This window comes from Elephas maximus, chromosome 3 (assembly GCF_024166365.1).
Source record: "Elephas maximus indicus isolate mEleMax1 chromosome 3, mEleMax1 primary haplotype, whole genome shotgun sequence".
In the NCBI taxonomy this organism is placed as follows: domain Eukaryota; kingdom Metazoa; phylum Chordata; class Mammalia; order Proboscidea; family Elephantidae; genus Elephas; species Elephas maximus.
In genome coordinates this window covers 102,944,326-103,088,504 of record NC_064821.1, presented here as the reverse complement: position 1 = coordinate 103,088,504, position 144,179 = coordinate 102,944,326, and the positions used below count along the sequence as shown (strand labels likewise).

Sequence of the window (144,179 nt, the reverse complement as noted above, 5' to 3'; positions counted from 1 at the left end):
CTGAAGTTTCCATTCCGTGGCCCCCTGCTATTTAGAGAGCTAGCTTTTATCATTTGCTGGCATGGGAGTGAAAAAACCTTCTGAAATAACTCTCCCTCCCATCCGCTTTCCAAGCAGGCAGTCTTGTTTATATATCATTTTTCTCCCAGATGAATCACTTGTAGCACGGGTACAGCTTCCACTTGTCCATGAGAAATGTTCAAAACAATCCTTTCTGCTCTACATAAAATCTCAGGAGTAACAATAGACACTCAAAATAAGACTGCTATTTGTCAGCCACTCAAAGGCAGGGAACAAAATGGAAGTACCTATGTGCCATCAGAGTCATTTCTTAAGAAAAATAAAACAAAACCTGTCCTGAGATCGCTTAGTTTTTGAACCCTCCCACCCCCTACCTTCTTCAAAATTGGCTTTTATATTATGCTTCCTGCAGAAACCTCTCAGGCTCCTTTTGCTTCTGGTTTCAAGGTGTTGTTTTCACACAAAGCTTCCTAAGATCCGGGCAGATTCATCGTCGGGGAAAGCAGAGGGCTGGTTTGGGGGCCAGGATTTATTTGACATTTGCATCTTAGGGATTTAACCCTAAATGAAAGGTTAGGGGGAGACGTAGAATCATATAAATTTATGTAGTGCTGCACAAAGAATTTCCAAAGAAAGACCTTTTCTGCAAATCCTTGCCAAGCTCTCAGAAACAGAGGAAGGCCAGGGGAAGAAGCAGGGGCTCGAGTGGGAAACGGAAGTGGACAACGTGGTCTGGACCATGGTTTGTGACTATTAGCCATTGTCCCAAGGACTTACATTAATCCCCATAGCCACTCTTCAAGGTGAGTATTTTTATCTCCGTTTTATAGGTAGGGAAATGGAGGTTCAGAGGGATTAAGTAACTTGCCCAAGATCACACAGCAAGGAAATGGCAAAGCTGGGATCCAAACCCAGGTCGACCTGACCCAATGCCTGTGCTCTTTTAGGTGTGCCTCGCTGCCAGCAAAGGCTTAGTCTTCTTCTTGTTGGAGGAAAACCAGCATGGTGTGAGCATGGTGCAGGAAGTCAGAAGTTAAGCCTGTGGTCCTTGCATGGAGGAGCAGGGAGGATCTGGAACAAAGCATTCCATTTCTCTGGGCTCCAGTGTTTTCATGTACATAATAAAGCAGTGGAGCTAGATGATTTTTTTTCCATATTTTTTTTTTTATCGTGATAAATATATATGTAACAAAACATTTGACATTTCAACATTCTTCCCGTGTACAGCTCAGTGACATTAATTACATTTGTCCTTTTGTTCAACCCTTATCTGTTCCCAAATTGTGGACGATTCTTAAAGCGCTTTTGCTTTCTGGCGGTCTGTTTTCATATCTACTTTTATCAAAGGCATCCAACAAAAGAATCAAAATAACAGGAAGGGTGAGCCACAGCCAGGATCCTTCCCCATAGGTCAGGAGTCCAGGAAAGGCCAGAGAGCCGCTGAGGGAAAAACAAACGGAGCTTGGTGTTCATTGCCTCCTCTCCTTTTCTCGTCCCCTTTCACCTATCTCCTCACCACCATCTAGGTTCTCTGGTCCTGGCCCCTCTACTTATAGCACTCCATCTGGGCCTGCCTGAATGCCTGCAATGCTGGGTTAAAGGGTCTAACTGTTTTTTATCTAGCCAAATGGACGGCTCCTTTGTGGAATTTATTAAAAGGTACTCATCCAACCTGGATAGACATAGCCGTTTATTGGAATGTGTAGTTTGGCAAGCAGTACATGGGCTAACTTTTAGCTCCTGCCTTCTGCCTTCAGCCAAATACCTTTGTGTAGTGCACAACTCACACAACTGTATGTGGCAGCCCTGGGACCAGGCCAACTGGTGATTTATTTCAGCGATGGTACTCCATCTATCCAGTTATGCATGCCAGAGAGGAACCTAGGGGGTATCCTTGAACTTTTTCTCTCCTTTACCTCCCACATTCAGCTCACTGACTCCTATTTATCTCTCAGATTGTCCATCACTTTCCATCAGCACCATGACCCTCGTTAAAAGAACACCTTTCTCCTAGAGTACAGTAATAGCTTCTTCCTAACTGGCCTGCCGTATCCATCCTGTCCTGCCTTCTATATATTCCCGCCACTGCAAACAGAAGAATCTTCAGAATGTCAATATAATCAGCCCCCTCTCCTATTTAAAATCTTCAGTGTCTTCTTATGCCTCTAAAGATCAAGACAGATTCCTTTATTTGGTCTCCCGTACCATTAGGACCATCCCGACTTCTACAACTTCATCTTACATCATGTCCCTTTCTGTTTTCTTTTCTCCAGCCCCTCTGGTAGTCCATGCACCTGCTATTCCTCTATCTGGAATGCTGTTCCTTCCCTTTTCACATAATTAACTTCTATTCCCACCTCAGCCAACTTCTATCAGCTTCGAAGTGTGCCAAGGATCAAGCCTTACGCCCTCAGCAAGGCCTTCCCTGACTCCCCTAATGTGGCCAACTCTCCTTTCCACAAGTTCCTTAGCAATAAGAGGAAGCATTGGTGGTTCCGTGGTAGAATTCTCATGTTCCACGCAGGAAACCAGGAATTCCCAGCCAATGCACCTCATACACAGCCAGCACCCATTTGTCAGTGAAGGCTAGCCTGTTGCTATGATGTCCAACAGGTTTCAGTGGAGCTTCCAGACTAAGGCAGACTAGGAAGAAAGGCCTGGAGATCTCCTTCCAAAAATCAGCCAGTGAAAACACTATGGATAACAATGGCTGGAGCCACAACTGATCATGGAGTTGGTGCAGGGCCAGGCAGCATTTCATTCTGTTGTGCATGGGGTTGCCATGGGTCAGGGCTGACTCGACGGCAACTAACAAGAGTAACATGCAGCAAGGGCCTTCCTTACCTTTCAGCACTTACCAGAGTTAAAATTCTATGTATTTGGGAGATATTGTGATATTGTCTCTCCCACCAAGCTGTAAGTCAAATGAGACAGTGCCTGGGCTCATCACTGTATTTCTGACTTCTAGCATAGTGTTACTGTTGTTGTTGTTAGGTGCCATTGAGTCAGTTCCAACTCCTAGCGACCCTATGTGCAACAGAATGAAAGGCTACCCAGTCCTGTGCCATCCTCACGATCTTTGTTATGCATGAGCCCATCGTTGTAGCCACTGTGTCAATCCATCTCCTTGAGGGTCTTCCTCTTTTTCGCTGACCCTCTGCTTTATCAAGCATGATGTCCTTCTCCAGGGACTGGTCCCTCCTAATAACGTGTCCAAAGTACATGAGACGTGAAGTCTTGCCATCCTCACTTTCAAGTAGCATTCTGGCTGTACTTCTTCCAAGACAGACTTGTTCATTCTTCTGGCAGAATATTTAATATTCTTCACCAACACCATAATTCAAAGGCATCAATTCTTCTTCAGCCTTCCTTATTCATGGTCCAGCTTTTGCATACGTACGGAAAAAAAAAAAAGACAAACCTCTGCCATCTAGTCCATTCTGACTCATAGCGACCCTATAGCACAGAGTGAAACTGTCCCATATGGTTTTCAAGGAGAGCCTGGTGGATTTGAACTGCTGACCTTTAGGCTAGTAGATGTAGCTCTTAACCAGTACACCACCAGGATTTCAACTGAAAATACTATACATTGGGTCAGGGGCACCTTAGTGCTTAAAGTGACATGTTTGTTTTTTTTTGCCCAAAACATTATTTAATTTTTTGACTGCTGCTTCCATGAACATTGTGTATTCCAAGTAAAATGAAATCCTTGACAACTTCAATCTTTTCTCCATTTATCGTGATGTTGCTTATTGGTCCAGTTGTGCGAATTTTTGTTTTATGTTGAGGTGTCAGTACTTGCTATTAAACGTTGAGTGAATGCAGGCTCCTCTGGCTTGGAGAAACCAACATCTAGCAGTAGCCATTTTTGATAACACCAAAGTGAGCTTCAAGTTTGACTTTCCCAAAGTAAGGGCGTAAAAAGAAGGAGAAGAACATAACATAGAAAATTAGCAGTTGACAAAGAGCTTGCTCATAATTAGCCAACCCTAAACACTTCTTCTATGAAACATTGCAGTTAACTAGTTCCTAGCAAATATTTGTTGGATCGATAAATGAAATCCAGTATTTGAAGCTGAGATTAGTTGCTACATCTGCTGGGAAGCCATTTCTAACGTGTACCCATTTCCAGAAATAATCTCCCTATAGATTTCCCTCTTCCTGTAGGTCCAAACCATGTCATCCTTCCTTTGTTTGCTATAAGTCGGAATCGATTCAATGGCAATGGGTTGGGTTGGGTTGGGTTTCTCTGATGATTTTTTTCTTTTCCTTGCATTACAATTATTTAGGTATATGCCTCATCTCTTAGAGCACACCTGTCAAGGACTGAATTTTGTCCCCCCACGCCCCACCCCAAATGTGTGTAGCAACTTGGTTAGGCCATGATTCCCAGTATTCTGTGGTTGTCCTCCATTTTGTGATTGTAATTTTATGTTAAGAGCATTAGGGTAGGATTGTAACACCACCCTTACTCAGGTGACCTCCCTGATACAAGGTAAAGGGAGTTTTCCTGGGTGTAGGCTGCACCACCTTTTATCTCTCAAGAAATAAAAGGAAAGGGAAGCAAGCAGAGAGTTGGGGACCTCATACCACCAAGAAAGCAGCACCAGGAGCAGAGCACGTCCTTTGGACACAGGGTCCCTGCACCTGAGAAGTTCCTCGAACAGGGGAAGATTGAGGTCAAGGGCCCTTTCTCTGGAGCTGACAGAGAAAGTTTTCCCCTGGAGTTGACACCCTGAATTTGGACTTGTAACCTACTACCCAGTAAACCCAGTGCCTAGAGTGTGAGAAAATAAAATTCTCTTTGTTAAAGCCATTCACTTGTGGTATTTCTGTTATAGCAGCACTAGATGACTAAGACAATATCGTAACTGTCTAATTTATCTGTTACCTTCCCTTTATCCTCCCCAACATCTGGGAGCATATCTATCTCATAGCAGTTGCTCAGTTAAGGTTTGGTGAATGAATAATGCTTAATTAGCTCTCACTCAGGAAACCCTGGTGGCATAGTGGTTAAGTGCTACAGCTGCTAACCAAAGGGTAGGCAGTTCAAATCCATCAGGCGCTCCTTGGAAACTCTATGGGGCAGCTCCACTCTGTCCTATAGGGTCGCTATGAGTCAGAATCGACTTGATGGCACTGGGTTTGGTTTGATTTGGTCAGGGGAACAGACTCTGTTAGTCTGAGTGCATTTGGAATTTCTTGATCCCATATTCCATCTGAAAGGCTAGAGGAAAGGATTATTTAGGACACTTTTCAATTACTTTAATTATCTGTCAGTCATTAGGGCGAAACCCTGGTGGTGCAGTGGTTAAGTGCTTGGCTGCTAACCAAAAACGTCAGTGGTTGGAACCCATCAGCTGCTCTGTGGGAGAAAGATGCCTCAGTCTGCTTCCATAAAGATCTGCAGCCTTGGAAACCCTATGCGGCAGTTCTACTCTGTCCTGTAGGGTATATATATAGGGTCGCTATGAGTCTTTTATGAGTTGGAATTGACTCCGGGGCAGTGGGTTTGGTTTGTTTTTTTTTTTTTTTTTTTTTTGGTATGAGTTGAAATCCCCTTGAGGGCAACAGGTTTGGTTTTTGGGTTTTTTGTTGTTGTTGTTTTCAGTAATTAGGACTACATTGTGAGAAGTCATGTTTTTGTTTCCCTTCCCCCAATCAAGCCTTTTCAGGTCCAGATGATCTTAATAGCTTTCTAATTCAAATCAAAGCACTTCCAGCACCAGATGTGTGCTCCAAATGCCCAGAGGCACAAAATCCAGCTTTGGACATCCCAGTACACAACATATATAACTAAACCTATTGTCCTCAGGTTGATTCCGGCTTATGGCAACCCCATGTATTACCCATGTTGGCTGTAATCTTTACAGAAGCAGATCACCAGGGCTTTCTTCCACAGCATGGCTGGGTGGGTTCAAACAGCCAAGCTTTAGGCTAGTAGTCTAGCACAAACCATTGCGACACCCAGGGACCTTCCACCCACCATAACTGCATAGGTGTATACCTCTATTATATGGAAACTCAGTAACTGTCAATGCTTCCCTTGAGACTCTTGTTTCTTCCAAATCAAAAACATTCATTGGTACTTATAAAATCCATCCCTCTTTTTACGTCCCCTGATTGAGAGGCAGTTCAGATGATTTGGCAGGCAGGTGGGAGTGTCCACACTTCTAACCATGAATCACCATTAGGATTCAGGTATTTGTTCTGAAATATGCCTTACAGTTACGGAGTTTTAGAACAAGGAGAAGCCTCAGAGTTTACTTAGTCTAGATGCCCATTTTGTAAATGATGAAACTTAAGTCCAGGGAGAGGATGGGACTGATGAAGAGGCTCATGGAGCTGAGAGAGCCAGACACAGGTCTTTGGAATCTAACTACTTACTTATTGTACCTCTCCAGTGCCAGATTCCTTACATATATTATCGCTGGTTCTCTAACACTCTAAGAAACGTGCATCGTCCACATTTCATGTAAGGAAACTGGGCTCAGAAAGCTGAAATGATCTGTCCCAAGGCCTCTCCACTAATAATAAGGACTTCGCCTAGCAAAGCTGAGATTGAAGCCCCTGTCTGTCTGACTGTGAAAATGGAGTTTTTCCTAACACGTCATGGTCACTGAAGATTTGTGAAGAGCATATTGCTACTGAGTGATGAGTTTGAGACAAAAAGAATGCAAATGCTAGGCAAAATTCCGGGCCCTCAGAGATGTCATCTGCTCCAGCACTCCCACCCTTGTGGCCACCATCAGCACCCTGAATATCCAGACCAGTACCTTCTCAAACTTTACTGTGCATTTGAATCACTTGGGGATCGATTACTCTGACTGAGTAAGCCTGGGTGGGCCTGGATTCTGCAGATTGTAAGATTCTCAGGCAATGCAAATGCTCAAGTCCTGGGACCATGCTGTGAGCACCAAGACTTCTGAAGTTGGAGCAGTCTCATCTCCCAATTGTCAAAGCGGTGAAGTTTGTAAGGGTGACAGAAGGCAGATGTGGCTGAGTAGTTGGAGGGGGCACAATGTTTGTTTAGCTATTATTTGTTGAACATCTTACTATCTCCTGGGCATACAAATGCTAAGGACTTCGCAGACAGGTTCATGTTTAATCCCCGCCATAACCCTATGAGTAACTATTGGTATCCACATTTTAGAGAATAGGAAACAAACCCAGAGTGTTCAGGCAACTTCTCCAAATTCAGACAGTTATGTCTGATTCCAAAGCTCGTGCTCTTAACCGCAATACTGGACTTCCTCCGTAATGAGAGATACAGTCTCCTTTACACCAGAGCAAGTCTGAATGGCACTTTCGAAGTGGGGAGGAGTCTTTAAGGAGGCATTGACAAGATGCTGTAGACATCACAAACCCAATACCAAGGGTCTGAAGTACATCTCCCAGACCAGTGGTTGGCCACCTTGTTAGAGGAGTGTGCAAAGGATTCCTTCACACCCAGACAGAAATAAGCACGAATAGCTTGAATGATATAGCTTGAATGATATACTAGAAATAACTTGTATGCCCAACAATAGAGAAATGCTTAAGTAAAACATAGTATACTAGACAATGGCAATGACTGTATCAATTTCATGGAGTCCCTGGGTGGCGCTAATGGTTAAGTGCTCAGCTACTAACCAAAAGGTTGACAGTTCAAACCACCCAGAGGCACCTCAGAAGAAAGGCCTGGGGACCTGCTTCCGAAAGGTCACAGTGAGAATCGACTTGACAGCAACTGGTTTGGTTTTTTTATATACAGGTTTCTGATGGCATATTTTCTAGTATACCATTGTCTTAGTTATCTAGTACTGCTTTAACAGAAATACCACAAGTGGGTGGCTTTAACAAAGAGAAATTTATTCTCTCACAGGTTACAAGTCCAAATTCAGGGTGTCAGCTTCAGGGAAAGGCTTTCTTTCTCTGTCAGCTCTGGAAGAAGGTTTGTTGTCATCAATCTTCCCAGGGTCGAGGACCTTCTCAGGTGCAGGGACCCCAGGTCCGAAGGGCACACTCTACTCCTGGTGCTGCTTTCTTGGTGGTATGAGGTCCCCAACTCTCTGCTTGCTTCCCTTTCCTTTTATTTCTTGAGAGATAAAAGGTGGTGCAGCCTACACCCAGGAAAACTCCCTTTACCTTGTATCAGGGAGGTCACCTGAGTAAGGGTGGTGTTACAATCCTACCCTAATGCTCTTAACATAAAATTACAATCACAAAATGGAGGACAACCACAGAATACTGGGAATCATGGCCTAACCAAGTTGATACACACATTTTGGGAGGGGGACATAATTCAATCCATGATAAGTAGGATGTGATTTTTGTTAGAAAAAAAGTTATATGTGCAAGTAGAAAAAGATTGAAATTAAGTATTATTAAAAAATATTAATAATCTTTGGATGGTATCATTATTGTTCATTATTTCTTTTATTTTCTTTTTATACTTATTGTGGTACTTAATTGTATGTATCAACGTGGCTAGGCTATGGGGCCCAGTTGTTTAGTCAAACACTAGTCTAGACTCTGTTATGAAGTAGTTACATGTGATTAAGTCAGTCAGCCTTCAGTAAAGCAGTTTACCTTTCATAATGTGAGTAGGCCTTCAGTTGAAGGCCTTAAGAGAAAAAATGGAGTTTCCCTAGGGCGTGTTCTGCCTCCAGATTATAAACAGACATTTTTCCAGAATTTCCTCACTCTTCTTACAGGTTTTACAGATTTTGGGACATAGACCTGTAAGAATCTCTAGTCTGTTGCCTAACCTACAGATTTTGAACTTGTCAGCCCCCTATAACCACGCAAGCTAATTCCTTAAAATAATTCTCTCTCTCTCTATGTGTGTGTGTGTGTATATATCTCACTGGCCCTATTTCTCTAGAGAACCCTTAGTAAGACACTTATGTCTTATTTCTCATTTTTCTATAAAACCAAAAAAAACCCAAACCCGTTGCCGTTGAGTCGATTCTGACTCATGGAGACCCTATAGGACAGAGTAGAACTGCCCCATAGGGTTTCCAAGGAGTGCCTGGTGGATTCGAACTGCTGACCTTTTGGTTAGCAGCCTTAGCTCTTAACCATTATGCCATCAGGTTTTCCATTTTTTTCTATAAGTATGTGTTATTTGTATAATTACTTTAAAGAAATGAAAACATAATCATGCAAGAGAAGTCATGAAAAGCTAAATAGGAACAATGAGGATGGACATGCAGTACCAGATATCAAAATAAATAACTTAAAATTATAAAATATTAGATTGATAAGGAAAGGGGCTAGAAGGTAAAGTAATAGACCACTAAGATCTGAGCACATAAATAATTTACTTTTTTCCTCAGAGCACGAAAGTCTTTCTAAAAATAATGCAGTTATTTTATGGTCAAAAAATATCATATATGCAGTCAATATACCATTTCTGTATATTGGATATATCAATATACCCTATCTATCAGTTTCAAGTACTGTGGGGGCTTGTGTGTTGCTGTGATGCTGGAAGCTATGCCACCAGTATTCAGACACCAGCAGGGCCACCCACGAAGTACAGGTTTCAGCTGAGCTTCCAGACTAAGACGGACCAGGAAGAAGGACCCGGCAGTCTACTTCTGAAAAGCATTAGTGGGTGAAAACCTTTTGAATAGCAGCAGAACATTGTCTGATATAGTGCTGGAAGATGAGCCCCCCAGGTTGGAAGGCACTCAAAAGATGACCGGGGAAGAATGTTAATTACCACAAAGAGCTGGAGATGGAAAAGCAGAAAGGAAGAACACGCTTGGCATTTCTCAAGCTGAAAGAACTGAAGAAAAAATTCAAGCCCCGAGTTGCAATAGTGAAGGATTCCATGGGGAAAATATTAAACGACGCGGGAAGCATCAAAAGAAGATGGAAGGAATACACAGAGTCATTATACCAAAAAGAATTAGTCGATGTTCAACCATTTCAAGAGGTGGCATATGATCAGGAACCGATGATACTGAAGGAAGAAGTCCAGGCTGCTCTGAAGGCATTGGTGAAAAACAAGGCTCCAGGAATTGATGGAATATCAATTGAGATGTTTCAACAAACAGATGTAGCGCTGGAGGTGCTCACTCGTCTACGCCAAGGAATATGGAAGACAGCTTCCTGGCCAACTGACTGGAAGACATCCATATTTATGCCTAGTCCCAAGAAAGGTGATCCAACCAAATGTGGAAATTATAGAACAATATCATTAATATCACACACAAGCAAAATTTTGCTGAAGATCATTCAAAAATGGCTGCAGCAGTATATCAACAGGGAACTGCCAGAAATTGAGGCCAGTTTCGGATGAGGATATGGAACCAGGGATATCATCGCTGATGTCAGATGGATCCTGGATGAAAGCAGAGAATACCAGAAGGATGTTTACCTGTGTTTTATTGACTATGCAAAGGCATTCGACTGTGTGGATCATAACAAACTATAGACAACACTGCGAAGAATGGGAATTCCGGAACACTCAATTTTGCTCATGAAGAACCTTTACATAGATCAAGAGGCAGTTATTCAGACAGAACAAGGGGATACTGATTGGTTTAAAGTCGGGAAAGGTGTGTGTCAGGGTTGTATTCTTTCACCATACCTATTTAATCTGTATGCTGAACAAATAACATGAGAAGCTGGACTATATGAAGAACGGGGCATCAGGATTGGAGGAAGACTCATTAACAACCTGCGTTTTGCAGATGACACAACCTTGCTTGCTGAAAGTGAAGAGGACTTGAAGCACTTACTAAAGAAGATCAAAGACCACAGCCTTCAGTATGGATCACACCTCAATATAAAGAAAACAAAAATCCTCACAACTGGACCAATGAGCAACACCATGATAAACAGAGAAAAGATTGAAGTTGTCAAGGATTTCATTTTACTTGGATCCACAATCAACACCCATGGAAGCAGCAGTCAAGAAATCAAAAGAGGCATTGCATTGGGCAAATCTGCTGCAAAGGACCTCTTCAAAGTGTTGAAGAGCAAAGATGTCACCCTGAAGACTAAGGTGCACCTGATCCAAGACATGGTATTTTCGATCACATCATATGCGTGTGAAAGCTGGACAATGAATAAGGAAGACCAAAGAAGAATTGACGCCTTTGAATTATGGTTTTGGTAAAGAATATTGAATATACCACGGACTGCCAAAAGAACGAACAAATCTATCTTGGAAGAAGTGCGGCCAGAATGCTCCTCAGAGGCAAGGATGGTGAGACTGCATCTTACATACTTTGGACTTGTTGTCAGGAGGGATCAGTCCCGGAGAAGGACATCATGCTTGGCAGAGTACAGGGTCAGCGGAAAAGAGGAAGACCCTCAAGGAGGTGGATTGACACAGTGGCTGCAACAATGAGGTCAAGCATAACAATGATTGTAAGGATGGCGCAAGACCGGGCAGTGTTTCGTTCTGTTGTGCATAGGGTCGCTATGAGCCGGAACCAACTCAACGGCACCTAACAACAACAACAACATACCATTTCCAAATATATGGCAGATACGCAGGGCTAATTACCTTAATATATAAAGTGTTCTCATAATGCTATAGAAAAGGTGGCAATAAAACATGAACAACTACTGAAGAATTTTAAAAAAGGAAGAAAAGAGTATGAGGATGAATCGTGACACTGCTCACCCCATCATCTACTCTGGTCATCTCAATTTTTATCCAGGTAGAAATTCAAATAAAAATAAAACAGAGACAATTCCATTAGTCACATCTGACCACTAAAGATTTCATCAGTTGCTTGGTGGGAGAAGGATAGGAAATTAATACCAGAATCCCACTGGGCACGATTCATGATTTGTTGAGTATAATTAGGCCTAAACTAAGTGCATAGTGAGCCATAAGCAGGAAGGGAATTGGCATGTCATCAAGAACAAAAAGGGTGCTGCTAAGGGGGCTTACATCTCAGCTCTTCCTTTAGTTGTATATCCTTGGACAACCTCTGCAGACCTTCATTTCCTTATCTATAAAATGGTTACAATAAATCCTACTTACTGTGTCTTTCTTGGGAAAAAAATATATATAGTGTATATAAAGCACTTGGCACCCATAGTTCATGCTCAACGAATGGTGACTATCAATTCAACTGCCCTCAATAACAGCAATTATTATTACAACCCCTGTGAGGGCAGGAACAGAGTTGCCACTTTTGCCTCCCCCACGGTACTGAGCATGGAGTAGGCCCTCAGTGGTTGCTGACTTGGGAGGGGGCACCACGACGTTGAGGTGGCATGAGGGGAGCATGGCTTTGCAAATTCAGGGCACACACCAGCATTGACTCCCACTTAAGGTATCTCTCAGGTCTTCTGTTTCCTCATTTAGAGAGACTGTTGGTGATATAAGCTATAAGGATGGAATTAAATGAGATTGTGTTTGGAAAAACACTCTGTAACGTTGTCTTCCCCAGCACTGCCTTTCTTAGCTTGCAGATCCGAGTCCCTCAGGCAGTCCCATCGAAGTTCATCTCATCTGCCTCCTTGGCCCATACAGCCAAGCTTCACAGGACATGTTCTCAGACCTGGAATCTGGTAACTTAGCCAGAACCAAGCAGTACAGCGCACAGCTGAGGGCATGGCACCAAGGATAAACTAACTGAGCAACTATGAGAAATTCTAGGATACCACCCAACTGCCCCCACATATACCACATAGCCCTATTTCCTATGCCTTCACACCACCCAGATCCAGCACTTGATATGCCAGGACCTGTTAATAAAACTCACCAAACCCACTGTCATCGAGTGGATTCCAACTCATAGCAACCACATAGGACAGAGTAGAACTGCCCCACAGGGTTTCCAAGGCTGTAAATCTTTAGGGAAGTAGACTGCAACATCTTTCTCCCTCAGAGCACTGGTGGGTTCCAACTGTTAACCATTTAATTAGCAGCCAAATGCTTTAACCACTGTGCCACCAGATTTCCTGGACCTATTAATAGCTACCATTTATGAAGCGCTTTCTATGTGTTGAGCCTTATGCTAAATATCATACCTGCATCAATTCACTTAATTGTCATATCAAACCTATGTGGTAGGTGATTTTATCTCCCTTTTACAGATGGGGAAACTAAGGCTTACAGAAGCTATGTAAAAAGTTAATAACTTATGGTTCTTAAATGATTGACCAGGGCCTTGATCCCAAGCCTGTCTGACTGTGAGCTTGGTTACTATGTTGTCCGTCTAGGAATTAATTTGTAGATGAGACCCTAGGAGTGAAGTGACCTATCTACCTTCACACAGCTAGTAGGTACCAAAACTGGGATTCAAATCCACCATCTCTCTCCATTCCAAGTCATGCTCCCCCAAGATACCAAGCTGCCTTCCCCAATCCAACAAGACTCACCTCAACCTGTGTTCTTTCCCTGAGCCCAGAGCCTGCCATGTTTCCCAGGCCCTTGGTTCTTGGCCTGAAACCATGATTAACTTCCCAGCTCCTTTCCATGGGGGCTGTGTTCTGGATTCTGTGCTTGCTGATAGAATACATCTGGTGTAGACGGACAACTCATCCTAAAAGGTGAAAGATACCTAATTGGTTCCAGAAGATGCATGCAAGATTTCCTATTCCAGACACACCTTCCTTAGAGAATGAGAAAGACATGAACCCATCTCCTTGTTTGTATTGTTGGGTCTCCTAAGATGTTCTGCTCCTAACCTGACTTGAGTTTGGCTGAGAGTCTGGTCCTCCATCCTGCCTTCTCCCAGTTCCTTCCTGTTGCTCATTCAGGCTTGCTAAACACCCACCATGCCTAGTACTCAAGTCTGGCCCACAACAAATGTGAACCATTAGTTTTTATTACGTGTGGTTTTTTCCAATCATAAACACAACACATGCTCACTGTCCTCTCCACAGCAGTGCTGCAGAAGCATCCGGGGAGCAGAAGTTGGGAATGAAGTATGGTAACAGACATGAGTACAAAATAAAAATCCGCAAGTGTCCGGGGATGCTACATCCGGATCAATTTGTGGATAAAGGCTTCCATTCAAGCTGCGGGATCCATCAGAGGAAAAGCAGACTAAGAAACAGAATATTTAAACACTTCAAATCATTTCCTTGGAAAGGCTTTCTGCATCTTGATGTCGGAGCAAGTCATCTTCCTGTATGCAGTGTCCAAAGCTCATTTCCGGTGAGTAATAAGAGGGGCATTCAGGTCTGGACGAAGCCATTGTGCACGTGGGGAAGCTCACGGCACTGCAGCTTCCTCTTGAGAAAGCAGAAGTGCTGCCTCCAGGCACCATAGCTCCCAGCTCTTCTCCAGGCCACAAAATAACCAAGTTTCTAAGGGGCATATGCTCCCAGCATCTGCCAGCTCTCTATCCAGTACATGCATAATCGTCTGTGACTCACAGCACGCTTGCACCAGAAGCCTTTTCCCGGCATCTCTGTGTAGGCTCTGGTGGCCAGAACTCATGCCAGCCCTGGAAAGTTGGTGCTGGGATGCAGGCAGGCAGCAATTGTGCATTGGAGAGTCACAGGGACACAGCCTTAGCTGGGGTTGCTACAGCAGAAAGGGCAAAAATACAAACCAGTGCCAACTGACTTGTGTAATGAAAGGACCTGGTATTCCTAGTACACTGGAAAATACATGCCAGTGAACTGTTAACACACTCGGCTGCTAACAGAAAGACTGGAGGTTTGAGTTCATCCAGAGGCACCTTGGAAGAAAGGCCTGGTAATCTTCTTCTGAAAATCAGCCAGTGAAAATCGTATGGAGCGTAACATTCCGATCTACATCCTATCAGGGGGATGGCACAAGACCAGGCAGCAATTCATTTCATTGTGCATGGGCTCTCCATGAGTTGGGGGCTACCTTCATGGCAGCAATTAGGTCTGGTAGATAATGCAAACGCACGCTGGCATACAGACAGCTGTTTATTATGTAAGCCAACAATGGTATTTAAAGAGAAGTTTATAAAGAAAAAGAACACAACAAACTGAGGAAACAATGAGAGGCTTGATGTGTTAGAAACTCCCATTCTAGACCCTGGATGGTGCAAACGGTTTGTGCCCAACTACTCACCGAAAGGTTGGTGGTTTGAATCCACCCAACAGTACGGTGGAAGAAAAGCCTGGTGATCTACTGCCATAAGAAGACAACCACTGAAAACCCTATTTTTATTTTTTATTGAACTTTAGATGAAGGTTTACAGAACAAACTAGTTTCTCTTCAAACAGTTAGTTTCTCTTCAAACACATTGTTGCATGACATTGGTTAACAACCCCACGACATGTCAACACTCTCCCTTCTCAACCCTGGGTTCCCTATTCCCAGCTATCCTGTTCCCTCCTACCTTCCAGTTCCTGCTCCAGGTCTGGTGCACCCCTTTCGTCTTGTTTTGTTCCATGGGCCTGTTCAATCTTTCGCTGATGGGTGAACCTCAGGAGTGACATCACTACTGAGCTGAAAGGGTGTCCGGGGTACATACTCTAAGGGTTTCTCCAGTCTCTGTCAGGCCAGCAAGCCTGGTCTTTCTTTTTGAGTTAGAATTTTGTTCTACATTTGAAAACCCTATTTCAAAGCACATGAGTCACCTCTAATTTAGGTGAACATAAAGCCTTCAAATGACCCCCCAGAAACAACCTTCAAGGCAGGTGTTATCACTTCTACTTTACGTATGAGGAAACTGAGTTTCTGAGAGTTTAAGTTGCCACAGATCACATCAGTAGCCAGTGGCCTGATGGGATTTGAACCCACATCTGTCAGACACCACAGCCCACACTTTTGGCTACTTAAAATTTATGGTGCCCTGATAAACTTTAATTGAAAGCCACCTGTTTCCAACACCCTGGCTTGGAGCCGGAGATCCTTGTGGGATGTTAAATGAAAAAAGAGAAGGGGAAAGGAAATCCTAGCTTTGTGGCTTTTGAACTGTGCGACCTTGAGCAAGTTACTAATAACCTCCCTTAGCCTCAGCTTTTTCCTACGTGTAAAACAGAGATATTAATACTTCCCTTTCAGGCTGGCTGTGTGGTTATAATGTAGTAGTTAAAGATGCAGGCCACCTAGGTTTGAATTCTGACGCTACCACTTACCAGCCAGTTTCTTAACATCTCAGATCAGTTTACTTATCTTTAAAATGAGAGATAAATCTTCCTATTTTAGAAGGTCGATGTGAAGTATAGATGAGACAAGTCATGTAATGCACTTAGCTCAGGGCACAGCACGATAAATATTGTAGTGCAAATGGTTAACACACTTGGCTGCGAACAGAAAGGTTGGAGCTTCAAGTCCACCCAGAGGTCCCTGGGAAGAAAGGCCCAGTTATCTACTTCCAAAAAAAATCAGCCATTGAAACCCTATCGAGCACAGCTCTACCCGGAGACACGTGAGATCCCCATGAGTCAGACTCGACTCAGAGGCAACTTATTTTTTAAATTATTTTAACAATTCCTAACAGGCAGGGACTGACTCTTATTCAGAAGAATAACTTTCACTTATTGGGCATCTACTGTTTGTCAGGCTTTAGACTGGACACTTGTCATACATTCTCTCTAATTCTCACAACAACCTTATAAGGAAGACATTATTATAAGAACTCATAAGATCACTGCAATATAATTTGTGGTAAAATAGGGGCAAGCCCAGCATGCTGAGGGAGTGCAGGGGAAAAGCACTTAGGCCATCCAGAGGGCCTGCGAGTTCTTCCACGGGGCCTTGACATATGAGTTGAGACTTGAAGTATAAGTAAAAGTTATCCAAGGGAGTAAAGACAGGAAGGGCACTCTGGGCAGAGGGAACAGCATGAGCAAAAGCCTAAAAGTGTGGCAGACTTGGCTACACCATGATTCCCAGGGTTATGTGATTATCTACCATTTTGTCATCTGAAGTGATTTTCCTATGTGTTGTAAATCCTACCTCTATGATGTTAAAGAGGTGGGATTAGGGGCAGTTATGTTAATGAGGCAGGGCTCAATCTACAAGATTAGATAGTTTCTTAAGCCAATGTCTTTTAAGATATAAAAAAGAGAAGACATGGGAACCTCATACCACCAAGAAAATATAGCCAGGAGCGCCCTTCCTTTGGACTTGAGGTCCCTGCGCTGAGAAGCTCCTAGTCCCGGGGAAGACTGATGACAAAGACCTTCCTCCACAGCTGACAGAGAGAAAGCCTTCCCTTGGAGCTGACACCCTGAATCTGGACATTTGGCCTACTAGACTGTGAGAGAATAAACTTGTTTGTTGAAACCATCCACTTGTGGCATTTTTGTTATAGCAGCATGAGATGACTAAGACACCTGGTATTAGGTATCTCTGCAACATGACATTTTGGGCAAGGATGAGGGGAGATAAAAGTGGATGGTTATCAGAGACTATCTAAGTTTCCTAGGGCCGCCATAACAAAGTGCTATAAAGTGAGTGGCTTGTAAGAGCAGAAATTTATTGTCTTATAGTTCTGGAGGCTGCAAGTTCAAATCAATGTGTCAGCCAGGTCATGCTTCCTCCAAAGTCTTAGGGGAAGATGGTTTCTTGTTTCTCTCAGCTCCTGGTAGCCCTGGTCCTCCTTGGCTCATAGATGCACTTTCAGAGAGCTGTCCTTCCTTTGTCTGTCTCTCTGGGTCTCTTCTCCTCTTTTATAAAGACACCATTCACATTGGATCAGGACCCATCCTACTCCAGTATGACTTCATGTTAACTGATAGCATCTTCAAAAACTCTTTTTCCAAACAAGATCACGTTCACGTGTACCAGGAGTTAGGATTTCAACTTATCTTTTTTGGGATACCTGATTCAATCCATAACAGCTTAAGAGACCCTGAATGCCAAGCTCAGGGGCCTGGTCTTTGTCCGGCAGGCAGTGGGGAGCCTCTGAAGGGCTTTAAGCAGGGACTTGATGGGCAGACTTACACATTATAAAGGTCTGCTTGGGTTCATTGTCAAGGACGGACTGGATGAGAAGATGAGAAGCTAAGATGAGGGAGAAACATAAGATGTTGCTGAAGAAGCCTGATGAGGCCTAAACTAAGGCCTGGCCGTAGAGAGTCCCTTTAAAATCAACAAAGATAAGCAGATGAAACAAAATCTTGAGATTCAATAGCTGATCTTTCCTGAGACTTCTCTCTGAGATCATTTTGAGAAGTTTGTAAACCTGCTATTTCCCTTTTGGATCCAGGAGTACATTTTCTCATTCATGCATTCATTCATTTATTCCTTCATTCGAGTAACATGTATTGGCTAGTCAATCAGTGCCAGGCATTGCAGACTGAGATACAAACACAACACAGTCCCTGCCATCAAAGTATTCATAGTCCGCTGGGGAAGAAAATCCTCCAAAAGTAGTCACACTACAATGGGATTGATGGGAGCCACAAGGAGAAAAAGTTACAGTATTAGGAACACAAAAATCAGAATAAGTAACTCTCCCAGAGAAAGGAGTTATATAGAGGAGGACACAACTGAGTCAGACTTTGAAGAATGTAGCAGGAGTTTACTGGAGTGAGTGAGCTTCTTGTCTTCTCCCTTCTCTGCACAGCCTTTGCCCCTGTTTCACTGGCTCTGGAATAGACAGGGATTTCACTCTCTGAGCGCTTTAAGGAAGACCTCCTGTGCTACTGCTCTTGGATGTATTTGTGATGTGTGGAATTGGGTGTGTGGAGACACATCTAGATGTGACTCTGCCAGCAAGCAGATCTGTGACCTCTGAGTGGCCACTGGCCATCTCTAGATTCCAGTTCTGCATCTATAAAATAGTGTATTTATTGATCAGAAAGACCCCTTCCAGCTCTAATGTGGTTTTATCCTATGATTGGGAGTTTGGCAGTGTCTTAGGCTGGGTTCTCTAGAGAAGTAAAGCATATAAATATACATGGAGGGAGATTTATATGAAGGAAATGGCTCACACAGTTGTAGGGGCTGGAACGTCCCAAGTCCATGAGTCAGACTAGAGGCTTCTCCTGGCTCACAGGCTGCAGAGGCCAAGGAATCCCAGTATCAGCAGGCAAGACTGCAGGTAAACTGTTAGCTCAAGTCCCGGAAAATGGAGGTCAGACAAATAGGAGCCAGCTACAGGATCCAGAATGAGCAAAAGCCCACAGGCCTTGCCAGAAAGCCCACCTATGTTGAATGCTGGCAACACCCTCAAGGAAACTCCCTTTCAACTGATTGGCTACTCACGGCAGATCCCATCATGGAGGTGTTCACATTATATGAGATCTCATCATGGAGGTGACTACATCATTATATGACTGCTAAACTACATCATACCTGCCAAGCCACTGACAATCATGGCCCAGCCAAGTTGACATACAACCTTAATGATCACAGGCAGTATATCGTTAAAACCCAAATTTTGTTTTTTAAAGCCTCTTAGCTCAGATTTTCTTTATAGATATGGAGTTAGATTTGAAATCTCACCATTATGTAAGAGATTGCCCACTTAGCAGCTAGCACTCTGCACTGTTGTTGTATTTCTCTCCATTCCTGCTAGCATTTCATGAAGTCCAACAGGGTTTATATACGACATTGCTCTCACCAAGACTATTCTGATCTCCTTACTGCTAAGTCTGTGAATAAGAGACCCAACTCTGGTTCCCAAAGAACTGCAGCAAAATAGGCAAGAAATTCCCTGAGGGCCAGGTCTGTGTCTGCTTATGCCATTGTAGCCCCAGCTCCTAGCCCAATGTACGGCAAATACTAACAACAACGACAACGTCTAGCATTTAGTGGGCACTTTTTTACTATGTGCCTGACTTTATGCTAAGTGTTTTATATGCATTACTCATATATTTATCTGCAACAGTATTTTGAGGGAGGTATCATTATTATTCCTGCTTTACTGATGAGGAAACAGAATCACAGAAAGGTTAAAATACCTACTCAAAGTTATCCAGTTATCAAGTGGCAGAGTTGAGATTTGAACGAGGCAGCTTGACTCCAGAGTTCGCACCCTTAACGTCAAGTGACATTGACACTACCATGTCAAATAAATGTGAGAATGAGTCTTAGCGTAGGGGTTAAAAACACGGGTTTGGGAGTCGTGCAGTCCTGGGTATGAAATTAGCCCTGTCATGTGCAAGCTGTGGTCTAAGTCCAAACCTTTCTCTATCACAACAGCTATTGAAGGAACTCTTCTTTTCAGCAGCTTTTTTTCGGCCTCCCTTTCTAACCCTGCCTCCTCCACTCCTCTGCACTTCTACAAACATGCGTGAAATGCCTACTATTGCCAGGCGTATGCGAGGTACCGAGGAGAGATGCAGAGGAGGGTGGGACACAGTCTTGCCCTCCAGGAGCTCCAACATCTCAGGAGATATAGACTCTGAAATAGCTATTCAACAGGCACAATGGGGCCCACTCTGCAGCTGCACCCTGCCCAGCACAATGGGAACACAGAAGAGTGATTCATGGAGACTTTCTGGAGTTATATCTTAGGTCCTTTCTGCATGGAATTGTTGGGAGAGTTATAAAATTTACAGCTAGAGAAGGATTTCAAGATCATTCTAATTCAACCCTTCATTTTATAGGTGGGAAACTGAAGCCCAGAGAGCTGAAGGTGACAGGTAAGAAGGGACAGAAACTGGTTCTGGACCCCAAATTTCTGGACTTCCATCAGGCATGAGATACCCACATCTTCTTCCTGGTTTTTCCTACCAGCTCCAATCATACTTTACTGTCCCACTCACCTGAGTGTAATCAGGCAGGACAGGGACTCTGAATAAATATAAAATTTCTGAGCAGGACTTTTGGAGTTAAAGAAGCCCATCATGCTTTGTACTCATTTCCAAAATCTCCCCAGTGAGGACCTAGAGACTCAGCTAGCATGAAAATATGCTGTAGATGAATCTGTTTTATAGAATGTAGTCTATGGGAAAAGTTTTGACCTAGGATTTAGGAAGCCCAGATTCTAGGTCAGCTTTGCCAATAGATCTCCTTGAGACCTTAGGCAGGTCACTCCCTTCTTGGATGCCAGCCAGTTCTCTGTCCAATAAGAAGGCCGAACCCAATAGAAAACAATGTGAGGACAAGGACTTTGTCCACTGCTGTGTCTCCAGAGTCCAGGGCCATGCATGGCACACAGTAGGTGCTTAACACATACTTGTTGAACATGTGAAAGGTCTTCAAAGTCACTAGCATTCAGTGAATCAGAGTTTATAAAATCACTTCCAAAATCTAAAGTTGGTCTCTGTTCATGTTTTTCCCCTCGGTTTCATCAGAGAGATGAATGCCTCCCCACCTTTCCTGTCTCTTAGCAACAATGTTGAAGAGTTGACTGTTCTGAAGCAGTTCTTACGTTACCCGACCTGGCAGCTGTGAATTGTTCTGTGTACTCTAATATTATCGTCTCAGCTTCACTCCCCCTCTGCTGTCACACTTCGGGTCTCCTGCTCAAAGCCACCCACTCAGTGCCTCTCCTCACTTGTTGCTCAAAACACATCCCGATTCCACCTACCTGCAAGAAGCTTGCTCGTGGAATTGTTCGAGACAATAGAAGACTGGATACCCTCAGGCAACGTAATGTATTCTAACAGGAACACGAAGGTGCAGTGATGGGGGGTAGATACTTTGCAATACTTGCAAATCCCAAATTCAAAACCTGTAAGCATCCCTGAGTCTTTTCGTGCCTCCCTTCATTGTGCAATGGATTAAGCAAAATTTTAAGAACAAATAGTAATGACTACCATTTATTAAGCATCTATGATGTGTCACATAAGGAGCCCTGGTGGTGAATCGGTAAGCACTCAGTTGCTAACCAAAAGGTCGGCGGTTTGAACCCACCAGCCGCTCCGGGGGAGAAAGATGTGGCAGTCTGTTTCTGTGAAAATCACAGCCTTGGAAACCCTATGGGACAGTTCTGCTCTGTCCTACAGGATCTCTATGAGTCGCAATTGACTCAACAGCAATAAGTTATGCGTCACATACTCTTCTCCTTCCACTTCATCTTCTCAGCAACCCTGTTGTTATTGTTAGTTACTGCTGAACTGATGCCGACTCATGGCAACCCCAAGTGTGCAGAGTAGAAGTGCTCTGTAGGGTTTTCAGGGATGTGAGCTTTCAGAAGCAGACCATCGGGCCTTGCTACTAAGGCACCTCTGGATGGCTTTGAACTACCAACTTTTGGGTTAGTAGTCCAGTACTTAACCATTTGTACCACCCAGGACCCCCTTCGACAGCCCTGTGACCACCTCCTTTTATAGATGAGAGAACTGAGGCTTGGAGATGTTGATAAGCTTCTCAAGGTCACCCAGCTAGTAAATGCTGCAACCAATACTGGACCAGGGACTTCTACCTGATTCCAAAGTCCTGGCTTTTAAAAATTTAGAAGAATCTGGAAAGTGTTCTACAGGGCTCTCTAAGAACAACCTAGTGAAAAAGGAAAAGAAAGGCAGTTAGAGACCATCCATTTCTTTCTCCACCCTCTTTATTTCCACTCCTACAACTGAAATAACTTGTTTTCTGTTAATCTGATACATAGAACTGACACTAACAGTTGGGAGTTATGAGGAGATGTTTAGCTATTATTAGGTCAAAGGGAGTTCAATTTAGAATGGACCTTTCAGCCCATCTAATCTCACTCTAGTATTTTATAGGTGATAAACTGAGGTCCAGAGACCCAAGGTTATCTAACCAGTAGGTAGCAGGGCCCTGTCCGGTGTCCACAGCTATGCACTTTGTAAAAGAGGGAAATAACACCTGCTTTTTATAAGGCTATGGAAACCCTGGTGGCATAGAGGTTAAGTACCACAGCTGCTAACCAAAAGGTCAGCAGTTCGAGTCTGCCAGGCACTCCTTGGAAACTCTTTGGGGCAGTTCTACTCTGTCCTATAGGGTCACTATGAGTCGGAATCGACTCAATGGCAGTGGGTTGGGTTCGGTTTTGGTTTATAAGGCTATGGCTGTGAGAATTAAAAGTGATAACGTCTGCAAAGTGCTCAGCCAGCACAGTGACTGGCACATGACAGGCCCCGCAAACGGTAGATGCTGCTGGACCTGAAGCTCTCTGAACCTCTGTCTCCTTGTCTGTAAATGGGGTTGGTAATGACCCTTAGAGTCCTTGGGTGATGCAAACAGTTAAAGTGCTTGGCTGCTAACTGAAAGGTTGGAGGTTGGAGTCCCCCCAGAGATGCCTTGGAAGAAAGATCTAGCTATCTACTTCTGAAAAATCAGCCATTGAAAATCCTATAGGGCACAGTTCCTCTCCGATATTCATGGGGTGGCCATGAGTCAGAATTAACTTGATGGCAACTGTTTTGTGGTTTGTTTTTTTTTTATTTTTTAATGACCCTTAGCACATAGATTTGTTAAGAAAATCAAATAACCTCTTGGATGTGACTGAGCTTGGTAGCATTTGCTTCACAAACACTAGCTACAATCCTCTGGGGCTGTTTGGATTGGTATTTTAGATGTTTCTATATGATTTCCCAGGTGGACACCATCAAAGTGAGGGACACAGATCCTCCCCTGGCCTCTTATAATTAAGAATAATTATAAGACTGCAACAGGAGAAAAGGAAACCACAAAGATATTTACAGAGAAATATAAAAAAAACTAGCATCTACATATTTGTTTTACGTTCTCACCCCTCCTTTCTTCTTGGCATTACTTGGACTTCACTAAAACCGTGGCTTCTGCTTATTGTAGGGATGACTATCAATTGAAAGGGACAGAGGGATTAACTCTGGCTGTTTTTGGGTACTAGGCTTGATTAGAAGTCAGGTGCTGTCAGTTAAAGGTCTCATTATTGGGAGGAAATTGCATGCACGTGTGATGAGGCAGGAGGACTGGGGGTTCTGCCAGCAAAGCATGCAGGGGGCCTGAGGTGCCCATCAGGCATTGAAGGCCACCAGGAGGCAGGGCAGTTCCATTCATGGTTCACAACCAGAATTCTTCGCTGGGAGACTCTTTCTCCGCCCAGCTATACTTTGCTCCAGGCCCCTTTTCATGATCAGAACAACCTCTTCTCTCTTGTCCTTTCCCTTGCTTCTCCTAGAGCCCAAATATTCAATCTGCTTCTTAAAGGCTTCACCATCAGGGGATGAGTGGGAGGTAAGGAAGTAGAGATAGATTTTGTAGACAAATACAGCAAGATGTTTGGCTGTAAAGGAGCCCTGGTGGCACAACAATTAAGCGCTTGGCTGCTAGCCAAAAGATTCAAACCCACCCAGTGGCTCCGTGGGAGAAAGACCTGGCAATCTGCTCCGATAAAGATGATAGCCTAGGAAACCCTATGGGGCACTTCTACTCTGTTACATGGCTCTCTGTGAGTCAAGATCAACTCAAAAGTACCTAACAACAACAACATAAATGTGTTTAAGTGTCTCCTGTTAAAATTAAAAAACAAAAATTTGGCTGTGAAAAGACGGAGAAAGAGTGGCAAGTGGAGAGGGGCAGGGAGTTGGAAATGAAGTTGATTTTTTGTAGGTGGTGGTGGTGTGTGTTTGTCCTAAAGTGGAAGAGACTAGAGCCTGTTTAAATGCTTTTGCGGAGGATCAAGTTAAGAGGAAGAGGCTGAAGGGATGGGGGTGAATCAATAGCACAAGGTTCCTGAGGAAGCAGGAGGGGAGGGGTCCAGAGTCAGGGGAGCAGTTGGCCCAGACTGGGAGGAGGCAGCTCTCTTCTGCAGTGGTAGGAAGGAAGGGGGTATCTTGTTTCTTAGTGCTGCTGTAACAGAAATACTACAAAAAAAAAAAAAAAAAAAGGGATGACTTTAATGAACAGAAGTTTATTTTCTCACATATAGAAGGCTAAAAGTCTGAAATCAGGGCACCGGCTCTAGGGGAAGGCTCTCTCTGTCCGCTCTGGAGGAAGAGCCTTGTCTCAGTTTCCACTGCCCTGGACTTCCTCAGTTGCTTGGCAATCCTCTCACGTGCTTTAGTCTTGCCCAGTTTGTGCCCACTTGTCTCTGTGTCTTTACTGCTCTTTATATCACTCAGAAGTGATTAGGTTTTCCCAGATTTACTGGGTACATTGAGACTGGAGGAAGCCCTGAATCTATTGCCTGGAAACAACTGACAAGCCTTGACCAAAACTATTCCATGAAGTCATCTTTAAACAACAGTTTAGCTCATTTAATAAAGAATGTTCACCTTGATCATCGTTGTCTTTGAAAGAATTATCTATATGAGATCAAATGGACAACAGTAACTGCAAAACACAGGTGAGAACCTTCGGGGGCAGTTAGCGCTGGAGAAACAATATGGGCAGAGATGGTGAGAATGGTGACTCCATTGTCAAGGAGCTGTACATGGAAAATTGGTGAACGGCTATATGCTTTGTGGTGTATATTTCCATTCAAAATAAAAAACTAGTTAAAAAAAGAAGAAGAAAAAAAAGTGATTAGGTTTTGGACACCCCCTATGTTGATATGGCCTCATTAACATAACAAAGAAAACCTGATCCTCAAGTGAGATTACATCCACAGGGTTAGGAGTCCTGCACATATTTTGGGGGGACACGATTCAATCCATAACAGGGGACAAACAAGCACCAAAGGTAAGATCATGGTTTGTCTAAACATTCTCAGACACAGTAGGTCCTGTGTGTCAAGGCCTTTCTTCCCTCTGTGTACAGTTATAGAAACCCTAGTGGCGTAGTGGTTAGGTGCTACAGCTGCTAACCAAAAGGCTGGTAGTTCAAATCCACCAGGTGCTCCTTGGAAACTCTATGGGGCAGTTCTACTCTGACCTATGCGGTCACTATGAGTCGGAATTGACTTGATGGCAAAGGTTTTTTTTTTTTTAATGCAGAGTTATGGCCTCAGCGCCAGGTGCTGTCTCCAGAGCTCCATCTACCTGAATTGCCTCCTCACCGCAATCCTGCAAGGTTGGCATTTCTAACCCCATTTTACAGACGTGCAAACCTAAGCTCAGAGCGCGTATAAAATTGCCTAAGCTTCCACAGTTAGTATTGTTAATAACAACAAGAGTGCTGCTGACACTAATATAATACTAACAGTGTGTCAGGCCCTGTTCTAGGTGCTTTAAATTCATTAACTTATTTAACCCTCTGAGGTAAGTATTACTACCCTGGTTTTACAAATGAAGAAACTAAGGCAGAGGAAGGTGAGATGATTTGCCCAAGGTCAAACAACCTAAAAATGGAGCTAGGACTTGAACCCCAGCAGGCTGGCTCCCAGGTCAGTGTTCTTAACCAATGGACTATGTCATCTGTGGTTGCGGGAGAGGAAGTGATAGAGATTAAATCCAAACCCTCATTTGTCTGAGTCCAAATGCCCTACTTTGTTCGTTATACCAAGGGATGAGGCTGGATAAAGGTGAGTCAGCCTTCAGAGCTGCGCAGTGGTGATTCAGTGGTAGAATTCTCACCTTCCTGTGGGAGACCTGAGTTGGTTCCCAGCCAATGCACCTCACGTGTAGCCACCATCTGTCTGACAGGGGAGGCTTGTATGTTGCTATGCTGCTGAACCGGTTTCAGTGGAGTTTCCGGACTAGGACAGACTAGGAAGAAGGTCCTGGTGATCTGCTTCTAAAAATCAACCAATGAAAACCCAACTGATCGCCATGACCTGATCCACAACTGCTCATGCGGATGGCGCAGTACCTGGCAGCACTTTGATCCACTGTGCATAGGATCATCAGGAGTCGGGGAGCAGCTCAACAGCAGCTAACAACAACAGTAACTCGTTAAGAAGCTCACAGACTGGTGCTTGGCACCGACGTGTAAGCAGACACATACACTACTTGTGTGGGACGACTTCCTGTAGCAGAGTGTGTACACAGTGGAAACAGAGGGGATGCCTGTGCATGTCTAGGGAGAGCCGAGGGGAAGGTTTCACAGGGGAGCTGCCCCTCTTAGGAAAAGAAGTTGGCTCAATGAACAAGGGAAATGACAGCGTGTGACTCAGGCAGATGGAACAACATGTGCAAATTCAGGGAAGCAAGAAAAAATATGGAAAGTTCCGGGGAACTGTTAGCAGGTCAGTCCTGCAGCAGCAAGGAGGTCAGTTCCGGGGGGGGGGGGGGCGGGGGCAGGAGTGAAGCTGGAGAGGTAGGCAGGGGCCTACGTCATGATGGGTGCTGCTCACCGCATATAGGAGTACAATCTCTAATCCCTGGGAAGCTGTTCCATTACTGTTTCCAATTTACAGATAAGAAAATGGAGGCTCAGAAGAATGAACTAGCCCTGATCCACAGCTGGTAGGAAGCAGAGCCTGCTTTGAACCCAGGCTGGCCTGATGCCAAAGCCTACACTCTTTCTACTACACCAGAATGACTGCCTTTGGTTCTGTCCCTAAAGCTATCACATCCAATTATGTAACCGAAAAAAAAAAAAAGAGCCTTTTCTCTGGTGGCAGTGGCAATGTCATTCCAAGAATTAAGATTTGTTCCCTTTACAAATGAGGGGTGGGTGCATTTTCCTTTGCTCATTAGAAAGGTCTGCTTCCTACCAGAATGAATAACGAGGCTGTAGCTGTCTGCATTCAGCCATGGGAAGATGCATAATTGTATTTCTTCCCTGATGGCAGAACCAGCTGTGGCACTAATAAAAATGACTGCTTTTCAATTCTTCCAGCAGAGTAAATAAAACTCCCTTGTGATTAACAACAAATTGGTTTCCTACAGAGTTGTCAGCTCTGAAGGGATCAGATGAGTGGGTCTCAGGAAAGATGAGAGCAAGAGCTCGGCTAGTGAGTCTACTCCAGCAATGTTCTCCTCTGAGTCTGTGTTCCAAAGGTACTTCGAGTAGGAAAGACATTTTTAACCCCTTTCAGAAAAGTCCCAAGTCTGGCAAAATAGCAGTCCAGTATCCTGGCATGGGGACAAAAGAGAAAAGGTGGCTCACTTGTTGATAACTGCAGTTCCTGAGACTTTCAGATTTGGGGTGCCCACTCTTGCCTCAGTCATTCTCCAAATATGTATAAAGTTCTTTTGTTGAGTGCCAGTGAGTCAGCTCCTACGTATAGCGACCTTATGGAGAACAGAATGAAACGTTGCCCAGTCCTGCACCATCTTTATGATTGCTGGCATGTTTGAGTCCAATGTTTTAGCTCTTGTGTCAGTCCATCTCATTGAAGGTTTCCCTTGTTTTCCCTGACCCTGTACTTTACCAACCCTGATGTCCTTTTTAGTGAATGGTTTTTCCTGATGACAAGTCCAAAGTAAGTGAGTGTTTGTTATTGTTGTTAGGTGCCATCAAGTCTATTTCCAACTTAAAGCGAGGCCGTGTGATGGAGTAGAACTGCCCCATAGGATATTCTTGGCTATCATCTTTACAGAAGCAGATCACCAGGTCTTTCTGCTGCCGAGCTGCTGGGTGGGTTCGAACCATCAACATTTTGGTTAGCAGCCAAGAGCTTAACCGTTGTGCCATCAGGGCTCCTAGTGAATGCTTGTTTTTGTTGTTGTTATTGTTGTGTGCTGTTGAGTCTACCCAAGTCATAGTGACCTTAGATGATAGAGTATAACTGCCCTAGGGTTTCCCAGGCTGTAATCTTTACAGGAGCAGATTGCCAGGTCTTTTCTCCCACAGTTTCTGGTGGGTTCAAACTGCTGGAGTTTCAGTTATCAGCTGAGTACTTAAATGTTGTGCCACCAGGGTTTACTAATGATTTATTTTGGAGTCCCCAGATGGTACAAATGGTTAAGCATTCAATTACTAACCAAAAAGTTGGCAATTTGAACCCACCCAGAGGCTCCTGAAAGGTCACAGCCACGAAAACTCCATGCAGCAGTTTAACCCTGCAACACACGGGGTCACTATGAGTTAGGACTAACTCAACAACTGGTTAGTGATTTATTTATTCATTGATTGAATGTTTGCTACATGACAGGCACAGTGCAGGGATCTGGAGATCAATGGTAAAGAAGGCCCAGTTCCTGCCCTCAAGGAGCTAACAGTCTGATGGAGACACAGACATGTAAATAGTTTGTCATGATTCTTGCCATTAGATCTATGAACTAGAAATGAAAGTAAAAGATTTTTATAGTTTTTTTTTCATTATTTGACAAATAGAATGAAAAAGACTACAGTGAATAAAGAAGGGCTGTGGATGAAGGCAAAAACATCTTTAAGGTGAAGAGTTACAAATCAAAACCAATGAAAGATCAATCAGAAATGAAGATCATGGAGCTCTGAAATGGTAACAGAGGGAAATGTGATTCAGATTGTAAAATAAAGGTGGATCAAACAGGGTACCAACAGGAAACAGAAGGAATGCCCAAATTAGCATCACTCAAGGAGAGTTTATTTACAACGGGGCTGTTTGGGGGCGTGGATGGGATGTAGGGGAGTCACAGGATGTGCAGGACCCCAAGACTAGCACCAGTAGAGCTGTTACCACCGCTAGGTCCAAAGGTACAAGGGAAGGAGCTGGTTCCAAGAGCCTGAAAGGAAAAAGTTGCATTGAGAAGATCCCCTTGAGAGGACTAGGAACTGCCAGTTAAGGGTTGCAACTGGACCAAGGTACAGAGAAGGAGTCAGGGAAATAAATACCTGCTTCCCAAGATTTTCCCCATCTTGGTCAGAGAAGGCTTTCTGTAGGAGATGGTATCTGACCTGGGTCTTGGCAGATGAAAGAGTTTGTTAGGTGTTGAAGGAAGTAAAAAAAAAAAAGTTCCAGGGAGAAAAAAATAGAGCAAAAGCAAGAAGGTGAGAGGTAGACTGAAAAGAGACCTTGAGGGATCTTACACGTCATGGATAGAAGTTTGGCTTTTACACCCAGGGCATTAGGGAGCTATTGAATAATTTCAAGCCAGGTGAATAACATGATCAGATTTGCACTTAGAAAAAATCCCTTTGATTATAGCATGGAGTATGGACTGGAGAGGAGTAGGTACATTGGAGAAGGAGAGGAACGTTGATGAAGTAACAGGAGATAAAGGGTGAGGGCCTGGTCCAGGACCATGGTTATGCAGCTAGAGGAAGAGTTTGGTTTTAAGATAAATGTAGGAAGTAGAAATAAGGTATGATTAAATGGGAGAGGAGAGTGCGAGAGAGGAAACCAACCAGGCTGATGTTTTGGAATCTGGTTAGGGTAGTAGTGAATGGCACCATTTGACAGGATTAGAAACAAAAGAAGTGGAATATGTTTGGGGTTGGAAAAGAGATGGCTTTGGCCTAAGGCATGTTGCATTGGACATGCCTGCAAGACATCGGTGGAGTGGTCTGGTGTCACTTGTGTGTGACCCACAAGTTCAGGAGAGGGAGACAGAGCTGGGCCAAGAGAGGTATCTAGAGACACATGAGCACAGTGGTGATAGGCCGTGGCGGTATACAGGAGGAACCAGGACGGGCATGGACAGAGAGAAAGGAGAAGGCTTTCCTCCTAGGTGACTTCCACGCCTCATCTACAGGATGAAAATCAGGGTGCCTCCCTCACCAGGTTGTTGCGAACATTAAAAGAGACATGTGTCAAGATCCCTGATGCATACCAAATCCATTGCCATCTAGTCAATTCCAACTCATAGTGATCCTGTAGGACAGAGTAGAACTGCCCCAAAGGGTTTCCAAGGCTGTAATCTTTATGGAAGCAGACGGAAGCCAGCTGCCACATCTTTCTCCTGCAGAGCAGCTGGTGGGTTTGAACTGCCAACCTTTCGGTTAGCAGTCAAAGGCTTACCCGCTAAGCTACCAGAGCCTCTTGCTTGGTGCATACCAAAACAGAAATGCTTCACAGTCAGGTCAGTTCTGACTCATAGTGACCCTATGGGATAGAATAGAACTGCCCCATAGGGGTTCCAAGGAGCGGCTGGTGGATTTGAACTGCTGACCCTTTGGTTAGCAGCAGTAGCTCTTAAGTAGGCACTAAAAAGGACTTACAGAACCAGAAAAAAAGTACAAATGCTGAGAAATTTGATTTTGTACCGTGTTCAGAGAACAAAGTAGCAGCTACTTTACACGTCGTGTCTTCGTGCACAACATGATACTATCTTTGTGCTTCTTTCTTTCCATAATTATCTGTCTGTCCTTGCTACTTGGACTGTAGCGGGGTGGGAGCTGAATCCCAAAGTTGCTCACATTTCACATTCCCCTAAACACTCCTAAAACAACTAGCACATAATAGGTAGCCACTAAATAAATAAATATGGATGATTGATTGCCTGGTAGTAAAAAAAAAAAAATTCAAAAGGCATTCCAAGCTGGGTATTGTCCCAATTACCCCAGCACTTCTAAAACCGACAGACCGCCCACTCTCTCTGGGTCCTGCCGTCCCCCCCACTGGAGAAATGTGATTCATATCCTTTCTGCCTTTGAGAGTGGTGGTCCAAGGATTAATGAAGTCAGAATTCCTTGGAGATAGTTGGGTAAGAAATGGTCCGTATTGTTGTCTTGTTTTAATTAATTTGAAAATTATCCTGTATTGTTCAAATAGCAACTGACTCATCAAAAGTGGGTGTTTGGAAGTGATAAATGGAAAGTCTGAGGGTTTTCTTGTTAATTAATTTGGCTGTGAAAATAAGCACTGGCCCAAATCCCCAGGGAAATTAAAAAACAGACCTAAAGGTAACCAAGAAGCCAGGCTAGCGTGGAAAGGTATAAATTCTACCCTGGGGCGTAGACTTACACTTTTGGCAGCCAAGCAATAATTTTTATATGTAATGTAAGGAGCCCTGGTCACATAGTTGTTAAAGTGCTGTGCTCCTAAGCAAAAGGTTGTCTGTTCAAACCCACCAGCCACTCCATGGAAGAAAGATGTGGCAGCCTGCTTCAGTAAATATTATAGGTAGTGCCCAGATTATGAGCAAGTCCTGTTCCTAAATCTGCCTTTAAGTGGAATTTGTATGTAAATTGAAACAGTTCAGTATGGTTCGTATTTAACATCGGTTAAATGTTTGCTTTAGTATACGGTATCTGGTATACCATTCTATGAATGAAAAACACTAAAGAAACACTTTCAGATACACTAAAGCCTGTACAAGGCAAGGTCATGGCAGCTCCACAGATACTTCCAAACTCCCTGAGGGACAGAATTACTGGGCTGAGGGCTGTGGGGACCATGGTCTTGGGGAACATCTAGCTCAATTGGCATAACGTAGTTTACAAAGGACGTGTTCTACCTTCTACTTTGGTGAGTAGCATCTGGGGTCTTAAAAGCCTGTGAGCAGCCATCTAGGATACTCCACTGGTCTCACCCCTTCAGAAGCAAGGAAGAATGAAGAAAACTAAAGACACAAGGGAAAAATTAGTCCAAAGGACTAAAGGGCCACACCTACCACTGCCTCCACCAGACTGAGTCCAGTACAACTAGATGGTGCCCAGCTACAAGCAGGGACTGACAGAGACTGGAGAAACCCTAATAGTATGGCCCCAGATACCCTTTCAGCTCAGTAATGAGGTCACTCCTGAGGTTCAGCCTTCAGCCAAAGATTAAACAGGCCTATGGAACAAAACAAGACTAAAGGAGAGCAGGTTAGTAATCAAGGAACTGCCAACACAGCCTAGGAAACCCTATGGGGCAGTTCTACTCTATCCTATAGGGTTGCTATGAGTTGGAATTGACTCGACAGCAGCAGGTTATTTTAATGTGTAATATGTGATTTTTTGTATTTTCCAAATTTTTGTAGTAAGCAAATCCTATTTTATAATTAAAACCTTACTTTAAAAAGAATTAAAATAAAAAATACTCATCATATATATAGCAAAATACAATGTATAATAAAATAAGTATAACATAGAAAATAAATGGAGACAGTGGTCGCTCAGTGGCAGAATTCTCACCTTCCATGCACGAGACCTGAGTTCGATTCCCAGCCAGTGCACCTCAAGCACAGCCACCACCCATCTTTCAGTAGAGGCTTGTGTGTTGCTAGGGTGCTGGACAGGTTTCAGTGAAGCTTCTAGACAGACTAAAAAGGAAAGCCTGGAGATCTACTTCTGAAAAAATGAGCCAGTGAAAACCCTATGGATCCCAGCTGTCCGAGCCTGTTGTACCTGGGGTAGCCATCAGTCGAAGGCCAACTCAACAGCAGCTAACAAGAAAAACAACAGAAAGTAAATATAATAACATACAATAAAATTAACTCATTTATTTTTTCCCTTTATATTTTGAGACTTTTTTTTTTTTATTCTCAGTAACATTGTCTGTTCCTTTATTTTGTTACCAAGTAAATAGAGGCTCTTCAGGTGCAAAAGTGCCCTGGTGGTACAGTGGTTAAGAGCTTGGCTGCTACCCAAAAGGATCAGCAGTTTGAGTCCACCAGCCACACCTTGGAAACCCTAAGGGGCAGTTTTACTCTGTCCTATAGGGTCATGAGGGCAACGGGTTTGTTTTTTTTTTTTTTTTTGGCTGCAAGCAACACAAACTACTTCTGGCTAGTATGTACCAGAAAGGAATATGAGGGAATTCACAAGTTCAAAAGGAAGGTTGGGAACTGACCAGAGAAGGACAGGAAAAGGAAGCAAGCTGCCCCAGGGGTCTTGCAGGAACTACGCACAGGCTCCTCCAGGCATCCCTGCGGCAACCAGTGAGCTACAACCACGTACAAGTCCAATTAGGAAGGAAAGAAGGGTCAGCCCAGTGAGGGCTGAGTTTCAGCCCATGGTTGGGGGAGGGTAGATTCCCTTACTAACAGTCCTAGTCAGACTGTGTCCAAAGGACCTCAGGAATTCACCCAAGGGAATTTACTTCCAGTCCGAAGGAGCTGGAGCGACTGACTGCTGGGCAGCCACAACAGATGTCCAGCGCATCCGTCAGGTAACAGTTTTTTCCCTCCCAATACTCTTTTTTTTTTTTAAGGCATAATTTGCATACAAGCAATTACATCTCTAATCAACCACTTGAGCCTTTGTTGAATGGCTCTAATTGTTAGAAAATGCTTCTATAAATACTGAGTCCACTTCTGCCTTCCTATATTAAAAGAGGGGTCAGGACAGTAGTGGAACTGGAAAGTGTACTGTTTGAGAATCCCATTGAGAAAGCTGGGGGATGGGGTAAACTGGAGGTGAGAAGAAGACTCAGACATAAAAGGAGCTGTCATCGCCATCCTTCCAAAGGGCTGCCTGCCCCGTGCAAAGGAATGAGAGCTGTTCTCTCTTTCCCAGAGGCTACAATTAGAGCCAAGGGTGGAAGTTCAAAGAATGCAAATGCCATCTCAAGGGGCAGGCAAGTAGGAATTGCAGCAGGAGGTAGGGTTGGGCTATATGATCCTTGAGGAAACCCTGGTGCTATGGCTGCTAATCAAAAGGTTGGCAGTTCAAATCCACCGGTGCTCCTTGGAAACCCTATGGGGGCAGTTCTACTCTGGTGCAGGACCGGGCAGTGCTTTGTTCTGTTGTGCATAGGTTTGCTATGAGTCGGAACTGACTCAACAGCACCTAATAACAACAACAACACCTCTCTCTCACTGACTCTGTGCTCCCCATTGTCTTTTCAGTGAGCCAAAGACACTAGTAGCCTGAGAAGTGAAACTGGGCCTGGGAGAGCAGGAGTCACCAAGAACAGGGCCCAAGGAGGACCAGTGGAAGGCACCCACTCTCCGTGCTCCCCTCTCCTTCCCTCTCTGCCATCCAAAGCCTCTCCTTGCACCTTACTCTGTCTGGGACCTCCCTGCTGCCTCTCTTACCTGCCCAGGACCACGAGCCTTCAGGGAGAGAGGAGAAAAGGGCTGGAGCTTCCTGATTAACGTAGGATAGAAGTCAGGCCCAATCTTCATTTATGAGGAATTAGGGGTGGGAAGAGACCATGACCCTGAGAGTTGGGAGACCTGGAATCTAGTCTGGTCTCAGTGCCGCACCTGTGATGTGAACTTGAGCAAGTCCCTTCCTATTTCTGAGCTGCAGTTTCCTCATCTTTGATGTAAAGAGGTTGAACTAGTATCAGAGAGTCACCAACTCAAATGTGTTTAGGGCCAGGTAGATGATATAAGTCCATGGGTGGTACAAACAGTTTACACACTTGGCTGCTAACCAAAAGGTTGGAGGTTCAAGTCCACCCAGAGGCACCTCAGAAGAAAGGCCTAGAGATCTATTTTTAAAAATCAGCCATAGAAAACCCTGTGGAGCATAGCTCTGCTCTGACATCCATGGCATCTCCGTGAATCTGAGTCAACTCAATGGCAAATGGCTTATTTTTTAGATGACATAAACCAATGATGCAGGCCAGGGACAGCAGGGAGCTCGTAAGTACGCACCCTTCCGCATGCCATGGAGGCATGCGGGCCAGCATTGTGAGATCTTCTGACCCGGTTTTAAAGAAATACTAAGAGATCTCTATTTTATGTGCAATCTCCTGATTTTTTAATGCTTGGCTAGTAAAAAGAAAAACAAATGTGCAGGGCAAACAAAACACAAACACGGGCTGAGTTTGTCCCACAGGTTGCTTCTTTGTGGCCTCTGGGCTAAATGGTCCATAAAGCCCTAATTCTCACATTCTATAGCTTCTAATATCGCCTAACCTAATATTGCCAAAGGAGCCCGAGTGGAGCACATAGCTTGCAATCGGTTTGTAACTCAAAGGTTGGCAGTTCAAACCCATCTAACAGCTCTATGGAAGAAAAGTCCTGGAGAACCGTGTGGAACAGTTCTACTCTGTAACACATGAGTCAGGGACCGACTTGACAACAGCTAACAACAGTAATCACAGCCTTCAGTATGGATTGCACCTCAACATAAAGAAAACAAAAATCCTCACAACTGGACCAATGAGCAACATCATGATAAACGGAGAAAAGATTGAAGTTGTCAAGGATTTCATTTTACCTGGATCCACAATCAACAGCCATGGAAGCAGCAGTCAAGAAATCAAAAGATGCATTGCATTGGGTAAATCTGCTGCAAAGGACCTCTTCGAAGTGTTGAAGAGCAAAGATGTCACCCCGAAGACTAAGGTGCGCCTGACCCAAGCCATGGTATTTTCAATCGCATCTCATGCATGTGAAAGCTGGGCAATGAATAAGGAAGACCAAAGAAGAATTGACTCCTTTGAATTGTGGTGTTGGCGAAGAATATTGAATATACCGTGGACTGCCAAAAGAACGAACAAATTTGTCTTGGAAGAAGTACAGCCAGAATGCTCCTTAGAGGCAAGGATGGCGAGACTGCGTCTTACGTACTTTGGACTTGTTATCAGGAGGGATCAGTCCCTGGAGAAGGACATCAGGCTTGGCAGAGTAGAGGGTCAGCAGAAAAGAGGAAGACCCTGAACGAGGTAGATTGACACAGTGGCTGCAACAATGAGCTCAAGCATAACGATTGTAAGGATGGCTCAGGACCGGGCAGTGTTTCGTTCTGTTGTGCATAGGGTCACTACGAGTTGGAACCGACACGACGGCACCTAAAAACAACAGTAATATCACCAAACACAAAAAGTGGCATTTCTACACGAACTGAAAGTTCTTTTTGTGAAGCAAACCCAAAGGATCTTGTCCTCATTATTAATTCATAATTTTTTGGTATACATTTATTTTTGAGGACCGTGGCAAACATACCCTCCTCTCCAAAACAGGCAGATCCTAACTTGAAAGACAAGGACCACCTGCTTTATAGAGAAACAGTGCCCTCTGCTGGGAAAGTTATGCAAAAAGACGCGTTTGGCACTGAAAAATTTTGAGAGTTGTAAAGAGTGGATTTGTTTATTTTCACTTGAAATAGATTTAATGAAGAATAATAAATAAAACCTAAACACATATTTATAAATGTTTTGATGTATGTTAGGCAGAAATTGGACTTCCATGTATCTTAATCTGTAAAAAGTCCAGGATTAGAGAAAGGAAGAAAATATTTGTTACCTTGACTGCTCTGACAGCCCAGAATGGACAAAAAAGGAGAGGAAATTGGAGTCTAGGTTTCAAGACCATGTTCTGGAAAACCAGAGACTTAATAATAATGTATTTTAAATTTACAGGTTTTTAATAATTACTCTCACCGCAGCCTTTTAACGAATCGCCCTAATACCTCTCCAAGGCAAGTATTATTATCTCCAGTAGACAGAGGAGGAAAATGAAACACAGAGAGTCTGAATGATCAACACATTCCTTGACAATTAAATGATAGAGACTAGCTCAGGTATGTTGCTTAGCCTCCCTAAGCCTCAATTTCTCTGTTTGTAAAATGTGCGTAAAAATATCATCTACATTTGCAACAAGGATTAAATGAAAATACACGTGTGAGGCACTTAGAATAACACAACCCAGAGTGAGCCTGGAACTCAGGGTTAGGCACTACAATTGCAATGATCAGAGCCCAGGACTTCTGACTTCCATCCTGCACCATTAGGTCCTGGGTGGAGGAAACAGTTTGCACTCGACTACTAGCCTTAAGGTTGGTGGTTCAAACCCACGCAGCAGTGCTGCAGAAGAAAGCCCTAGCTATCTGCTTCTGTAAAAAGATTGCAGCCAAGAAAACCCAATGGAGAACAGTTATAGTCTTTATACATGGGGTCACCATGAGTCGGAGTCAACTTGATGGCAATGGGTTTGGTTTTGAGTTTCCAGCATCTTTTCCACTACATCAGGCAGTGTATCGGATAGTCAAAAAAGGAATGACAGTGCCACTGGGATCGGTAACAGGGGCCCCACATCCTAAAAGTGTAGTCAAGGTTTTCTGAACATTAATCGTTTGGTCAACAGCTACTAGGATCTTGAGTTACAAGATATAAAGAAAGAATGTTTGGAACAAGGCAAATTATGATTCCAGTGAATTGTGCACAACTCAAATCATCTTAGGACTGTTGTGTAGAGTCCTGAGCTCCACATTTTAATAGAAACATTGACATGTTGGACAGTATCCGAGAGAAAGTGGTGAGGGGTCCAGGAACCCCTTCAGAAAGAAATTGATGAAGGAACTGGGGATATTTCACCCGGAGACGACTCAAGGAGCACCTTCTTTCATTCCCTCATTCCACAGTATTTACTGAGAGTCTACTATGTCTGGCAATGTGGCATGTGCTCAGAATATACCCAGGAGCAAAACAGACACAATTTCTGGCCTCATGAAACCTGGTCTAGAGGGATCCATGATGGTCAAAGAGCAGTGGTGATGTCATGTGAACAATTAGCCTTGTGCTGGGTGAACCCATACAGCAGAATTAAGACAGCCAGAGAAATAGATTTAGGCAGAACTCCTTAACTGGCTGGAGGGGATGGCTCAAATATGTGAACTCCTTACTGCTTTTTTTTTTTTTTTACTGCCAGGGATATGCAGGAAGAGTCTGGAAGACCACTGCGAGTCTTTAGAGGGGATTCTAGGTGTGGGGGGCGGGTGGGATTTGACTGCTTAATTCCCTTTGAGCTTGTATGACACTGCCTGCGAATCGACTTTTCCCAGTCTGCTCTGGCAGGCACTTTAAAGTATAAGAGAACTGGAGTGTAGAACAAGGACTTAAACCCTCACTCTTCTGTTTCCCATCTTGACCCTTTTCTTCTTGGTGGTTCCTTGGCTCACATACCATCTGCTTTGTGAGGCCTCCTGTCATCTCCCTCAGGCTCCCTCTTCTCCATCCCTGAGCGCTCTGACCACACGTCTCTCTTGTTGTTGTTGTTAGGTGCTGTCGAGTCGATTCCGACTCATAGCGACCCTACGCACAACAGAACAAAACACTGCCCAGTCCTGCGCCATCCTTACAATCTTTGCTATGCTTGAGCTCATTGTTGCAGCCACTGTGTCAATCCACCTCATTGGATTATCACTTTCCTAGTACAGCATGAAGATGATTAGCTAGGGAGTTAGTTGTCAGATTGCTGATCAATTTCTGTAAGAGGAAGGGGTCCAGCATCAGAGCTAGGAACCTTCTGTTGTAGAGAAGGAGAAAGGTCATACGCGTGTGTGTGTGTGTACACGCTCACATGCATGTGCACACACGCACACACACATTGTGTATGAATGCACTGACATGAGAAAGCATTTTTATTTCTGGTCTTTCCTGCGTTAATTAGCAGTCCCTGGGTGACACAGATGGTTAAATTCCAACTACTAACTGAAAGGTTGGCAGCTCCAACCCTTCCAGAAACACCTCAGAAGAAAAGCGTGACGATCTGCTTCTGAAAGGTCATGGCTTTAAAAACCCTGTGGAGCAATTCTACTCTGAAACGCATGCGGTTACCATGAGTCAGAATCAAGTCCATGGCAACTGCTTTGGTTTTGGGGGCTTGGCTTTTTTTTTTTTTGGCTTTTATGGGATGCTGGCACCGTCTACAATGAAAAGCGCTATGGCCTGGTTCCAGGGTTCTAATTCCCACCACCCCCTTCTCCCAGCACATCTGGAGTAGCAACCCTGTGTCGGGCGCTAAGCTGGGCTCTGAAAGTACAAAACCAAAAAGATGTGGTCTCTGCTTTTTAGAAACCTAGGGTCTAGGTGAAGAAGACAAACATAAATGTGAAAGTGCACAGAATCTGCACAAGTTCAACGGTAGAAGTCCATACAGCAGTGGCGTCACAAGGGGGTGCAGGGGTGCAGACCAAACTAGCTGTCACCGTCGGGGGGGAGGGTTGACATCAAAATGACTGTCTATAAAATTTTCGTGCAGTGTTCCAGCAGAAATTTATTATTTCTTGTAAAAATATCCCTGTAGTTAGTTATAACAACAAAAACATTTTTCGTAAGCCCAGCTTACATGTATCAATATACCTATAAGGCTAAAACTCTATGCTCATTTACTTCTGAACCCTCTAATGTGCTCTGGTCAGAGCTGTCATTATTACCCAATTACAATGACGCTTCGAATTGCGTGGTTTCATCTGCATGTGATTTCTGTAGTCCCTGCCTGATGTTTTTATAGTCACTGACTTCGTCAAATTTTCTGGTGTTTTAGCTACAATATTGTGGTAATTGTTGTTGTTGTTAGGTGCTGTCAAGTTGGTTCTGACTCATAGCGACCCTACGCACAACAGAACGAAACACTTGCCCGGTCCCAAGCCATCCTTACAATCGTTGTTACACTTGAGCTCATTGTTGTAGCCACTGTGTCAAGCCACCTCACTGAGGGTCTTTCTCTTTTCCGCTGACCCCGCACTCTGCCAAGCATGATGTCCTTCTCCAGGGACTGATCCCTCCTGACAACATGTCCAAAGTATGTAAGATGCAGTCTCGCCATCCTTGCCTCTGAGGAGCATTCTGGCTATACTTTTTCCAAGACAGATTTGTTCGTTCTCCTGGCAGTCCATGGTATATTCAATATTTTTCACCAACACCATAATATAAAGGCATCAATTCTTCTTCAGTCTTCCTTATTCATTGTCCAGCTTTAGCATGCATAGGATGCAACTGAAAACACCATGGCTTGGGTCAGGCGCACCTTAGTCTTCAGGATGACATCTTTGCTCTTCAACACTTTGAAGAGGTCCTTTGCAGCAGATTTGCCCAATGCAATGCCTCTTTTGATTTCTTGACTGCTGCTTCCACGGGTATTGATTGTGGATCCAAGTAAAATGAAATCCTTGACAACGTCAATCTTTTCTCTGTTTATCACGATGTTGCTCATTGATCCAGTTGTGAGGATTTTTGTTTTCTTTATGTTGGGGTGTAATCCATACTGAAGGCTGTGGTCTTTGATCTTCATTAGTAAGTGCTTCAAGTCCTCTTCACTTTCAGCAAGCAAGGTTGTATCATCTGCATAACGCAGGTTGTTAATGAATCTTCCTCCAATCCTGATGCCCTGTTCTTCTTCATATAGTCCAGCTTCTCGTATTTTTTGCTTAGCATACAGATTGAATAGGTATGGTGAAAGGATACAATCCTGTCGCACACCTTTCCTGACTTTAAACCAATCAGTATCCCCTCGTTCTGTCCGAACAACTGCATCTTGATCTATATAAAGTTCCTCATAAGCACAATTAAGTGTTCTGGAATTCCCATTCTTCACAGTGTTATCCATAGTTTGTTATGATCCACACGGTCGAATGCCTTTGCATAGTCAATAAAACACAGGTAAACATGCTTCTGGTATTCTCTGCTTTCAGTCAGGATCCATCTTACATCAGCAATGATATCCCTAGTTCCACGTCCTCTTCTGAAACTGGCCTGAATTTCTGGCAGTTCCCTGTCGATATACTTGCTGCAGCCATTTTTGAATGATCTTCAGCAAAATTTTGCTTGTGTGTGATATTAATGATATTGTTCTATAATTTCCACATTCGGTTGGATCACCTTTCTTGGGACTAGGCATAAATATGGATCTCTTCCAGTCAGTTGGCCAGGAAGCTGTCTTCCATATTTCTTGGCATAGACAAATGAGCACCTCCAACGCTGCATCTGTTTGTTGAAACATCTCAATTGATATTCCATCAATTCCTGGAGCCTTGTTTTTCGCCAATGCCTTCAGAGCAGCTTGGACTTCTTCCTTCAGTACCATCAATTCCTGATCATATGCCACCTCTTGAGATGGTTGAACATCAACTAATTCTTTTTGGTATAATGACTCTGTGTATTCCTTCCATCTTCTTTTGATGCTTCCTGCGTCGTTTAATATTTTCCCCATGGAATCCTTCACTATTGCAACTCGAGGCTTGAATTTTTTCTTCAATTCTTTCAGCTTGAGAAACACGGAGCATGTTCTTCCCTTTTGGTTTTCCATCTCCAGCTCTTTGTGGTAATTAGTATTCGTGAATCTATATCAATAACTGTTTTGAGAATGAAGTAGTAATTAAAGGAAAAGAAGGAGTGATATACGGGAATTACGATTTACAAGTAACATTAGTATAAATAATATTACTAAGGATTCTGTATGCTCTGGTACCAGAGGAGTTCCATGGGGGGAGGAGGTGACACCATGAGTTACCACACTGGGTGACACCAACCCTAGTAATGCCACTGCATACAGGACACAAATTTGGGGGAAATAAAGGAGGAAACGGTGCACTCTGTGGAGTGGGAGAAGATTGGTATTGGGTGGGGGAGTTGGAGGCCTGATAAAAAGGTACAGAGGAAGTGACATAAATTTAAAGATTAGTAGATGTGGCTCGGGTGGACCAGTGAGGAAAGCGCATATATAACCACGTGGTGTCAGGATGAGATCTGCTTGGGGTCAAATCCAGGGCCTCATTACTAGTCACCAGCTAAGTGACAATGAACAAAACTTCTCCAAGACTCATTTTCCTACTTGTATCATAGCGTGGCTGTGAGGATTAAACTAAATTGGTAGATGTTCAGATTAAATTAAAAGAGATAATTTGCACATGGTGGCATAGTGTTTAAGTGCTACGGCTGCTAACCAAAAGATCAGTAGTTCAAATCGACCAGGTGCTCCTTGGAAACTCTATACTGCAGTTCTACCCTGTCGCATAGGGTCGCTATAAGTAGGAATTGACTTAACAGCAACAGGTTTGGTTTGGTTTTTGGATAATTTGTACAAAATGCTATCCATATCAGCCCTTAGCATGCTCCCAATAGAAGGCAACTGTGCCAGATTGTCTCTGGCAACTCAGTACCATTTTTGCCTATCTAAAACTCCCTTCTAACAGGGGGCTGGAAACCTAGCTACTCTGTTTTCCAAAATCTCTATTCCCAGAGTTTCTGGGTTCAACACATTCATGCAATGCATTTGAAAAGCAGAAGGGGAGCAGAAGCTATTATTCTGGTCCTCAGCAGGGAGTAGATGTAAAGCTTTGTCAGTGGCTACAACTTCTGGGCATCCTCTTGAAAACCACCTACGTTACCACTGCAGGCAGGCAGTCTACATCATCAGTGGTAGTTTCCTGCAGTTCCTGTACTTCTGATTTCCTGAACACTGGCAATGGCTTCCCTGACTTTTGTTCTCCATTGTCTTCTAACAAATTTGTAACCCTCTAATTTCCTGTATTAAATTCATTCTTGTTTGAAATATCTACAGTGGTTTCTTTTTTTTTTTTTTTTCACTGAACTCTGGCAGCTACAGCTGCTATTTTTTGAAATGTGGTGTGGGGTGGTTTGCGTGTAGAGTTTCAAGGGGACCACTGAAGACAAAAGAGTGTCAAGCCAGGAACGAATCAATCCCAGAGATATTAAGATGCGGACTAGGGACTTGGAACTTATTTGTGGTCCAGGGCATTATAAACTTTTCTCGTTGAAGCAACCCTAATGGCAGAGAAGAATAAACTTGTTTTCCCAGGAGTTCTGACATGAACTGCTACAAGTAAGAAAATTCTTTGAAATTTATTTAACCTTGAACCTCATCCAAATTTTTCATCTTAATTTATAATACATTCATTTGTTTTAATATAAAATAATGTTAATTACTAATCTACGAGTAAAGCTAACATTCTAAGGTGATGCTATGTTTATCCTGTGACTTTGAGAACTATCTGGAACCAGTCACATACACATAGCTTGAGAAGCATAATCCAAACCCAATTCAGAGATACCAAATGGTTTTGAGGAGCAAAGTAAGGAAATTCTCTCTCTTTTTTTTTTTTTTTGAAAGATCCCTGTGCTGAGGTGCAGGGCATGGACTGAAAGGGGTGAGTGTGGAGGCAGGGTGATCTGTTACAAGGCTCTCGTAATAATCCAGGTGAAAGAGGCCAAAACAAGAAAGACCCTAGCAGTGAGTATGGAAAGAAGGAAGCCAATACAGGTAACTAAGGTAACAATACAGGCAGGTGACTTCACCTCTGAACTTTAGCAGCATAAGCAGGTTGAATCATAGGACAGTCAAGATCCCACCCAGCCAGAGATAATTGTGATTTCATCCTGCTTATCTTTATGTCACCTTGTGCTTGCCTCTTAACCTATAACCGTATATTTATAGTTTATTTCGCTCAAAGGCCAGCTAAGGAGACTTAGGCTGCTAGTTTTGCCAATGAAACAAATTTTGTAGACTTGTTTGTTTTGAAGCAGAAGAGGAAATTCTAGATATTAGAAGCAATGATATTTTGGCAAAGAAATGTCCCGTTCAAATTTGACAAAATGTTACCTGACATACAGAAGGCACTCAAAAACTATCTGTGGAATTACTAAATGAGTGAATATACGGGGTCATACCGACCCTGTAGGACAGAGTAGAACTGCCACATAGGATTTCCAAGGAGTGCCTGGTAGATTCAAACTGCTGACCTTTTGGATAGCAACCGTAGCTCTTAACCACTACACCACGAGGGTTTTCAATGCATTCAAACACTTCTTTTAGGAAGTCTTACCTAATCAAGACAGGGCTGTGTGACCTTACCTTATCTCAAAGCTTCAGCTTACAATTCAGGGACTTGTGCGTAAATGTACTGCTCTGTCCACTTCCAATGTCTTTTGCCTCATAGCCCATCTGAAAAATGCCTATTCACTTGTCACAACTCAGCTTAAACATCACATTGTCAGAGAAGAGTGTAGCTATATAAAATGAACATATGCGTTTAGAGTCACAGAGATCTGGGTTCAAATCCAGGCTCCACACATATGACAGGAGAGTGTACCAAGAGTTCTTTCTCATAAGCTTTGTTTTAAAAAAAAAAAAAACTAAGCTTTGTTTTACTGAGTGATAAATAAGATGAGGAAGAAAGAAAAAAAACTTATTTCCCCAAATACAGTCATCATTTCCCATGGCTGGGAACCATATTTCCACAAGCATTGCAACCTGGAGACAGCACCAAGCCTTATCTATGGCTTTGCTAAATGTCTAAAACAGCTGCCACATGGAAATGTGGCCATGGGCCAGATAACAAACATATCTGAGGGCACAAAGTCTCAGCTATATGCTGGGTACACCAGAACTTTGACTCCACCCAATTTTTGGATTTTTTTCCTGAGTCAGACATTTTCAGTTAGCTTGGGCATTGCTATGCTGAGGTTGGTGGGGGTGGGCATCCATGTGTTGGGTTGACCAAAGCTAGACTGTAAAAAGGGCATGAGGGAGGGATCTGACCTCCTCTAACTTCACAAAGGGGAAGGAAAACCAAGACCAACAGCCCAAGGCTGATTCCTGTGAGGCAGAAGTCAGACATGCCTCCTCTCTTCACCATCTTTACTAATTCTGGCATCAACTGTCCCTACCAGAACAATTTCTACTTCTCTGCTGGGCTCCATAATTCATTGCAATGGCCACACGGAACTCACAGATCATACTCGCGATTATGGAGTTTATTAGGGAAGTAACAGGTTACAATTCAGGCTCAGGAACACTCAAACATACAGCTTTTCCATCAGGACAGATTCTTCCCAACCATGCTTACAGGCATGCCTCTCCGTGGCCCTTCGCCTCTACCCAAAGGCACTCAGCTTTCTCTCTCCATAGACAGGAAGCTTACCACGCCATCTCCTGCTGCAGGGTCTCTAATGCCAGGTCTCTGCTGCTCGGTCTCTGCCACTGCTTCTCACTCTCTTCAAGATCACAGTTCGCTCTCTGTCTCCTGAGTCCAGGAGATTCTCAGCGCAGGGATCCCGGGTCCGAAGGACATGCTGGCTCCTGGCTCTTCTTCCTTGGTGGTGGTGGGTTTCTCTCTTTCCCACCTCTGGGGTGGCTCATTTCCAGCCCAGTGGGATGGCAAACTGATCAATCCCTTTGGTGGGCCACAATTACCCTATCACACAGTCCCACCCAGCCACTTGGATGGGAGTTAAAAGACCATGGCTAGAAAGACCACACGAAAGCAATCTATCACCTTGCAGCTAGGCAGTGAGACTTGAAAACTCCCATTGTTCATATTCCACTACTCAGAGTTCAGTGAGGCATTCATGGCAAAGACTGTGGGAAACCAACCAGAAAGGCAGAACCCCTGATCCTTCTACCAAAATACACCTTAACTGTGTGCTTGAATAGACCTGGTTGGCAGGTATGGTGCATGACACAGTTTATCCATGTCCATCCCTTGGCCTTTGAGTTCACAGATGTGTATGGCTGCCACCTTTACTCTCAAGCCTGTTTCCCAGAAGAAACACAGATACTTGAATTGTACTTTTCTTAATAAACATCAGAATACCTAAACAAAATAAAGTGTACCTAAAGGGCATGAAGGAGCCCTGGTAGCATAGTGGTTAAGAGTTCAGCTGCTAACCAAAAGGTCAGCAGTTTGAACCCACCAGCAGCTCCCTGGAAATCCTATGGAGCAGTTCTACATTGTTCTATAGGATGGCTATGAGTTGGAATCGACGGGACAGCAACGAGTTTTGGAAAGGGCATGAAATTATAGACACCTGCCAACCAGATACCAAATCTGTTTACGTACAATTCAACTTTCACAGTGCAAACTCAGCATCAATAAGACCATTCCTTATTAAGAAATGATTTTTGAAACACACTGGATTTCCTAAACTCTCTCATTTTGCGTTGCCTCATCGTAAATTGGAATAATCTCCATTGTAAGACTTTTCCAGAATATGTTCGTGTACCTGGCACAGAGTCGATACTCGGTAAACAGTGTCTATAATTATGCCTCAAAAACCTGTGCCTTTCACAGATCGTGTTTCCGGAACTATGCATACCGGATGTCTTCTATTAAGTGAGAAAGATAATACCAAATTCATCGAATTTGTTAGAACTTAATTAGATAAGGTATCTAAAATTTTTGAAATGGTGCTTGGCATTCTTAAAAAAAAAAAAAAAAAGTTTGCCATTAAGTCAATTCCAATTCATGGCAATCTCATGTGTCAGAGTAGAGCTATGCTCCTTAGGGTTTTCAGTGGCTGCTTTTTCAGAAGTAGATTTTCAAACTTTCTTCTAAGGCACCTCTGGGTGGGTTCAAATTGCCAACTTTTGGTTAGTAGCCACAGGCTTCTCTGAAGAGTTATAAAAATGAAAATTGCCGTTACGTTCCCATCGTAATTCTCATTTGTACCATATTAAAATTTCACATACCTCCATTCATGCCAGTATAAATTCCTTGAATTCTTCATGTGTGTTTTGGGGCAGGATGAGTGAATAACTTGTGTTGGGTTTCTGCCACAGATCTGGCTTGTGCGAGGTGATTTTGATATATTATCTCATTGGTTCTTCACTAAAGTCAGTGAAGAGACATCAAATGTATATCACAAGTTGAGTGATGGTAAGAAAGGTCAAGGACTATGGACCAGGTGTGACACCATGCTCTTTGCAGTACACTCTGTACTCTGTAGCATAGGGCTGAATCCCAAGCAGGTGTTGAATATGTACAAAAGGATACTCACATGAATGAACGATATGAAATGTTCACTAAGGCTTACACTTGATGACAGGTACTCTGGAGCAACATGATCCAGTTCAAGCCCTAGATTCTCCACTCGCTAGCTCTCTGACTTTTGACAGGTTCTGAATAACTTCATGCCTCAGTTTAAATCAATTGTAAAATAAAAATAATCACAGTACCATTATGGATTGAATTGTATCCCCCCCAAAGATGTATGTCAAATTGACTAGGCCATGAGACCCAGTATTGTGTGACTGTCCACCATTTCGTCACCTGATGTGATTTTCCTATGTGTTGTAAATCCTGCCTCTCTGATGTTAATGAGGTGGGATTAGCGCAGTTATATTAACGAGACAGGGCTCAATCTATAATATTAGGTTGTGTCTTCACCCAAACTCCCTGAGGGACTGAATAACTGGGCTGGGGGCTATGTGGACCACAGTCTCAGGGAACATCTAGCTCAATTACCATAACATAGTTTATAAAGAAAACGTTCTACATTCTACTTTGGTAAGTAGTGTCTGGGGCATTAAAGGCTTGTGAGCAACCGAATAAGATACTCCACTGGCCTCTCCCTGTCTAGAGCAAGGGAGGATGAAGAAATCCAAAGACACAGGGAAAGATTAGTCCAAAGGACTAACAGACTACAACTACCACAACATCCACCAGACTGAGTCCAGCATAACTGAACGGTGCCCAGCTACCACCACCAACTGTTCTGACAGGGATCATAACAGAGGGTCCCAGACAGAGCTGGAGAAAAATGTAGAACAAAATTCTAACTCACAAAAAAAGACCAGACTTACTGGCCTGACAGAGACTGGAGAAACCCTGAGAGTATGGTCCCCAGACACCCTTTCAGTTCAGTAATGAAGTCACTCCTGAGGTTCACCCTTCAGCCAAAGATAGGACAGGCCCATAAAACGAAACGAGACTAAAGGGGCACACCACTCCAGGGGCAAGGACTAGAAAGCAGGAGGAAACAGGAAAGCTGGCAGTAGGGAACCCAAGGTCAAGAAGCGGAGAGTGTTGACATTTGTTAACCAATGTCACAAAACAATATATGTACTACTTGTTTAATGAGCTTCCTCTAAAGTACAATAATAAAAATAAACCTTCGTCTAAAGTACAATAATAAAATAAATAAATAAATGTAAAAAAAAAGATTAGGTTGTATCTTAAGTCAATCTCTTTTAAGATATAAAAGAGAAGCAAGCAGACAGACATGGGTACCTCACACTGCCAAGAAAAAAGAGCCAGGAGAATAGAGCATACTTTGGGTCCCTGCACTGAAGAGCTGCTCAACCGGAGAAGATTGACGACAAGGACCTTCCCCCAGAGCCTACAGAGAGAGAAACCTTCCTCTGGAGCTGGCACCCTGAATTTGGACTTCTAGCTTCCTAGAATGTGAGAGAATAAATTTCTCTTTGTTAAAGCCACCCACCTGTGGTGTTTCTGTTATAGCAACACTAGGCAACAAAGGCAAATACCTACCTAAAGTTATTGTTTGATTTTGAGAATAAAATGAGATAGTATACGTAGATTACTTTGTAGAGTGCCTAGAATATTGTAACCAAACCGGTTGCCGTGGAGTTGATTCCAACCCACAGAGACCCCATGTGTTGCAGAGTAGAACTGTGCCCCATAGGGTTTTTAATGACCAATTTTTCTGAAGTAGATCACTAGGCTTTTCTTCTGGGGTGCCTCTAAGTAGACTTGAACCTCCAACTTTTCAGCTAGCAGCTGAGCACATTAACTGTTTGCACCACTCAGGGACTCTGGCATACAGTAAGTGCTCAATAAATGTTACTCTTAAACAATCAGCTCTTAGATTCCTTGAGTCACGCTGCTGGAAAGACTCAGGAAGCTGGCCATCCCAGCTGCTGTAGGTCTGAGCCTCAGGAGGCTGAGAAAATTGGATGCTGTTGCAGAAGGGAAGTGAGGCCCCTTTCCAGCTGTAACAGTCTCAGAGCTGACAAAGGGATGGTGTTCATTTCCTTCAAAATTTATTTTGCTTTCTTTCCAAGGCTTTAGGGCAACTGCTGTTTCAATATGAACCTCTCCGAAGTCGTGAGTCAACAGTCACTCATCCTAGGACGTGATTCACACACCAGAGTGTGTGGTCACAAATGGTGTGGGGGTGGTACCTCTTGGGGAGAGATTGACTTTGCCCCTAAATGAGTTGTTTGTGATCACAAGCTCCTTACAAGCCAACTGGAGAACAGATGCGCTAATTAATTTCTCATCATGCCCCCTCTACACTTCTTCAGGAGGGACACAAATGTTGTTCGAAAAGGAGATGAACTTGGGGATGGGAGTGTCATTTCTCCCCTCCCCCAGGCCTTTTCAAAACATGGGTGATTAGGAATCAGAATGAAGAACTGGAGGTTTGAATGGTTCCAAGATTTGTCCTATTCATTGAAGTAAAAGGAGAAAATTCCCAAAAGACTGACTGGAGGAAGATGTGGGAGCCCAAAGCATTTTCAGTGGGATAATGGTCTTGACCCTTAATTTTTATTTGATGTTAAAAATTTTATCAAGATAAAAAAATGATTGTCACATTCTTTATCTGTCTGTTTCTTCCGATAGACTGTGCATGCCTCGGGAGTACTAAATCTTATTCTGTATCTGTAAGAGCTAGGACTGTGAAGTCTGGTGTTGGCAGTGTGCAGAAATGCCTGTATCTGAATCCTAGCTCTAAGCAAGTTAATTTCTCAGGGCCTCAATTGCCTCACCTATAAAATGGGGATAATAAATAACACCTACCTGCTAGGATTGCTGTGAACATTAATCCATCTAATGAAGTGCTTGCTAGTCAAAGTGTGGTCCGTGGACCAGAGCTGGTCCAACAACTGTTCCCAATCTTCTATCAGCTGAGTACACTAAGTGACAGTAAGCTTTTAGAAACGTCTATAGCAGGCCACATAGCCACAACATTTTTACTATATTTTACAAAAGTATCAATCTGTAATGAATAATAATAATAAAAAAAAAGCCAGTCCTTCATCACAGAGAATTTTAGAACCAGTAATAATGTATGTCTTTTTTTCTAATACAGATGTGTTCAAGCATCTACTTATTGGAATATATATCATTTTATTATAAATACTTTTCTTTTCCACCACCTGTCGGTTTGGTGTACTGTGGAGGCTTGCATCTTGCTGTGATTATGGAAGCGATGACACCAGTATTTCAAATACCAGCAGGGTCACCCATGGTGGACAGGTTTCAGCAGAGCTTCTAGACCAAAGCAGACTATAAAGACCTGATGATCCGCTTCCAAAAATTAGCTGTTGAAAACTGTACGGATCACAACAGAATATCGTCTGACACAGTGCTGGAAGATGAGCCCCCCAGGTCGGAAGGCACTCAAAATACACAGTGGCTGCAACAATCGACTCGAGCATGTCAATGTTTTGTTCTGTTGTACACAGGGTTGTCATGAGTCAAAGCTATCTCAATGGCAACTAACAACAATCTTCCTTTTATACCTGTTTTATGGTTGTTTTTGCACTTTATATGTAAGTAGTATGATTTTTATTTCAGGATTTTAAAGGAGGTATTTAAAATGCTAATTATTAAAAGTGAGTATTGTGGAGCTGAAAACAGTGATAGAGAACTTTGATGTGATAGGACTTTGAATTTGATTCCAGAACGGAGTGAGAGAGCCTTGGGGAATCCTGGGACCAGGGTATGGGAGAGGCTCCTGTGAAATCGCATCATCAAGCAGTGAGGTACTGGTAACGCCCCTCCTGGGTTCTGCTGTAGGAAAAGCCTCCCGTGATGGGATAGAAAACAGTCTCTCCCCCTAATAAGGCATTCCATAAGGCAGAGTCTGGGTTTTGCTCAATATCAATTTGTTAAATTTTGGACCAGAGCAGATATTGAACAATGAACTGACCGTAAAAGTGATTATTTTAAAAATCAATCAGTTCACAGGCATTTAAGGGGCCATTGTTTTCTCTTCTGTAAAATGAGAGACTTACAATAGATGAACAATAGCATATTGTAACGGAAAAAAAAAAATCAGCAACTTTGGAATTAGACATAACTGGGTTTGGTTTTTAACTCTGCCTCCTCTTGACCAGCAAGTCACTTAATCACAGGGCTTCAGATTCCTTACATGTAAAATTAGGATAATAACATTTACCTTGCAGGACCCTTGTGAGAATCAGCAGTCATATTTGCAAGCTGCCTCTGAATTACACTGTTTCAATAATTGTTAGCTGCTATTCTCCTGTCTTCATCTTTCCATGAGAGAGTTTTTGTGAAGTAAACTAAAGATGGCTACAAATTTTTGGTTTTCTCTTCATTGAGAAATGGAATCTAATTCTCCTTCCCTTAAATTTGAGCTGGCCTTGTGACCCACTTGACCAATAGAAATCATGCTCTGGGTCTTGCGAAGCTAGATCATAAGAAACCTTGCAGCTTTTGCTGGTTTTCTTGGAACACTTCTCTGGGAAATTCTATTGCCCTAAGTCCTCCATGTTGTGAGGAACACCAAGCTAGAAAAGTAGAGAGGAGAAATGCCACACCAGCCCCCCACTGTGCCTGATATCCCAGCCCAGGTGCCAGATGTGAGTGAAGAAACCTTCAGATGATTCCAACAGCAGCCACCATCTCTGGTAATAACCACATAAAGGACCCTGAATGAGAACCATCCAGCTAAGCCCCTCAGCAGACAAAATTGTTGTTTTAGCCCCTGTGTTTTCAAGTGATTTGTTAAGCAACAGTCGATAGCTAACCTCTTTCTACTCAACATTCTGCCAAAGTGAAATATCTGGCCTTTCTACCCTTTACCAGCTTACTAGTCATTGGTGGTTTGGCAATTGTTTAATCTCCATTGGTCTACAATCCTGTATTGGCCAGGATTAAGATATTCAAGATTTCTGTTAGTAGATGGCCCCCCTCCCTTCCTTTCTGTGACCTGTGAGAATTCTCTTCCTTTTTCTGTGTGAGGTGAGTGGCTGTTCTTTCACAGAGGCCTGCTTGCCTAGTTGATCTTGGGTAAGTATTAGGAAGCCAGTTTGGCTTCAGGTTTAGGATACTTTCTCAGTTCAGAGCTTATATTTTGATCTTCTTCTCTTTAATTCAATTGTTTCAGAACTAATATTAGAGAGTGGTGGGACTGGCATCTCAGAGAGATCCCAGCTCCTGTACAGTTCTGTTGTTCACTAGAATACATGAGCAAACGTTACACAGATTCCTAACTTGCCCCATGACCTTGCTTATACGAAATTCTTGCCCATATTGCTAATAATAGAAACCCTGGTGGTACAGTGGTTAAGTGCTATGGCTGCTAACCAAAGGGTGGGCAGTTCGAATCTGCCAAGTGCTCCTTGGAAACTCTGTGGGGAAGTTCTACTCTGTCCTATAGGGTCGCTATAAGTCAGAATTGACTCGATGGCACTGGTGTGGTATTGCTAATAATATGTTTAATTTCCTCAAACTTAAAAACAAACCAAAGCAATTACAGTCATGGTTGGTGCACTGCTGGGTTTTTGTTTTGTTTTGTTTCTGGACACTTTTTGATGGATTGCTTACATTACTTCTTGCAAAGAAGAAGACAAAAACTTTCCACCAAGGCCAAGCTGGTAAACAAAGCCCCAAAGACCACCATCATATCCTGTACGTGACTCAAACATGGCTTCTAATTTCCTCAGTCCCTGTAAAACCGACAGTGCGCATCTGCTTTATTGAATTCTGTTGGGTCTTTATTATTACTATTATTATTTTAGTTACTACTGCTCTGCTTCCGGTTGTTTTTGCTGCTCCAGACATAGAATGGAAATTCTGTTAAGATCACAAACCTGGCATTTTTCTGCCTATTCTCCATAACGTTTTTAATTCATTCATCCATGCAATCATTCATTCAACAAGTTTTTACTGAGAGCCTTCTCTGAATGAGGCCCTGTGCTAGATGCTGAACGTATAACCATAAATCAAATAAGGACCTTCCCTATCAGAGAATGCGTCTGTGGTAGAGCAGACAACTGAGCAGGCAACTGCAGCACTATGCAATGAGTGTACAACAAGGAAATACATATAGTTCTGGGAAAGGAAAGCAGATGCAAAGTGTAGGATGCTTGTCTTCTGATACTCGTCTCCTTTGAGCATTTGAGTTCAAGCACAGATTTTGAAAATTCTCTGTCACTCAGCTTGTGGGTGAGTTTCACCATTACATTTCATGTCTGTCAATCACCTTATTTACAAAACCTTGAATAAGAGGATTTCTACAGACAAATAAATCTCTAGTAAAATATATGAAAGTAGTAATTCCAGTATACCTTGTGTGAATGAATCCCCACAACAACCAACAGTGTGCACTGCTTTATTGAATTCTCTTGAGCCGTTATTACTGAAAGGGCCTATCATCTCCCTTTTACAGAGCAGGAGGTTCAGGATTACATGGGTTGAGTAAATTGCCTAAGGTTGCACAGCCAATAAAAGGCAATACCAAGATAAGAAAATGGGTCTATACGGGTGCAGTTCCACCCTCTCTCTTCCCCCTCACACACAGAAAACTATCTACAGAAAGAGCAACTCCACCCCTAACATGTTGCTGCTAATCGTGAACCAGGTGATTTGCCATTGGATCTGAATGTCACTAAGAAACAGGGTGACTATCAATACTTCAGAAACCTGGTGGTGTAGTGGTTAAGAGCTATGGCTACTAATCAAAAGGTCGGCAGTTTGAATTACCAGGTGCTCCTTGGGAACCATATGGGGCAGTTCTGCTCTGTCCTATAGGGTCACTATGAGTTGGAATCAATTTGAAGGCAATGAGTTGGGTTATCAATATTTTAGGTAAGTTACAAGTCAGGGTTCAGCTCAGAAATCCTACTTGAAATGGATTAACCAAAATGTTAGGGTAGAGATTGTTGGCCAAATTACAGGAAGGGCAGGGATGTATCTGACCGTAGGGACAACTGGAGCCACAAACTCAAGCACCGTCACTGCTGAATGTCTCTGTCCCTCACTTCAGCTTTTCTGTGTAATGACTTCATTCTTCCCGATCAGCATCACATGTGTGGACTTATGTTCTGGCAGCTGCCCAACCAGATATGAAGGGGCTCTTTCCCCAGAGCAAGTTTGGAAAAGTCCCAGAGAAGGATTCTCATTGACCCAGTTTGGGCACTGTGACCAAGGAGTTGGAGTACAATGACTGATCCTTGTCTTAATCAGCTAGTGCTGCTGTAACACAAATAACTCAAGTGGGTGGCTTTAAATAACAAATTAATTTTCTCACAGCTCTGGAGGCTGAAAGTCCAAGTGAGGGTCTCAAGCCTTCCTTGTCAGTAGCCCTGGGCAGTCCTTGGTTCTTGGCGATCCTCACGTGACATCTGTCTTCCCCCGTTTGTGCTTGTGTGTCTGTGTCTATGCTGCTCTTCATGTAACTCAGAGGTGATTAGGTTTAGGATGCAGCCTACTCTGGCACGGCCTAATCAACATAATGAAGAAACCCCTATTTCTAAACAGGATTACATCCACGAGTACAGTTAGGATTAGGATTTCAAAACATATTTTGGGGAGACACAATTCAATCCATAACAGTCCTGGTTGGGTAGCAGACATGGGCGGGCAAACATCAGTGATCTCGGTCAGGTAAAAGGTCCAGTTTATAGGGTGCAAACCACTTTTGGAAGGAGCTCTAGGAACTGTTATCGGGAAATATGACAGAGTGTTGCACAACAGAAACGTAAAATTCTATCAGAAGGATTGGCTTCTGAGACAAAACAAATGAAATGGGTGTAATTATATTAACTACAAGAGCACCATATATACAAGTCTAATCACAAGGACAGAATTTTTAAAGTAGATTTAAACGTTTACTAAAGCAATGTTGAGAATAGGAGGAAAAAAATACAAACAAACTAGAAACAACCTAAATATCCAACGATATGGGAGCCATGAGGTAAACTCTAGGATATACTATCCATGGGGTCTTATGCAACCATGAAGAAATATGTTTACACAGAGTTTGAAATCATAGGGAGAAATCTGTACACAATTGTCCATGGCAGCATTATTCATAATAGCAAAAAATGGAAACAACCTACCTGTTCACCAACTGATGAATGGATAAACAAAATGTAGTATAACCATACAATGGAATATTATTTGGCAATAAAGAGAAATGAAGTATTGATACATACTACAACATGGATGAACCTTGAAAACATTACGGCAAATGAAAAGCCGATCACAAAAAGCCATATACTGTATGATTCCATTCCAACCCAAAATAGGAAAATCTATAAAAACAGAAAGTAGTTGGTTGCCAGAGGCTGAGAAGAGGCATAGGTGGGGTGTGACAACTAATGGGGATGGAGTTTCTTTCTGGGGTAAAGAAAATGTTCTAAGGTTAGGTATCCGTGATGGTTAAACAGTTCTATGAATATGCTAAAAGTCACTGAATTGTACGTTTTATACAGGTGAATTTTATGGTATGTGAATTATATGTCAATAAAATTGTAATCAACCAAAAAAAAAAAAAAAAAACTAAACCCAGTACCGTCAAGTCGATTCCGACTCCTAGCGACCCTATAGGACAGAATAGAACTGTCCCATAGAGTTTCCAAGGAGTGTCTGGAGGATTTGAACTCCTGACCCTTTGGTTTGCAGCTGTAGCACCTAACCACTATGGCACCAGGGTTTCCAAAATTGTAATTAAGGAATAATAAATCAGACTGTTATTCAGGAAACAACAAAAAATAATAGGGAGAATGCTGATGATCTAAAATTAAGAGACAAAAACCAGGACACAAAATTCAATACAATCATAACTATGTAATACAAAGAAAAATACAAATATACAGAACAAAAAATACACAGAAGAAAAGGCTAAAAATGTTAACATTTTTCTAAGTGATGAAGTTTTTGGGTTTTTGTTTTCTTTTCTTTTTACTTTCCTATATTTTCTAAAATGTTCATAGAACAGCTAACAGCGAAACAGGGCTAACATTTACTGAGCACTTTTTTTTATTCCTTGTGAGGCTAGGTGCTTTACATGCATGATTGCAGTTGATCCACACAATGGTCCTATGGGGCAGGAACTATAAATATGAGAAAAGGGACAACCAGAGAGGCTAAGTAATTTGTTGAAGACCACACAACTGCTACATCGCAAAGTAGAAATTCAAGATTCTGTTTGCCTGACTTCACTGCCCACACTTTTAAGTACCAAAAGTAATAAACTCTATATTCACCATTGCCCTCACCCCAAATATAGACTTCAAATGTGCTATGCTACTGTTAATTTGTAACCTTGATTCATTTAGTCACAGCTTAATAATGATATGGAGACTATAAGCCTGTAGAGAGAGATAGCTCAACAGTCTAAACCCCCTCCTCTTTGGCACAGAGGGAGTGAATTCCTCACTTTGAGGGCTTGAATGAATTCGTTGAGGCTATCGAGTAACTTGTTTAATCCAAGTGGTCTCCTTCAGCCTTTCCGGCTTTTGCTTTTTGTTATCCTTTTAATATCACCTTTTCACTGGCTGAACCATTGAATTATGTAACTCTAAGGTTGAAAGGACCACAAAGACCATCTAATCTAATTGCCCATGTGATGCTGGTGGCCCTCTGTCACCTTCCACATAGGGGTACTCTAACTCTTCCTTGAATACACTTCCAGGCAGAATTGCTGCCCAGCACACCATGATCCCAGCGTGGCACAGCTCTTAATTGAGGCTGTTCTTGCTTTAAGGGAATTTACTACAAGCAAATTATTTGCAGAGAAAAACAGAACAAATATAGTGCTGTCTTTTTTTTTTTTTTAACCTCATGGAAAAGGAATTTTAATGTGCTGGAACAAATTGCTTGTTCAACATACTCAAGACATGCCAGTGTCTAACTACGGCGGAATACATAGCTGATGTTTGACCAAGAAGTCCCTTGTACCAGGTCAGGCTGCCTCTGACTAAGGGTTTCTTTCTCAATGTGTTCCTGCTCCAGTCTTCCACATCTCAGCAAATGGCACCTGCATCCCTTGCATTGCCCAAGCCAGAAATCTAGGAGTTATTCTTGTTACCTCCCTCTTCCTCACTCCCACAGCCGATCTGTCACTAAATCCTGTTGACTATACCTCCAAAATATATCTCAATTTCATCTACTTTGCTTTCTCTCATCATTGTCACTACTCATGTCCAAACAACTATCATTTTCCATCTGGACCCTTGCTCTCCTCGCTTTCACAATACCCGTTCCTCAGCGCGCGCACACACACGCACATGCATACATACCACAATCCATTAACCATCCAATACCCACAGTGATCTTCTAGAAAAGTACACTAGATCATGTCACTTTCCTGCTTAAAAACCTTAAATGGCTTTCCATTGCCCTCGGAATATCATTAAAAATCATCCCTGTTCCTTACAAGGACCCTGTGGTATTATATTAGCCCACCTCTTGGCTTCATCTCACACCATTCTCCAGCTCATTGATTATATTTCAGTTGCAAAAACCAGCTTTCAATTCCAGTCTGCCTTGAAGTTTTCATCATCTACCATTCTGGAATTCTCTCCACACTGCTCATCTCCAACCCCTATTATACTTGGCCAGTTTCTAGCCATCCTTCAAGCATCAGCTTAAATGTCACTTCCTCAGAGAGGTCTTCCATGATTTCCTAATCTATATTAGCTCCCTGTCGGTTTAGCTAAATAAGTACATGAGCCTTTTTTTTTTAATTAAATAAATAAGCAAATAGGAATTTATTGACTATTCTAGCTGAGAAATATAGAATTAGTTTTACTTCAGACACAATGAATCCAATGCTTACATAATGTCATTAGAACTGGGTTGGCTCCATCTCCTTATTCAATTTTCATTCTACAAATATTTATTGAGCATCTATTATGTACCAAGTACCTTCCTAGGTGCTGAGGATATATCAGTGAACAAAAGAAGAAAAAAATCCTTGCCTCCATGGAGCTGCCATTCTATCATAGGAAGATCACACACATACACACGCACACACACACACACACACAAACTCTAAATATAGTAAATAAGCAAAATATATATTAGAAAATGCCACCTGATATGAAAAATTAGAACAAGCCATATTGAGAATGCTAGGGGCTTGCAATTTTACATGGGGTAGTCATGAGGTAGAGCACTTTGAGAAGATGACATTGAAGCAAAGATGTGAAGGACCTAAAGAAGTGAGCCACATGAGTATCTGAGAGGAAGGGTTTTCCAGACAGAGAGGATGGCCAGCATAAAGGTCCTAAGCAAGAGTGTGTCTGCCATTCCGAGGGACAACACAGAACCTAGTGTGGATGGAGTGAGTAAGGGAGGAGGGAGACAGCAGAGAAGGCCAATCTTGGAGGGTCTACCAGGCCATTGAAGGGTTTTAAGCAGAGTAGTTAAAAATCTGACTTACGATTTAACAGAATCATTCTGGAAGCTGTGTTGAGCAAAGATTTCAGGGGAAGACATGAGTCAGTAGAAAGGGGGGAGCAGTTAGGAGGCTACAGCAGTCATCCAAGGAAGAATAGTAATGGCCTGAACCCAGAGAAAGCAGTGAAGGCAGTAAGAAGGGGCTGAATTCTGGGTGCATTTTGACATATTGGAAGTGAGATGTGACAGAAAGTCTAGGATAAGGACTTCATTTACCCATCCTCCCTTGAAACTAGATGGACCCACCTAACTCTAAATTTTGGCTCATGGGATATAACAGAAGGAAGTTGTCAACTTCTCAAAGGGAAGGGCCATGCCCACCACTTGGCCTCTTACAGATGGCATTCACCTGTAACACTGGCAGCCATCTTGGATCATGGGCAACACCACAGGGAGGAGCTGTGGCACCAGCCCTGGTCTGGTTTGCATGGGTTGTTACATGACAGAGGAAGACCCTTCTATTATATTTAAGCCATTTTATTTAGGTCTCTGTTAGAGAAGTCAAACGGACATCATAACTGAAATAATGGTCATGTGTTGTTCTTCATCTCACAAGAAACTCCAACAGGATTTCTGTTGCCATCTGAAAGTTGAGGTCAACCCAATGAGGATATTTTGATGGCAGAGATTAAGCTTTTTAGAAGTTACTAAAAGGGAGTGGAAACGTTACTATCTTAACTTTTCCTGTTGTTCTATCTAGCTCATGAAATACTTTTAACTGCCTTACTCAATTTAATTCTTAAAGCAGCCCAGTGGTTTGTCATTCTTCACTATCCTGTAATCACCCAGAGGGTGGGGACCATATTTTAATATCTTTGTAGCCACATCCCTTGTATCTTCAGTACAGAGTCTGGCATCCAAAGGTGTTTAGTAAATATCTGATCAATAAATAAATTAACAAATGCTTGGAGAAGTGAAAATTATTGCCCTCCATTTTTAAGATGCAAAAACTTTCAAAGGAGTTAGGTGACTTGCTCTAGGTCACACAGTTGACATGTTGCTTCAGATGCTACTGAAAGAAGAGGGGAGGCAGGAGAGAAGGGTGAAGGAGAGAAAGATAAGAGAAAATAACAAAGGAGAGAAGAAAAGAGAAGAAGATGGGCACAATGGTGGTTCAGTGGCAGAATTCCCTCCTTCCGTGCTGGAGACCTTGGTTGAATTCCCAGCCAAAGCGCCTCAGGCGCAGCCACGACCTGTCCGTCAGTGGAGGCTTGTGTATTGCTCTGATGCCGAACAGGTTCCAGCAGAGTTTCCAGACTAAGACAGAGTAGGAAGAAAGTCTTGATGATCTATTCCCAAAAACCAGCCAATGAAAATGCTATGGGTCACAACACTGGATTCACAACAAATCGTGGGGATGATACAGGTCAGGGCGGCGCTTTATTCTGTTGTGCATGAGGTTGCCATGAGTCAGGGACTAACTCGAAGGTGACTAACTACAACAACAAATTGATTGAAGGGAAGGAAACAAACATATATGAGGATTTATTGAATTTATTCAAAGTCCCTGGGGTAGAGCATTACCAATATATTAAAGAACATCAGAAGACTTGGCGTCTCCAGAGGGGAGCTGACATGGAGCAGGCATTTGAACTCTTGGCTGTTTGTACTTCAGAGCTGCTTCCAGTCACTTTCCCATCGGCAGATTCCTGATACTTACACTCTCTCTGGGCAACAGATAATTCTACAAATGAAGACTGTTTAAGAAAACCAGACTGGCAAAGCTTTAGCTGCTCATGTTTGTTCAGAAAAAAAAAAAAAAAGTGTCTTTTTTTTCCTCAGATCGCCATTGTATGATTTTATACCTTCTTACTAGCACAACTTAAAGGGAAATTATTAGACCCTAGATTTTTTTTTTTTTAAATCACTTTCCAGCTTTAGTTTGTCTGCCGCACTTATTTAGCAGAGGAGTAGGTGGGGGAGGGAGGGGAGAGATAATCAAAATGTAAAGTGAGAGGTAAGGCCATGATATTCTTCTCAGATTGCAACTGTTGGCAAAGGGTCTAATGACCAGAAATCACAGTGCTCTCCTCCCTGGGCCTGGCAGCAAATAAAGCTTGGTCTCCCGTAAGCTTCTTAGCCACACCCCATAGGCAGAAATACTAGTAGCCGTTTGTGGGAGCAGCTGTTTTGAACACCAAAACCAAACCAAAACCATTGCTGTCCAGTTGATTCCAACTCATAGCGACCCTATAGGACAGAGTAGAACTGCCCCATAAGGTTTCTAAGGAGTAATTGGTGGATTTGAATTGCCAATCTTTTGATTAGGAGCCAAACTCTTAACCACTGCACCACCAGGGCTACCAAAAACAACAAAAAAAAAAACAAATCCATTGCCTTCAAGTTGATTCCAACTCCTAGCGATCCTATAAGACAGAGTAGAACTGCCCACATAGAGTTTCCAAGGAGCACCTGGTGGATTCAAACTACTAATCTTTTTGTTAGAGCCATAGCTCTTAACCGCTGTGCCACCAGGGCTACAGACCTACAAAAAAATGAACCAAGATTCTATTGTCAAAACCAGCTAGGTGTGTACGGAGTGCAGCAGAAAATGACATGTGTCTACAGGCAGTTATATTTGTTGAGTACCTACCAAGCTCCAGACCTGGGCTAGGCCTCTTCACGTATACCAACATACCTTATTTCATTTTGTTTTATATCATTTCATTGTCCCAACAATCCTCTGAGGTAGGGATCCTTACCCTCCATTTTACAGATGGTGAAACTGAGGCTCAGTGAAGAAGAGTGCTTTCTATAGACACTGTGCTAGTAAACGGCAAAGCCAGTATTCTGAACTGTTCACTTTCTACTCCTCTAGTCACTGTTCACTCCAGCAAACATCACCTTTTCCATTGTGAGAATCCACTTAAGCTCTTAACTTAGGACATGTCATGAGCAGACAAAATAGAAATAAAGAAGAAATCCCTGTAGAAGGTGTGTAAGATGGGTCTGTGTCTACAGCCTCTCCTGGGAGATACCTCAGATGACTCTGGGCTGACTTCCTGTGGCCTGCGGAGTCTCAGCCCCAGTCCAGGTTGGGAAGATGAGGAGACTCAAGGGAAAAGGAGAAGGGGGGCCCAGCTCTGGGGTTAATGAGGTGCAACCACTGCACTCCAGGCGTCGGAGCCTTCCAAGGTCTCCAACTCCTTTTATGCCAGGCCCAGACTAAGGCTGAAAAATCTTAGCGGTCATAGTATATTTTTAAAGGCTTAGTTGGATCAGTAAGAAGAATGCCTGAAATCGTCACTAATGCAGTGAGGTCTGTTTCCAAGACATGGGGCTTAGGGACCAAGAATCTTACTAAATATCATCTGGGCTGCTCAACGGAGGGAAAACACAGCAAGTTCAAGGTGTCGGTGACTGTGATGGAAATGGGCTTCAGTGAGCATGAAATTAAATCAAATAAAAGCATGGAAAGCCTTGAAATATCCCTTCCTGTCTTAAATGAAAACCACAGAGAATGTGTATGAAACAATTCCTTGATGTCCAATTTTTTCTTCCAAAGTAAATCCTTTCAAAGGGTTAGAAGAGTTAGAGACAGCATGTGGCCTTCCAAACACACCCTCACATGTAAATAATTAACATAATATCTGTACTTTTGCTATTATTTTTACTACCAAGTTTACCTAAACAATGATTTTTTAAAAGAGGTCGTTGATTTTCTTATGAACGTGATAGAATATGATTCATGGCAAGGGGACAAACATATGTAAACAAATATATGTAAAGCACATGGTAATAGCCCATGGCGGAAGATCTTCACACACTCTAAGTTTTCAAGTCAGTATACACAAAAAGAGGGTAATATGATATTTTTGTTGATATTGAATATTAGTAGGTCCATTTCATTATACTATGCAGAATTCTGAGATGGGAGATGAAATTCTCCTCTTAAGAAATATTCTATCTCTGAGGTAGAATATTACAAGCTATGCCAAAGCCGCTAAAGCTAGATGAAGACATGCTCAGTTTAATTCAACAAATATTTGTTGAACACACGCTATGAACCACACATGTACCAGGAATTGTACCAAGTATTAGAAAAGGTCAAAGTTGAATGAGTCAGAACCCTGCCCTCCAGAGCTCACCATCGGTTGGAGGAAATGAATTTGTAGGCATCAGTTTTAAGTTCTGTATTTTCTCAGCTCTCTGAAATCAAGACAGATATTAAAATTGACAGTGTGTCAAAATCTAATCGGCAGGGCTTTTTCTTTCTTAGTCATACATAAAATAATGGAGTAATTCATAATCCATCTTAATGAGGTTTCGATGTGATGAAATATGGTAGTTATTACATAAGGCAGAATGCTGTTGTTGTTGGTCACCATCAAATCAGCTCTGACTTGTGGCGACCCCATGTACAACAGAATGAAACACTGCCCCATCCTACACCATCTTAAAAATTGTGGGTATGTTTGAGTCTATTGTTGTGGCCACTGTGTTTTTTGAGTGCCTTCCAACCTAGGGAGCTCACCTTCCAGCATAATGTCAAACAATATTCAGTCGTGATCCACAGGGTTTTCATAGGCTTATTTTCAGAAGTAGATCTCCAGGCCTTTCTTCTTTGTCTGCCTGGGAGCTCGGCTGAAACCTGTTCACCATGGGTGACTCTGCTGGTATTTGAAACATGGGGTGGGGGCATAATTTCCAGCATCATAGCAACATTCAAGCCACCACAGTATGACAATAAAGAAGTTCCAAATTTCCTTCCAAATCTAAAAGTACCAGCCCTCCCTGGAAGAGTATTTGTAGTTAAGGAACTTAAGTCTAACAATTAAAAAAGGTAGTGAAGTAACAAATGATAACAGAAAAGCACTTATAAATTTGTTTTGTTCACAATAATAAAATGATGACAAGGTATTGCCATTTTATATGTTTTTAATTAACAGAAACGGGTATTACACAATAAATTTTTACTTAATTTTCTTTACTACTTAAAATGTTTCAGGATCCTCTCCTTCAGTCTCAATAAGATGCTTGTAAATTCATTTTGCTTACCTGCAGATAATATGCACACTAAGAGTCTGGAAGGAGCCGTGGTGGCACAAACACTTAAGTGCTCAGCTGCTAGCTCAAGGGATGGCATTTCAAACCCACCCATCAATTCCATGGGGTAAAGATCCGGTAATCTGCTTCCATAAAGATTATATCCAAGAAAACCCTATGGGGCAGTTGCGCTCTGTCACATGGGGTCGCTAAAAGTCAAAAACAACTCAAAAGCACCCAATGAAAACAACAAGAGCAGTTTTATTTTCTGAAATTCGGTCCTTCACCCAAGTATTCAGTTTCTTCTTGATTGCTTGGCTCAGAGTTATTGTCCAGTCCATGGGCCACTGGCTTCTGTGACACATAGGATAATGTGAATGCTTGAGATGGAAAACGAAAAACAAACCTTTGTGTAAGCATTTTTTTCAATATTCTCAGTTCAGTGTATCTGATCAGCCAATGTTCCTCAATCAAAAAACCTTTCCACTAGTAAGCTTCTCCTCGTCATACCCTCTGTATACCCCGTGCTTCAGCTCCAACAGAGTCCCTGGGTGGCGCAAATGGTTAGGTCCTCGGCTACTAACCAAAAGTTTGGCTATTTGAACCCATCTGGAGGCACCTCAGAAGAAAGGCCTGGTGATCTACTTCTGAAAAATTGCGTTGAAGATGCTATGGAGCAGGGTTCTACTCTGACACACATGGGGTCCCCCTGAATCTGAATCGACTCTATGCCAACTGGTTTTCAGCCCCAGAAGTTCCCTGAGCACATCTTGCACTGTTCAGTTCTCCTGGCCTTTGCTCACGCTGTTCCCTTTGCCTAGAGTGCCCTTTCTCTCTCTCTTCACTTGGAAAATGCATGCTCTAACATCACTGTCTTAGCTTAGGGACCTCCAGAAAAGCAGAGCCTGAGATAAGGACCTGCAGGCAATACTCTATTTAGGAAGTGACCCCAAGGGTTGTGAAGGAGGAGCGAAACAGTGAGGAGAGAAAGTCAATATAACAGCAAGTTATTGAATTGTTCTCTTCTGTGAGCAACTGGGACTCCATCCAACAGGGGTCATTTGAGGATCTGCATAGAACATGCTTCAAAATTGTACCTTTTTGGACAGAAGAGTGGAGCATTCATCCATCAGCTCCTGCTCCCCCTTAGTTGCCTCCTGGGGTATTAACACCCTTGCTTGTCAAGTCATACGTGTTTCAGAGAAGCTCTGGAGCAGAGGGTGAGAGGTGTACGATGCTGTCGGGTTACATCTGTGTGAGGCTGGTTACCAGGGCAATGGGTGGTATACAAGGTTGACTAAGAGAACGAGAAGCAGTACACAGAGGTCACTCTCCTAACCTCCCCAGATTTAACCCTGTTCCATCAGACCTCCACTGTGCCAGGTACAGACCTCTGCTTCACAGCATTTATCTAATTGCTTTGTAATGATCAGTTTATATATTGAATGTGAGCTCCTTAAGAGTGGTGGCAAGATCTCACTCACCTCAGGGGCCACTGTAACCAACACAGTAACTAGCATATAAGCCACCAGTGGCCGTTGAGTCGGTTTCTGACTCATGGCGGCCACATGTGTGCAGAGCAGAACTGCACTCCATAGGCTTTCAAGGCTGTGATGTTTTGGAAGCAGATCACCAGGCCTTTCTTCAAAGGCATCTCTGAGTGGGATCGAACCACCAACCTTTCGGCTAGTAGTTGGGTGCTTAACGGTTTGTGCCATCCAGGGACTACAACTAAAAAAAAAAACTAGCATATACCAAAAAAAAAATAAAACTTGGTGCCGTCGAGTCGATTCTGACTCAGAGCGACCCCACAGCTGGTGCTGTTATTTGATTTCAGATCTCTCAATAGAGTAAAAAACACAAATTTTAAATTAATGGGTAGTGTTATGGCAGCTAGCCTGTTTCTCAAGCAGCTGATACGACTGTTCAAAGTAAAGCCTTACCGTGGAAAGAAATGCAGTGCATAAAAGGGGAAGTGAGTCAGGCAGGCCAGAAACAAAGTTGACATAGAGATATGACCATCAACAATTACAGGAAAAAAAGAATTATTTTAGAGCAACTATCAGTTATATTTGGAGGGGTTTTTTTTTCTTTAAAAGCCTGACAAAAAAGAAATATCACATATATCATATTATCATCCACACAGCATATAATCCTAATTAATTTTAGTGAACTCATTATTTAAGTCTATCTTTAATCTCACTAGATCCCTCTGATGTCTCCCTGTTTCACTCAGAATAAAAGCTAATGTCCCTGCACAACGGCCAAAAAGTGGAAACAACCCAAATGTCCACCAACAGATGAATGGATAAACAAAATGTGGTATATACCTACAATGGAATATAATTGAGTCATAAAAAGAAGTGAAGTTCTGATACATACTATGACATGGACAAACCTTGAAAACATTATGCTAAGTGAAATAAGCCAGACACAAAAGAACAAATATTGTATGATTCCACTTCTACAAAACATCTAAAACATCTAGAATAGGCAAATTCATAGAGACAGAAAGTAGATGAGAGGTTACGAGGAACCGCGGCGAGGAGAGGATGGGGGATTACTGTTTAACGGGTATACGGTATCTGATGGGGGTAATTTAAAATTTTGGAAATAGCGGTGATGGTTGCACAACATTGAGACTGTTTTCAGTGACACTTAATTGTGCAGTTAAAAAATGGTTAAAATGTAAAATTGTACTTTGTATATCAATATTTTATTACGATAAAAAAAATTTTTTAAGAAAAGGTGTGTGTCCTTACAATGACACCTAAAGGTGGCCCCGTCACCTCTCTGGCCTTCTCTTCTGCTTCTCTCCCCCTTGCTCACTTTCTTCCAGCCATATTGACCTTGTGCCCACCTGAAGCCTTTGTACTGGCTGTTCCTTCTGCCCAGAACTCTTCAGATACCAGCATGGCAAACTCATTCACCTTTTTAAGATGCTGTTCAAATGCCACCTTTCCAATGAGGCCTACACCAAATCCCCTATTTAAAACCTGTAGTCCTCTAGCGCTCCAAAATCTTGTTCCCCTTACCCTTTCTGGTCTATTTTTTCTTTTTCCATAGCAGTCAATCACCCCTAATAAATACATCATGTGTTTACTTAGTATGTCTATTACTTATTTTCTTTCCCCCTCTGTTACAATACAAGTTCTACCAGGGCAGGGAACTTTCTGTTTTATTCATTTACATATCCCAAGCAGCTAAAACAGTGTCTGGCACATAGTAGGTGCTCAATAAACACTTACTGAATTGAATATCTTGAAGCTCTGGAGATGACATGAGCTTCGTAACGTGGAGGACATGTCATTCAACCATTCAGGCATGGATATCTAGAGGCAGTCCTGTCCTCAAGGAGTTCCCAGGCTAATGTGGACACAGGCAGACCCACAGTTACAGTCCAGGGTGATGAGAACTCTAACACAAGCACGCACAGTGGCTGTAGAATCACTGAGGAGGGGCATAAGGGGGAGAACTAGGAAGATGTTAACCCAGAAAACAACACTGAAGATGACTTTTCATGTAGAAAAGGCAGCTACCTATGCAATGAAGGGAAGGCTATCCGGCATGTACGAGCTATAACAACAGGAATCCACACAGGATTACATTTGATCTTAAACATTCGTTTACATTAAATACGAAATGAACTGTCTTCTTCAAACTGTTTACTTGTTTCTGCTTTTCCTCAAATTACCCCCAAAGTAAAGACTCTAAATAAATAGATGGGTGGTAGAAGTTCATTAGTTTCTCTCTCAGAAATGGGAAGGGACTCAAGGATTCTAGTTAGGTTTACAGCTTTTCCTTTCTCCATCCGGTTGTGTGGTTTTTGTCAGAATCATAATTTAATTCCTTGCTGAATTCTATATATAATTTCTTATTTAAAGTTTCCGTTGATTGTATGTTTATAAATTTTCTTTTCTCAATAACTAAAAAAAAAAAAAATCCTGGCCTTAGTCTTTCTAGTTGACTCATTCATTCAACAAGCAATTATTAAGTGTCTACTATGTACCAGGTAGAGCCCTGGTGGTGCAGTGGTTAAGAGTTCAGCAGCTAACCAAAAGGTCTGCAGTTCAAGTCCACCAGCCACTCCTTGGTAACCCTACGGGGCAGTTCAACTCTGTTCTATAGCATTGTTAGGAGTTGGAATCAACTCAATAGCAACAGAGGTATGTACCAGGCTTTGGGATAGACAAGGATGCAAAGAAGAACAGAGGCATGTTCCCTGCCCTGAAGAAGCTCACAGCAGTTGGGCAGGCAGATATGTGAACAAGTAAGAACACTGAAGCATTACATGTGATATAAGAAACAGACATAGGACAACAAACACAAACTGCAGGTCAGCTCTAGCCCACAGACATGTTTGATTCAAAATGTTTTTTTTTTTTTTTTAATTTGAATTGTTATGAACAAAGGAACCTGATTTCTAGCCTCTCTTAAAGGAAAAAAGCAGAAGATCTGGCAACTTTGAGCCAAAATTCCACAATGGCCAACTGTCGGCTGGCTAGTGTTGAGCAGGAGCAAGCCCTTTTAGAGGGAAGGAGCAAGCCACAGCCCCCAAGAATGTGGATGGGATGGGAGTGGGATAGGGGTGTGGATTCTAGGCACAGGGTATTTTATTTGTGGTCCATACTTAACTAACCAGGCAATCATACAGAAACCTATACAAAATCCAACACTCCCATCTCCCTGTTTTTTTCTTTTTCCATGACACTCACTTCCATAACGATATTCCATAAATGTCTGAGAGATAAATAAAAACATAATCCAAGAATTTTACCCCTAGAAGAGATTATTTTCAAGGTCATTTAACATCCTCAGTTTACAAGTGAGGAAACAAATCTAGAGAAGTTGAGTAATTTGCCCAATATAGCACTAACATGAGTCTGTAGTGTTAATTAAAGTTAAAAAAAAAAAACCATTGCAGTTGAGTTCGTTCCGACTCATAGCAACCCCATAGGACAGAATAGAACTGCCCCATAGAGTTTCCAAGGAGTGCCTGGTGGATTCCAACTGCCAACCTTTTTGGTTAGCAGCAGTAGCTCTTAACCATTATGCCACCAGGGTTTATAGATTCTCCCAAAAGCTTGGGGGAACAGAGGGGAATTGCAACCCAGAACAGAACAGTGAACATCTGTTGTTTTGCCTGCTCTCCATCCATTCCCCCTTTTCCTGGAAATAGTAACCCCTATTTTGCTTGGAAGGAAACACGGGTGGCATAGTGGTTAACAGCTACCACTGCTAACCAAAACATCAGCAGCTCAAATCCACCAAGCGCTCCTCAGATACCTTATGGGGCAGTTCTACTCTGTCCTGTAGGTAGCTATGCGTCAGATTCGACTCCATGGCAACGGGTTTGGTTTGGTTATTTGCTTAGGGAGCCGTTACTCCTTGTTGCATGGGGTCCAGGAGGAACTGGGTCCACCTGGCTTCAGGCATGCCATGTGACCCAGGCCTGGCCAGCTACACCTATCCACCTAGAGCCAAAGAAGAATAATATTTCCACTGGGAGTAACAGAGATGTCATCCTGAAAGGTGCTATTGTTACCCAAGCTAAGACAGCGTGATATAATGAGATGATAAATTACATTTCCTTGGGTAAATTGCTTAAGTATTCTGAGCCTCGGTTACCACATCTGTAAATGGAAATAATTCCTACCCTAAAAGGGTGTTGTCTGACTGTAAAGAAATAATGTATGTAGAATGCCTGGCACATAGTAGGGTTTCATTAATGCTGGCATCCTTTCTTTCCCTTCTGAATAACGTCAGATGGATGTACTGTTGCTGTAATTAAAATGTAAGAAATGCATTGGCAGACTTTCCTTACAACGTATTGAGAACAACTTTTTCAGTAGCTACCTTATGTAATTTCAGGGAATTGGGGAGGGAAAATAAAATAAAATGCAGCTTGCTTTCCTGGAACAATTCAAGTCATTTCCAATGCCTGCCAAGTGTAGCCCATAAGTCTATGTCAGCATCTATCCGTTATCTCACCTCTATGCAGATAAAGTGGTTTTCCTCCTTACGCGCTGTCCATTTTATTTTTAAGACAGGAACTGTTTTGAATCCCTGGCAATCATTTGGCTGACAGTTTGGATCATAACATAATAATAACATTAGTGAGCTGTTGTATGACACTTCCCAATTTCAAAGCACTTTACAAATCTGAGTTAATTAGTATGAATGCTAACATGGGTTAGCTTTTATGGGTTAATATCGGAATTGTACTTGGCTTTTTCAACAGAAATGTAGCCATTGTTTTTCACTAGAAATGGGGAAAACAAGAAATGAATAAGTTGTCTCCCCAATGGATTCAAACACGTTGTAGTTGAAATATGAGACAGATGCTTGATTGACTTAATGTTCCTCTCACAATGTCTGTGAGGATTTACAGGTATGGCACTTCCGGCTAATTCTGTTTAGAATCAACAAAAAAAAGACTGTATTAACGATGACAGAAAGGAATTTATAAACCAAAGACGAGGTTCAAACCTTCCAAATACTCATTTCTAGGCTTAAACACCTTAAAGTAATTGGAAAACTGTCTACTTGTGAATTTATTCTTAAACCAAATGAGAAAATATAAGCAGACATAGTGTTGCAAAATACCCTTTTTTCCATTGTAATACGAAGTGTAGTAGATTAAGTATAGAGCCAGAAAGACGTAGGTTGAAATCCCAGCTCTCATACTTATTAGATATGTAACTATAACTCTCTGAATCTCTTCCTAACCTCTAAAGTGGGGGCAATAATCCTTACTTAGCAGAATTCTTGAAAGGCTCAAAAGAGATTCTGCCTTACACAATGTCTGGAATATAACAGGTGATTATATTAGCCTCTGATTCAATCCCTCTGTCCATAATTCATCCTCCTCCCGTCCCTATCTAAAATTACTCTGACATGCATTCAGTCTGCAAGAAAGCAGAGCACCATAATGAATAAAATTTTTCTTTCTTGTATAAGCCCATCGGAGCCCTGGTGGTGCAATAGTTAAGAGCTCGGCTGCTAATCAAAAAGTCAGCAGTTTGAATATACCAGCCACTTCTTGGAAACCCTGTGTGCAGTTCTACCCTGCCCTGTAGGGTTGCTATGAGTCAGAATTGACTCAACGGCAACAGGTTTGGGTATGGTATGTAAGCCAATTACTATTAAGTTGGTTCCAACGTATAGCAACCCCATGTGTTACAGAGTAGAACTTCTCAATAGGGTTTTCTTGGCTGTAATCTTAACGGAAGCAGATCACTAGGCCTTTTCTTCCATGGTACTGCTGGGTGGATTTGAACTGCCAACCTTTGGGTTAGCAGTCGAGCACAAACTGTTTACACCACTCAGGCACATTTTAGCTGTGGTATTTATACTGCAATAAATATATATACTATGATAAATATATGTATGGTGAAAAGTAAATACACACAAACACTATATAGAAGACAGAAGAAGAATTGATGCTTTCAAACTATGGTGTTGGTGAAGAATATTGAACATATTGTGAATTGCTAGAAGAATGAACAAATCAGTCTTAGAAGAAATACAACCAGATTGCTCCACAGAAGCAAGGATGGTCAGACTTTGGTTTGCTTACTGTCTTAGTTATCTAGTGCTGCTATAACAGAAATAACCACAAGTGGATGGCTTTAACAAAGAGAAATTTATTCTCTCACAGTCTAGAAGGCTAGAAGTCCAAATTCAGGGCACCAGCTCCAGGGCAAGTCTTTCTCTCTCTGTTCATTCAGGAGAAAGGTCCTTGTCATCAGTCTTGCCTTGTTCTAGGAGCTTCTCCACGCAGGAACCTCAGGTCCAAAGGATGTGTTCTGCTTGCAGCACTGCTTTCTTGGTGGTATGAATTCCCCATGTCTCTCTGCTCGCTTCTCTCTTTTATATCTCAAAAGAGATTGGCTCAAGACACAACCCAACCTTGTATTAACATAACTGCCACTAATTCCGTTTCATTAACGCCATAGAGATAGGATTTACAACATATAGGAAAATCACATCAGATGACAAAATTGTGGACAATCACACAATACTGGGAATCATAGGCTAGCCAAATTGATATGTATATTTTGGGGGGACACAATTCATTCCATGACACTTACTTTGGACATGTCATCAGGAAAGACCAACTGTTAGAAAAGGACACCTACAGAGTCTATTAAAAAAAAAAAACTGTTAAATTTTCACTGATCGATATCCTCCTCCAAAGTATGATACAGGAGACAGTTTATTCTAGACTAAGAGCCACTCCTCCGTGATCCCACAGTAGCCTGTAAGTCCTCCCTCAGACAGCTTATTGCATTGTCCTGAAACTGCATTTTTGATTGACTTTATGAGGGCAGAGACTGAGTTGGTCTTGTTCAATGCCATTTCCCCATTCCCAAGCATGGTAGGAGTGCAACAGATATCTGTGAAACATGAATCCTGAATTCTGCTTTCAAACTACTTGGTGGGAAAATGGATTTTTAAACAAGTCCCATGGTTACAAGCCTCTAGAATGGAGGGTTTTAAATAATAGGCTAAACTTCTGGCGTTCACCTGCTTGGGAGGTTATAGGTTATATATCCTGGCAGATGGGGTTGGGCCTAGGCCCTTAGAAGACTGCTTCACATAAAGCCAACTAACCAGGAGCATGGACTAGGGTATGTGTGGGGAGGCTTCAAACTAATCTCTTTGTTGAGGGAGACCTATAGATGACTTGGGGCATGAGTGGATTCTGTGAAGACATTTCCTTCCTTCTATGTAAATTTTAATGCCTACTGAAGGCTGGCAATTGACCAGGGAAGCCTTTAGTGCTGTGTTGCAGGGACATTTTGCATATGATATTCTGTGTTATGCTCCAAAAAACCAGTTGCTGTTGAGTCAATTCTGACTCATGGCAACCCCACGTATGTCAGAATAGAACGATGAGCTACAGGTTTTTCAATGGCTGATTTCTCAGCAGTAGATCACTAGGGCTTTCTTCTGAAGCATCTCTCAGTGGACTCACAACTTCAAACTTCCACTTAGCAGCTGAGTGTGTTAACTGTTTGCAGCACCCAGGGGCTCCAATTTATGCTCTAAGAGGTAACATTCTCATCTGATATGACAAGCATCCAGGCAGTCCTGCCAGGGTCCCAATTCCTGCCTGCTACGTAAAGATCAAGGAAAACCATATACACTCAAAAAACATTTTAGAGTGTCTGCTCTGTGCCAGGTATGGTGCTAACCATTGGGACTGGTCATTGGACAAGCCCTTTGACAACAGGAACAGCATCCCCAGGGTGGCCTGAGAATGAGGCCTTAGCAGTATTCAGTTTCTGAGCACTGGCTCTCGCTCCTTACATTCATAGGGCATCTTATGTCCCAAGCACAAACAAAGGTGAAAAGGAACAGAGAATAGTGTGGGATGTGAGCTCATTTCATTAACTGATTGACTTATTCATTATCCCTTCAATATTTATCGAGCACCTACTATCTACGTGTCAAGGGGCAGTGATGGCTCAGTGGTAGAATTCTCTCCATTCAGGAAGGAGACCCGGGTTCAATTCCTAGCCAGCACACCTCATGCACAGCCATCACTCCTCTGGCAATGGAAGCTTGCATGCTACTATGATGCTAAACAGGTTTCAGCAGAGCATCCAGACTAAACTGCACTAAGAAGAAAAGCCTGGCAACGTACTCCCAAAAGTGAGCCAATGAAAGCCCTATAGATCACAACAGTCTGATCACAATGGATAATGGGATAGCGCAGGACCAGGCAGCGTTTCCTTCAGTTGTGCACAGGGTCATTATGAGTCAGGGCCCCACTCGACAGCACCTAACAACAACTATGTGTCAGACACTGTCTTAGCTATCAGTGCTGCTATAACAGAAATACCACAAATGAATGGCCTTAACAGAAATTTATTCTCTCACAGTCTAGGAGGCTAGAAGTTTAAATTCAGCGCACCAGCTTCAGGGGAAGGCTTTCTCTCTCTGTAGGTTCTGCGGGAAGGTCCTTGTCATGTCTTCTTCTGGTCTAGGTGTTTCACAGTACAGACTCTGGGTCCAAAGGACATGCTCCCTCCTGGCTCCTTTTTCTCAGTCCTATGAGGTTCCCCCGTCTCTCTGTTCATTCCTATCTTTTATATCACAAAAGAGACTGACTCAAGACAAAACTTAATCTTGTAGATTGAGTCCTATCTCATTAACACAACCACCTCTAATCCTGACTCATTGACATCACAGAGGTAGGATTTACAACACATAGGAAAATCACATCAGATGACAAAACGGTGGACACAATACCGGGAATCAAGGCCTAGCCAAGTTGACACATATTTCTGGGGACGCAATTCAATCCGTAACAGACACCATGCTGAATGTTGGTAGTGTAAGCACTGACAAACACAATTTTGTCCTTAAGAAATTCAGAGTCTAATGAGGAGGCTGACAAGAAAACCAACAATTATAATTACGTGAGTGATAGATTCTAAGGTAGAAGAATGCATAAGACCAATATTTAATTTCTTGAGAGGCCATAAATTCCTTTAATAGAAAGGGTGTTTATCTTCCACAGCTCCTAACAATATGATTTGTGCAGGGTGAGCACCCAGTAAAGAGTCAGAAAAACTGGGATTCTGATCTCAGCTCTGACTTTGACAAGCTGTGCATCCTTGGAACGGTCATTTCACCTTTCTGAGCTCTGTTTTCTCATTTGTAAAACATGAGTGATGATAACAGATCTGCCTGCCTCACTGAGTTATTGTAAAAATTCATAGTCATAAGAGTAATTTTTTAATTGTAAAGATCTCTACAAAATAAATTATGCATTCATAAAGCAATATTTTTAAATGTTTGTTGGATTTTAAAACAGAGGTCGTTCAGCACTTTCCATAAATGTTGAATGACCCTTTTCCTATAAATATTTAAAAAATAAAAGTGATAAAACTTAACCAATAGGTAAGGCTCCCTCATAGTTGCCACCTTCATAGTTCACAAATCACCCTCTGACTGGACCTCTCCAGCAGTCCAGAAAGACATCTGCTATTATCCCCATTTTACAAATCAGAGCAATGAGGCATCAAAGAATTTGTGCTAGAACAGAAGCTCTAAAAAGTCCGGGCCACTGCCACTCCCCAAAGCTGTTTACTGAAAGGAACAGATCTGCAGGGCCATTCCCCTGGAAGCCCCGCCTCCCCGGCATGGGCGGGGCTGGACGAGGCTTCACCTCCTCCCCTTGACGCATCCGGCCCCGCCCCGGCTCCCCACCTCTCGCGGGATCTCTCCGGAGGACCGGACCGGGTCAGGCCGCATCATGGCGGCTGAAGAGGCGGATGTGGACATCGAAGGGGACGTAGTGGCGGCAGCAGCACAGCCAGGGTGAGGCGAAGACACTGGGTCTCGTTGGGGCGGAGAGGGGCGCGGGTGCAAAGAGACGGCCCTGGGAAGATCGCGGGTGCGTTAAGGGATAGGAAATCGGAGACCCTCCGCTAGGCCCGCCGCGCCCGCTGGCGTGTCCTGATCCCAGCGGGCGGATACTCGGCGCTAAAGTGGGGATGACTGTTTCACCTTTTTGCCGAAGTGCTGTGACGACGCCGACTTCACCTGGCATGTTGCACACCCGCTAACGATTATATCCCTCCTCTCTCTTCCGCCGCAGTACCTTCCCAGTTATCTCCGCAGCCCCACACCCGCCGGTACTTGCCGTAGGGGCGTTCCTGCAGTGTCTAGAACGGGACCTGAGCACGGGGACCCTTGTTCTAGCCTTCGCAAGCCGCGATGACCTTGAGCGAGTCGTTTCATCTCTTCTAGCCACAGGGTTCCTTTTTTCACATGGAGGTAGTTGTGAAAAACTTCTGACTGAAAGGCAGCTTGACTTACAGGCTTTAGAGTTGGACAGCTCTGGGTTTGCCTTCTGCATTTACTGGCCCTGCCTTAACCTTGGACAAGGTACTTAACCTGTCTGACCCTCAGACCTCCTGTGTAAACCGAGAATCATCTTCAGGTTGTTGTGAGGACCGAATGAAATAATTATTCTGCGTGCTTTGGTATATGGTAGATGCTCTGTAAACGTATTCTTTCACCATCCCTACCCTGGGTATTGGGAGGACCCAGCGAGATATCTCAATTAAATACTGATTGCTGCAGAACAGCCCAGTGTGGTTTTAAACAGCAACCTCAGCTTGGAAGATCTGGTCCTTTGGCTTCTTGCTTCCCTAGTAAGGAAATCCATAGTACTGTTTTTTAAATAAGGAAATCAATATGTACCATTTTAAAAATGTTCTTCCAGTGTCTCCTTTTAGTAAAGGAAGAGGCCTAGAGTGGCCAGGAATCCAAGACCTGAGTTCTGAACTCAGCTGGCCATGTTGTTTATGTTGTGAACAACTTTGTTAATTTATTAGGCCGAACCGTGTAAAATTGCCAGTCTTTGACCTTTTTGATGGGCACGCTGGAAATTTTATATGGTTCAACTGTATATCAGGGCCTCTGTGAATTGGGAAAAAAGTACCAACCCTGCCCACGGGGGGGCTAAGATAGTGGCCATAAAAGTGTTTTGTGAACTCTACCCAAAACCGAAACCAAACCCACTGCCATCGAGTCGATTCCGACTCATAGCGACTCTATAGGACAGAGTTGTGAACTCTAAAGCACTATTAAAATGTGAAGGGTAATTAAACTCATATGGTCATTCTCCCTGAATCTTTAAGGAAAACAGCCGAAAGCTATGCAGATGAGTAGGGAGCCTGTAGTAACAGTGGTTGTTCACATTTGCGTAGTGTTTAAAACTTGGCCAAATGCTTTTACATGATTGATTTAATTTCCTTTTCACATGTTCATAAGATAAGTGGGCAGGAATATTTAATCTGTAGTCCTGAGAGATATGAGTGGCCTTGGAAACATTAAAGAGCATTGGCTCTGCCAAAGTCCACCCAGGTTCTTTATTTTTTTATTGTGTTTAAGCCCCCTCCCCGCTTCTCAGAGCCCTGGTAGTACAGTGGTTAAGAGCTCAGCTGCTAACCAAAGGTCAGCAGTTTGAATCCACCAGCTGCTCTTTGGAAACCCTATAGGGCAGTTCTACTCTGTCCAGTAGGGTTGCTGTGAGTCGGAATCAACTCGACAGCAACACGTTTCGGCTCCCCTTCTCATTCTTTTTCTCTTGTTACTCTGCTTGGGTTTTCTGTCTACCAGCAGCAGCTGTGGTCATCTTAGTCTCCTACAAGCAGATTTACAGAGATTTTTGATCCTTGGTCAGAGCCATTGCCTTACAGAACTCCAAGGAGCATCATTTTTTTTTTTTTTCATGGTGTTGGAGCTCTATTCACAATGGAATTTTGTGTGAATGGTGCCCCCTGGGAGCCCTGGTGGCGGTGGAGCAGTGGTTAAGAGCTCAGCTGCTAACCAAAAGGTCAGCAGTTCGAATCCACCAGCCACTCCTTGGAAACTCTGTGTGGCAGTTATGGACTGTCCTATAGGGTTGCAATGAGTCAGAATCAACTTGTTGGCAACAGGTTTGGGTTTGTTTGTTTGTTTGTTGGCGCCCCCTGAAGTATGCAGATTAACTTAAAACATACTTTTTAAGCATTTCTTAAGTAATAAGTACCAAAGTTAGAAGATGGCGTTGAACTTTTTTGGTTTCTGTTTTACTTCTCCTGCCATTCCTTGTTATTCTCCTTTTCTTCTGCTCAACCTTTAAATCAAGTTGTTCCAAAGGACTTTTGTCATAGGACTTCTACGCTCACTACCCACACAGTCCCTGGTGATGCCATCTTAAGACTTCAATTTCTTTTAGGTTGAACCTTATGAAATTTTGCCAATGTTCAACCATTTTTGAACTACAAAAATGGCGGTTTCTTAAGCTCAACCTCATATATACTGGTGTTTCCCAAATCTGTCACCAACCCAAATTTCTCTCCTAAGCTTCAGATTTATTTATTCAACTCTCTAAATCTGTCTGTAGTTGTGTTCCACAGGTACCTCAGTCTCAACTTACAGTTTTTACTGCCACACCAAACCTGCCTCTCCAGTGTTTCTCGTTCAATAAATGGGACCAGCATCTACCCATTCACTCGAGGCATAGACCTGAACCTTATTCCTTTTCTTCCCCCCTCCCCGCCGCATATACTCCCTCCATCTTGTCAGCCGTTAAGATCCTGTTGTTTCTGTATTAAGTATCCTCTAAAATGTATTCACTTCTTCCTATTCTCACTTCTTATTTCATAGGTATAAGTTACTGTGAAGGAGCTCTGGTGGCACAGTGGTTATTCTCTCAGCTTCTAATGAAAGGTCGACAGTTCAAACCCACCAGTCACTCCATGGCAAATACCTAGTGATCTGCTCCCATAAGGAGTGCAGCCTAGGAAACTCTATGGGGTGGTTTTACTCTGTTCCGTAGGGTCGCTATGAGTCAGAATTGGTGGCATACAACAATAGGTTACTGTCACCTCTACCAGTATTTTTATAATCACTTCCTCTAAACTGCTTGTCTCCTTGTCCCTCTTTTATTCTTTCCTAAAGTTAGTCTTTCTCGACATAGGAAAGCCAGGGTGGAAAGGTGGAGTGTGCTGTCACATTATAGAGAGAGCAACTAGGGTCACATAACAATGTGTCTATAAATTTTTATATGAGAAACTAACTTGAGCTGTAAAATTTCACTTAAAGCACAATTAAAAAAAAAAGTAGCCTTTCTCACATCCAAATCTGTTCATGTTATTCCTTCAATCCCTCATTGGGTTTTCTGATAAAATTTTCATTCCTTGACTCTTAGACATACATGATCCATGCTTCACCTACCTTGTTTATTCAGTTGTTCAACAAATATTAATCTAGTGCCTTCTGTATGCCTAAGCTCTGAGTATATAACACTTAGGAAAACCAAGTTATATAACTCACATTCTTATTGGACATATTATGTATTTTTATATGTATAGATGTGTGTATACATATGTTTATTATATGTACTTGTTTTTGTGTGTGTGTGTGTATATACATACACACACACACGATATTTTTATGTATGTATGTGTATGTCATATAAAGGAGCCCTGGTGGTGCAATAGTTTAGAGCTTGACTGCTAACCGAAAGGTTGGTGGTTTGAACCCACCCAGCGGCTGTGCTGGAGAAAGACCTGGCAAGCTGCTCCCACAAAGATTACTGCCAAGAAAACTCTGTGGGATAGTTCTACTCTGTCACATAGGTCACTATGAGTTGGAATCGAGTCAACGACACCCACCAACAACATATTTTATATATACATGTAAGTATATGTATGTATGTCAGATGGTCGTAAGTGGAGAAAGAAAGGAAAAAATGATGGCTTGTCACCTTTATCTCTTGCACTTACCTAGTGTCTTAGTCATCTAGTGCTTCTATAACAAATATCACAAATTGATGGCTTTAACAAACAGAAATTTATTCTCTCATAGTTTAGGAGGCTAGAAGTCTGAATTCAGGGGCCCAGCTCTGGGGGAAGGCTTTCTTTCTCTGTTGGCTTTGGGGGAAGGTCCATGTCATCAATTTTCCCCTGGACTAGGAGCTTCTCAGCACAGGGACCCTGGATCCAAAGGACGCAGTCTGCTCCTGGTGCTTGGTGGTAAGAGGTTCCCATTTCTCTGCTTGCTTCTGTCTTTTGTATCTCCAAAAAGATTGACTCAAGATGCGTCCTAATCCTGTAGATTGATTTCTGCTTCATTAACATAACTGCCTCTACTGCTGCCTCATTAATAGCCTAGTGGTTAGGATTTACAACACATAGAACAACCACATTGAATCACAAAATGATGGATACAGTCACACAATCCTGGGAATCAAGACCTAGCCAAGTTGACACACATTTTGCGGGGAGACACAATGAAGTCCATAACCTTAGGAAAATTATATGGTCTGGAACTAAGGGACCTTATATGTAAGTGTAGTTATAATGGCTTTTAAAAAAAAAGAGGGAAAAGCAACAGAATCAGTGACAAATTGTGAGTTATGAGGGGAAATAGCAGGCTCAGATTTCTGACTTGGACAGCTAAAAGGATGGGGTGTTGGTGACTGAGACAGGGAGCAACAGAAGAGTAGCAGATTTGGAAGCAAAGCTGAGTCAGGTTTGAATGTGTTGATTTGTAGAACATATGGATTACACCTCAACATAAAGAAAACAAAAATCCTTAGAACTGGACCAATAAACAACATCATGGTAAATGGAGAAAAGATTGAAGTTGTCAAGGATTTCATTTTACTTGGATCCACAGTTAACACCTGTGGAAGCAGCAGTCAAGAAATCAAAAGATGCATTGCATTGGACAAATCTGCTGCAAAGGACCTCTTTAAAGTGTTGAAAAGCAAAGATGTCACCTTAAAGACAAGGTACACCTGACCAAATCATGGTATTTTCAGTTGCATCATATGCATGTGAAAGCTGGACAGTGACTAAGGAAGACCAAAGAAGAATTGATGCCTTTGAATTGTGTTGGTGAAGAATGCTAAATATACCATGGACTGCCAAAAGAACGAATAAATCTATCTTGAAAGAAGTACAACCAGAGTGCTCCTTAGAAGCAAGGATGGTGAAACTATCTTAAATACTTTGGATATGTTGTCAGGAGGGATTAGTCCCTGGAGAAGGACATCATGCTTGGTAAAGTACAGGGTCAGCAGAAAAGTGGAACACCCTCAATGAGATGGATCAACACAGTGGCTGCAACAGTGAGCTCAAGCTTACCAGCGATTGTGAGGATGGCGCAGGACCGAGCAGTGTTTTGTTCTGTTGTATGTGGGGTCGCTATAAGTTGGAACCGACTCGATAGCACCTAACAACAGCAAGAACAACATGGAAATTCAGGGAAGATGGCCAGATGCATACACCCAAGGTGTGGATATAGCTAATCCTTATTAGGAATGAATACTGTGTGAAAAGATTTCTGCAGTGAACTTGAAGTGATACTGCACCCATGGCAAACCTAGGCTATTGAGGAAAGGTTTCCTTTTGCTGATGTGTCCCAAAATCCTTTATTTAACATTCCTAGTGGCATCTACCAGATCAGAGTTGACACTTGAGTTTAAACTTATTTTCCATTAATAATTGAGAGAAATTACTGCTTTTAGTTTATTATAGTTAATTAGTATAGGTTTGTAGCCCCACAATTTTTTATAACCACCATAGACTAATCGAAGTTATAAATATATAAACTTGTTGATGGGTTTTTTGCAGTCTTAGAGATATAAAGCTTTTGCCACTAAGCAGGATCTGGAAAAAGTCAGTAACTTTACTAGAAATGTTATAACTCTAAGATATGAAAAAACAAATATTAAATTTCTTTATATAATAGGTTGGACCCCCAAAACTTAACTAGTCAGCCTTTTTGCATATGAAGCAAATAAATGTGACTTTAGAAAGTTCTTATCTGTTCCATAAGAAGAGTGAGAGAGTTAATGAAGTTTAATTCCCCATAGACATAGAAAATCCCCAAATAACCCAAGTTACCTTTTTATTTTTAATTATAAGCATTCTTATTAAAAAAAAAAAATTTTTTTTCCCCGCATACTATCTTGAGTTTTTTACTATCTTTCGAGTACTTTCTATTTTGGTTCTTCCATTATATATCTGTTCCTGTTTTTTCTTCATTTTGCGGCTAGTGCTATTAATGGTTTTTTATAGTTTAGATATAGCTAGAAGAATTAATGTGAAGTTGAATTCCTGTATACACAAAAGACATCTGAAGTGTTGGCTTATGGCCACAGAGCCTGTTGTGGTTGCTGCATCAAGTTATATATTCTTGAGGAACAAATAGGGTAGCTTACAGCAGTCATGTATTGCACGGGCCAAAGAGGTAGAACAAACATTTTTGCAATGTTAAACCTGTCTGTTAAGGGAAGAAAGAAACTAAATATTTGCATAATGCCTACAACCTGCCAGTCACTGTGTGATAGCTGTTACCTCACATAATATCACTTTTATATTTGTTCTGTTGTTTACAGAAGCAATGAAAATACAGTATCTGTGTTACAACAAGATCACTATCTGGATTCATCCTGGAAAACTGATAATGGCCTTATTGTAAGTATTTTGTAAAAACACTAGGTACACTAAGTTATCCCAGAGTAGCCCTTTTTTTTTTTTTTTTTTTTGACTTGGTGCTTCCTCTCAACCATCCCAGAAACAATATATTGAAACATTTTTCTTACTTTAAAAATGAAAGAAATTTCTTATTTCTTTTGATTTGGAAATATGGCCTATTGGGAAACAGCTTTGGAGCCAGCTAGATTGAGGTAGAAAGCCTTGCTCTGTCACTTACCAGATTTATGAATCTCAGTTTCTTTATCTAAAAAATGGGTATCAGTGCAGGACTCACTTCTTCCATTAGCAGTTATTTTGTACTTACTGTATGCCATACACTAGGCTGGGTTTGGGGGTACAACTATAATCAAAACAAATGTTTTTCTGCTCTCAAGAATTTACCTTCTAAAGGGGATTCAGGCAAGAAACAAATAGACAAATTAGTTACAGAATATAAAGGAAATACGAAAGATGCTGGCTGAGAATAACAAGGTGGGGAACCCATTTTAGATAAAGTTGTTAGTAAGGGTGACTTGGAGGAGGTGACATTTAAGTTGAAAGCTAAGAGAAAAGAAATAGGTAAACATGAAAAGAGTTGAGAGAAAAGCATTCTAGGCAGAAAGAACAATAGCACAAGGGTTCTGATTGAAGTCCAGTGTCGACTGTAGTGGGAAAAGAGGGAGTAGCAGCGTGTGGCAAGGTTGGAGAGTCAGGAAAGAGTTATATCACATAGGGCCTAGTGGTTCAGATTACGTTAAACAGTTTAGACTTTATTCTGTGTGAACTGGCATGTCGTTTAAACATTTTATATGGATGACTAAGTTCATTTTTACAAGATTCAACTTTGGGTGCTATGGTGAAGATTAGGTTGTAGGGAAGGAGGAATATGGAAACAAAAGGATCAGTTAGGAAACTTTTGTAGTGTTCTGGGCAAGATTTGATGGTGGCTTGGCCTGAAGTGGTGGCAAAAGAGATACAAATTTGGATTATATTTTGGAGGTAGAATTGGTTGATAGACTGGATATGGGGATTGGGGAAAAAGGAAAGAATTCGGGGTGATTCCTGAGTTTCTAGCTTGAATAACTTGGTGACTGGTAGTGTCATTTACAAAGGTGGGAAGGCAGGGGAGAAACAGGTGTGTGTGATAGTGAATTTTGTTTTGAAATGTTAAATTTGAGAAGGGTACTAGATATCCAAGTGGAAATGATGAGTGAGCAGTTAGATAAAACAATCTGGAACTTGGAGAAGTATTCTCAGCTGAAAATATATATGTTTTGAGAATTGAAAATGATTATAATCATCTAGGAAGAGATTGTGACTTGAGGGGGGATAAAAGAATTATAAGTTTTGAAAAGAGATTGTCTAGTATCCGATAGGAAACCTTGGTGGCATAGTGGTTAAGTGCTACGGTTGCTAACAGAAGGATTGGCAGCTCGAATCCACCAGACGCTCCTTGGTAACTCTTTGGGGCAGTTCTGCTCTGTCCTATAGGGTCGCTATGAGTCGGAATCGACTTGATATTTTTAGTACCTGATAGCCATTGTTACTTCATCATGCATAGGAGCATGCGACCTGGAATCAAAGAGATTTGCGTGTCAGGTCTCTGCTCCTCCACTTAAAATGCTAGCAGTGCCATGAATGCATCTGTGAAATAATAATCTCTATCTGACGGTGTTATTGTGTGAATCAAAATGATATATCTGTGTGCTCAGTAAATGGTAGTTGTTATTATTTGTAATCATATCGTCATGTATTTTTATTTGACAAAACGTAGAAGATAACATAAAAAACAGTAAATAAAAAGAAAAAAACACATTTTTCTCTTTTTTAACAGCCTTGGACTCTTGATAGCACCATCAGTGAAGAAAACAGAGCCGTCATTGAGAAAATGTTGTTGGAAGAAGAGTATCCTTTAATGATTATAAGAAAAGTAAAGATTTCAGGGTTAAAAATGTATTCTTGCAAAAATTATAATGGGACGGATGGAGTAGTCAACTGGGTTTTATTTGGCCCCAGACTCCTGTTATATAATATTATCTATTTTCAGCAAAAAGCATCATTTTATTCCTCAAGTTCTATTTTCTTGCTAAGTCTAATATCTGACTCAATATTTTTATTGAGTTGCTGTTGTTAGCCAACTCTTTATACCAAGTATAACTTTTTTATATTGAGTAAAAATTATAATATTTAAATCAGAGCTAAATCCAGATCCAAAATCTTTTAGTCCAAGTCTCCATTTTCAAAATTATATAAGTTGAAACTCAGAGATGTTAATTTGTCCAAGGACATAGAATTAGAATATGTAGAAGTTCTCACTTCCTACTCTACCAATTTACAGGTGTAATGTGGGAGGAATATAAGTAAAAAGCATGAAATAAATACTACAGGATCAAAAATCCCCCACCCCGAGAAGTTGTGGATCCTTGTCCACAGTTCTGCCACAGGCTTCTTGTTCTAGTTTCTTTGATCTGTGTGTGATGTTAGCAGTTCTAGATTAATGAATACATAAGTAGTCATTGGTTCCCTTCCAGATATGGAAACGGAAGTCATGAAAATAAGAGGTATGTAAGCTCCTAGAAGCCTGGGGTGGTGTCGTCTTAATGTTTTTGTCCTCGGCACCTAGCGTAGCACTGGGCACACACAGTATGCAGTTGGTAAATATTTGTTAAGTGAAGAATTTTTTATTAAGTAGTCTTGTTTTAACAACTTTGAAAGGGAGGGTTCCTGGATGCCTGGCGTGTTTGACCTAAGTGTTTCTCCTTTTTATTAGGTGGAGAATAACCCTGAACTCCTCTCTGTCATCATTAGAAATATGAAAACAAATATGCCCACCTTTTACCTTGGGCAATCAATCCATTTATTATACTCTTCATATATTTTAAAGAAAATGTTTAGATAATACATTGGAATTTTTCTTCTCTTGGCCACTTTTTTTTTTAAAGTAATACTGTGTTTTCAGTGAAAGTTTACACAGCAGATTAGGTTCCCATTCAACAATATCTACACAAATTGTTCAGTGACATTGGTTACATTCTTCACAATGCTTGAACAATCTCATTATTCATATTCTGGTTGTTCTATTTCCAGTAATCTAGTTTCCCTGCTCCCTTACCTTCTCATCTTTTGTGTTAAGGTAGTTGTTGACTGTTTGGTCTCATATGGATGATTTTTTAAAGGAGCCCAGTATCCACAGGGTCATAGCTACTTCTAGTAGGAAAAAAAAATTTGCCCTAGAGTCAATTCCAATTCATGGTGACCTCACGCATGTCAGCATAGAACTGTGCTCCATAGGGTTTTCAGTGGCCGATTTTTTGGAAGTAGATTACATGGCCTTTCTTCCAAGGCACCTCTGGGTAGACTCAAACCACCAACCTTTCAGTTAATAGCCAAGCACATTAACCATTTGCATCATCCAGGAATAGAGAAACTAGCATTTAGTATCGAGCATATGTTTTATGCAGGCACTGTATTGTGGTATTTCACACGTAATATCTTACTCAATCCATATGACAACTCTTTAAGGTATAAACATTTTCTTTGAACATTTTATTGTGCTGTAGGTGAAAGTTTACACAGCAAATTAGTTTCTCGTTCAATAATTCAAACACAAGTTGTGCTGTGACAATAGTTGTAATCCCCAGTACTCAGTGCAGTGCATTAGTACTCTCCCCATTTCCACCCTGTGTTCCTAGTTGCCATTCGTCCGATTTCCCTGCCCCTTCTTGCCTTCTCATCTTTGCCTTTGGGCACATGCTGCCCATTTGGTCTCATATAGTTGAATGTTCTAAGGAGTACTTTCCTCATGGGTGTTACTGATTATTTTATAGACCTATTTTTTTTGGCTGAAAGGTGATCTCCAGGAGTGGCTTCAGTTATATGTTAGAAGGGTGCCTTAGTCCACCAGTCTCTATCAGACCTGGACTTTTATTATGAATTTGAATTTTGTTCTACATTTTTCTCCCACTCTAACTGGGACCTACTGTTGTGTTCTTGGTCAGAATGGTCGATTGTGGTGGCTGGGCAGCATCTAGTTCTTACTGGTCTCAGCCTGGAGAAGGCTGTGGTTCATGTGGGCTCTTAGCCTTTTGGACTAATTGCATCCTTGAGTCTTTGGTTTTCTTCCCTCTCCTTTGCTTCAGATGAAGGAGACCAATAGTTGTATCTTAAGACACTAGATGCTACTCACCAAAGTGGGATGTAGAATATTATCTTTATGAACTATGTTATGCCAGTTGACCTGGATGTTCCCCAAGACTTACGGTCCTTAGCCTTTAAGCCCCGTAACTCAGTCATGTGAAGTTTCCATAACTATGCCCCATCTGCTGTATTATATATATGAATGTACATGCAGCACATACAAATATGTATATAGAAATACCTACAACCATAGAGGTATAAACATTTTTATTGTAATTTTCACAGTCCTGATGGGCTTTGAGAGGAATTGGTTCATCTAAAATTCCAGTGTGACTTTCATGAGTATGTAAGTGCCTACTTTGTGTAAGTCACATAAAAATTGTATGTCTTTATTATTGTTTTAAAAGTTTCCTTAATAAGGGATGATGAGAGGGTGGAGGGGGTTTGAAGCTGGCGAAATGGACACGAAAAGAGAGAGTGGAGGGAGAGAGCGGGCTCTCTCATTAGGGGGAGAGTAATTGGGAGTGTGTAGCAAGGTGTATATGGGTTTTCGTGTGAGAGGCTGACTTGATTTGTAAACTTTCACTTAAAGCACAATAAAAATTATTTAAAAAAATGGTAAGATAAAAAAAAGTTTCCTTAATAATTATTCAGGTATTATTTATCTAAAAAATCACTTCGAGAAAAATTCTGGCTTGATCAAAAGGAAAATGAGAAAAAATGTATGAAAAGGTAAAATCGATTTATAATACTTCTGGAAGTTTGAATTGCATTTTTAAAAAGTCTTCACAAGCTTCCTTATTTTCTTTTTTCATATGCAGTTTGCAGAAAACAGGAAAAATCATGTATGTACTTATGTTTTATCTTTTTAAAACCTTTTTGATTTGTTAGAAATTAATGGGAAATGTTTAAGAAAAAATTTATAGTTGTCCTTTGGAAAAGCCCTCTTGACCTTGGGTTATTAAAAAATATAAAGTGAATATAAAAGTAAAGTTTCTCATATAGATTTTGGAATGCAACAAGTATAATTTTATGATATCCTTTATTTGCCAAAATTTCTTACATGGCCTGAAGCAGGCGATTCCATTAGATTACAGAAAAAAATTATTTCTTAGGGATTTATGGGGAAATTTTAAGAAGCTGCTATCTAATAGATTAGGGATTGACTTTCTTTTGTTCTTCTATTTTCAGTTATTTTAGATAGGAACTTAATTTGAATTAACTTTAATCAAAAAAACCAAACCCGTTGCCATCGAGTCAATTCCGACTCATAGCGACCCTATAGGACAGAACAGAACTACCGCATAGGGTTTCCAAGGAGCGCCTGGTGGATTTGAACTGCTGACCAGGGTTTCCAGAATTAACTTAGATAAATTATCTAGAGAAGTTAAGTAAACTTTTTATTTATATTCTTTCCCTATAATTGAAGAAAATTTGACGTTATTTCGTGTTTATAAACATACAAGTTCATGGTACCTTAAAATGATGAACTTACTGAATTCATTTAGATTTGCAATTGCCAATAGCTTCAGCACTAAGCAGCCTCTCGCTTTTGTATTTTGCTGAGTAAGCAACAACAGAAAAGAAGTTAACTGAAAGGTAATGGCTTACTTAAGTTAATGAGCATCACAGTTTTGTTTTTAATTTCTTAAGATACTGTATTTTAAAAGAAATGTAATGCCATAGTTTTTGGACTTCTTTTCTGGCTCAATATTTACGTGGATTTACATGGAAAAGTCAAAGAAATAATAATGTTCGTGAAACCAACTTAAACTCTTATGTGCCTGTCAGAATTTGGGAATATAGTAGTGTCTGCTGCTTTGTGTCCAACCTAAGGAAGTCTATTTGTCATCACACTGACTTTCTTTGGTGTCTTTTAGTGTTATCCTCACTCAGACACAAGGATTGTGTTTTTGGGGTTTATATTCTGAACTAGAGAACTGTGCAAGCTAGGGTAAATCTTTCCCCTGGTAGATGCTGTAGCCTTTTTTTTTTTTAATTCTTAGACTCAAGGTACTGAATATAGCCCATGGCTGTCTATAACCTTTAGCTGCATAAATATGGAATGTTCTATTTCAGAAATTTTTTTGCAATTCCTTTTTTTCCCCTCAGGGTACACTCTCCTACAAAACCAGCCAGTTACTCAGTAAAGTGGACGATAGAAGAAAAAGAGCTGTTTGAACAAGGGCTGGTAAATAGAGCAATTTTTAATCTATAGTAAAATGATTTTAGAAGCAAATATTGATAGAGTTATAAGGATAAATTGGTTTGTAGAGACCGGAAATATCTTTTTAATTACAGTGATAACACCTTTAGTTTTTCTACAGTTAAACTGATGGTGTTTGTAGTGTAGCACAAGAGAATTCCTTTTAATATATTTATAAATTACTAAAATACTAAGACAGCTTTGGATTGATATTTTAGTTTTCCCACAGTTTTGTTTTTTTTTTTCTAATTAATAAAACTTAAGAAATTGACTTGTATCTGTCTGCATGATACCACCTAGCTGGATTAAAAAGCAAAATTATTCAGTTGTCTGATGTTTTCTTTCAAAACACAACTAAAGAAAGAAACTTGGACATTTGAAATCGTCTGAGTGATCAGCTGAGTTCTTTTTTATTCAGATACTTGGCATTGTGCACACAGTCTAAATATCTTAGTGGATATAATTGAAGACCAGAAACATTTCTTTTGCATGACTGTTTCATTGACATCTATTCAACTGTCCACAGGTTACATACATAATGGGGAAAAAAAAATGTGTGCCAATTTCTAATTCTTAAAATACTCCTTACTGTGAAGAAACTTTTAACAAAATATTGAGGATTTTTTTTTCTACTATTCTGAGTAGGTTGTATTTTTTCTTTTGAAATTTTGCATTTTTATATATCCCATGTAGAAATATTTACATAATCATATTTATGTAAGATTGAAGAATGTTAACTGAAATAGCATTGTTAACATTTCTACAGGTGATGGAAAACAATGTGTATTTTTATAGTTAGTCATCACCATGACATCTGTATATTGTGATGTTTTTTGTGGGTTTTTTCTCTTCCTGGGGTTTGTTTTTCCTGTGCTGTTGAAGTTTTTTATATTGGCATTTCAGTCTATTGCATGATGATCATTTATATGATGTAACTGTATTTAACCAGCCATTTATCTAAGGTTGCTGACAACTTTGGGGTTTTGCCCTTTATCAAAGTCTGTATTTATATGTGCATACATACACAAATGGGTTGAAAACTAAAGGTTCATTTTTAGGACTGCATTTTCATGGTTCAAAAATTCAAAGGGTACTAACGTTATAGAGTATCATCTCCCTTTCACTCTTGTCTTAGCTTTCAATTCTCTTTGCCGGAGGTAACTACTGTTACTTCAGTTCTTTGTGCATCCTTCCAGGGATATTTTGTGTATATGTAAGCAAATGCATATTTATTTATCTACATATCTGCAGAGATACGTAGATATCTATTTATATACATAGAGAGGTATTTAGAATGTTTGCTCACACAAAGAAACATACAACTTTTGGTTATATTCCCAGCCTTTTAAACTTACTGATATAGCTTGTTTATGGACTGAATTCTCTCAGGCTTGGTTATTGTTGTTATTAGCCGCTTTCAAGTTCATCCCCTACTCATGGTCCCTCAGGCACAATGGAACCACACTCTGCCCAGGCCTGTGCCATCAAAACATTGAAACATTGTGATCTATGCGGTTTTCATTGGCTGGTTTTTGAAAGTAGATCACCAGGCTTTCGTCCTAGTCTATCTTAGTGTGGGAGCTCTGCTGAAACACATAAGCCTCCACGTATAGATGAGTACTGGCTGTAAATGTGGTGTATTGGCCAGAAATTGAACCTGGGTCTCCTGCATGGAAAATGAGAATTCTACCACTAAACCACCATTGTCCCCACTCAGGCTTGGCAGAAGGGAATTATGTAGTATAGAAGGAGGAAGGGAGGTGGTGCAAACTGTTAACTTGCTCAGCTGCTAACTGAAAGGTTAGAGGCTCAAGTCTACCCAGGGTTGCCTCTGAAAAAAGGCCTGGCAGTCTACTTCCAAAAAATTAGCCATTGAAAACTGTAGGGAGCCACAGTTCTACTCTGACACACATGGGGTCACCATGAGTTGGAATTGACTTGATAGCAGCTTGTTTTTCTTGTGCATAGGGCTGTCCCTTTTCAGTGTTTTGAAATTGGTGAATGTTTTCTTCTCCTGTTAGTGTCCCTTCCCCAATTTTTTTTTTTTTAATACCCAAGCCCCTGTAATCGCAGTGACTGTCCAGATCTCTCCTGTCTCCCAGAGTGCTCCACTCTACCAAGTTATCTACAGTAAAACATACTAAAACCAAAACCTGTGAAAGGAGGAAGCCTGTCAGAGAAGGAAAACAAATATCTTCCACTAATAGAGGGCAATAGAAAAGTAATAAGACTGCACCCCGTCAAAGACGGAAAACTTGTGAGACAGAAAAACAAGGCAGTCTCGTCGAGTTCCGGCTTTCACAGGTTCCACTGTATTTGTTTTCATCCCACAATACAGATAACTAATTCTTCAGTAAATTGATCCCAGCTAAGTGTTAGTTAAAAGCAACCTTAAATAATTAATACATACTTAGTAATAATTTCCCAGAAGTACTTCCAATTTAAGAAACCAACCTATATACCACAATCTCTAATGAGTACCAGAAATAAGTAATGTGTATAAATTAAGGTTTATCATTTGGGTCAGATCTTTGAGGATGATTTAGTACTATTAGGCATGACCGCCTGGCCTGTAAATCTAGCCTGGGGCTCAGCTTCTCTGAGTTGTGGCTATTTCTGGACTGTTTTTTTCCCCTCCCCATTAAAAAAAAAAAAACCCAGTGCCATCAAGTCAATTCCGACTCATAGCGACCTTATAGGACAGAGTAGAACTGCGCCGTAGAGTTGTCAAGAAGTGCCTGGCGGATTCGAACTGCCGACCCTTTGGTTAGCAGCCGTAGCAGTTAACCACTGCGCCACCAGGGCTTCCTCCCTCCCCATAGTTTTTAAGAATTCTAAGCAACTAGAATTGTTGAACTACCTTGGGAGAGTATCTTGTGTTGGAAGTGTTGTAAAAAAAGATTTGTGAGTCAGGTAATTAGTTATACTTGATATCTAAAAATCCTTTTCAGCTGTAAAATTGTATGAATTCCTCTGTGTACTTGAGAACACATGGATGTTCCCTCAAGTTCTAAGTTGTTGCCGCCGCAGCTTCAGCGTTAGCACGGGCAGAGCCTTTGACTAGAGGGCCTTGGGGAGCGTTGGTTGTAGTTGTGCTTTATTTCTGATTCAGTCTTCTAAGTCAGTAAAGATGTGCGCTGTGAGACACGTGATGGATGTGGCAAAATACGGAAACTGAGTGAAACAAAGTGCTATTTTGAAATTAGTGTCAGAACATATTCAGTTGATTGTGTAAGTGGAAAATGTAACCTGCTTTTCTTTCAGATACGGATTTCTTTTAAAAAGTTATTAGACTGGGGATATCGGTGTATAATATAAATACATACTGTTAGGTAGCAGAAGTGTTGGATCTTCATTTAACCACAAAAAAAAAAAAACTTCATTTAGATGGCTATAAAAAAAAAAAAAAAATAGTAACTCCTAAATCATTTTGGCCAATTTTCAGAAGTTCATGTTCCAAAAGAAGGTGGGCTTTGATTTTAAGAGCCTGGTCTATAGGAGGCTTTGTTGAGGGGTGGTTATGAAAATAAAGATGGCTAGTGCTTTTAGTTTTTTGTTCATTTGTTTGTTTTAATGTGTCAGTTGCTTAGAATGTTAACAAGTTAATCGAAAGCAATTTTTTTTTTCATTTCAACAATAGGCTAAATTTGGTCGAAGGTGGACCAAAATTGCAAAGCTAATAGGAAGTCGCACTGTTTTACAAGTGAAGAGTTATGCCAGACAGTACTTTAAAAATAAGGTAAGCAAAGTATAAATATCGCACTTCGTAGTGATATTATTTAGAAGAGACAAAATCAGTAATCAGAAATATTTCAGGCATTAAAGTCTTTACTGTTAAAAGTTTTTATATCGAAAATACTGTATAACTCATAAAGTACTATCCACATATTTATCTTTAAAAACCCCATAGCATACCTTTAGTGTTGTGAGTGTTCCAATTAAATAGGTAGTCATGTTATTCACTTAATTTCAGACAGCTAAATAAAAGGACGAAATGGTAATTGTTCAGAAATGGCTTACAAAGTATGAAGTGTATTACAGAGGGAAAACTTTAGAGGTCTTATTTTAATGTTTCCTCTAGAAAAATACCTTTTCTTTTTTAAGTATATGCTTTATAGAAACTTGAAAGCATTATTAGAGCTTAGGGACTATAATCATGAACATGATTCTGAAATCTATTAGCGATAAAGCGTTTACAATTGTTGTAAAGAGTTCTCTGAAAACTTGAATAAATAGCAGTGTTTAGAAAGGGTTAGTTATGGTCTAGTTCCTTAATCTTGCAAGCAGTCTGCACTGTATTCAAGCATATAGTTTTGATATTTAGGGTTTTTAAATATATTCTGCTTGAGTTCTGTGTACGTAATTATATGGAATTTGTAAATGTCTTAAGTGAAATTTGGTGTTATCTTTTAATATAAGTGAGATATGCTCTGTGTACAAAATTATGTCTAACCTGGTGTCACTTGGGATAGGTGTTATGTAATGGGATGGATTCAACATATATCAATCACCTGCTTTTTCTTTGAACCAAACAAAACCCTTTTCAAAGCAGTTAGACAAGGGTGGGAGCTCTGGTGACGCAGTGAGTAAGAGCTCGGCTGCTAACCAAAAGGTTGGCAGTTTGAATCCAAGAGCCGCTCCTTGGAAGCCGCGTGGAGCAGTTTTACTCTTGCCTATAGGGTCACTATGAGTCGAAATCGACTCGACGGCAGCATGTAGACAAGGTTGAAGTATCACGGAACAGAATAAAGTTTAACTTGGTTGTTCTTAGCCCCATGCTTCTCAAATTGGGACATGCATAATTCTAGGCTATACGTGGTGCATCTTGAAGTGTCAATTTTACTCAAAGACTTGGAGCGGATTGGTTTTAATATTAAAATAGACATTGATATATTATGAAATATAGTACAGAATTTCATGTGAATTTTTAAGATAAAAACAGGCTTCAAATACATAACAAGCGTCTTAAAGGCTACTTCAGGCTGTGCGTCCAAATTTCCTTTTCTGCTAGCTTTTGTTCTCCTTAACCTGTTAAGACAGCCATAAATACGTGACCCTGGGATTCTGTTGTGGTATACAGTCTATCAACAGTCTCTGAGAGCTGTCATATCCCTTGGGTATATCAGTCATGTACAAGTTTTTTCAAAAACTCTGTGTATAAAAATTTTATTTCAAGCATATTTACTCGTTAACTTTCATTATCTTTTCCTTGTTACATTACCAGATGTTTATGTCTGTAATAGTAGATATGGAGGATAATTTCTTGCCTTCAATTACAAGCTTTTTAATGTTACAGCTGCATTAAATGAGTCTACCAAAAATTTTTTTCTATTGTCTCTATATTTAAATGAAAGATGATTTTAATTTACTAAGTAAAGATCTGTGAGGTTACTCAAAAATGGGTTCCTTTAAATTAAGGATTATTTTGCATAATAAGAGATGATTACCTGAGGTTTCAGATATCCTGAGCTTTATGAATATCTTCATCTTAGAATACCTTAGTATAATAGTTACTGGTTCATTCTCTATGTTTGATCTGAGCCAAACTTTTTAAGACTTAATATTGAAAAAGAAATAGTAGTTCTATATAGTTCATGGCTTTTTGGTTAATAAAGATCATCAGACCATGAATAAATCAAGCATATTTATGGAAGTTTGCAATGATCAAAATGTAATTGTAAACCATTTAAAGAAAGCACAATAAAAATGTAATTGACGTGTACTTAGTTTGATAGCATTGTGTTTATCCTGTATTTTTGTGCCAGTGCTTAATTTTTTATAATGCTAATACTTTGGGGGTTTTATCCTGATTTTTAATAAGGTAAAATTAGATGGTCTGGAGAAAGAAACACCAAATCAGAAGAGCAACAGTGACCTTCAGGTTAAAAATGAAGATGAAGGAACAAAGCCATGGACACCATCACCATCAGGTTTAAGGGGACTTGCCGATCCCAACTTGAATGCTGTCAAAATTGAAAAGTTATCTGATGATGAAGAAGTGGACATCACAGATGAGGCTGAAGAGTTGCCTGCTCAAGCACCTGAAAAGAATCCTAGCAGTGGTCTCCTATTAGACATTCCAGATAGTAAAATTCATGAAACCAATCAAGGAGAATTCATTGCTTCTGACACAGAGAAAGAGTCCTTTTCTAAATCTTCCAAGGAAAGTCTTCAGAATATAAAGCAAGGAGAGGCAGAAATACTTTCAAGCTCAGTAATTACATTACAGACTGAAAAACAGAGCACCAGTGACAAAAAGTCGTTTGACTTACATAATCAGAAATGTAATGAACTGATTAAAAACTGTGACAAGCATTGTGAAAATGGAATAAGAGATGGTGCTGGGCAATTGCCTTTTCCAGAGCCTTGGGAAGCTCAGAAAGATCTGAGTGATAAGGAAATGCTTTTTCATTCTTCCTGTCAAATCAAAGAGGAGAACCATGAGGAAGAAGAGCTTAAGCCACCAGAACAAGAAGTAGAAATAGATAGAAATACCATTCAAGAAGAAGAAAAGCAAGCAATTCCTGAGTTTTTTGAGGGACGCCAAGCTAAGACACCAGAACGCTATTTGAAAATTAGGAATTACATTTTGGATCAGTGGTAAGAAAGAATTATATTTTAAATACTCATGATACTCCGGAGTATTTTAATGAGGCCTATTAAGAATTTAGTATCTTACATTGATAGTAATCCAGAGAGCTTATTATTGTATTTAAGTGGACAAGACTTTAGATTTCTCATTGTGAAGCTTTTTTGAAAACTTTGCTAAACATTGTCTATAGCTGCCCATCTGTTTGTCCATAGGGTGTTCAGACCTGGAAAACAAAGGGATAGATAATTACCTGAAGAATCTATTTCTTAGGACAATGTTAGGAAGATGTAGATAGAGAGTACTTCTTCTTCACTAGAAAAAGAGAACATCTTTTTCTTTCCAAGTTTATGACGTACTTTGTAGTTAAAAAAAAAAAAACTTTGGTGACAGAGGGATAGTGTGGCTAGATTGTAGAAGTTGTTCTAAATAGCTGCCTTTGCTTTAAATTTTAAAGTTGTGGCATAATATCCTTTATCAGGCTTCGTCAGGATGCGGGAATTTTCGGATACGCGAAGTTTCTCCTCTGTATTGTCAGCACTTTTTTTTTTTTTTAATTATTTAGTGGGAGATGAAAAATAGACCAAAAAACTTCCCACCTTGTTAACCTGAGTACTCTGAAGGTAATTTGAATTTTTCTTAATGGCTTTATTAAACCATCACTAAATATTCTTAATTGTTACTGCTTCGGTAGTTCTGAATTATGTAAGGCCATCAATAGGGAGCTTCACAGTTCCTTGTATTTATCCCTTATTTTCTTTTCTGTTATATCAAGGGTCTTCTCATCGTATCGCAATAGCTCTCTCCCTAAACCTAGAAAGGTTACCAAAGGAAAACATAACCAGGCTTGTTAAATCAGTAACTTTGATCTTATTAAGTCGTTTGGCTTTTAAGGATAGCCATGTTCTAAGGGAGATTTTTGATCTTGTTTTTGAGTCATAGCTATCTCACAGATGTTAGGGTTGTTAAAAGTACAACTTCTGGGTAAGGGTGGCATCATAGTAAATAACACTTGTAAGGAACAACTCCTGACATTTTTATAGTGCTTTTAAGTTTTTTTTTTTTTCAGTTTACAGAAAGCTTTTCTGTAACATCCCATTTGCTTCTTCACAACAATCCTGTGAAGTAGGCAGGTGGTCTTATTTCTATTTAATAGAGAAGCATTCTGAGGTTTGGAGGGGTTTATAGACCTGCGTTTGATTATCCAGCCAGTCAGTAACAGAGGAAGGATTTCACTTCACGTCTTGATTTTAAGTCAGACTCTTTCTACCGTTCCACATTGCCTAATTCACACTTTTAAAAAAAGAAAAATTAAGTTAGACCTCTTTCAATATTTATGTTTGTTCTTGGAAATAATAAGAAGGTGAAAGCCAAAACGGAAGGACTTCAGAATCACAACTTAGCAAAGTTTTTATGATCAGTGAATACTTGATGTTACTTTAATCAGGTTCCATTTGTTACTTTGGATTTTGGGTTCTAAATGAGGCAGAACAATTTATATAGGTAGTAAAAATTATATGACCGTAGTGTCCTCATGTCATATGTCTTAATTCATGAAATGACCCACATGCCATTTGCCTTAATTCATGAAATGATCCCCCAAACCAGTTAGATGTTGCTATTTCATTATGGTGCTTTAGCAGAACAAGGTATTAGAGCAAAAAGAAGTGTTTTGAACAGGAACTCAAATATGTTCTCTTCAGAAATAGAAGAGAGGATGGTTAGGGACTAGAGGTATTAAAAAAAAAAAAAGTGAAGAATGAAAGTTTTTTAAAAATAAGGAGGCCTGCCAGATTTCTTTGTAGCTAAAAAGATACTTTTCATAAAAGCACATGGAAATGACTGCCTGTTAGGGAAGTGTTTTTATTAAAATACTAACAACTACCATTATTGAATGCTACTGAATGCCATGCACTGCATTTAAATCAGCTCCAGTCCTCTTGACACCTTTGCAGAGTAGGTATTGCCTTCCTTTTACAGATGAGAAAAGTGAGGTTCAGAGAGAATAAGGAATTTGTCCCAGGTCACACTAAACCAAACCAAACCCATTGCTGTCGACTAGGCAAAGGTAATGCTATCATCTGCAGTCATCACTCATTATTTTCACTCTTTCAACTCTGGGACTCTTCCCTGACTTTTTATTCCGCCTTATATGCTGTTTCCCTCCAGATCTTAGTGAGTCTGGCGTCAGGTCGCATTTAGGTCTGCTCAAGGGAAATCAGAGAGGCCTTTTCTGACCACCCTGTCTAAAATAGCTCTCGTATCTCCTCCCTCCTACCCTCTGTTCTCTTACCCTTCTTCATAGAACTTATTACCACTGAAATTATATTTTCATTTGTGTATTGTCTGCTCCCCGTGCACACATGGAAATGCAGGCTCCATGAGGGTAGTTTTTGGTATTATAACAATGTTTAGGATATAGAGGGCACTCGATATTTGTTGGAAGGAAAAGATTAAATGAATGAATCATCACTATGAATGAATATTTGTAGAGGCCTTACTGTGTGTTCAGCAATGTGCTAGATTACTGAGTTCTGTTAAGCCTTTTGATTTAGGTAATATTTAATTTGATTGATACAGCTTTTAGAAATTTGGTAAACATGCTCATTCCTGCTTTCTTGCCTTCATCCGTGCAGTTCGTTTCTTTTTAAGACACAGTGAAAACTTAACTTTGCTCTGAAACTTATGATACCCTCCCAAATCACAAATTATTTTTCCCTTTCCTGAACTTCTATAAAATTTATGATTTTTAAATCTGCTTAGAGAAACCCCCTATCTAAAATAGCCTGTGCCTGTTTGTCTACTTCATCTCTTATCCCTCTTTTTCTTCTTAGTACTCACTACTACCTGATATAACATTATGCCCTGCCCCTCACTTTTGTAAGTTCTTTGACATCGGGAACTTTGTATTGTTCCTCTCCATATTCCTAGTGCCTTGAGCAATGCGTGGTATGGAGGATGCAAAATAAATATTTATAAAATAAAATAGGATTGAGTAAGAAATACTTCTGTATCTGAATTATGGTTTGTAATATCTGTGCTTGAGTCCTGAGTTGGCACTTCCTTAAGTAAGCACTTTAATTCCTCTGACCCTCTTGTTTCCTTATCTGTAAAATGGGGATAGTAGCATCTACCCTGTAGAGTTGCTGTGAGAATTGGGAAGGAATGTGTGACAGCATCTGGTGTAAGCATTCAGTAAATGGTGGTTGGTCTTGAGTCCAGAACCCTGGTGGCACAGTGACTGATTTCACAGCTCAGCTGCTAACCAAACGGTTGGCAATTTGAATCCACCAGCCACTTCTTGGAAACCCTATGGGGCGGGCAGTTCTACCCTGTCCTACAGAGTTGCTGTAAGACAGAATTGACTCGATGGCAACAGGTTTAGTTTGGTTTGGTTTTATTATCAAGTCCTATATTCCTCTTAAATTTTATGTAATGCTGTCTAGCATGGTATATTAAGTATATTCAGGAAATTTTTTATTATATAAACCTCTTAATTTTTCCACAGTCTCTGGGAGCTTCAGGATTCCCTTTGGATCTCTTATAGTATCTATTTCTGTTTTCTACTGAGAATAAGCACTTAATATTTACCGGCATAATGATTAAAATCTAATATAAAACTTAAGAATTTATAAAATAAGTGATAATTAAAAAATGTACAGCAAAGTAAGAGTAGATGAGCCTACATAATATATTAAAAATTGGAAAAGTAATATTAATACTTTTAGGAGTCCCAGGGTGGTGTAGACAATTTTTGCTTGGCTGATAACTGAAAGGTTGGTGGTTCAAGTCCACCCAGAGGCACCTTAGAAGAAAGGCCTGGCAAACTACTTGTGAAAAATCAAACATTGAAAACCCTGTGGAATGCAGTTCTATTCTGATACACATGGGGTTGCTGCCATGAGTTGGAAGCAGCTTTATGGCAACTGGTTTTAAATACTTTCAATATGATATTATCAAAGTATGCTTTTTTGTTAAAAGATTCAGGCTTGCTTGAATTTGGATCTGTAGATAAATAAGCTTTTAACTTCGAGGTCCTGGGGTAACTGGAATCTATTGAATTTAATGTTGGTGAACAAATAATACTTGTACAGATCACACTGTATATGGGAGTTACTGCATCATTTAAAGATTTCAGAAGAAAGTATACTTGGATATTATGTATTAGTGTTGTATTTACTACATGTTTACACATTGAGAAGGGGTAAAATTTTAAGATATTTCAAATATTAAATGTTTTCCCAGAAATTTTTTTCATGTTTTTTTTTTTTTTTTATCCAAAATAATTGTACTTCCATCTCTTAATTAGGGAGATATGCAAACCGAAATACTTAAATAAGACCTCAGTACGTCCTGGCCTGAAGAACTGTGGGGATGTTAATTGTATTGGACGGATTCATACATACCTCGAATTGATAGGAGCAATCAATTTTGGATGTGGTAAAAATAAAAACCCAACAACGTCTTTTATTCGACCTTTTTATCCTTATAGCACCCATTAATTTCTTTGGTGGTTATAATTTAAGTAAATTTGAATATAGATGTAGCATTCAAAGAGATGCTGAAATATTATGGAATAAATATTTTGAGATTTTGCTGTAAAACAGATTTTTATTGATTAAACTATATTTTCCATTGACCTACAATGAAAATTGGTGGTATAATTTTAAAGGGAAAATAGTCTCAGTAAAAGAAATAATTTAAGAATGCAATTCTTTTTTCTGTGTCAGGTAAAAGGAAATTATGATCCGTAATAATTAGCCCATTTAATTTGTTGATATTGTATTAGGGCTAGAAATGCTCTCTAGTGATGTTTAAATAAAGGAAATAGTTTACTGAGAATCTACAGTTACTTGTAATAGAAGTGCCAAAATATTTCTTCATGGAAGAACATTTCTTTCACTGAGATTTTTTTCAAATGTAAAGTTGATGAATATGCATATATTTAAATAAGTTCTGTCTTTTTATTGAATTAACATGACACAAATTTTTTAAAGAAAAACATAGCCATAGTTGCACAGTGATAAGGTAATTAGAATTTTGTAACCCATTGTTTAAGAAAAGTATATTCTGTATTCTGTGTCTTTGAAAATGAGACATCTAACCAGAAAACTTCTTGTCAGAGATGATTTTATATAAAGATGATAGAATTTACGGTCTGCCCTGGAGTCTGTCTTTCATTTCAGTGTTTTTGTTTGCCCGTAGCACTGTGTATTGCGACTGGCTTTTCAGGAAAACTAAGGCATTTCAGCTTCCTCAGCCACTAAAAGAAAAATGCAATCACATTTTCTATACTATTCTTCCAAAAGGCTTGTTGTCAGGTGCTGTCGAGTCGATTTTCAACTCATAGTGACACCATGTGACAGAGTAGACCTTTCTCATAGGGTTTTCTAGGCTGTAATCTTTATGGGAGCAGATCAACAGATCTTTCTCCCGTGGAGCCACTAGGTAGGTTCGAACCACCAACCTTTTAGTTAGCAGCCAAGCGCTTAACTGTTGCGCCAGCAGGGCTTCATCAAAGTAGGTTTAGTACTCATTTAATCAGAAAATAAACAAATACCCCACTTCCCACGTATTCCATTTGATTGAAATTTCCTTATAATAAAAGCATTACTTTTATTTAAGAATTACTTAATGTATGATTGTGGAATAAGAATCATAGAAGCTCAGCTGTAAAGAAGCTTAGAAATTGACTACAGTTTATAATCAGTGTAAATGTGTCTTCTTATTTTAACAACGAGTTTGGTAAAATAATTGATCGTTTTGTTTTTCTTTAATTCTCATAGAACAAGCTGTATATAACAGACCACAGCCAGTTGATAAAGTACGAATCAGAGACAGAAAAGATACAGTAGAAGCCTACCAGCTCGCCCAGCGTCTGCAGTCCATGGTAAGCCGTCACCTTGCTCTCTAAAGGATCTCTCCAAATTGCTCCTTACTCGGTGTGCCTGCTTCTCTTCATCTGTTGAGCAAATGACCATTTAGTGGAAGAACATGTTTCCTCTTGTATTTCACTTCAGCCATTCACTTTTCTGGCATCCATTCATTTTCGTGTTGCTTTATGAGGCAAAAACAACCGAAAAATCCCCTCAAAAATTAGTGACAAACTTTATACAGAGGTTTGCTTTTTTTTTTTTTTGCTAAAGTGGTCTTAGGCTGTTTGGTTTTAATTTATAAATCTAATGTGTCTTTTAAAACTACACAGTTAAGCTATTTTCTCTTTCCTTTTTTTTTTTTTAGTTTTTAAGAATCAGCTTTTTGGAATAACTAAAATATCTTTTAATTTTTAAAGTAGTGAGTTTTGTAGCTATTTTAAAATTCTCAAATCTTATTTAAAAAAATAAATGATCTGGCAAGCTTCTTACAAAGCAGAGTCATAGTATGATCTTAATGGCTTTACTAATTAAATAGAGTGAATTCATAATAGATGAGATAAATGAAAAAAAGTATAGATGATAGGTATTTTCTCAGAGTATTCAGGCTGTAAACCATTTCTACCTAGATTTTACTAGCTTAAGAAAGGATGTTTTCTAATATAGTTCCTGGGGTTTGTGCCTCTCATACACGGGCCTCTGGCAGCTGCTCTGTCTTTAGGGCCTTAGTATTGAGATTTGTAAAACTGGGTGTTAGTAATTTGTAGTTTTTCACTATTTGTATTAAGTAGGCAATCTTTTCTAAGATTGAGATATAATCTCAGTCTAAAACTACTTCTAGTTTTCAGTATCAAAATTCTTGCCGTATTTTCTTGCACATTTTCTACCACAAGTAGAAGAAAGGGAAATCATTTTCTTAATGGTTCTTTTTGGTCTTAAAAATATTTTTCATCCTAGTGTTTTATTTCCAGATGCTGAAAGGAAATGAAAATTAAAGAAGTAATCCAAGTAATATACAGAAAGTCATCACTGATATATTTCTAAACAGAGTACTAACTATTGAACATAAATTAATAAAATAAAATTTACTAAGGCATTGCTGACCAGAAATTACAATATTTTAAGTGGATAAATTAATTTTTAGAAAATTATCATTTTCGTTTTATGCATTTATGTGCTGTGATTTCAGCAAGTTAATCTTGTAACCTTTTGCTTTATTTTAATCGAATCACAGCGTACAAGGAGACGAAGGGTCCGAGATCCGTGGGGAAACTGGTGTGATGCAAAGGACTTGGAAGGACAAACGTTTGAGGTAACTTGGACTGTTTCAAATGGCTCATCTGTGAAAGCTGTTTTGTCAGTACATATTTGTACATTTCAATGTCTTATGTAAACACGTCATGGTTGGTAGAATAGAGGGTCAGCGAAAAAGAGGAAGACCCTCAAGGAAATGGATTGACACAGTGGCTGCAACAATGGGCCCAAGCATAACAACAATTGTGAGGATGGTGCAGGACCAGGCAGTGTTTTGTTCTCTTGTACACAGGGTCATTATGAGTCAGAACCAACTTGACAGCACCTAACAAGAACAACAACATTGTTTCATATGTATATATATATGTCTTCATTCCATGTGAGTTTGTCTATCTAGAAGTCACCAGTAAACAACAAAACAGAAGGCATTAATGGTGCAGTTAACTAGAAACTTGTTTTCAGAACCTTGGTTCTCTATCTCCAATTCTTGTCTCTATCTCAAGAACATCTTCTAGGGGGCCAGGAAATTGGTATGCTTGATTCATTTTAATAAACATTTATTGAGTGATGTTGTGATATACAAACTAAAATACTGTTTCAAGCATTAGACATATATTGAATTACAAATATTGAAGTGTTAGGGAGGAGCAGAAGCAAAGGTGCAAACACGAGAAAATCTTAGACATATTCTGGAAAAGGTGAATAGTTCATCTGGGCCAGAATATAAGTTAGGTAGTAGGAATGGAATGAATAGAGATTTGTAAGTACTTACATAGGACTTACTGTGTGACATTGTGACTTATGCTACTGTCAGTATTTCACAAACATTAACTCATTTAATCTTCATAATGACATCATGACATGCTGTTAATACTATTATTGTTCCCATTTTAAAGATAAGGAAACTAAAGCACAGAAAGCTTCAGTACCTTGCCCAAAGTCACCCACCTAGTAAGTAGCAGAGCCAGGCATTCTAGCTCTAGAATCTGTGCTCGTAATCATTATGTTGTGCAGTAAGAGAAAAGACTCAGGAGACTCTGAGGTTTTTGAACTTGGGTGATTGATGCTATTGATTAAAATGAGCAGGTCAAGAGAAGGAGTAAATTGTAAATTTGGTATGGTTGTGTATTTTGAAATATTTTAAAAAATGTATTATCCAGCATTTCTAATTGTTAGTAGCAGGCAGGAGAAGCATGTACAGCAATTTAGTCTATCTTACCCTCACACCCCATTACATTTCTTTTTTTTTTTTTTTAATAACTTTTATTAAGCTTCAAGTGAACGTTTACAAATCCAATCAGTCTGTCACATATAAGTTTACATACATCTCACTCCCTACTCCCACTTGCTCTCCCCCTCTTGAGTCAGCCCTTTCAGTCTCTCCTTTCTTGACAATTTTGCCTGCTTCCCTCTCTCTCTATCCTCCCATCCCCCCTCCAGACAAGAGTTGCCAACACAATCTCAAGTGTCCACCTGATATAATTAGCTCACTCTTCATCAGCGTCTCTCTCCCACCCGCTGACCAGTCCCTTTCATGTCTGATGAGTTGTCTTCGGGGATGGTTCCTGTCCTGTGTCAACAGAAGGTCTGGGGAGCATGGCCGCCGGGATTCCTCCAGTCTCAGTCAGACCATTAAGTTTGGTCTTTTTATGAGAATTTGGGGTCTGTATCCCACTGATCTCCTGCTCCCTCAGGGGTCCTCTGCTGTGCTCCCTGTCAGGGCAGTCATCGATTGTGGCCAGGCACCAACTAGTTCTTCTGGTCTCAGGATGATGTAGGTCTCTGGTTCATGTGGCCCTTTCTGTCTCTTGGGCTCTTAGTTGTCGTGTGGCCTTGGTGTTCTTCATTTTCCTTTGCTCCAGGTGGGTTGAGACCAACTGCTGCATCTTAGATGGCCGCTTGTTAGCATTTAAGACCCCAGACGCCACATTTCAAAGTGGGATGCAGAATGATTTCATAATAGAATTATTTTGCCAATTGACTTAGAAGTCCCCTCAAACCATGTTCCCCAGACCCCCGCGCTTGTTCCACTGACCTTTGAAGCATTCATTTTATCCCGGAAACTTCTTTGCTTTTGGTCCAGTCCAACTGAGCTGACCTTCCATGTATTGAGTGTTGTCTTTCCCTTCACCTAAAGCAGTTCTTATCTACTGATTAATCAATAAAAAACCCTCTCCCACCCTCCCTCCCTCCCCGCCTCGTAACCACAAAAGTATGTGTTCTTCTCAGGTTTACTATTTCTCAAGATCTTATAATAGTGGTTTTATACAATATTTGTCCTTTTGCCTCTGACTCATTTCGCTCAGCATAATGCCTTCCAGGTTCCTCCATGTTATGAAATGTTTCAGAGATTCGTCACTGTTCTTTATGGATGCGTACTATTCCATTGTGTGAATATACCACAATTTATTTACCCATTCATCTGTTGATGGACACCTTGGTTGCTTTCAACTTTTTGCTATTGTAAACAGAGCTGCAATAAACATGGGTGTGCATATATCTGTTTGTATGAAGGCTCTTGTATCTCTAGGGTATATTCCGAGGAGTGGGATTTCTGGGTTGTATGGTAGTTCTATTTCTAACTGTTTAAGATAACGCCAGATAGATTTCCAAAGTGGTTGTACCATTTTACATTCCCACCAGCAGTGTATGAGAGTTCCAATCTCTCCGCAGCCTCTCCAACATTTATTATTTTGTGTTTTTTGGATTAATGCCAGCCTTGCTGGTGTCAGATGGAATCTCATTATAGTTTTAATTTGCATTTCTCTAATGGCTAATGATCGAGAGCATTTTCTCATGTATCTGTTGGCTGCCTGAATATCTTCTTTAGTGAAATGTGTGTTCATATCCTTTGCCCACTTCTTGATTGGGTTGTTTGTCTTTTTGTGGTTGAGTTTTGACAGAATCATGTAGATTTTAGAGATCAGGCGCTGGTTGGAGATGTCATAGCTGAAAATTCTTTCCCAATCTGTAGGTGGTCTTTTTACTCTTTTGGAGAAGTCTTTAGATGAGCATAGGTGTTTGATTTTTAGGAGCTCCCAGTTATCGGGTTTCTCTTCATCATTTTTGGTAATGTTTTGTATTCTGTTTATGCCTTGTATTAGGGCTCCTAGGGTTGTCCCAATTTTTTCTTCCATGATCTTTATCGTTTTAGTCTTTATGTTTAGGTCTTTGATCCACTTGGAGTTAGTTTTTGTGCATGGTGTGAGGTATGGGTCCTGTTTCATGTTTTTGCAGAATTACATTTCATTTTAAAGGGGTATTTTTATTAATTCTGTCTCTCAGTGGTTGATGGACTCTTTGATGAACTGGCGTTTTATGTTTTAGCATCTCTCTGCTGAGGAGTTGGCAAGAAGAAGAGAAGAGGAAAAATGTAAACCTGTTAAATCTTCAAAAGTGCCAAGGTCAACAAAAAGGTATAGTGCTATGTATATAAATGTGATTTTTTTTTTTTTTTTTAAACGTATCAAAAATGGGCTCAAAATGTTCGGAAAAACTACCCCACGTTAACTTCATTACATTGTTCACATTAAGTTAAAAAATACTGCTAAAGGTTTTGAATTTTTTTATTTTACTGATCGTCAGTTTGGGAGACCCGAGGCAGAAGTTTTAAATTCAGTTCGGGTGAATATAGCATCCACTGTGTGTTGTAAAGGGGCCTCGTTTATGATAGGTGGTCAGTCAGTGTCCTTAGATGTTATGGACAGACAGCCTTGTTACACAACTGTTTCTCTCCCTTGGGGTGGTGCTGATTGTTAGTAGGTTTTTTGATGATAAGTGAAGTTTTGTAACATGTAACATTAAACATCACCAAACAAGCTAAATCTTCTTAAACAGTGTTTTTTCAGGTTCTTGCAGATATTCCTCTGAAATTTTCTTATTTAAGCTAAACACATCCAGGTCCATCATTTTCTTCATATGCCTTGATTTTCTAAACCTCTCACTTTTCTCAGATGCACATTGAATTAACTATAGTTCATCGGTGTCCCTTTTAAAATAAGATAGCCAAGAATGCCACTAGGTGATTTTCAATGGAAAGAACCCTGACACCAGTTGTATGCCTTTGGTTAAGTTACTTAAAGCCTTTATAAGCCTTGGGCACTCATTTATGAAGTAATAATTATAATAGCTAACACTGTCAGCTTTTTTTTTTTTTTTCATTGTGCTTTAAGGGAAAGTATACAAATCAAGTCAATCTCTCATGTAAAAACTTATATACACCTTGCTATGTACTCCCCATTGCTCTCCCCCTAATGAGACAGCCCGCTCTCTCTCCCTCTGCTCTCTTTTCGTGTCCATTCCACCAGCTTCCAACCCCCTCTACCCTCTCATCTCCCCTCCAGACAGGAGATGCCAAGATAGTCTCAAGTGTCCACCTGATCCATGAAGCTCACTCCTCACCAGCATCCCTTTCCAACCCATTGTCCAGTCCAATCCCTGTCTGAAGAGTTGTCTTTGGGAATGATTCCTGTCCTGGGCCAACAGAAGGTCTGGGGGCCATGACCACTGGGGTCCTTCTAGTCTCAGTCAGACCGTTAAGTCTGGCCTTTTTATGAGACTTTGGGATCTGCATCCCACTGCTCTCCTGCTCCCTCAGGGGTTCTCTATCGTGTTCCCTGTCAGGGCAGTCATCGGTTGTGGCCAGGCACCATCCAGTTCTTCTGGTCTCAGGCTGATGTATCCTCTGGTTTATGTGGCCCTTCTGTCTCTTGGGCTCGTAATTACCTTGTGTCCTTGGTGTTCTTCATTCTCCTTTGATCCAGGTGGGTTGAGACCAATTGATGCATCTTAGATGGCTGCTTGCTAGCGTTTAAGACCCCAGACGCCCCTCTCCAAAGTGAGATGCAGGATGTGTTTTTAATAGAGTTTATTATGCCAGTTGACTTAGATGTTCCCTGAGACCATGGTCCCCAAACCCCCGCTGCTGCTACACCAGCCTTCGAAGCATTCAGTTTATTCAGGAAACTTCTTTGCTTTTGGTTTAGTCCAGTTGTGCTGACCTCCCCTGTATTGTGTGTTGTCTGTCACATATATTAATCCTCTAACAACCCTTTGAGGTAGTGAATATCAATATTCCCATTTTACAGATGAAGAAACTAGGAGGCACAGAGAGTTTGGGCAACTTGCCCATGCTAGTTAGTGGTGGAGCTGCAGTTAAAGTTTAAGAATTCATATTCCTAACCATTACACTAAACATTACCCCTTTAAAATAAAATGAAAATAAAAACTTACACAGTTGTAAGAATAAATTAAATGAGCTAAACTATGCAAAAAATACAAAACGTAAGTCAGGACTCCTCATCCAGTATTTAGACAGTTGATTTTCTCAATCTCAATATGAGACTGATATTTACGGTGATTTTCAAGTCATTGTTCCAGTTTGTCAGGGTGTTTTTGAATCTAGATCCACTTTTCTCGTATTAGCTTTTGTAGCTTTGACTCGTCAGTGTTTCAGTAAGCTTGACTTTTCTGTCATTAATCACTGACTAAAATGTCTAACTGGGATAAATGTAAGCCTCAGACGTCATTATCCAGTCATCTGTAAATTTCCACAGTTAGCCGTATTTCTTCATTTTATGCGTAAAGATAATCAGAGCACATTCTTGCTTCAATTCAGAGGAAGTGTACTTGAGTCTTATCCTAGTCTCCTAGCAGATTATTCCTTTTAAAAAGGAAAATTAGATTTACTTACCATGACTTTTTCATGAATCCCTCATTCTCAGTACACCCACTCCTCACTTATCGACACGGCCAGGTTCCAAAGACCAAGCCGTTAAGCGAAAATTGGCTTTATGCCAGAGTTAGGACTGTGCTCCACTTTCAGTGCTGGTGCCGTCCCCCTCTCCCTCCCACCACTGCCCACGGGGCCCCTGGCGTGTCTCAGGATGTGCGTCACGCCACAGACCCCGTTCCCCACCACACCTTCCACACTACTGCAGAACCCACGGGATTGGAGGTGGCGGTAGTGGTGGTTGAGTGTTACCTGCCACCTCCAGAGCATCCAGGGCCCACTGTCACCTGGCCTTGTTCCAGGCCTTTGCCCAGACTCCCTCACCTCGCCTCTCCACCTTCCAGCTCTGCCGGCCCTGGAGACAGGCCTTAGTGGTGGGCAGTTCCCGGGCCTGCTTGCAGGTGAGGCCCAGCAACCTGGACCTGGCGAAGGCTGCGAAGGTGGCAGAGAGGCCTCTTTGGAAGAAGAGACTTCTGAACCCCTCTGCCCGACTCCTATACCTCCAACTCCTGCCACCTGCTTATAGCCTGGCTGCCCCCACCTCCTGCACATTTGCCCAGGCCAGGCTCTACTCTGCCCGACCCAGGTACCCGACTCCCTCACAAACCTCACTCCCTCCCACATACCTGGCCTGCCTTCTCCTCCTACTCCTCCCGTTCTCACCTTTGTTCCTCATTACTGTGCAAAATAGTGGGATAGTAGATTTTTTTCTGTTGTAAATACAAAATGTCAGATAATAAGATAGGGGATAAATAAGGAGTAAGTGTAGTTGCCTCTTCACATGCTAAAGGCTCACAAATCAGCTGTTTAATCTTTTCTGGAATCCTGCCGGTATCAACATCTAATTCTTTTTTCCGAAGTCTGTGTTTTGAAAACCAGCCCAATGATTGCCTGTCCCTAGTCCTCAAATAACTTGCCCATCCTCTGCAGCGCCTCAGAAAACATTGACAGTGGTTCTGCATCATGGGTCTTCAGTGCTCCGAACGCTCTTCTCTGCTCTTGGAGCAGTCCTGGGCTCACTTTCTATCTTCTCTGTCTTGACTTTTAGTTTCTTTTTGTTTGTGTTGGGTAAGCACTTTCTAATTTGAGGGTCTTCATTTGACAAATATTTTTGAGCACTTACTACGTGTCAGTCTCTGTTCTAGGCGCTTGGGATACAGAAGTAAGCAAAACAAAGTATTTTTATTCTTTTAGAGCTGAAGCCCTCTTTGGTAGAACAGGAACTGAATTCTTAAAAACACCTGTTGCCGTCAAGTCAATCCTGACTCATAGCGACCCTATAGGACAGAGTAGAACTGCCTTGTATGGTTTCCAATGAGCCTCTGGTGAATTTGAACTGCGGACCTTTTGGTTAGCAGCTGTAGCTCTTAACCACTATGCCACCAGGGTTTCCTTAGTACTGCTCTTTTCTAGTTGTGTTAATACGAACATACGGTTTTTCTCATCTTCTTTTCTCTGAAACATAACCGAAAAATATCCTTTTATTGTTAATATTTTTCTCAAACCTCAATTCTTTACTGGGCAAAGACTTTCTAACATTTCTCAGATTTATGCATCCTTTATCTAACCTTGCTTAGGTGCTTCCTCTTTCCATCTTTTTTGCTTTTTCATTTCAAAGTATGAGTTTGTTTAGAACTTTCTCTAGCAGAGTTGTCATTCATTCATTCAACAAATATTTATTTGATTCCCTACTGTGTGCTAAGCGCATGGTTCTACTGACAGAAGTGTTTTTAAGAAACATCCATTTTGTACTTCTGCCAGATCTCAGGTCAGAGAATCAGTTACATCTTCTTTAAACTTTCTGAGATCTGCTTTAAGTGCAGGACTATAGTATTTTCCTTTCTGGGTATTAAAAGAAATTAAGACAGAGAATTTACTTGCTCTCAAAGCTTCTGCCACTTCCCAATTCTGTGTTAAAAAAACAGTATATCTTCCAAAAAGGGTTGTATGAAATGTCTGAAGAAATTCTCCTAGTTTAATATTTTTCTCATTCACTCAGAATTTGAGTTTAGATGATTGATATACATTTTTAAATTTTTTAAATAAAATTTTCTAATCTTGTTATTGAAATTATATTAAAAATGACTATTTTTTTCTCTTTCAGCTCATTTGATCCCTTCCAACTGATACCTTGTAATTTTTTCAGTGAAGAGAAGCAGGTACTGTTTATGCACCAGTGAATGACCATGAATAATGCCTCCCTGGCAGACATGAAACATTTATTTTTCTGTGTATGCAAGACTTTGTGTTAATATGGAAATGAAGTTTCAAGTATAATTCCTGCTCTTAAGGAATTTGCAGTCTATCGTGTTTTTACACAAATAACGCATCTGTTATACCTTTCTTTTTGCAAGCCACACAACCCCCGCCCCCCATGCTAATTTTTAAGTGTGGTATGCCCTGTGATATTATGTGTGGGTGCATTATTTGTGAAAAATACAGATTTTGGAGAAATGCATATGTATGTGAAAGCTTGGTATGTTAAAGGTCAAATGAGTAAAACAGGAAATGAGAGTGGAATTTCTCCATGATGGGGTTTTGAATAGTAATTTTAGGTAAAGTCTGGTTTGTACTGAACCTTGACTAGTAGTTAGAACTTGGCAGGACAGGTAAAGAAGAAAAAGGATGTTTCAGAGTGGGAGAATAAAATCTCTTATTTTTATGGCCCCCCCCCATTGTTTTTTTTTTTTTTTTTCAGGAGCCATTTCAGGTGAAAGTGGCTTCAGAAGCACTTTTAATAATGGATTTGGTAAGGATAATCTACTGTGTTTACTTAGTTATTCTGATTTCTATTCTTGTGTATTTTTATTGCAGGAGTAAGAGTATGGAAGACGTGTATTTTGGATCTTAACTATCCTCTTTTACAAGAAATCTAAAAATAAGTCTTTTCTTTTGGAGAAAAGCCAGACAATTGCATGTTTCCATATTTTAGAGAAAATAAATTAATGTGAGTTTTGCAGACTGTTTATCATCATTGACCCTGTTTTCATTTCCTAATATCCCATGTCTGCTGCCTTCTAGATAACTGCAACAGCGTACAACTCCTGTAATTTAGAGGCTCCTTTTTTCAAATAAACTAATGATAACTTCTAACAGTTACGTGTTTGTTCATGGCATTTTTCTGTGGAAAGGTCCGGAAGGATTTTTACTTTTTATCCTTGTAATATCTTTCCTGAGTAGAGAGAGCAAGTGGTATCTTCATTTTGTAAGTAGAAAAAGTGGAGTCTTGGAGTATTCAAACGTTTGGTTCAAAGCTGCTCAGGCGGCAATGAAGATAGACCCCAAATCTAAGTCTCTGCACTAGCCTAGCAGCTAGTTTGTCTTCTGTGCTACTTAACTTAGAAAAGCATAATTGCCATAACTATAAATTACTGTCCTGTGATAAGTGAGTTTTATTCTGATTTTTTCGTCCAGTGAGTTTGGGTATGTGGGCTAAGCCTGTCTTTTATTTCGTTTAGCATGCTCACGTTTCTATGGCAGAAGTGATTGGTCTGTTAGGAGGAAGATACTCAGAAGTTGATAAGATAGTTGAAGTAAGTTCTTTTTATTTTTAAAATTTTTAAATTATTAGTCCTGCTGCCATACCAGGTATTTTTATAAAATTCAGGGAATATAACTAAAACACAGACTTTACCTATGATATGAATGAGAATATGCAAATGTAGAAAGTTGTATATTCCCAGAAGTGACTTAGCATTTCATATATTGGGAACTTGTTGCCTTTTAGCATCAAGAAAGAGAGAACACAGCCAGGTTTTGGCTCTTCATTATTCACAACAATAGAAAGCTACAGCTCCTGAGAGGCCAGGAAATTTGTACTAACACTTATAGCTGAAAATTGGTATGCATCAGGTGTAAATACCAGGAGTCAATGAAAGGGTATTCCTGTACAAATATTACGTGGACTGACCTGGAAAACTATTATCATAACCTTGTTTGAGTAGAAAAATACACTCTGTGTTCCTAGTATACAATCACATTTTTTTGCGTTTAATTCATTTGAAAGTTACAGGCTGCCTGTTTTATCAGATAAAAGGCTTGGCTCTTAAAGGTTTCTATATCTTTTTTTGAAAACGTAAAAAGAATAAATCAACAGGATTTCAGTCTAATCATATGAGAACCAATCCCTTACAGGTCTGTGCAGCAGAGCCATGTAACAGTCTCAGTACAGGACTACAGTGTGAGATGGATCCTGTGTCACAAACACAGGCCTCAGAAACCTTGGCGGTTAGGGGCTATAGTGTTATTGGATGGTATCATTCTCATCCTGCCTTTGATCCTAATCCTTCGTTACGAGATATTGACACCCAAGCCAAATACCAGGTGTGTTTACGGCTATTACATGTATATGTCCTGTAAGTGATTATATGTTCTCCCTCCCCGTTGCCCTCTATTAAGCGTATTATACTTTTGAATGTTTCTAGTAAAAGACTGCATTTGTAATATTCTTTATATCTAGGGTTTTGAAATAGCATTTTTTTCTGATTGTTAAGAGCAATACATGCTTATGCAAACATTTGAAAAAATCATCTGTTTAATACAGACAGGCCATGAAATAAAAGTGATAAGTACTCCCAGAGCCTTTAAAAGTGAATGGGAACAACTAGTGACAGGAACGGGGTCTAATTGAACAAATTGTACATAATATATTTTGCGTCTCTGAGTAAAACCCGTAACCAAACCCATTGCCTTTGAGTTGACTCCAACTCATACTGACCCTATAGGAGAAAATAGAACTGTATTTTCCAAAGCTGTACTTTTTACACGAGCAGAATGCCACATCTTTCTCCCTTGGAGCGGCTGGTGGCTTCGAAATGCCAACCTTTCAGTTAGTAGCCAAGCATTTAACCACTGTGCCACTAGGGCTCCTAGTACATCTGTTAATGAGACAGTTTTATTTTCTTCTGCAGTTTTATGTTTGATATGTGAATGTTGCCATAGGCAGCTGTTTATAAATTACTACCATATTAATAAAGACTACAGCTGAAGGATAGTGAATATAATTAGTAAATACATTCATGGGGAATATTAATTTTGCAGGCCAGATGATTTAATGTAAGGATCATTTCAGATTGAGTTAAGCACATTTTGGCCTGAAAATTTTAGACCGTGGAATGAGTATATAAGACTTTTGATTGCTGTGTGGATATGAAGTTTTTAGCATACCTTTTTTGTTCATTTTTACTCCCCTGGATGTTTACAGTGTTGGCTTGGATAAATATAGACTTTTACATGTATGTAACAAAAAAAAAAAAAAAAAAATTTTTTTTTTTTTTTTTTTTATATAGTTGAAACTAATTACCCTTTCTTTTAAATATAGAGCTACTTCTCCAGAGGAGGTGCAAAGTTCATTGGAATGATTGTTAGTCCCTATAATCGAAACAATCCTTTACCTTATTCCCAGATCACCTGCCTGGTTATAAGTGATGAAATTAGTCCAGATGGCTCCTATCGTAAGTTTTCAACAAAATCAACTCAATTCTGTGCTCTACCTCGTGTTTTTTCATCTTAAGAAACAAGAAATTTACAGCTATGCAAAACTATTTGATGGAAAAGCTGGTGCCATCAACAGGAGAAGCACTGTGGACCACCTAGTGCAGCCACCGTCTCCCCCCTCCCGCCATAATGTCCTGCTACATTCAAGTCCCTACTAGGCTGCCTTGACCACTGGCCAGAAGGATTAAAATGTGGAAAAAAGTTACGGCCAATCAATGTGTGTGCTAGACATTGGAGACATTGCAGTAAACAAAACAAAGCCTGTGTTTTCTTGGCAATTTTTTCGTAAGTGCCAACTGGCTTTCTCTGCTGTGTCTTGCAAATAAAAAAAAAAAAAAAATGATCACCCTGCCACCAACTCCCCATTCAGGTGTAACAACTACTATTTTTATCTCTTAGTTCCCATTCTTTCTCAAGAAAAAATTTGATTGGCTTAGCTTATCATAAGACTTGGCTCCTTTAGGGTTTATGTCCATTTAAAGTTCAGCCAACTCTGGGTAGGGAAGTAGTATAGCAGGCAAGAAGGAAGGGAGTATAAAAGTGGGGTGGAAATGATTGGAGGGAAAAAATGGCATCGCTAGGATATTTGTTCCCTCTTCTCCATCCTTATTACCACTGTTCTAGTTCAGGCTTTCATTATCTTATTTCTGGACTACTGTTTACTTAACACGCCTCCTTGACTTAAGTCTTATCACCCCAGAATCTATCCCCACCAACTACCAAAGTGAGTTTTTTTTTAAATAATTTTTATTGTGCTTTAAGTGAAAGTTTACAAATCAAGTCAGTCTGTCACATATAAGCTTATATACACCTTACTACATACTCCCATTTACTCTCCCCCTAATGAGTCAGCCCGCTCCCTCCTTCCAGTCTCTCCTTTTGTGACTGTTTTGCCAGTTTCTATCCCTCTCTACCCTCCCATCTCCCCTCCAGACTGGAGATGCCAACGCAGTCTCAAGTGTCCACCTGATAACAAGTAGCTCACTCTTCATCAGCATCTCTCTCCAACCCATTGTCCGGTCCCAAAGTGATTTTTTTTAAAGCACAAATATGGTTATGTTAACCTCCCCCCCCACACACACCCCTTTTTAAAACCCTTAGAAGATTTCTTAATAACATCCATAGTAAGATCTGAGTTTATTAGCATGGTATTCAAGAGCCTTCCTGTCTGATGTCTTCTCTAGCCTCATCTTATCAATTACTACCTTGCACTTGGTTGTTCTAGTAGTATCTAGATCCAATATACCTTGCTGTTTTATGCCTTCATACTTTTGTTCCTCCCCCTCTTTATCCTTTCTAGCAAGTTTCTTTTTTCCCAATCTAGGTGGTTTTTCCTTCCTGGGTGCCCATAATCCTCTGGACACTGTCATTGCAGTTACCACATTGTATTTCTCTTCCTCATTAGATCATGAGCTCCTTGAGAGTAGATACTATATTGTACTCTTTTCTGTACTGTTTCCAGCAGAAAGCCTGGCATGAAGTAAGTACTAATTTAAAAAATTAAGTTCTCTTCATTCTCAGTGATCTCACTCAGATGTCCTGTCTTTGGTAAAGACTTCTCAGTGATACTCTTGCGTCATTTACTATTACTTGCTCTGTCCTCTTTGCATCTGCAACACTTTTTTTCCTACCTTCATGGTTGCTTTTGTCTTAAAGCGTAATTTATCTAAATTATAACACATAGAAACATAACAGGGGCTGTGTTTTGTCTTCATATCCCTAGTAGTACCTAATCAAATGCCTTGCATCTAGGAGATGTTCAGCGTTCTCTTGGTTTTTATTGAATTAAGAGTATTGGCATAATATCATTCTTTGGTCTAGTGAAATTTCATTAAAAATTATAAAAGGGGAAATCACAATTAACTTGTTCTCAATTTAAATCATTTTTTAATCTCACAGTCTGTTGGATTATGGGAGTGAGCCTCTACCACGATGCTTTCTAATATAGTAGCTCCTAACCCCAGCTATTAGCTAATATCTACTAGTTATTAAAATTTAAAGTAATTAGAAGTAGATTACATTTCAAATTCAGTTCTTGGAATTCCACTTCTTGCCAAAATGGAATAGCAAGAACCTGCCTGAAAACAACCAAAAAACTGGACAAAATATATAAAACAATGGTATTTAGATCTCAACATTAGGCAGCAAGGGAATGTGATCCCTGAGAGATGGGAAATAAATGGAGCGACTCCTACAATTATCCTAGCTTACTAGAGTTTCCAGGATATGGCACAAAGAGAAGAAACCCACCCAGAGCCTGGTAGACTCACTGAGTTGAGGTGACAGAGATAAGAATCCAGGGAGACCAGGGAAGCTATGTTTGCAGGACAGAATGCCAGAGGAAGAGAGTGCCTCAGAGAGAGTGAATGCCAGAGTTTTGTAGAAGACACGCCTTGAGTATTTAACAAAATATTGACCAGCACATGCATGTGACGAAATACCCCAGGCAGGGAGAAGAACCACGTGAAAGAAAGGATTGGAGGGAATAGTACTGCAGTACTAGATGCTCACATAGGGCCAGGAAGAGTGTTCTCACCAGCCAAACAGGAAAACCTCATAATTGTTGGGGCTTAGGTATAGTACTCAGAGCATCTTGCCTCAGCGGGGGAATAATTAGTCCTAAAATAAACACCGCTCTGGCCCTATTTAACAAATCTCAAGAGCAAGACCCAAATGAACCAAACCATTTCCAAGTAATTTAACTATATCTTGGAGTAACGCTCAAGAATACTTATAGAAATACATAAATATCCAGCACTCAGTCAGTAAATTGCAAAGTCTTGAATCCATTCCAAAGTTATGAATGCAGGGAATGCAGGAAAATATGACACATGATGAGAAAAACCAGTCATAACCAACACAGAACTTTCACGGATGCTAAGTTTAGCAGATGAGACCATCATAAGGTAGTTATAACCGTATTCCATATGTTCAGAAAGTTAAGTAAAGATGTGGAAGAACAGTTTCTGCTCTGATGTGTGAAGAGCTTGGAAGTCATCACTCCTCACAATAAGAAAAAAGCTGAACAAACTGCCAATCCACCACTCTTCTTAGATCCATCAGAGAACTGGACAAACCAATCCCCCTTTTTCCACAAAAACTAGAGGGACAGGAGAATATAGAGAATCACAGCTTGCTGAGAGCAAAAGCCACTGAAGCTGGAAACTGGTAGGAAAGAAGTAAACTAACTGATGAACTGCTGAAGGCTGACTGTCAGCCAGCATGAGAATTGAATACTCCTAGGGGCCTTTTTTTTTTTTTTTTTTTCCTAAGGGTACACTTCTGTGATTTGAAATAGGCCCAGAGATTTGAAATATGCCCAGAGCATTCTGTTCTCTTCCTGCCCTGAAGGAAGACTACTGGAGCCTAACTGATGTGAAGGAAGGAAATACCTGACTCCAGCTGTCTCAAGCTTCCTGTCGCACTCAAGGAGGTGGGAGGAAGCCAAGAAGTACTTGTAAATGTCGCAGCCAGCAGGTCCAGGCCCACTAAAAGTCTGATACCTAATCGTGGGATTATACAACACTTAATGTTCCCCCCACTGTACCACATCAACACGGCTCCTTTGTAATTATAGGGGAGTACGGCTTAAAGAACTGCAAGGCACAGACTGTACTTAAGGAGTTTCTAAAGAAACCAGAGGCAACAGGAGAGACATAAACAAGGCTACTAGAGGAAACTAAACCTTCAGTCACCTACAGCTACAACAAACAAGTAAACAGTGTAAGTTCTAGCCTGATAAACATGAATCCTCACACTAAAGACCTGTTTACCTCAGTTCCTGTTACTGAATACATCGTGTCTGGCTTTCAACAAAAATCACAAACCATGCTAAAAGGCAAGAAAAAAAAGTCTAAAGAAGCATTTATCAGATTATGGATTTAAAATAACTGATTAATATGCTAAGGGGTGTAATAGAAAAAGTGGACAATATGCAGGAATAGATGGGTGATGTAAGAGAAAGCTTGAAACTCTTAAGAAGAACATCAAGGAGAAATGCTAGAAAGGAAAAGCACTGTAACAGAAATGAAGAATGCCCTTGAAGGGGCTCTCCAGTAAACTGGACACAGCTAAGGAAAGAATCAGTGAATTTGAAGATAATGTCAGTACAAACTTCTGAAACTGAAATGCAAAGAGAAAAAGGAATTAAATGGAAAGGGGTATCCAACAACTGTGGGACAGTTACAGAAGGTGTAATTTATGTGTAATGGGACTACCAGAAGAAAAAGTAAATGGAGCAACTGTGAGCCATATAATGGTTTCAAAATAATTACATTTAATTGGAGTTCCTAAAGAAGAAGGGGGATTTATCTGGCCAGATTGCCCAAAAATTTCCCAAATTAGATAAAAACGAAACCCACAGATCCAGTAGATGAATGAACTTCAAGCACAGGAAACATGAAAACACACCAAGGCACATCATAATCAAATTGCTTAAAGGTGGTACTAAAGAGAAAATTTGACAGGCAGCCAGAGAGAAAAACATGTATGTATACAGACGAAGAGAAAGCTCACGACAGTCTTTGCATCAGAAACAACGTGAGAAGACAGTGAAGCAACTGTTAACCTGAAATTGTAAAGCCAGTGAAAATATCTTTCAAAAACAGGTGAATAAAAACTTAGACATATAAAAACTCAATTATAACCAGCATATCTGCACTACGGTAAACATTAAAGGATTTCCTTTAGGCAGAAAACATTATGTCAGTTGGGAATATGTATCTAAAAAAAAAAAAAAATGTATCTATACACAGGGATAAAGAGTTGCTGAAGTGGCAACTACATGAGTATATTAAAAGATTTTTTTCTTAATCTTTTAATCTCTTTGAAAGATAATTGACTGTTTAGACAAAAATCATAGCAATATAGTGTAGAGTTTATAAAATATGTAAAAGTAAAATTTGCACTACCACAAAGACTGGAAGGGAGGAGTGAACAGATACGGTAAGTTTTTATCACACAGGTGAAGTGGTATAATACCACTTGATTGTGTGATAACTTGAAGTATGCTACATACTGTAAACAACCACTAAAAGTAAGAGTAGTCGCTAATAAGCCAGCCATGGAGAGAAAATGGAATGATGGAAAATCTTCAGTCCAAAAGAAGACAAAAATAAGTAAAGAACAGATGAAACAAATAGAAAATAGCAGGTCATAGATTAAAATCTAACCATATCAAGAGTTATATTTAACGTAAATCATCTAAACACCTCACTTGAAAGGCAGAGATTATCAGTGGATAATAAAGCAAGGCTCAACTATATGCTGCTTATAGGAAATGTACTTAAAGTATAGATATAAATATATGTTGCTAGAAATAGCCTATAAATAGAAGGATGGAAAAAAGATCCTTGCCAGCAATAAAAAGAAAGCTAGAGAGCTACATTAATTTCAGTCTAAGTGGATTTCAGAACAGTGTATATAACCAGGCACAGGGGTCATTTCATAAGGATAAAGGAATCAGTTCATTAGGAGGACATAGTAATCTTAAGTGTGTATGCACCTAATAAGAAATATTCAAAATACATAAAACAAAACTGACGAAATAATGGGGTGTTCACTATCTTGATTATGGTCACAGTTTAACGTTAGGTGCCCATATGTCAGAATTTACCAAATTGTATGTTTAAATGAATGTAGTTTTGGTATGTAAACTACCCCAATAAAGCTGTTTAAATTGAGCCCCTCAGTCGCTGTAAGTATATTTCAGGTGTTCAGTAGTCACATGTGACTAGTGACTACCAGTGGGCAGTGTAGAAGTATTCAATGTCCCCATCATTACAGAGGCTCTGTTAGAGCTGCCTCGTAAATGACTTGTCCATGTTATACTGCATGTTAGGTCTTAATCCCAGGTCTTTCACTTTGCTTCCCTTGGAAATCCTCTGTTTTAAGAATTAAGGTTTTCTAGAACAACAAGAAGCCAGTGGGATACTCTGTGCTTTTAACTCAGGTCATACCTTTAAAATATGATTAAGCATTTTCTGATCAGTTTTCTTCTGTTACTATTTTGGTGGATTAAAATATTCACAAAAGGGAAGTTTTGCTGGGTCCAGTGCCGTATTATTACTTAAAAAATTATTCTTAACAGTACTGCATAGAATTACATCTTTTTTTTCTGTCATTTATTTACCTCTCTTTATTCCCATTTTCTCCTTTGATTAAGAGTGGGAATTGCTTACCAGGACTCAAATCCCAGCTCTGACATTTACTGATTATGTTATCTGGTATAGGTTACTTAACCTCTTTCATTGTCCATTGTTGTATCTGTAATTTGAGAAAAATTTGTTAATGCGATGACCAGGTAGTTGTGAGAGTTAGCAATAATGCATGTAGTGCTTGGCCAATAGGTCTTCAATAGGTAATCGTGATTATGGCTGATATCTGTGCTTAGTAGGTGACTGGAGTATATCAAGTGATTGTTATCAACTAAACAGTTTTTGCTTAATAGCTTATGTACTGTGTGCCATTCTTGTTAATTTTTTTGGAAAGGAGAATTGAAAAATGGAAAAAAAAATTTTTAAAAAGGTCACCAGGCTTGCCATCCCCTTTCCTCCTTCCAAACACCTGAAAAATTGCCCTCTTAGAGGATATTACAATTCCCTGGTGGTACTGTGGTTAAGCACACGGCTGCCAACCAGAAAGTCAGCAGTTCTATCCCACCAGCTGTTCCACAGGAGAAAGATGTGGCAGTCTGCTTCCATAAGGATTTACAGCCTTGGAAACCCTATGAGGTGGTTCTTCTCTGTCTTCTGAGTTGGAATTGGCTCAACAGCAGTGGGGTTTTTTGTTTTTGTTTTTATTTTATTTTTGAGAGAGAATATCCATGGTTTTGTTCCTTAATTTTTTCATGTCTTCTGATTTGCTGGCATTTTATCTGCTTGAAAAGCCTCATTATGGCAGAAGCCCAGTAGAAAGACAGTTTTAATGTGAAGGTTAAGAGCATTAGACACACTAAACTGCACACGTTCCAGTCCTAGCTCTACTTAGTTGTCATATGACCATGAACAGGTTATTTATCCTCTCTGTGCCTCGCTGTTCTCATTAAAATAAACAAATAAATGGGGCTAATAATGATAGCTACTTCAAGAGACATGTTGGGAAAGTCAAGGGACTTGCCATATGCAAAGTACCTAAATAAAGCCTGGCATATAATAAGCACCATTTAAGTGATACAATTATCATTGTAATATTAAAATATTGGCCTTTGGTAATGAATCAGCTAAGCTTTTCTTTCAATACACTGCAAATACAGGGATTTTGAGAGAAATTTCTAAGTAGGCTCATCCTTTGGGGTTTTTTTTTCCTTTCTACCCCTGTACATGATGTCTGTCCCCTGGACTCCTTTCGTATAAAGTTTAATATAACAGCTTTGACTCAAGTACAGTTACTCCCTCCCCAGAATTAATCGCACATTTTCCAAATCTATTTCTTGTTTAGTATTAAGTCAGGCAAACCTGCTGGGGTTTAAAATCCAGGCTTGGCCACTTTACTAGCCTAAGCAGGTTGTTTAACCTGTCTCAGCCTCAGTTTTCTCATCTGTAAAATAGGAATAATGCCATCTATCTTACAGCATTGTTGTAAGTGTAACCTGTGTAAAACAACTTAGCACTAGGATCACAATGTCTGGTTTGCCTAGGACAGTCCTGATTGAAGCCTATGATTCTCGCATAGTTATTAATAGTGTCCCCCTTTGCCCAAAAAGTCTTGGTTTGGATGATACATTGTGTGATTATCCTCTTTCACTGTGCCTTGCATAGATGTGTCACGCAAATGGCACTTTTACTTTTCTTTTTTTTATTATTATTAATATGCTTAGTAGGCCAAGTTCAGTCAGGCATTAAATATTTAATGAATGTCTACTATGTTTAAAGAGCCGTTCAGCTGGTCTGACAAGCTATGTTTATGAAAACACTGAAGGGAATTTTAAGTAATTAAAAGGAGATTGGAGATAGTTGATGAAAATGTGCTTCTTTATGCTTTTCTAGGTTTACCGTACAAATTTGAAGTACAACAGATGTTAGAAGAACCTCGGTGGGAATTAGTATTTGAAAAGACAAGATGGATAATAGAAAAATACAGGCTATCCCATAGGTACGTGCTGTAGTTCAAGATGGTTGCACATCTGAAGTGTTTCTTATTAAATTATGTTTTAGGGAAAACCCTAGTTAAATATAAAATGTGATATATGGCATCAGTGGTAGTTTATTACAAAACTGATTAGTTTATAGGATTTGTTTCATTGCTTTTTTTTTTTTTTTTTTTTCTTTCATATTTCTTCCTACAGCAGTGTTCCCATGGATAAAATCTTTCACCGGGATTCTGACCTGACCTGCTTGCAGAAAGTAAGCTGCCTTCATTTTAATTGGCTCCATTGTTCACACATTCTAAAGCTGTTCATCTTGATGTGTTTTCCCATGATGCCTAATGCTTTCTGGATATGTCCTCTGTATGTTTCCTTCACTGCTTTTTCCTTTCTAAAATTAATTTCTAGGAGATAATTAGTACTGTGTTTTCTTGCCCAAGCTTGTATATAGAAATAATACTACTTTAGAATAAATTTGCCAGTGTTGGTTGATAAATTTCTTAGCAGATTATTATTGTACACAATGGAGAACATTTTTCTCACTTTATTAAATTCAAAGCACCATGTTTCCATTTTAGTCTTAACTGATCACTTTTAGGAATGGTGGTATAAATCTAGCAATTAAATTTAAATGGTCATTTTATTTAACATTCTGTTAGGAAATGCAGGTTTTTGATGATTTATTTCACTTCTAGTTTTGCTTCTATAATGAGTTAAAGACCAGTAAAATGGCAACCTTTGTCTTTCTTTTTCTTAGTGCAATTTGGGGATAGAAAATTTAAACCTATTAAGCTTCTTTTTCAGATTTTTTTACCCTTTTCTGTTATATCTACTTTTTTTGTGTGCTTTTGAAAAATTAATTTGCACATTTTTCAGAAAATAGACTCGAGCATCCTGATTTTGAAATGGTGGAGTCCTGTGTTTGTATGACATAGATTTTTATCCTGTTGGATTATCCTGCTTTGTAAAATATAACTACCAGAAGAGAAGAGCAAAGTCACCGAATTTGTCTAAAGTAGAAAGCATCATATATGCAATCTCAGTTTTCTCTCATTACGTAAAATCGTGAAGGAACTGGCCTAACCATTCCTTGGCAGTGGTTTCCTACACAGCAGCTGTATGGTCATAAAACACAAGGGAATCTTCAACTGTATTTAAGGAGAATATTTTACATTTGAGCGTTAGGAAATGTGAGATTTAGGGAGGGGTAAAATAGCGATAGTAATGCAAACAAACCCTCTTCTTACACTGCGGATTTCAATATAAAACATTTCTTTTCAACTAGCTTTTGGAGTGTCTGAGGAAAACTCTGAGTAAAGTGACCAATTGCTTCATTGCTGAAGAATTCTTGACTCAAATAGAAAATTTGTTCCTTTCCAGTTATAAAAGCAAGCATGAGAATGGAGAAGCTGAAGAGAACTGTACTATGGGTCCAAAGGAATTGTTAATGTAATTATTTTAAAGTAAGATACTTTGGTCTTGACATGATACATCCTACTTTCAAAGTTATAACCTTGAAATTGTTGTAATTTAGTTAACAGTGGCATAACTTTGGTATTTTTTTTTTTCTCTAGTTCACAAAATCCAAACTTCACCACATAAGTCATATGAAAAGAAAGAGAGAGGGACTTATTTTCATTTAGTGATTATCAGAGTGTCCTGTAAACCAGGGCATGCCCAGTGTCCCAGACCTACCGTGCAGTAGCATGTGAGATACAGTAGCATACTGTAGGCAGTGCAGGAGACTGAAAACTTACGGTGGTGTTCTGCTTTACTCTTGGATTTAGATAGATAAGTGGCATGTGTCTGTAATTTTTATTTCTTCCCTAAATCAGCCTTTTATTGTATTCCACTTTTGGTATCTCATATCTCATTTAGAAGCACTTCCGTTCTCTCCATATGTTTTAATGAGGTTGTTTATGGTTGCAAATGGGGTATAGATGGGTGGTCACTGAGGTAATTAGGGCTGAAAATAGTTGAAAACTGCCGATTTAATACATCTAGCAACATACTCTGGGGAGGTGAGAGAAGCACGAGGAGAAAATCTTAAAAGAACAGATAGAGGAAAGGCCCAAAGGAGAGAATCAGATGCTGTTTTTTTAATCATAGAAATTTATTTCCGTTTTATTTTGTAACAATACTACCAACTAAAACCCGTTGCTTTCGAGTCATTTCCGATTCATAGCAACTCTGTAGGACAGGGTAGAACTGCCCTGTAGGGTTTCCATGGGTTTGAACTACTGACCTTTCGGCTAGCAACCATAGCTCACCATGGCTCTTAACCAGCGCGCCACCAGGTCTGCACAGGACATACCATTTTCTTAGTTATCTGAAACATTTTCTTTATGGGTTACATTTACATTAAATATAGCTTCAACTCTATGTCTACTTATATTAGTGTGTGTGGAACCATTTTTAAGTGGATTATAGGAAATCATAACCCTCAAACTAGATTTTTTTTTTCTACTACCTTCTATCAGGAGAAAGAGGTAAATTACAGTAAAGCTTGAATAAATCAGAGATTTAATTCTAAAAAACAAAAAAGCTTTCCAGGACATACTACATATTCAACCCAATTTCCTATGCTTTCTGAATCTAGAACAGAGGTCAGCAGACATTTTTTATGTGAAAGGCCAGGCTTTGTGGACCACATGCAGTCTCTATCAGATAGTCTTTTGTGTTTTTTAAAACCCTTTTGCAGCTCTTTAAAAAGGTAAAAACCATTCTTAGCTCATGGGTCTCACAAAAGACAGGCAACTGGTCCTTTTTTTCCAATGTTTGATCTAGAGAATTGCAGACATTTAGGATTTATATTAAGATTCATGACCCTGAGACACTGTAAGTTCTTGCATTATCTTCAGACAGCAAAACTCAGAATTATGATTTACCTTTAAGTAAATTTTTTTTAAATAATATGTTTTCAGTGAAGGTTTTCACAACAGTTTAGGTCCCATTGAACAATTTCTACACAAGTTGTTCAGTGACATTGGTTACGTTCTTCACAGTGTATAAACGTTCTCATTATTTCCATTCTGGTTGTTCTTTTTCCATTAATCTGGTTTTCCTGCCCACTTACATTCCTCATCTTTGTTTTAAAGTAATTTGTGACCATTTGGTCTCATATAGGTGCTTTTTTTTTTTTTATCTCTAATTACATTTTTAATAAAAGGAATCAGTAATGCTACCTGATTTATTAAAATTTTATAGGTTTTGGTTTATTTCTATTAACCAGAGAAAAGATTTATACCCTTTTTCTAATCATTTCTATTACCAAAAGGTTTATTATACCCAAAACGAGTACGATTCTGTATTTTTGCTCTTTGGGTTATCCAAGGGAGAATATGGCTGTATAGGAAGGGACAATGAGTCAATTTTAGGTGACAGACTGAGTCAGTCTTGTCTCAGTCTCATGATCTTGGGAAATAGAGTTTACCTTCTCTAGGCCTGAAATCATCTTGTCTAACTGAGGTCTAAATTAACTTCCCAGTATCTTTCCAGGTCTAAAATTTTATGGCTCATTCTTACTCTTAGCCTATTCACCTTGAACTTTGAGCCATTTGAGTTCTTAAATTAACACAGGTTTTTAAAGAAAATCTTTAATATTCTCTGTTTCTCTGTGTGCATTTAAGATAAACAGTGAAACATAGTTTATAAAGCAGTTACTTTTGGGAGTGAGAGGTGTAAGGACTCTAGACTAAAAATCAGAAAACCTGAGTATTTATCCTTATTGTACATCAGGGGAACAAATACTAGAAAGTGGTATTAACTACATTTCTTGATTAACATCTCCCTGTTGTACTGATCAGTTTTGATAATAGAAAGTAATAGAAATTGTTAAAAGTTCTTTTCTCGGATCTGAGTTTCTCTGTATGCCAGTGGTTAACCGTATTTACAGCCAGCCATCTAGTCAGCCTGTGAGGAACTTGAATATGACAATCTTCAAAGTTTAAAACCTTAATAGCACAGTTTTTAAAATATTTACTGAGTACTTTTTTCTGATTATAAAAGTGTATTTATTTTAAGAAAAATAGTTTTTAAAATACAGAAAACCATAAATAAAATAAAAATGTCTCAATCCTACTCTCCATCAAACCACAGTTAACATTTTACTGTAGATCCTCACCCTCTTTTTTTCTGAGTGTAATTTTAGAACAGTAGAATTTACTCCTGCCCTCCTCCCCCATTTATTCTTCTTGCTTCCTTTTTTCTCTTGTCATGGGGTTAAAATAAATTCGCAATTGCAGGTACCCACATTCCTGTGACTGCCACCCTTGGGCTGTGAGGGTAGGTGAGGCTAGGGTCTTAGAGACACAGGGGAAGGCTAGAACTGAATGGGAGTATAACACAGGAAGTGCAGGAGGCAGGATGGCAAATGACGTGTTTTTTTCCTAGCTCTAATGTGTACACGAGGAACCCTGGTGGCACAGTGGTTAAGTGCTCAGCTGCTAACCAGAAGGTCGTAGTTCAAACCCACCAGCTACTCTGTGGAAGAAAAGACCTGGCAGTCTGCTCCTGTACAGATTACAGCCTAGGAAACCCTATGTAGCATTTGTATTCTGTCCTGTACGGTGACTGTGAGTCAGAATCAACTTGATGACACACAACAACAAAAATAATGGGTACAGAAATTGAGATGGGACTTAAAAATAGTCTCTTTATCCTGATTCTTCCTATACACAGTGCTATAAAAGAACGAGCTTAACATTTTCTTGTTGTTTGGCTTGGCTAGTAAAAATCAACGCTAGTACTTTCCCAATATTAAATATAGCAAAGATACAGTCCCAAAGTAGCATTTAAAAAATGAGAAACCAGTGGAATGATCAACAAAATCAGACTTTCCTGTCCCCTTCCATTATTTTAGCCTTCAAACTGTTCTTCTCTCATCCTTTTGAGTGATCTTCAGTCCCTGTTTCCTACAAATGGCTTGGCCATATATTCAGGGCTTTCATGGGCTGTAGGCACTTTTGCAAGGAGCCCTGGTGGCACAATGGTTAAGCGCTAACCAAAAGGTTCGCAGCTTAAACCCACCAGCTGCTCTGTAGGAGAAAGATGTGGCAGTCTGCTTCTCTAAAGATTACAGCCTTGGAAACCCTATGGGGCAGTTCTACTCTGTCCTGTAGGGTCACTTTGAGTCAGAATTGACTCAAAGTCAAGGAGCTTGGTTTGGTTGGTTTAGGCACTTGTGCTTCATTGGGCTCCTTCCTCAGTAAAAAAAAAAAAAAAAACTTAATTACATTTTATAACGGTTAACGTAACATATTATATATTAAAATTTTTCTTCACTTTAAAAGTTTATCTTTTTCTTCTGATTTTAAAAGAAATTAAAATGTTCTCGTGGGCCTCTAAAAATATTATGGGCCTGAGGCACTGTGCCTACTATGTCTAATGGATAAGTTGGCCCTGCCTGTATTGTGAAGGTTGTCATTGAAAAACGGTAGCCACTACTGCCTCCTCGCCCCCACCACAGCAAACTCCAGGGCAGCTTTGCCACCCCAGCCGAGAGCACTGTGATCCCCACTGCTGTAGATCTATAAACCTGAATGTCATTCCTTCCCTGCCTAACAAAAACTCAGGAGTGTTGGTTTGGGACCATTCATCCTCAAAGGATAGGAGAAAGGGGGTTTTTTATCTTCAGGTAGACGTTTTTTGTTCTGCTTCTTAATCTTTTTTTTTTTTTCCTAATCTTTAGTTTTGCTGGCCACACTTCAAAGGGGAACATCTTATTGCCTTTCTTTTCTCCCTTCATTTTCCTCAGATTCTTCCCTTCATCCCCACTTTTTCTGTTTCTTACCTCTCAGTATACAGGTACAAGCTTACTCGTTCTGTCATCTGTTGAAAGGTAGACCTCTAGAATAGAGGTGAACAGACTTATTCATATTTCCCTAAAGCTGTTACGTCCAGTCCTCACCTTCTCTCCATAACTGTCCTTCCTCCCCAGGTGTGGGGTGAGGTCTGTGATGTGCAAACTAAGCAGGATCAGAGCCCCTGCTGCTCTCTGCCAACCTGAGCAGGACTCCTGCCTTTGCTTTCTTCCTCTTTACCTTACTGTTATCCTGACAAGGTGAACTCAAGGAACTGAGAGTCAGAATGTTCTAAAATTGATGCTCTATCTTGTGCCTACAAAAGCCATATGACACCTGGCAACCTGTAATGTAGTCACTTCTGCCCTCATCCTCAAGTCATCAGAGGCGTCCCATTGTGCTTTCTCGGTAGTAATTCAGTCAGGGAACCCTAATTTTATTTTTTTCACCTGTACCTTCATCTGCCAATAGGTAAAGACTAAATTTAGAGTCACACATTACGGCATTTAGGAAAACTTATTTCATGCAAGCACAAAGAAGAGCACACTCATTTTTATAAGCATCTGTTCCATGAGGGCTAATACAAAATTTAACAAAGAAATTACAAATGAATGCCATATTTGCAATATTTCTAGAAAATCACTGTGGAAAAATAATGTAACATACTTTAGCTTATTTCCTGAACTTTTCTTAAACTTTTTTTTTTTTCCGTTTAGCCTGTAATTTGTGCTTTCTAGAATTTTCTTAATCTGTCTTTTAAACTACTTAAATCCTTTCCGGAACAAGGCAGGGAATAAATGTTTTCCCCACTAAATCAGGAGAAAATAAAATCATCCCACAGAAGCTGCGATTATGCTAAGGCTCTATACAAAACTAAATTTGAGAAGGTAAAATTAGCTCGTAATATCTGGATTGTTATTTGTTTTCCTTTGGTGTTTATGTACATATTCATAAGAACATTAATTTCAGGGGGGAAATGCCTGATCTGTTGTCTTTGAGGTTTCCTAGAGTAGGCTCTTAGTAATTAAGTCTGTTTGTATTCCTACTTCATAGGTTATCACAGAACACTTGTTTCAACCTGTAGTTTGTAAAATAGTGCTCAGATTCTAGCATGATTTAAATAGATTGGTCGTATATCTTTAAATTTGTGGATCTGACATGCGAATTACATGTTTTGTATTTGTTCACTGGTTGTTCTGCATGATTATTGATAAACCTATTGCTGTTATTTTCCCCAAATGTTATCAGTGTTTATGGATTTCTTTCATTAGTTTGGGTTTTGGAATGTTCTGTAATAAAGTGTAATGATTTGAGCTATTTTGTACATTTAAATATGATGCCATGTTATATCTGTATTAAAGGTTATACATATTAGTGTTTATAAAATTATGGAAGATTGTCCTCAAAATGATTGACCCTTTCCTCCCACACTTACTATAATTGTGGCATATTATGAAACTGTGGACTTTAAACTTTCAGGTTTTATCTTATAAAAATTAAGGGGAAGCAAACATACTGAAGATTTCATGTAAATAAAATTTTGAAAATAAAATGGTGATTATTTGATCTTTTACTAAATTATTAATATATATTCATTGAATTGCAAAAAAAAAGCTTACATTAATTCAGCAGACATCTGTTGAGCATCTATTATGTCAAGCACTGTAGGGGACAGAAAGGTAAGTGAATCTTGGTTTCTTCTCCCAACAAGCCTATTGTCTGACAAGTGGTTAAAGAAATAAAACCCAACGTGAATAGGTAAGACACTAAGGTACAAAGTGGAATTGACAGTAAATACCTGCGTGAGACTTCAAGGCTAGTGGGTGGTTAGACAAATGAGAATACTCTGGAATGTTAGTGAGGTCAGTTTCATGGAAGAGGTCACCTTCAGCAGCCTGCTAGGATTTGGTTAAATGTCATTTGGGGAAATATGTCCCAGAGAGAAGTGACCTTGGCATAGGCATGGAGGTAAAGAAAGAGAAATACTCAGGGAATGATGGAAGTCTTTGACTACAGGATAGGGTATAAAAAAGAGTATGTTAATTGTGAAAGTAATAGACAAAGGCTACAGAAGGTGTAAGGTGGAAATCCCAACCTAAAATCAGTGTTGGCGGATTAACTGGTCTTTAACCTGCCACTCTTTCTAAATATATACAAAGCCTATATATTTTAAAAAACAGGATTATACTATACATCTGCAACTGCTGGACATCTCTCATTGAGGACATCTTCCCATATCCGCACATGAAGATCTACTCATTCGTTGCAATAGGTACACCGCATTCTGTTGTACAGATTTGCCGTCATTTGTGTGATCGCTTCTCAGTGAACATCAGGTTGTTCCCATTTTTCTATTAAATTTTGTTTTTGCAAACTTGTGTTAATATTTCTGGGAGTAGATTCCTAGAAGTTTAGTTGCTAGATCAAGAGCTATGCACCCCTTAAATTTCCAATTTTTATAAGCTAACTTCCCTCGTAGTGGTACAGGCATGTTCATTATCTTGTTGACAGAACCAATTTGTACAAGGGCACCTAAGTGACGATAATTTAGGTGGCAAGGAATAGTGAGATCCCGAGCGTTCTAGTTCCATGGGGCGTTTATTTCATTGGAAGTTCATTCCTCTCTACAGCTGTTATGGGCTCTTGCTAATAAAACATTTGCTGTATTTGTCTGATTGTAGCCAGCACTGTACTTGGCCCTGGCTTCAGAGGCCAGCGTTGTCCCACAGTCCTATTTGTACTATAATCGTTTTTCTTACTCTTGATAATGGTTTTCTACATCACTGATTCTCATTTCTCCACAGAATACTAGCTTAAAATATTGTCAGCGTTTTCTCTTTTTGCAGACAGTTATAGCTAAGTAGAATAGTTGTTTTTCTCTTCTATTTTTTCTGCTATCAAAAACAAGACTTAAACCAATTAATAACGTTAATACTTGTTACTGGGTATAAGCAGTGAACCCCCTCACCCCCCTTGCCTTAAAAGATCCCCCCAAAATGCGAAAGAATTGGAAAGTTTCAGAAATCAAGTTAAGTGTTTAGTAATGAGCTTGCTGTATCAGTTCAGAGTGTTTATTATATCTAGATCAATTACCTAATGAATGTTGAACTTTTTTCTTCCTGTTCCCAAAACACTAGATAGTTACAACAGTAATTGTGATTTTCCTATACCCGTTGATCACTAACTAGAAAGTTGTGTACATCATACTCCTTTTGTATGTGAAGGAAATGTTTGATAAGACCTTTTTTAGAACTAATTTCCTAATATCAAAAAATAAACAACAAGTGGACTAATCTCCACACTTGTTTCCTTCTTTTTCTCTCACATCTTCCCTTCTCTCTCCCTCTCCCTCTTTGCTTTCATGCAGTACTTCCATTTGGGTTCCTGCATTATGCAGTTGAAAAATATATAAGGATAATTACACCTAGCTGCTATACCAAATCACCCTTAAAATTCAGGGCCTTAACACAATAAAAGTTTATTTCTTCCTGATACAAAGTCCAGTGCAGGTGTTTCTGATTAGGTGCTTCTTCGGGGCAGCTCATTGCCACTAGGTGAGCTCCAGGTAGCTTTCACCTGTGGCTCTGCAATCTTGTAGCTCCAGGTAGTCCAAGTGTCATCTATTTGAGGACAAGGTGATAAAGAATAGAGGAGTACAAACATGATACTTAACTACCTTGGCTTAGAAATACAAACATCACCATTGCTCACATTTCTTTGGCAAAAACTAGTCATGTGGTCCCACCTGGATGCAAAGGAGGCCACCAAACGAAGTCCTGATTGGGCACCTGCTTCACAAAATCCTGTACGGCAGAAGGGGACCATGAGTCTTTGTTAGTGACTAGTCATCTCTACTTCAGATGGCTTGGGTTGATTTTATCAAATGTTTAAATTCATTTTCAAATGGTCTTGAAAAACTAATGTGCTTGAGATTCTAATCAGGTTCATAATCAAGTGTTCTTGAAGCCAAAGCCCTAATATTAAAATGAAAGACAAGAAAAGGAAACAAAAAGTGTATGGATTGGAGAGAAAGAAAACTTTGCAGATGATATGATTGTCAATGTAGAAAATTCCAAAGAATTAACAAAAAAAACGCTGCTGGGACTAATAAGCAATTATAGCAATGAAGCGGTACGCAAGGTTAATATATAAAAGCCAATTGATTTTCTAAATCCTAGCAATGAACTTTTAGAATTTGAAATTAAAAACACAACACCATCTGCATTAGCACCAAAAAAAAAAGTATAAATCTAAAAATATGTACAAGATCTATATGAGGAAAACTTCAAAACTAATTTTAACAAATCAGTATCTATATAAATTGAGAGATTTTGGGGGGAATGGTCTGCCACTACGCCTCCTATCCAGGCTGCCCAAGCACAGGAGTATCTCAGAGATACTGCAGGTTTGATTCCAGACCACCGTGATAAAGCAAGTACCACGATAAAGTCACACAAATTTTCTGATTTCCCAGTGCATATAAAAGTTATGTTTACACCATAAAAAAAAATAGTCTATTAAGTGTGCAATAGCATTATGTCTAAAAAATATATACATACCTTAATTAAAAAATACTATTAAAAAATGCTAGCCATCATCTGAGCTTTCAGTGAATTGTAATCTTATTGCTGGTGGAGGGTCTTGCCTCAGTGTTGTTGGCACTGACTGATCAGGGTTGCTGAAGCTTGAGGTGGCTGTGGCAATTTCTTAAAATAAGACAACGATGAAGTTTGCTGCATTGATTGACTCTTACTTTCACGGAAGATTTCTCTGTAGCATGCGATGCTGTTTGATAGCATTTTGCCCACAGTAGAATTTTTTTCAAAATTGGGCGTCAGTCCTCTCAGACCCTACCATTGCTTTAGCAACTAAGTTTATGTAATACTCTAAATCCTTTGTTGTCATCTTAACAATGTTCACAGCATCTTCACCAGGAGTAGATGCCATCTCAAGAAATCACTTTCTGTGCTCATCCATCAGAAGCAACTCCTCATCCGTGAGTTTTATCATGAGATTGCAGCAATTCAGGATCTACTTCTAAATTTAGTTCTCTTGTTACATCCACCACATCGGCAGTTACTTCCTCCACTGAAGTCTTGAACCCCTTAAAGCCATCCGTGACAGTGGGATTCAACTTCTTCCAAACTTGTGTTAATGTTGATATTTTTACCTCCTCGCATGAATCACTAATGTTTTTAATGGTATCTAGAATGGTGAATTCTTTCCAGAACATTTTTTATTTACTTTGCCTAGATCCATCAGAGGACTCACTATCTATGGCAGCTATAGCCTTACAAAATGTATTTCTTAAATAATAAGACTTAAAAGCCAAAATTACTCCTGGATCCATGGGCTGCAGAACGGATGTTGTGTTTGCAGGTATAAAGACAGCATTAATCTCCTTGTCCATCTCCATCAGAGCTCTTCAGTGACTGGGTGCACTGTCAATAAACAGTAATATTTTGAGAAGAATCTTTTTTTCTGAGCAGTAGGCTCAACAGTGGGCTTAAAATATGTCGTAAACAGATGTGCAGTCATCCAGGCTCTACTGTTCCATTTACAGAGCACAGGCAGAGTAGATTTAGTGTAATGCTTACGGGCCCTAGGATTTTTGGAATGGTAAATGAGCATTGGCTTCAACTTAAAGTCACCAGCTGCATTAGCCCCTAACAAGAATGTCAGCCTGTCGTTTGAAGTCAGGCATTGACTTCGCTCTAGCTATGAAAGTCCTGGATGGCGTCTTCTTTCAATGTAAGGCTGTTCTGTTTACATTGAAAAGCTGTTGTTTAGTGTGGCCACCTTCGTCAATTATCTTAGCTAGATCTCGTGGATAACTTGCTGCACGTTTTACATCACAACTTGCTGCTCCATCTTGCACTTTCGTGATACGGAGATGTCTTCTGTCCTTAAATCTAATGAACCAATCTCTGCCAGCTTCAAACTTTTCTTCTGCAGCTTCTTCACCTCTCTCAGCCTTCATAGCATTGAAGAGAGGTAGGGCCTTGCTCTGATTTAGGCTTTGGCTTCAGGGAATATTGCAGCTGCTTTGATCTTCTATTCAGACCACCAAAACAGCAATAAGGCTGTTTCATTTTCTTATCATTCATGTATTCACTGGAGTAGCATTTTAATTTCCTTCAAGGAATTTTCCTTCGCATCGCAATGTGGCTAACTGTTGGGTGCAAGAGGCCTAGCTTTCAACCTGTCTCATTGTTGGACGTTTCCTTCTTCACTGAGCTTAATCATTTCTAGCTTTTGATTTAAAGTGAGAAATATGTGACTCATCCTTTCACTTGAACGCTTAGAGGCTATTGTAGGGCTATTAATTGGCCTAATTTCAACATTGCCGTGTCTCAGGGAATAGGAAGCCCCAAAAGAGGGAGAGAGACAGGGGAACGGCAGGTTGGTGGAGCAGTCAGAACACACAATATTTATTGATTAAGTTAATCATTTTATATAGGCGTGGCTCGTGGTGCCCCAAAACAATTACAATAGTAACATCAAAGATCACTGATCACAGATCACCATAACAGATAACAATGAAAAAGTTTGAAATATCCCAACAATTACCAAAATGTGACAGAGACATGAAGTGAGCACGTGCTGTTGGAAAATGGAGTCGATAGGCTTGCTTGATGCAGGGTTGCCTTCAATTTGTAAAAAAACGCAATCTCTGTGAAGCGCAGTGAAGTGTGGCGCAATAAAACGAGGTATGCCTGTAAAGGCCATGGGCCTAGTACATTCTCTGATAAGGAGGTTGGGAATTGGGTCACCTTTCTCTCTCCCGGTTCCTTTTCCTTATCAGAGAAGGCTTGCCCCTGTTCTAGGCACACAGTAATTTTCTCTGTCTCTTGCTCGTGCACAGGTGCCGTATGGTACCTGGCCAACCCCACTTCTACATCTGTTCCTGGTGGGAAGAGAATGGGGTCTCTCATACTACAGCGCAAGAAAGGTGAACCTAGAACATCTGCCCTGCACCAACCATATATGGAATGAGCCTGTTGGCCATGGGAGACTGGTACCCACTAGTGAAGCTGATACCACCCTGTCTCTTCTCTTTGTGAGTAAACTATTTCTCAGGCACTGATAGAGCACGTGTGTGGCCTTTTGCTGGTAATTGTGAACTCTGCCTTGGCAGAACAGAGATATTTCATGTTCATGGATAGGAAGACTTCATGTCATTAAGATGTCAGTTCTTCCCAGATCAACACAATCCAAATCAAAATCCCAGTAAATTATTTTTTGAGTATTGACAAATTGATTCTAAAGCTTACATGGAAAGTCAAAAGACCCAGAATAGCCAACACAATACTAAAGAACAGGGTCGGAGGCCTGATTCCTACTCATAGAGACTCTAAAGGACAGAGTAGAACTGCCCCATAGGGTTTCCAAGGAGCAGCTGGTGGATTTGAACTGCTGACCTTTTGGTTAGCAGCCAAGCTCTGAACCACTTCACCACCAGGGCTCAATTGCAAGGGGGTGGAGGGTAGTAAATACAAAGTCTCTGTACTTTCTGCACAATTTCTCTGTAAGCCTAAAACTTCTCTGAAAAGAAAATGAATATTTAATCAGAGAATGGCAAAGCTTAGAAACTTACCAGGTTTTGAGCCTTGTCTTTTAATACGAGGAAACTGAGATCCACAGAAAAGATGCAAATTGCAGCAGGGTTACCTCTAGAGAGACCCCGGTTCTGCTTCCCAACCCAAGTGCTATTTTGTGTGACTCTAAATTATTTTCAATTTCATGGCATGAAGAACTACTCTAAAGATTTTGTGTGCAATTCAAATCTCAATATAATTTATGTTTTAATTTAAAATGTAATTTTGTCTTTTAGAACCACAAGATCTTTCTAATAAATGCCCAGAACATGGTTTTTTTGGAAAAGCTAAGGAATTACTATTAGAAGTTATATAATTAATGGGATTTTATTAGCTGTAACAAACCCCCCAAGTGCTCCCTGTTTACTTACAAATCCACAAAGCCACTTTCATTGTTCATGTTAATGAGTCTAAAGTCACTAGAGGGCGCTCCACCACAGCGAGTGTTTTAGGAGGACACGTTCTTAAGTTGGCTTAACAAAATCAGAAAACATCACACACATGGTTGAATTTTTAAATGCCTTAATAATACATCTATCTAGATAGATTAAGTGCTAAATGCTTTATATACAGTTATCACATTTAATCACAACAACCCTGCAAGAAGAGTTTTATTAGCCCCATTTTAAACTTAGCCTTAGCATGCTTAAGTAACTTACCTAAGTTCACTTAGAAGTGGCAGAGATAGAACTCAGACTAAGACCTGTATGATTCTAAAGCCAGTGCTGGCCCGTTATGCTCTTGGTTTCAAAGCTGGAAGAAACCTAATAAGAAATCCTCCTTATTTTTCAGAGGGGAGAGCTGATATCCAGAGATGAAAAGTGACTTGTCCAAGTCACAGGCCCCATCCAAAGCCAGAATTGGGGCTCAGTTTTCCCATTTCCTATGCAATTCTCCAGGATCACACTTCATGGGAGTCCCTACCTTCCCTGGGCAATCAAACAAATCCTGTGCTTGTAGAGCCTGTGCCATGCTTTAACCTAACACAATGGAGGAAACCAAGGCATTACTTGTGTATCATTTGGACAACAGAAGAAATGGACCTTATGGACAGAAATTTTGCTCTAATGTGGTTCTCTGTCTTCCTCTATATGGACATACCTGGGTGATAATGAATTCAGAAGACGAACACCTTGCATTTTCAAAAGTCAGTAGTCACCCTGCCTCCAGTCAGGCCCCCTCCATCCTCTCTGCACTGCAGCCACAGGGGTTTTCTATGAAACACAAATCTGGGCATATCACTTCTCTGCTTACAACTTTTCAATGACTCCCTGCTCCACTGAACTTGACTACATACATCAAGTCCAACATGGAACCATAGAAGATCCTGTGGCATGCCCCATCCACCTCTTTAGTCACCGTACAAGCCCTCACCTCTACATACACACACACACACACACACATACACTTATACTCACAATACACTTATACTGAACTATTTGGCAAATCCAAACCTGTGCAGCGCCATCCCTTCAGGCCTTATACACACCTTTCCTTTGCATGGAACACCTTCTTGGCCTTGCCATTGTCTTCCTTCAACAAGACCTTTAAAATCCAGTTCAAACATCACTTCTACCTAGAAGCCTGCCGTGGCCCCACTCCTCACTCGACTGGATCGCATCTCTTCCACTAGCTCTGGTCACACTGGCTTTTCCTTGTCTCTTTGTTTTTCTGCCACCCCCACTAGACTGAGTTCCTGAAGGGTATGGACACTCCCTTTTTAAACATTGTAGCCCCAATGCCTAATGTAATACCTAGCATAGATTATGAAGACACTTAGCATCAGTTTGATGAGTGAAAGAAAGCAAAAGGAAAAATGGGATGGAAGACAGATGCTTTGGGAGGAAAACCAGTTGTATTATATTCAGATGCCAGGTTTTCTTGTTTCTATGGAAGAGAAAAGAACAGAGACAGAACTTTTTCCCCCTGAAAACGATGAGCTGCAGAGTATGGGCGGTAGCTGAAAGCCACAGAGAAGTAGCATCTTCATTAGTTTAAGTGGAATGAGAGCTTCAGGAGACATGAATCAACTGATTAGCGAGGGCAGCTTGCTCCAGAAGCTGTTTCAATTTCCTTCAAAAGCACAAAGGCAGGTGAAATTATAACACTATAAACATAATTGCATTTTCTAATCAAAAGTACATTACCTGGGTAATTATGAGGCTTCAGTAGCTTTACCACTTTACATCCTGAGTATTTTTATCACTGTAAGCTGAGGAAAAACTGCTCAACACTGTGATCCACCACCTTGGGTTCTTTTCCATGAGCCCAACCCACATGAAGAAAATGACTCAGAATGAGAAAGTAGGGAATGAGGTCATGTCCATTTTAAGATGATAAAGGCCTTCACTTGGTGACTTTCGAGCAGATGATGGAATCTGCGCTCTTTGGGCAAGTTGTGTTACTGTGTCAGGAAAGTGAAGGCTAGGAGTGCAGTCTCCTCAGACCCAGCTCCACCTCCAACTTCAGCTCACATCTACCTTGAAAGACACCCATGTGACTACACTGCCTTTTCATCCAGGAAACAACACCCCTGCCCTGAGGCAAATGGAGGACAATAAGCTGTACTCTGGGCTGACCTGTTTACCAACAGTAGACTCTCTGGACCCAGAATAGAGTTTCCGCCACCTTCTTTGGAGGGAGAACAAAAGAAAACAAAAATCAGACCTTTGGAGGCCTGGCAGTTGCTTTTCTTTGCTGCAGAAGAAAAAGATTCTGCCAGGTGCCATGGTTCGGGTGTGCAACAACCCTTCCTCCATATGTGGACACAGATGATAGCTGTGTGTCTTTGAGGCTCCAGGAAAGCCTGGTGGCATAGCTACGCTGCTAACTAAAAGGTTGGCAGTTCGAATCTACCAGCCGCTCCTTGGAAATTCTATGAGCCAGTTCTACTCTATCCTATAGGGTGACTATGAGTCAGAATCAACTGGCTAGCAGCAGTTTTTTCAAGGCTTCGTGGAGCATGCTGGTTCTTTTGGTTTTGCAGAGAGACCAGGCCATGCAGAAGGAGACCTAGCCTTCTTTCTGGTCAAGAGACTTCTCTAGAAAATGGAAAGAAGAATTTGGTCAGGCAAGGAAAGGAGAAAATGCAATTCAGGCAGAAGGTACTAAGGGAGCAAAGCACAGTGGCAAGAAGAGACAATGCCCACACAAGGCCAAGCAAAGCTTTCCCATGAGGCTGGTGGGCATCACTGTGGCTAGGAGTCAGGGGCTGCAAAATGGGACACGAAAATGGGGCCAGATCCTCGAGGATGTCAGATGCCATGTTAGGGAGAGTTGTATTCAAGGTCTTCATGAAAAGAGATCCAGGCAATCAATAGCCAATATCTTCAACTCCTAGTATGAAGGTTTCTGCTAAGCCAGTAGTGTTCAGGCTTCTATTTAGCTAGAGATCTCTGCTTAAAGGAAATCTTGCATAAAAACCAAGCATGCAAAACAGATAATAGCCAAAAAGTGGAAACAACCCAATTGTCCTTTAACTGATGAATGTATAAACATGTGGTGTATCCATACAATGGAATATTATTCAGCCATAAAAAAGGAAGAAGTACAAACACATGCTACAATTTGGATGAACTCTGAAAACATTATGCTAAATGAAAGAAGCCAGATTTTAAGGCCACCTATTTTATGATTCCATTTATATGAAATGTCTAGAATAAGCAAATCCATACTGATATAGGTGAGTGGCTGCTAGGGGTATGCAGGGGTAGAATGGGGAGTGATGGCTAATGGGTGTGGGGTTTCTTTTTAGGGCAATGAAAATGTTCTTGAATTAGAGAGTTGTGATGGTTGTACCCTCCCCAGAAAAGCCCACTGCTGTCGAGTCAATTTTTTTCTTCTTTTAGTGTATTTTAGGTGAAGGTTTACAGAACAAATTAGTTTCTCATTAAATAATTAATACACACACTGTTTTGGGTCATTAGTTGCCAACCCCACGACATATCAACACTCTCCCCCTCTTGACCTTGGGTTCCCATTACCAGCTTTCCTGTCCCCTCCTGCCTTCTTGTCCCTGCCCCTGAGCTGGTGTGCCCATTTAGTCTCATTCTGTCTAATCTTTGGCTGAAGGGTGAACTTCAAGAGTGACTTCATTACTGAGTTAAAAGCATGTCCAGGGGCCATACTCTTGGGGCTTCTCCAGCCTCTGCCAGACCAGTAAGTTTGGTTATTATTATTTTTTTTTTTTTTCTGTGAGTTAGAATTTTGTTCTGCATTTATCTCCAGCTCTGTCCGGGACCTTCTATTTTGGTCCCTGTCAGAGCAGTTGGTGATGGTAGCCAGGCACCATCTAGTTGTGCTGGAGTCAATTCTGACTCATAGCCACCACTTAGGGTTTCCAAGGCTGTAAATCTGTATGGAAGCAGATTGCCACATCTTTCCCCCATAGAGTCACTGGTGGTTTCAAAACTGCCAACCTTTCGGGTTAGTAGTTGATCAATTTAACCACTGTGCCACCAGGGTTCCTTGATGGTTGTAAAACCTTGTGAATATACTAAAAAACACTGAATGCAATAAAACCACACTTTGAAATGGTGAATTTTATGGTATATAAATTATATATATCTCAAAAGGAAAAAAAAAAATAATAAAGCAGAATTGCTCTGGCTGAAGGAGGAGACACTGAAGCACCATGGCCCTCGCAGCTGGCCTTGATCTTTTCTAACCTCTTCCACTCTCTTGCCTAGAGTTTTTAAGCTTGGCTTCCAGAGCCCTAGGGAGTCAGGTAGGAGAAAAAGTAGGGATCTCAAAATTGAGTATGTAGCCTTGCATTTAATTCTGCTGTTTTCAGTATAGTTTTCCTGCCGTTACCCATAGCTCCTGTCCCTAGTCCAGAAACGTCTCCTTTCCCTCTCCAGAGACAAGCATTCAGTGACCTACTTGGGTTAGGGAAGGCCAGCCCTGACTGGGGAGGCAGGAAAACTCTGAGTGACTGTTCCTTCTTGAACACGCTTTCCACCAACCCTCATCCCTGGTTACAGGTGTACAGAGTGCTGTAAAACCCCGAGCTTTGGGAGAGTTCTACATGTTAATTGGGTTGCTTCTCAACTTCCCCCACTGCGAAGTGAGGGTTTCTCTTTCTCAGGCCTGCTAACCCAGGCCTCAGGCATTGATCTGTTTTATTGTCACCTGTCTCAAAACAAAACAGCCAACTCCACCTTGCTGGGTTTGAATGATGTTTCGGGAAGGCAGGGAGGGTCATCTTTCACCCTGATTTCATCAAGCTTTTTTGTATTTTCCAAATTCCCTTTGATTAACATATGTTACTTTTATAACGCCCCCCCCCCCCCGAAAAAAAAAAAAAATTAGAAGGAGACAGGTAGACATTTTACAGGTAGATTTGAAAGGACCTGGAAACTGACTGCAGGCAGATGTGAGGCTGAGGCAGGAGTCCAGCATGACTCAGAGAAATGGGAGGATGTGGGTGCCCTTGGCAGAGATATGGAATCAGATTCAGACCACTGGTGAGATGGTGACCAGCCAGAGTGTAAGTTGCTCCATTCGTAAGAGGAGGGATTGGTCTTCAAGCCATGTCCATAGGGCACATGGGGAAAGACCAACGTTCAGAGTGAATGGTTGGGTTTGCAGTGTAACAGAGGACCTAGCTTAATGCCCCAGGTGCCCATGACCTTGGAAACTAGAGCCACTTGACATGTTCCTTCTCCTCTCCCTTCTTTGCGTCTCCTCAGACACAGCTCTTCCCTATATTCTGGGATCAGTTAAGACTTTAGTGAGGAGGGGTGAGATATAGGACTTCTTAGGCCCTGCAGTGTTTAGCACCTACTCAGCCCAGCCACAGGCTCCTCTATGCTGTGGATAAGGCCCCACCTTAAACCTGCCTACCCACAACACTGCTAAGTTTATACATTGTTCCTTGCCCCTGGTTCCCTGGTGGCTGCTGCCAAACCTCTCTAATGTACCTTTTGAAGTTTCCCTGGACACCCACCCACCCCAAACAAAGTCCTGCTTAATCCAGGCACATTCATATTCAACAAACACAGTTACAATAGTCAACATCATCTCCATTCCCGGAGACTTGAAATAATGATTCAGGAGTGAGAGAAACATGTCTTACCTGAGACAACTCTTGCAGATTTTCCCTTAAGAGAATCACAACACTTAACAAGGTGGAAGCCCAGATCTGACCTGTCTTCCTGCAGCCTTTCTGGAGAACTTAAAAGCCTGATGATTTCTTCTCAGTGTCACTGGACAAATTTTCCTGTTGCCCAATTTAGGCCTGATTTAGGGAAGGCCCTGTGTAGAGCTTGCTAAGCCAGTTTTACAATACGGGTTCTGAGAAGAATCTGGATATGAGTCATAACAATGCAACTGTATCTTCTATACTGAGACCTTTTAGTTTCTCTACTAGCAATTCATAAAGTGCTTTTAGAATGTTAATGATGGCAAGGGGCCAGGGAGTCCTGGGATCTGGTGGGGAAAACAGAAAATAGCTAAGAAAGTTAACTTCCTGGCTACTGTTATTTTTGTGGTATCAATCCCATGACTGCCTAGGTTTAAATCTACCTCCTCTACTTTCTAGGTGTGTGACCTTGGACAATCTTTATGTGTCTCAGTTTTTTCATATGTAAAGTAGGGTTTAGCATCCTCAGTCACCAGCTGAGTTTGCAGTGTGACAATAATGTTGTTGGGACTAAATGAGTTAATATATGTAAAACACCTAGAACAACGCCTGGAACGGAGTAGGAACTCAATAAATGTTAGCTCTCGTTATCATGACACAGTGGCTTCAGCAATGGGCTTGAGCATACCTACTATCACGAGGATGGCACAGGACCGAGCAATGTTCCATTCCGTTATACTTGGGATCATTCTGAGTCAGAACCAACTCACTGGGACCTAACAACAATAGCACCATCATTATCATTAGTGTTATCATTGTTATTATCACTATTAGTGATATTGTTAATATTGTAAAGTTTCAGTGTGGGAAATAAGCCATTGTAGGTATCTTATGCAGGAGGGAATTTGACACAGGAAATTAGATGCTTACAAAAACCACTGGAAAGAGGTAAAGGTGTGGGCTCTAGCCAAAACCTCCAGGAATGGCCGGGTAATTCTTACTGACCAATTAAGGGAGCTAGAATGTCTGAGGCCACCACTAGAGCCTACCACTGCTACAGTGGCTACTACTGCTTCTGCAGCTGCCTCTGGACACTAGGAAGCTGTTATGGTGACCACCCAGGGATCAGGAAGCCAATTAAGCAGCTATCCCACTACTGATGATGATTGGTCCCTAGCAAGCAGATGCACAGAAAACATCCCCAGCAGTCCCACTTGCCAGCACAAACATCTTAAAAGGAGGAAAGAAGGTGACTTCTCCCTCACTTCTACCTTGCAGATCACCTGAAAGAACATCTAAATGGCAGAACCTAATTAGCATGCAGAACTCTGAGTCTGGGAAGTGCAAGTTGTTAGCTTTCCAATGTTCCAACCAGATGAAGGGTGGAACAGAGGCTGAATCAGTATACACACACTAATGGAGGCAGCTTTATGTGAAGGGCCTACTGAGCAGAAGGGTGAAGTCATTCATGACCAGTATCCTAGAAACAGACTGGTCTCTCAGACCAGATGAAAATAGAAAAAGCACTCAGGTGTGAGAAAAGGGTAATTTAGTTGTGTTGTCCTTTAGTCCAAAGCAGGTGTATGTTGTGAGTAGAAATATATCACCTGAGAAAATTAAAAAAAAATACTACAGAATATTCTTATAACCTTGGGATGGGGAAACCATTCAAGCAAGGCATAAAATCAGATGATACACACGAGAAATTAACACATTTAACCAAATGAAAATTAAGTTTTTGTATAGCAAAAACCTTACCATAAACAAAAATGCAAGGAACAGGTTGAGAGAAGATATTTGCAACTCAAATAACATCTACTGTATATAAAGAGCTCCTTCAAGACAATAAGATTGAAACATTCAACGCTAGCAGGTTGCCTAATGCTCTTTTTAGCTTGGTGCGTTGTATATGCTGTATCCTCTGCTGGGAGTGCCTTTTCCTCCATTCACCTGGAAAACCCCTATTAAAAATCTTCTAAGACTCTCACTATTATCTCCTCTTCGATTCTCTCTCTGTGGCAGATACTATGGCACACAGCCAAATTTCCCTTCGGGATGGAGGCACTAATCTTTCAAGATGCCAAGACAGCTGAGTCTGTCACTGGGAATTGCCTTTTGCAGAAAGAAGCTGCCTTGCCCAAAGTTATATTCTACCTCCCTAGGGGCAGCCTGTACCCAGTGACTGGTGGATGCAGGGTAAGACAGCCCAGGCCCCTTGCCTCAACTGGGACAACTTGTTAAAAAGCAAAGACGTCGCTTTAAGGACTAACGTGCGCCTGACCCAAGCCATGGTGTTTTCAGTCACCTCGTATGCATGCTAAAGCTGGATGATGAATAAGGAAGACTGAAGAAGAATTGATGCCTTTATATTATGGCGTTGGTGAAAAATATTGAATATACCATGGACTGCCAGGAGAATGAACAAATCTGTGTTGGAAGAAGTATAGCCAGAATGCTCCTTAGAAGCAAGGACAGCAAGACTTCATCTCACATATGTTGTACATGTTATCAGGAGGGACCTGTTCCTGGAGAAGAACATGCTCGGTAGAGGGTCAGTGAAAAAGAGGAAGACCCTTACTGAGATGGATTGACACAGTGGCTGCAACAACGGGCTCAAGCATAACAATGATTATGAGAATGGCACAGGGCCAGGAAGTGTTTTGATCTGTTGTACGTAGGGTTGCTATGAGCTGGAACCAACTTGACCGCTCCTAACAACAACAATAATAACAGCGTCTTTTGCCCATTGTTATATTAGGTGATTTGGCTTTTCTTATTGATTTGTTTTTTTATTGATTTGTAGGAGTTCTTTACATTTGGAATAAAAAGAGACCATTTGTCGGCCACATGCATTGCAAAGTTATCTCCCATTCTGTAGTTTCCCTGTTAATTTCCTTATACCTTTTTACATTATATAACTTTTAGATTTTGAGATAGGTAAAATATTTTTATTATTTACTTTATGACTTATCGGGTTTTAGATGGGGAGAAAAGATTTTCTATCCAAAGGTTATAAAAATGTGTTCTTAAAGACCAGTTTTGCTAGCCTGACAGAGAATGGAGAAACCCTGAGAGTATGACCCCTGGACATCCTTTCAGCTCAGTAATGAGGTCACTCCTGAAGTTCACCCTTCAGCCAAAGATTGGACAGGCCCATGGAACAAAACAAGAGTAAAGGAGGGCACCAGCCCTGGGGCAGGGACCGGAAGGTAGGAGGGAACAGGAAAGCAGGTAATAGGGAATCCAGTGTTGAGAAGGGAGAGTGTTGGCATGTCGTGGGGTTGTTAACCAATGTCATACAACAATGTGTGTACTAACTGTTTGATGAGAAACTAGCTTGTTCAGTAAACCTTCATCTAAAGTTCAATTAAAAAAAGTATTCTTATATTTTCTATAAAAAGTTATTTTTATGTAAAGTTTTTTCTCTGGTATATATAGTTAATTATCTCTCCCCATTTATTAAACGGTCCATCCCTTTGGAAACCCTGGTGGCGTAGTGGTTAAGTGTTACAGCTGCTAACCAAAGGGTCAGCAGTTCGAATACGCCAGGCACTCCTTGGAAACTCTATGGGGCGGTTCTACCCTGTCCTATAGGGTCGCTATGAGTCGGAATCGACTCGACGGCACTGGGTTTGGTTTTTTGGTTTCCATCCCTTTACCACTGATTTGTAATGCCACCTCTGTCATGTATCAATTTCCCATGTGTGCCTGGCTCTGTCCAGAGCTCATAAATCTAAATCATTGTTCAGTTTGTCTATCCCTGTATCAATACCTCACCTCTTTAGTGTATGAGAAGTCTGATAGTTGGTACAGCAAGTCCTTCTCCTTATTTGTTTTTTAAATTGTCTTAGCTAATCTTGGTCTTTTAATAAACCATACAAAGTTTAGAATCAGCTTGACAAGTTTCATCAAAACAACAACAACGACCTTTTGGTAATTTGATTGGAATTGCTTTGAATCTATAGAAAATGTGGAGGAGAATTGACAGTGTTGGAATATTAAAACTTCTTATCAATGAAGATGGTATATGTTCCCCCACCC

General features: G+C 40.6%; 1 protein-coding gene across 8 annotated transcripts; it reads left to right on the top strand.

Moving 5' to 3' along the window:
• Positions 1 to 33,427: 33,427 nt before the first annotated feature.
• Positions 33,428 to 128,005, top strand: MYSM1 (Myb like, SWIRM and MPN domains 1). Of its 8 annotated transcripts, XM_049879379.1 has the most exons (21): positions 74,504 to 74,626; positions 81,210 to 81,288; positions 83,123 to 83,193; positions 86,080 to 86,157; positions 86,247 to 86,270; positions 87,538 to 87,616; positions 91,272 to 91,370; positions 93,453 to 94,231; positions 98,530 to 98,660; positions 100,007 to 100,110; positions 101,328 to 101,405; positions 104,675 to 104,763; positions 109,183 to 109,237; positions 109,777 to 109,827; positions 110,537 to 110,611; positions 111,213 to 111,401; positions 112,399 to 112,531; positions 120,560 to 120,665; positions 120,859 to 120,916; positions 121,943 to 122,120; positions 127,512 to 127,999. In XM_049879379.1, the coding sequence occupies exons 1-20, from the start codon at positions 74,562 to 74,564 to the stop codon at positions 122,108 to 122,110; spliced, it is 2,511 nt and encodes an 836-aa protein (XP_049735336.1). In that variant the 5' UTR covers positions 74,504 to 74,561; the 3' UTR covers positions 122,111 to 122,120; positions 127,512 to 127,999. The 8 variants fall into 8 exon arrangements, 6 of the variants coding, with proteins under 6 accessions (XP_049735339.1, XP_049735340.1, XP_049735337.1 ...); XM_049879382.1 differs by lacking the exon at positions 74,504 to 74,626 and adding an exon at positions 33,428 to 33,599 and having other exon boundaries at positions 121,943 to 128,005; XM_049879383.1 differs by having other exon boundaries at positions 74,503 to 74,626; positions 112,483 to 112,531; positions 121,943 to 128,005.
• The last annotated feature ends 16,174 nt before the right edge of the window (positions 128,006 to 144,179 follow it).

Bases quoted from the DNA above. Each gene is read 5' to 3' on its own strand.
- MYSM1 (XM_049879378.1), top strand. From the start codon at position 74,562: ATGGCGGCTGAAGAGGCGGATGTGGACATCGAAGGGGACGTAGTGGCG. The intron at 86,271-87,537 runs GTATGTACTTAT...TTTTCCCCTCAG, and splicing joins CAGAAAACAGGAAAAATCAT to GGTACACTCTCCTACAAAAC. The intron at 109,828-110,536 runs GTAAGGATAATC...TATTTCGTTTAG, and splicing joins CACTTTTAATAATGGATTTG to CATGCTCACGTTTCTATGGC.